This window comes from Bos javanicus, chromosome 13 (genome assembly GCF_032452875.1).
Source record: "Bos javanicus breed banteng chromosome 13, ARS-OSU_banteng_1.0, whole genome shotgun sequence".
NCBI lineage: Eukaryota > Metazoa > Chordata > Mammalia > Artiodactyla > Bovidae > Bos > Bos javanicus.
Genome location: NC_083880.1, coordinates 47,732,275 through 47,871,734, shown reverse-complemented (window position 1 = coordinate 47,871,734; position 139,460 = coordinate 47,732,275). Strand labels below are relative to the sequence as shown.

General features: G+C 39.4%; 2 protein-coding genes across 6 annotated transcripts; both read left to right on the top strand.

Annotated features, from left to right (window-relative positions):
* The first annotated feature begins 20,820 nt into the window (after window positions 1–20,820).
* Window positions 20,821–22,007, top strand: LOC133259303 (eukaryotic translation initiation factor 3 subunit F-like). The gene is given in 1 exon segment (XM_061436603.1): window positions 20,821–22,007. A coding segment is annotated over 1 exon segment (1,074 nt). The 5' UTR covers window positions 20,821–20,839; the 3' UTR covers window positions 21,914–22,007.
* Window positions 22,008–45,120: 23,113 nt separating this feature from the next.
* On the top strand, window positions 45,121–112,146 carry GPCPD1 (glycerophosphocholine phosphodiesterase 1). Of its 5 annotated transcripts, none has more exons than XM_061436598.1 (20): window positions 45,121–45,212; window positions 50,587–50,663; window positions 53,622–53,718; window positions 57,713–57,797; window positions 63,934–64,009; window positions 65,809–65,850; window positions 74,277–74,400; window positions 80,557–80,788; window positions 82,534–82,696; window positions 83,204–83,336; window positions 83,683–83,737; window positions 87,957–88,049; window positions 91,754–91,831; window positions 92,455–92,494; window positions 97,692–97,753; window positions 99,936–100,001; window positions 101,562–101,698; window positions 102,163–102,298; window positions 102,730–102,890; window positions 108,508–112,146. In XM_061436598.1, the coding sequence occupies exons 2-20, from the start codon at window positions 50,615–50,617 to the stop codon at window positions 108,695–108,697; spliced, it is 2,019 nt and encodes a 672-aa protein (XP_061292582.1). In that variant the 5' UTR covers window positions 45,121–45,212; window positions 50,587–50,614; the 3' UTR covers window positions 108,698–112,146. The 5 variants fall into 5 exon arrangements, with proteins under 5 accessions (XP_061292582.1, XP_061292583.1, XP_061292586.1 ...); XM_061436599.1 differs by lacking the exon at window positions 108,508–112,146 and adding an exon at window positions 103,073–103,695; XM_061436602.1 differs by lacking the exons at window positions 53,622–53,718; window positions 57,713–57,797; window positions 63,934–64,009.
* The last annotated feature ends 27,314 nt before the right edge of the window (window positions 112,147–139,460 follow it).

The following is a 139,460-nucleotide window of genomic DNA, read 5'->3' as shown; positions in this document are numbered from 1 at the left end:
ATCTTCCCCCACCCTCCTGATATCCTCTAAAAATAGCTTCTCTCTTACTTAGGAAATCTGTCTTGCTTCTGAACACAAATATGCTTTTACTTGATTCCAACACAAAAAGACATTACCGACTGAAAGAAAAACTGAGCTCTTAGCAAAGGGACACGCATGGGTGAGGAATTATCTGAGCTATTTCTATTTACTTTCCTAGTGTTTTTAAAGGTATGAAATGCTCCCCTCCCCCATTTCAGTGTTCTGTGTTGAAAACACAGTGTAGAGGGGGACTTTGCCAATGAAATATGGTGAGTGTAGGAGGAGGGAGACACAGGCAGCGTACCAAGCCCTGCTTTGTAACACAGAACATGCTGGAGAGAAAAATGCTGAAAAACAGAGAGAATAGGGGAGGATTTATATTTCCATGTTGGCAGTTGATCACATTCAGTCTTATTCAATGAAGCTGCTTCAGTGGCTGTTGCCATGGGAACCAGACATGATTAAGTAGTTTATTGGATGCAGTTTCCATGGACCCATGTTCTAAAGCGGAGTCAGTGTTTCACCCTCACTTTGGGTCTTCCAAAATTGCCAAAGTATTTTCTTTTAACAGGTGTGTTTTTAATTTCACTGTCAATGAACACTCATAATATCTGAGATAAAATGTAGGATTTCGATTATTTTGTCAGAAATAAAATGATTTAGCTTCCTTGCCAGAAGAAGGCTGTAATTAAAAATTTTACATGTGTGCACAATGAACTTTGCATCACAGTGTAGAAGGGATCATCTCACTTTGTAAGATCACTAAGGCCATCACTGATTTGAAGTAGTTCTCTTTCCTGACTGTGCTGGTTCAGCAGAATATTCTTCACTGTAGTGACGCTGTAGTTACCTTCCCAGGATCGTCACAGCCCTCATTTATTCAAACCAGACAGTTCTGTGCTAAGAGTCTGGACAGACATTCTGTCTTCCTAAGCACCTAATGAGATGCAGCAACACTGCTTTCCTCCCCATATTCAGCCCCCATAGTTACTCACATGACACACATGGACAGGCAGCTGACTCTTAGACACTGTGTATCCAGGATCCTTTCCAGAAATGCTCCACAGCAGTCAGCGTGCGGAGATCAACACACACCAAACTAAGCAAACAGCTGGGAGCTGGGGCTGCTGCTGCTGCTGCTAAGTCGCTTCAGTCGTGTCCGACTCTGTGCGAACCCATAGACGGCAGCCCACTAGCCTCCTCTGTCCTTGGAATTCTCCAGGCAAAACACTGGAGTGGGTTGCCATTTCCTTCTCCAGTGCATGAAGGTGAAAAGTGAAAGGGGTGTCGCTCAGTCGTATCCGACTCTTAGCGACCCCCTGGACTGCAGCCTACCAGGCTCCTCTGTCCATGGGATTTTCCAGGCAAGAGTACTGGAGTGGGGTGCCATTGCCAGGCAGTGCTGTCTAAAAGGCTACATGCAGACCTGGGCTTTGCTGCTAGAAGCTGGATGACTTGTTTCCTTTCCCACAACTTCTTCAGGATTTCTGGGAGGTACTTCTCAGTTTCTTCTTCAAACCAAAAGGACTCCTAGCTGCTAGAAGTGTTGTCAGGTAACAGCTGGGGCCCTCTCCTGAAATCATCTTCTCCTAAAAAAAGCCAGCTCCCTCAGGGGCATGCTTCCTTCCTTCCTGGGCATCTCACAAACAATATGTGGTTTATGGGGTGTGTGTGGTGGGGTGGAGGATGACTGGTATGAAATCCTGAGCACCTCATTCCCACCCACCTTGCTCCAGCTCCAGATCCCTGTGAAGGATCACCCAGCTCTAGAGCTCCCTGCAGAGTCAGCCACAGCACATGTTGAGACTTCTCTGAAGCCCAGCTTCTCCCTCTGCCCAACCCTGCTTTTTTCACTCCATTTGCAAGGGTGCTGCTCACTAGGGCACTCCCTAGGAACATACACGTCAGCCTCCATCTAAGAATCTGCCTCCCAGAATAAAGACCAGCAATAACTCTGAACTTCTGAGAAATTCCCTCCCCTATTTTTACAGTTCAATTTTGGGGTGACTTAGTCCCTACTAAGCCTCAGGTGTAAAGCATCTGGAAAAACCCATCAGCTCCTCCATCCCCAGGCCACATGATTTCTGAATTAGGGCAATGAAGTACTAAGAAGAGGTCTGATGAAAACATCTAAAAATGAAGCTTTCCTAATTTTCCAGATCTACCAGAAGAGATATTCTCCATCACTGAATATGAACAAGGAAGCATACGGACTTTGAGTTATTCTTAAAATGATGAGAAGTTTGCTGAGATTATAGTCAACCCAGGAAAGAGGAGGAGAGAAATAATCACTCATCGAGTCACTGGTTCAAACTACACCTGCACCAGTTACATCTGAAGCCAGCCTGCCTCTGGATTTCTCAACCTGTGAACCCTTAATCCGCACTGTTGTCTAAGTTAACTTTATGTTTCCCAACTGTAAAATGGCATTGCTGATGCTACAGTCTTTCTAATAAGGATGTTTTAGAGAATACATTATCAATGTATCCAGTGTATCAGAAAGGCACCATAGATGTCAGTTATTCACATGGCTTTGAAAATCCTTGGCTGATTTACATGATGGAAGACAATGCATTTTCCTTAAGTATATGTTCTTCAGAGGAACAAAGTTTTGTTTTTGTTTTTTTTTGGAACAAAGGTTTTTATTGGACAATATCTGGGACTGTGTTCAACCTGTAGTTTGATGCTCGATCCAGAACTGAGATTTTCAATTGGTAAGCAGTGGTATTTTAAAAAACTGAAATCTCATGTGGAAACCATAAATATGTATACACACAAAAGTGGAAGTGTCAGTCGCTCATTCGTGTTCAACTCTGTGACCCCATGGACTGCAGCACGCCAGTCTTCTCTGTCCTTGGAATTCTCCAGACAAGAATACTGGAGTGGGTTGCCATTCCCTTCTCCAGGGGATCTTCCCTATCCAAGGATCGAACCTGGATTTCCCACATTGCAGGCAGATTCTTCATTGTCTGAGCCACCAGGGAAGTAATAATAATAATAAGTATAGGGTACTTGCTATGTGCCAGGTACCATGCTTAGCACTATATTTTTAGGATATATATGCATGCTTGTGCAATAATGAATTCACTGAAACTTCCTGATAATTCTATGATGTACACACTACTATCGTCTCTGGTACTTCTTGTGAAACCTCTCCAGTACATTCACAGTAGTGAATGCTGGAATCAGATGACTATGAATATTTTCTCTGAATAATGGATACTTTGAAAGCAACATTGGGTCACAAGACTTTTTTAAAAAAACAGGAAATAAAATCTGTGTAGCACAAATAGTCTAAAGTAATAACTACACACATACATATTCAATCAGAGCTTTAGCTAGCTAAATGAGAGCAGTTGTTGAGAAATGCAATAGTTCTTCCATATTCCAAATAGTCCTGAGAAAACAATTTGCAAAGGAAAGGAAGATTAAGGAAAGGAATGAATACTACTTTACACAGAAATGTGAAATTTTACATTCATCAGAGAGAGAATTACAGAGCATGTTGGGAAAATGGTTTATTTCCCCCTTTTGGGTTTAGGCTATAGGAACGATTAACATCTGTCATTGGGAGACTGTGTATTTATGTTTACGTGTGTATGAGCCTTCAGTTCCCTTATGGGAAAGCAGGAAATAGAGATTTTTCTCTGCAACTACACTGGTAGGGAGATTGGAGTTCAAGGTTAGGACTTGGGAATCCATGTCCATTCTGAACTCTTCAAAGGGACCTGGAATACCAAAACCATATTACGCCCCCAGTGTATTGACCCAGGCAAAATAAATAAGCCTCGGGACCACATACCACTCAGGGAAGAACACTGTCAATGACCAAAACTAAGTCCTTGGGGCAGGGCCTGGGGTTTTGAACTAACAGAAGAGCTATGCATGGCAGCGAACAAGCATCTTTTACAGAGTGGAAGATGAGTTGGTGGGGTAGGTTTATGAACTAGGGTGTGGCAACAAGAAATCCCAGTGAAGAATTAAACTTTGTGGAAAGTTTTCCTTTGAGCTAGAGGAAAATTCTTACATAGCCTCACTTTATTTTATTTTTTTTCACTTTATTTATTTATTTTTTTGAAGGCTAATTACTTTACAACATTGTATTGGTTTTGTCGTACATTGACATGACTCACTTTAAATGGCTTCCTTCTTATGTGGTCTAAGCTTTCCTCAACAATGTAACAAAATCTGATACCTCTAAAAACCTTGAGAGTTGTGATATTGGGGCAGAGGGAAGTGGGGAAGTGGGCTGCCAAATTGTGTGGTGGTCAAAGGCAGAGAAAAGAGAAGCAGACCCCTCAGGCCTAGCGGGCTGCCGGGCTCCATAATCTGAAGATCAGGAACCTCTTGAGGGTCCTAAAACAAATGTGGCTGCCATTAAGGCTCCAAAACGCAGAAGTTGAGTTATAAGTGGAGTCAGTTAAGCTTTTTTTTTTTTTTTAAGCAGAGATTATCTAAAGTCCATTAAAAAAACTGCTCTACAGAATTGAAAATATTTTTCAATATTTCCTGTGGCAGAAATGCCAAATCATGTTAGTGGTTGATCATAGAAGCTGTGGGAACTGTGTATTTCTTACAGAGAGAAATTTAGTACCTATGGGCCTGACATCATTATCTGGAAGGGTTCTCTACATAAGTACTCCAGTTTCATGAAATCCAAGTATATTTTTTGGTAGATGCTGCATGACAGGTCTTGCAGACAGAAAGAGAGGGGAGTGATGTGGGAGAGGAAGCCAAGAGCTCCAACTTCAGCTCACCATCAGCCAGCACGGTGCCTTCAGCCATATCTTCTTGGCCTCTTAGAGCCTCAGATTTCTCTTTAAAATGAGAGTTTTGCAAATTCCACAATTAGAGATTCATTGTTTTTGCCTAAAGTGTTTCTTCCTGCTAAAATACACATGCCCCTGATTGTTGTCAGAAACCACAATCAGGTATTTATGATAAAGTGGATTTATTCAAGAACAGGCTTTAGAAGGGGTTACTGAGCTGAAGAAAGAACACAGAAAAGGGAGGAGGGTCAAACCAACATACATTTTTCAGTTCAGCTAGTCAGCTAAGAGGCGAGAAAAAAATGGAGAGTTTTGACAGTGTCACCTTGTCACGGTAAGAGGGAATACATGTCACCCCAGAAAGAGTTGAGTTTTACTAAGTATTTGTACCACTAAGAACAATTGCTAGCAGTGTCAGTTAAAACCTTGGGGTACAAAATTATTATCATTGGGTTTCTTCCTGGGCTGTGATTGCCAGGTATACTTCAGAGTAAGAAAATTAATTCCTTTCTTTCAGATTTCTCCTGTAAAATGTATATCTGATGATCACTTTTTAATTGTCATTTATTGAGAATTTAAGGAAGTTCTACTCTGTGTTATCAACTCCAAAGTAAAAGTAGAAAAGTTGATCAATAACTTTTCTAAAAAATGAGAACATTGAGGAAGTAATCTCTTAGGTCCCTTCCAACTCTGAAATATTTCAGCTGTGTGTTGGGCTTTACTTCCTGAAAGTGGAGGTGTTTGAAGGAGGTCATGAACACAGGACCCAATTAAAGGAGAAGGCACCAAGCTCAGGACTGACTCATCGAGAGCAGAAATGCATCCTGCCTGGATTTGTTGAGCAATAAAAGGAGAGCAATATCTTATAGTTAGTGGCATCTCAGAATTTCTTCCAGAAGTTTAGCAGACACTGTGAATTAGAGATGGAACTGGTGTAAACTTCTGCTTAGAAGTTAAACTGGGCAACTCAATGCAGGGCTCAGTATAAACTCCTTTTAGAAGCAGCCAAGGAAATGGTCTTGACAGATACAACATTCTTGCATGGTTCAGGACAATCTCTTAGCCCAATCATCTGATCCTTACAGTTTAAGAAACCAAACAAAAATACTTCTCTAGATATCATTTTAAATTTTTAATTGAGTCTTGATTAGAGACTATTTTAAACCATCAGGAGAAAATACAAAAGGTATTTTAGCTCTGAAATAAGCTTTATTCCTCATAGAAACAAATATGAACATCTGGGCACATTTCCTCCTCACAGTTTCCTCAGGAACAGATGAGCCTGGGATCTTTGACCTTTGTGGTATCTGGTGACTCATTCTTTATATGCAAAGATCATTTTAGTTGTGTGAAGAAGATTTTCCAATACAGGCCTATTCCCTGCAAAGTGGATTTCTTCCCAGGGAATTTTATCTATCACACGGTTTTATGATTTATTTTTAAAGACTTGAAACACTTTTGGTTCCTTGGAGGATGATTTGAATTCACTTAACAAAATACAGGCCCCTTTGTGAGCTAGAATTTCAGGATCTGTAACTTGACAAAGGTGATTTATGGCTTTTATGAATGTTGGAAAGTAGGAGTTTCAGTGGATTAAATTCCACTTAAAACCTCCTGGTAATTTGTGATATATTACAAAATAAAAGAGAAGCTGTTTAAGGTATTAGAACAGAGTGCAAATTCCTGAGTAAATTTTCGCCAAGTAAACAACAACTTCAATTGCACAATTATCAGGAGACCAATTTTCATCTCAGTGTACATGACACAAAGTTTTGCCATAGATATAAAAGTGAGAAGCTTTACTTTAAAGGCCATAGTTTCCTAATGTTGATATTTCCTATGAATGTAAGAATTTTAAAGTGCCAAGATCTAATCTGGAGTTTCATTCATGTGCTCATACAGAAGAATCTGAGTTCAAACCTTCTTTTCCTGCTCCATCAAGACAATGTCCATCTCATGGGATGTTGGTCTTAGAGGAGGGAAAACGAGAACAATAATCAACTGCAATAAGAAACACAGGAAATGGTATGTCGTGAGAAATTCCTTCCAGCCTCTGCATGTTAGGTTGACTGCATCTGTGTCACAGAGGGCCATGACCACAGTAAAACAAAAACTGTTTAGCTAAATGCTTTCCACTGAAAGGGTCCCAAGAGTATCCTTAATTTTGGTTTTAGATGCTGAGTAACCTGATCCATTTTCAGATATGGGTGCTATTGTGGGATTGGTCACATCCAGCAGAAGCCCTAGTTAGGAGAGAAATAGTTCGTTTTTTATGTAGCCTCTGATTTGTTTCAAATCTAACAAGTTGCATTAAAGACTCCCAATGCCCTCCTTTGTGGAAAAATTGGGCTGACATTATAACTATGGGAATAACTGTGATGATGGACAGGAAAAAGCTACTAAAAAGGGAACAAAGAGGCATACATCCGGTAAGATAGTCAAGGGAAGTCTCTCTGAGTAGACAATATTCAGCTAACACCTAAAGGAAGAGAAAGAGCCAGACTAAGAAAAGTATGGGAAGACCTTCTAGGAAGAATAAACAACATATTCAAAGGCCCTGAATCAGGGACAGGCTGGTGTATGAGCCAAAGACAGTAGTCTGAAATAAGCTTGAAAGGTGAGTAGGAGTGAAGTCCTACAGCAGCTTGGAGGACACTGCAAGTTTATATTTAATTCTGGGTGTAGTAGAAATCCATTGAGTGGTATTAAATAGACCATAACAGGAACAAATTTTTATTTTAAGATGCATCTATTGTCTATGTAGAGAATGGGTTGGATGGGCAAGGAGATTGGGTGGTAATAAAGGACAGGTTGATAAAATCAACAGCACTTCTGCTGAACTGAATTTCGAGAGTGAGAAGAAGGGTGCATCAAGATGTACTGAAGTTTCTCACCGAAGTGTCTAAATATGAGATGATGCCATTTACAAGACAGGTAAGGCTTAGGCTGGGGCAGCAGGTTGGAGGTGAGGAACCAAAAGCAACAGGAGACACACTGTGATATCTCTGAAATTCCCTAGCTGAAATGCCAAGAAGGCAGTTGGATATAGGAATCTTGAATTCGAGGAAGAGATGATGGCTGGAAATATTAATGTTAACATCGTTGGCATCTAGATGGTGTCAGAGCCAATGTATTGGAAAAGATTATGCAGAAAGTTGCTCAGAAAGACAAGAGAAATGATCAAGAACTCAAACATTTAGAGACTGGATAGTGGAAGAACAACTTATATCAATAGCAAACAAGGAGATGGTTGTTTGCTGAGCAAACAAGGAGAAAATGACATCCTAGAAATCAGGAGAGTATTTCCAGAAATAGTAGGGTGCTTAACTGGGTTATTGCTGCTTAGAAATCAGCTTAGAAATCAGTAAGTTCAAAAACAGAAAAATGTTCATCAGATCAGGCAACAAGGAGGTTGTTGTTAACCACAATGAAAGCAGGTCTGAAGAAATAGTGGGGGCAAAAGCCAGGCCAGAGGTATTGGGGAGGTAAAGAAGAAACAGCACGTAGAGGGCATTTTTCCAAGAAATTTGGCTGTGATGAAAGTAGCTTAGAAACTCTTTGCTCCCCTACATGTTATGAAAGAACAAAGCTCTAAGGTTCTTGCCACAATACAATGTTTTTTCCCTTCCTGTTTTGATTGCAATGTTCCCTTTGCTTCAATTTTCAATTAGCACTAACTGGAAAATCACCTCCTTTCATCCCAGCATGAAACCTGGACATTATTGTCCTGTAAAGTAACTACTAATTATATTGGCAAAAGTAAACTTCCTGGAAGACTGTGTCCTTGCTGAAAAAAGATATCATTTAGGCAACCCCAATTTCTTGTTAGAAGCTTAAAATATCTTTCTGTCTCATAAAACCAATTAAATATTCAGGAGAAATATTCCCCTTGTAGTTCAGCCAAGAAATTGAAAATGACTTTTTAAGTTTGTCTCCTGTTGTTAGTGCAGGAATAACTTTGAAAGAAAAAAATTGGTCATTCTTCTCACTTCTCTTTTACCTCTTACCTTCACAAGATGTGGCAGGACTATACGCTCTCAAGATTCTCTACCCCATCCTCAGCTTCAGTACCCAAATTATTACTTCAGTTTTCCTCAAAATGCTCCTGGTTCCAATATTACATATCTCCTTTGTCTCTTCTTTTCTCCCAATATTATCTTTTCCTTGGCTTAACCGAGCTCATTTCCTCAGATGACCCCAATGACACCTCATCTCCTGTTATTCATATTCTTGTTATTCATACTCTCCCTCACTATTAAGGCCAATCTCTGTGACCAATAGAATTATGGAAATGAAAGAGGATGAATTATAACATTAGGTCACAAAAATCACTGTGACCTCTGCCTTACTCTCTCTGGGACGGCTTACTCTGTGAGAAGGCAGCCACCATGTCATGAGAACAGTAAAGCAATTCCTGGAGAGGTCCTTCTGGGGAAGATCTGAGGTTCCCACCTATAACTAGAACTATTCGAGCATGCCATTTTGGAAATGAATCTTTCAGCCCCAGCTGAGCCTTCAGAAGACTACACACAGCCCAGATAACATTTTGCTGTAGCCTTCTCTGAGACCTGGAATCAGAACCACTTAACTAAGCTGCTTCTAAATTACTGATCCACAAAAAATGTGATATAAAAAACTTTAACAACATTGAGTTTTGAGGAAAAGATAGCCAATACATCACTGAAAATCAATTACTGTGAAATGGTCCACAAATTTTCAGAAGAGTTTACATATTCTACAAAGGATAGTTTTAAACTCAAATGTATAGTTGATAATTTTCAGGCAACAGGAAAAGTGAAGTGAAGGCTGCAATACAAGGAATAAGGAGAGCGGATAATTTCTCTTTGCATGTGTATGTTTTGGGAAGCAGGAGAGGGCAGAAGATACTAATATATTGTAAATGGGTCCTGATAATCTGCTCTCCAATCAAACCTCTCCTAAACCCATACATCTTGTCAGAGCTTATTTCCTTCCTTCTCTTTAAAAAAATATGTCATTGAGGTAGATTATCATGGTAGATTAAAAGTAGTCTCTTCTAGGGAAGCCAGCCGACTTAGACCACCATGCCAGGATGAAGTGTCTCAGATGGTGGCAGAGAGTTTCTTTTTCTATCCAGTCTCTCCACATGACTAGCATGGGTTTCCTCACAGCATAGCAATTTCAAAGTACTCAGATTTTTTACCTAGCAGCTGGCATCCCTCAGAGCAAACATTCTAAGAGACACAGGCAAAAGCTATAGGGTTTTGAAAGATTATTATTTTTCCAATAACATGAGACATTAAACACCAAAGGGGTGAAAAATAGACATGTAATAAGACTAGGTTGGAATTTTTTTTAATGATTTTATTTATTTATTTATTTTTGGCTGTGCTGGGCCTTCATTTCTGCGTGGGCTTTCCTCTCGTTGTGGAGCCAGGGCTACTCTTTGTTGCAGTCTGTAGGCTTCTCATTGCAATGGCTTCTCTTATTGCGGAGCTTGGGCTCTAGGGCATGTGGGCCTCGTTATTTGTGGCACACAGACTCCGTAGCTGTGACTTCTGGGCTCTGAAGCACATGCTCAGTAGTTGTAGATCGTAGGCTTAGTTGCTCTGAGGCATGTGGGATCTTTTTACCACTGAGTCACCCAGGAAGCCCCTAGGTTTGATTTTAAAAGGAGAAAAGGAATCGAGAAAATGGAGCTATGGTGCCCCAAAACTTGTTATCTAGAACCAGTGTTGCCCAAAATAAGTTCCTTTTTTTTTTTAAGTACACACTGCTATATTTTAAAAATACATAAATAAAACTGTGCTGAAAGGAAAATAAAATTTTTTAAATAAATTAAATCTTTCAGGATTTATAAGAGAAAACAAAATCTAAAGCTAGTCATTGACCATTAGCATTTTGTCTTCTGAACTCTTGGTCACCTTATTTCATCCATACTTTTTGTGTCTTCTATTGTAGATACTTGGGCATTTGAATGATTCAATTCAAATAAGATTGGTATAAGATGGTGACATCCAATAGGACAAGGGCCATCTTATTTTTTTTTTAACATCATAGTAGCCTCGTGCCCTGTTTCAAGCAGGGCTTCCATAACAGTTGTAGTTCTGCTAAGTATTTCGTCTTTAAGGAGAAACATTAATATCCTCTTATTTTTCTTGATCATGAAGCAGAGTACTGAAAGCTTTCAAGACAACTAAAAAATGCTTTCCATCATTATTGTTGGTCGCTTTGATGACTTCTTGTTCAGGTTAACCTCCTCAACCTTGAGGTAGCTCTTGACTTTCGTGAAGGCCTTTAATGACAAGTGCTTCAGAGTTGGATGTTAAGTATACCATTTGATAATGAAAACACTTATTCTTCAAGGAGGTAGGGAAAGGCAGGATGACTCTTTCTCAGTTTGAACATTTGGTGTGACCTCTGACTGGCAACAAGATGGCATCTGAGAGGTTAGAGGAGTTTTGGAGCTAAGTGTCCTTGCTGCTGCTACTGCTACTAAGTCGCTTCAGTCGTGTCTGACTCTGTGCGACCCCACAGATGGCAGCCCACTAGCCTCCTCTGTCCCTGGGACTCTCCAGGCAAGAACACTGGAGTGGGTTGCCATTTCCTTCTCCAATGCATGAAAGTGAAAAGTGAAAGTGAAGTTGCTCAGTCGTGCCCGACTCTTAGCGACCCCATGGACTGGAGCCTACCAGGCTCCTCCATCCATGGGATTTTCCAGGCAAGAGTACTGGAGTGGGGTGCCATTGTCCTTAGGCTTATCAAAAGGATAGTTTCTATTGGACAGTCAGGAATAACCTTTGAGTGTGTGGATCACAACAACCTGTGAAAAATACTCAAAGAGATGAGAATACCAAACCACCTTACCTGCCTCTTGAGAAACCTGTATGCAGGTCAAGAAGCAACAGTTAGAACCAGACACAGAAATACGGACTCGTTCAAAATTGGGAAAGGAGTACATCAAGGCTATATGTTGTCACCCTGCTTATTTAACTTCTATGCAGAGTATACCATACAAAATGCCAGGCTGGATGAAGCTCAAGCTGGAATCAAGATTCCCTGGAGAAATATCAATAACCTCAGATATGCAGATAACACCACCCTTATGGCAGAAAGCGAAGAGGAACTAAAGAGCCTTTTGATGAAGGTGAAAGAGAAGAGTGAAAAACATGGCTTAAAACTCAACATGAAGAAAACAAAGATCATGGCATCCGTTCCCATCACTTCATGGCAAATAGATGAGGAAAAAATGCAAATAGTAACACTTTATTTTCTTGGGCTCCAAAATCACTGTGGACAGTGACTGCAGCCATGAAATTAAAAGACATTTTCTTCTTGGAAGAAAAGCTATGACAAATTTAGGCAGCATATTAAAAAGCAGAGACATCTTTTTGCCAACAAAGATCCGTATAGTCAAAGCTATGGTTTTCCCAGTAGTCATGTATGGGTGTGAGAGTTGGACAACAACAATTATCAGGACACGCAGGGACTTGCCATTGATAGAGTCCATAGTGGTTCTAGTGGTAAAGAACACTCCTGCCAGTGCAGAAGACCTAAGAGATACAGGTTCAATGCCTGGGTCAGGAAGATCCTCTGGAGGGGGAAATGCAACCCACTCCAGTATTCTTGCCTGGAGAATCCCATGGACAGAGGAGCCTGGCAGGCTACAGTCCATGGGGTCACAAAGAATCCGATAGGACTGAAGCAACTTACCATGCGGCACATACAACTGACTTGTTATTGTTGTTCAGTTGCTATAGTTGTTCAGTCACAGGGTCTGACTCTGTGACCCCATGGAGGGCAGCACGCCAGGCTTCCCTATCCTTCACTATCTCCCGGAGTTTTCTCAAACTCATGTTCATTGAATCAGTGAAGCTATTCAACCATCTCACTCTCTGCTGCCCACTTCTCCTGCCCGCAGTTTTTCTCAGCATCAGCATCTTTTCCAGTGAGTTGGTTCTTTGCATTAGGTGGCCAAAGTATTAGAGCTTCAGCTTCAGCATCAGTCCTTCCAATGAATATTCAGGGATGATTTCCTTTAGAATTGACTGGTTTGATTTCCTTGAAGTCCAAGGGACTTTTAGAGTCTTCTCTAGTATCACAGTTCAAAAGCATCAATTATTTGGTGCTCAGCCTTCTTTATGGTCCAGTTCTCACATGCATACATGACTACTGGAAAATCCATAGCTTTGACTATATGGAACTTGTCAGCAAAGTGATGTCTCTGATTTTTCAATATGCTGTCTAGGTTTGTCATAACTTTTCTTCCAAGAAGCAAGGGTCTTTTAATTTCATGGCTGCAGTCACTATTCTCAGTGATTTTGGAGCCCAAGAAAATAAAACCTGTTTGGGGGGCTACAATTCATGGAGTCACAAAGAGTCAAACATGACTGAGCAACTAACACTCTCTTGACTTGTACCACCCTATATTTTGAGGATGTTCTACTTGGAAATCAAATGTGAGACTCACTGTCTGGTGTTTCTGTAGAAGCAGCTCAATGTTGGTTACAAACTCCACAACAACCACTCCCAAAGGAATAAAGCAAGCCTAAACCATCCTATCTGGTCAGTAGATAAAATTTCACAAAACAAAAATGAGAAAAGTGAATGCAGACCAAGCCCAAGATTTTCATCCCATGACTATGTTGATTGGGCATAAAATGGATACCACAGATGCCTACAGAGCTGAGTTTTTAATCTCACTGAATATCCAGAAACTCAGAAAAGATTTGGAGCAGAAACAATCAAATGTGAATACCCTACCATAACCACCAAGGGTTTAAGGGTAGGGAATATTGGCTTTCATTTCAGTAAAAAGGTAAAAGACAAATGTTATTTTCTACATACTCTGAAATAAGATTTTAGATAAAGTAATATCTTGAAACCCACATCAACTGTAATTCTATAATCACACATAAAATGTGTAAGATATTTTGTGAATCTCACAATCAACTTGGAAAACTTTGTTTTTTGATGTTTAAAGTGACCAATAAGTCTCTTCCTTATGTATTTTGTTAGTAGCTTTTAATCCTTTTGCTATTGAAAAGAGTGGCATTGTGAAATTAAAACAGGTAGATTTTTATGGTGTGAGGAAGATGTGTAGGAAGGAAAAATAATTTTAAACCCTTCTAGGTTCTTGGCTGAGACATCTCCTTGGAATAAAAGAGAGATTAGGTAGAGAAAATTAGATTTAATTTAACTTTGTACATGCTGCTGCTGCTGCTAAGTCGCTTCAGTCGTGTCCGACTCTATGCGACCCCATAGACGGCAGCCCACCAGGCTCTGCCGTCCCTGGGATTCTCTAGGCAAGATCACTGGAGTGGGTTGCCATTTCCTTCTCCAATGCATGAAACTGAAAAGTGAAAGTTAAGTCGCTCAGTCGTGTCCGACCCTCAGCGACCCCCATGGACTGCAGCCCACCAGGCTCCTCCGTACATAGGGGAACACAAATATAAGAGACCTTCTTTTACATCATGAGCTAAGGAGAAGGAAGTAGGGGTCTGGGACTTCAAAGGGGACTTCTCCTTCTGGGACTCCTATAATGTGAATATTAGTATGCTTGATATTATCCCAGGGGTCTCTTAAATAGTCCTTATTTCTTTTTTCAGCTTGAGTGGTTTCCACCACTCTGTCTTCCAGCTCACTGATCTGTTTCTCCATATCATCGACTCTACTCTTGATTTTTTCCAACGTACATTTAATTTCAGGTACTGTATTTTTCATCACTGTCTGGATCCTCTTTATATTTTCTAACTCTTCGTTAAAAACTTCTAAATTCTCACTCTGTTTATCCAATCTTCTTCCAAATTCTTTGAGCAACTTTAAAATAATTACTTTGAACTCTTTACTGGTAGATTATTTCCATTTCCCTTAGCTCTTCTTCTTGGGTTTTATCTTGTTCCTTCATTTGGATCATATTCCTTTCTTGCCTCATTTGCTGTTTTTATTTCTACGTATTTGGAAGGTTGACTATGTTTCCAAACCTTGGAGACATCCTATGAACAACCCCCTCTAGTCCCTAGAGCTGTGTGCTCTAGGGTTGCCGCTTATGTAGGCAGCATAGGTCCTTCTGTTGTGTGCATACTACTGAGGGTGGCCTGGTACGTGTGACTGGCCCTTGGTCTGATAGGTTGCCAGGTCCTGCCTGTGTGGGGACTGCCAGCCACTGGTGGTCAGGGCTGGGTTATGAGGTAGCTGGCTGCAGAGCCCTAGGGAAGGAAGGTGTCCTGGGGCTAGTGCTGGCTCACTGGTGTGCAAAGCCAGGTTCTGAGGTAGGTGGTTATGCAGTGGGGTCCCTGGATCTGGTGTCACCCTGCTAATGGTGGGACTGGCTCCTGTGGACACTGACTGAGAGGTCCAAGGTATCCCAGTTTGCATGCTAGTGGGTAGATCTTGATAGGGCTGGCTGTGGGACTGTTGTTGTCATGGTGAGTGTGGATGGGTCTTTGGGCAGTCCCAGCCTACTGTGAACAGAGCTAGGTTCTAGATTCTCTGCCTGAGGGCTTAAGAGTTCTGGAGCTGGTGCCAGCTTGCTAGTGGTCAGGGCAGATGCCCAGGGATTCCTGGGGCTAGTGCCAGCTCACTAGTGTATAAGTCTGGTCTCAAGGTTAGTTCTGGCTCACTGGTAGACAAAGTTGGGTCCCAGCATGTCTGGCTGTTGGGCCCTAAGTATCCTGAGGTTTATGTGTTTGCCCAGTGGTGGGTGGGGCCAGGGCACAGGGAGTCCTGGGGCTGATGCATGCCCACTAATGGGTGATACTAGTTCAAGGGTTAGTTCTGGTCCACTGGTGAGTGGAGCTGGGTCCTGGGATCTCTGGCTATAGGGCCCTGGGTGTCCAGGCGTTGGTATCAGCCAAGTGGTGCATGAGACAGGGTCTCAGTGGCTGGCTGCAGCGTCCTGGAGGAGTCCCAAGGATAGTGTCTGAGGACTGGTATGTGGGGCTGGGTCCTGGGCCCTCTGGTACACAGAGTCAGGTCCTGGGGTGGCTATGGTCTTCTGTGGGTCTTAATGGAGCCCATCTGCTGATGGGTAGTACTGTGTCAGTGTCTGGCTAGCTGTTTGACTTGAGGCATACTGGTGCTGGCTGACAAGCTGGTGGGCAGGGCTGGGTCCAGATACTAATAAGCTAGAGGGAGGGCTCCAAAATGACGCTTGTCAGCACCAGGTCCTTGTGGTAGAAAGAGTTCCCACAGTTGCTGCTGCCAGTGTCTAGTGCAGTGTGAGTTCCAGTTGTCTCCTGCCTCTCCAGGAGGCAGGCATTCCAAGATAAGCAAGTGGGTCTGACCCGGGTCCTTTCAAGTTACTGCTTCTGCCCTGGGTCTCAAAGTATGTGAGATTTTGTGTGTGCCTTTAAGATGGAGTCTCAATTTCCCATGACTCTCTGGTTCTTCTAAAAGGAGGCCCCGCTGACCTTCAGAGCCAAAGTTTTGGGGGCTTATCTTCCCTGTGCAAAACCCCCAGGCCTGATGTGGGGCTTGGACCCCTCACTTCTTGGAGAGAACCTCTGCAACCTCTGCAGTTATAATTAGCTCTCTACTGGTGAGTCACCCACCTAGGGTTATGGGTCTCTGCTCCCCCTATCTGTCTCATTGTGGTTCCTTCTTTAAATCTTTAGTTTTAGAAAATATTTTCTGTTAGTCTTCTGGCCTTTCTTATCAATAATTGCTCTATAAATAATTATAATTTTGGTGTGCTCATGGAAGAAAGGGAGCTAAGGGTCTTCCCAGTCTGCCATCTTCACTCTTCAGTTAAGTCTTCGTGATGAAAAAAAAATGTTGATAATAACACTCTTCCTGGTACAGGCTCTCTATATAAATTATTTTACACAATTCAGTTCAGTCGCTCAGTCGTGTCCAACTCTTTGAGACCCCATGAATCACAGCACACCAGGCCTCCCTGTCCATCACCAACTCCCAGAGTTCACCCAAACTCACGTGCATTGAGTCGGTGATGCCATCCAGCCATCTCATCCTCTGTCGTCCCCTTCTCCTCCTGCCCTCAATCCCTCCCAGCATCAGGGTCTTTTCCAATGAGTCAACTCTTCACATGAGGTGGTCAAAGTATTGGAGTTTCAGCCTCAGCATCAGTCCTTCCAAAGAACACCCAGGACTGATCTCCTTTAGAATGGACTGGTTGGATCTCCTTGCAGTCCAAGGGACTCTCAAGAGTCTTCTCCAACACCACAGTTCAAAAGCATCAATTCTTCAGGGACAGTATAAAGCTCTTCTTGAGTCTGTTGGGCCTTGATTGTCTTCAGCTTGAAATAATCCATATGATAATGGTATATTCTAGAGTGCCCTGCTCTGAACCACATCAATGGCAATAAGCACAAAGCAGATACGCATCTGTGGGAGGTAAATATCCTCATTAATTAAAAAGAATCTTAACAGTTATAAGCTAAGTGTTCAAATAAACCTTCATCTTTTATCTTTTCATTTGTTTCATGAGTAACATTGCTTCATATATCACATTGCAATTGTTTAAATTCTGTTGTGATTATACACTTTTTTTTAACCATATATATAATCTTTTGTTTTCTTTTTTATTAAAGTTGATTTACCATATTATATTAATTTCAGGTATATAATATAGAAATTCAATACATTTATAGATTTTACTCTATTTAAAGTTATCATTAAATATTGGCTACATTCCCTGTGCTGTACAATATATCCTTGTAGCTAATTTGTTTTGTAATGATAGGTTATACCTTTTAACCCTCTACCCCTATCTTGCACCTTATCATCCATCTCTCTACCAGTATCCACTAGCTCATTCTCTGTATCTGTGAGTCTGTTTCTGTTTTGTTATATTCACTCATTTGTTTTATATTTCAGATTCTACATATAAGTAAGTGATCACATACAGTATTTGTCTCTTTCTGTCTGACTTGTTTTACTAAGCACAGCGCCCTCCAGGTCCATTGATGTTGTTGCAAATCGTAAAATTTCATTCTTTTTACGGCTAAGTAGTATCGCATTTCATGTGTGTATATATATATACACCACATCTTCTATATTCATCATCTGTTAATGAAAACTTAGATTGCTTCCGTATCTTAGTTAGTGTAAGTAATGCTCCTATGAACATTGGGTAGCAAACTAGTGCTTTGATTATACATATTTAATGCAAGTAGTTATCCTTTTTAGCTACTGAGGCATTTTCCCCAAATAATCAACTTGTATGGAATCCTAAAGCTCATATCATAGTTTTGTTAGGTGAAAATGACATGGTATAATTTAGTTTACCCTAATTTCTACTTGACTTGGGAAATTTATAGAATTTATCTCTGAATTTGTGACTTCTGCATCCAGCTTTAACACACCAAAAGAGAATTTTGTGGAGGAGGGTGGAGACAGTGCACACAGGAGATGTTGCTTCCAATATCTTCAGTGTGTTTTAAATATTATTTTTTTCTGCTTACTAGCTCTAGAAATAGCATAAGAAGTTTGGTGATTTATCTAAGTTCTCCATAAATGTAATGTGGGAAAAGGTAAATGAAATTTAAACCAAAGATACTGAATACAGTCCTGATATTTGTTATTTACTTTCTGTGTAAATATTTTCTCACTTTTTGTTTGCTTTCATGAGTCATTATGAAAGAGGGTGTACAACAGCGGGGTGTGGATTATCAGTTAGCCTCTGCCTATAGGGATGCAATTTAAACTTAGAATTGCAGCACCAGGTCATATGCAGTGACTGATTCTTTTTTTAAAAGATGACTCTGGCTGCAATGAGGGAGACCCAGCTTTGATCCCTGGATTGGGGAGATCCCCTGGAGAAGGGAATGACTACCTACTCCAGTATTCTTGCCTGGAGAAGTCCATGGACAGAGGCTATAGTCCATGGGGTTGCAAATAGTCAGACATGACTGACTAACACTAACACTTTCACTACAATTTTTGGTGCACATAATTTTTGATGCCTTGTCTTGGTATTGCCTTCAAGTTTGGTTAGTGTCCCATCATCTAGAACTCCTGAAAATATATGAGCTAACCCAAGAGCATCAGGTGAGAGACGGACCACAGATACCAAAGGCCTACAAAATGATGTACTCCTTGAGCATTGACCAGGTCTAGACTGTGGTGAGACTTCCTGGTCAAAGACTACTTGTGTCTCGGGACTTCCCTGGTGATCCAGTGGTTCAGGGTCCACCTGCCAATGAAGGGGACATGGGTTCAATTTCTGGTCAGGGAAAATCCTACATACTGCAGAGCAACTAAGCCTATGCACCACAACTACAGAAGCCCATGTACCTAAAGCCCATGCTCCACAAGAGACGACACTGCAATGAAGACCCAATGCAGCCAAAAATAAATAAATACATAAATTTTAAAAGCCTACTTGCTTACTTGAAGAGATGGTAGCAGCAGCACCCTGTGGAAGCTTATTAGAAATTCAGAATTTCAGACCCCAGACTTGCTGAATTAGAACCTGTACTTTAACAAGAGCCCCTGGTGATTCAGGGTAAGTTAAAATTTGAGAAACACTGCTCTAGATCCTAGATTCTAGGGCATTCCATAACCATATTTGATTTCTGCAAATTATGCAAGCGACCCATATCACCCCCTCACTCCTTTCTTTCCACTCTGTTCTGCTCTCTCCATCTCTTCCTCTTCTTCCTCCTGCACCTCTTTCTACTCCATCTTCTTTTCCTCCATTTCCTTCTTTTCTTCCTCCTCCCTCTTCTCCTCTTCCCTCTTTCTCTCTCCCTGCTACACTCTATACTCTCACCCTCTTTCTCCTCTTTCATCTATAGAATATACGCTAGGAAAATAGAGACCTTTAACTCACATACACATATGCATATTCACAAAGCCAAATAACAAATAACTCAGCCTACATGGAGCATTAATCTGTGAAGGAGCTGAAACTGGGTCTTGGAAGAGTGGTGAAGAATGTGAGGTTATAGTTCTCACCCCTGAGTCTGAGATGTTCTCTCTTTGTTGCAGAAAAGACAAAGAAGCTTGGGTTTGGGGTAGTAAATTGGTGAAGAAATAGACAAAATTTTTAATATAACCTCTCAATCCTAAATTCCCTGTCTTGGCTGACAAGGATGCCATCTCCACTCCGGATACAGGGAAGGTGCGTTTCACATGGAAAATTCATCTCTTGCTTGCAGGGGGTCAAAGGAGGGTCAGAATGTCCTCCTTACACCACTGTTTTTCAAGTACATTTATTTCAAAATAATCATTATGTCAAAGTGGCATATTTTGGGGTAACGTATTCTGAACTATTGTATTTGTATGGTGTAAATGTTTTATAATGTTCTCAGCTGTGCATCTCATCCCAACTCAACATTTAGTGATGTCACATAGGTAGCTGAAAAATGGCCATGGTGAGTATTTGTACCATGGAAACTGGCAAATGGGACAAACCAGAATTGTTTTTTGGAGAGCCAACTGTTAAACATTTACCATCAAACCACTGACTTACATATTACTTACATTACTCTTTATTGGGTTTTCCTCCTTCCCTGTCCCCTTCCCCCTCCCTCACAATACTTTCTGAGATCACCTTGCAAATAAGCTATTTGCACACAACTCTTTGTCTCAGAGAAACAACGGGAAAGAAAATTCCGACCATTCCAAGCTGACACTGTTGTTGGCCAGGGAGGTTGGCCTCTTAGCATGAACAGGCTGCTGAATATCCCCCCTTACAGATGAGAGTAGTTTCCAAGCAACAAAGAATTGTCATGAGCCCCATACTTACTGCAAGAGAGCCTGAAGTAACCTAGCCTGGTGAAAATTTGTATCCAAAGAGACTATGTGGGGGAAAGTGGCTTACATAGAATTTGTCAGAAGAAAGAAATTGAATCTCCTACTCAGCAAAGCTTGTGGATATTGTGTGTGAATGTCACGGGGCTTCAGTGTGCTTTAGGTCAGTGCTTATCAGACTTTTAGAAAATTTTGTTCCAACAAAGTAAATTTTTTAAAATTCTGAGTCTAGATATAGGATTGCTGGTTTCTCATTTTGTTCCAAATAGAACATTATAAAATGAAACAAACTCCGATTGTTTCAAAGGATATTTTAACCTTTAAAAATAGAAATAGCCTTCTCTCCAGACAAGATGGCCACACCGGCAGTACCGGCGAGCGCGCCTCCCGCCACCCCATCCGAAGCCCCAGCTGCGGCCTCATCTCCGGCCTCGGCCCAGGCCCCGGCCCCGGCCCCAGCCTCAGCCTCGGCCCCGGCTCCATCGCCGGCTCCCGCGTCATCCTCAGACCTGGCAGCAGCAGCGGCTACGACCGAGGCTCCGGGCCAGACCCCGGCCTCAGCGCCAGCCCCAGCGCAGACCCCCACACAGTCTCTGTCCGGCCCTGCTCTCCCAGGCCCCTTCCCCGGCGGCCTCGTGGTCCGGCTGCACCCGGTCATTTTGGCCTCCATCGTGAACAGCTACGAGCGACGCAACGAGGGAGCTGCCTGAGTTATCGCGGCCCTGCTGGGAACCGTTGACAAGCACTCAGTGGAAGTCACCAATTGCTTTTCAGTGCCACACAAAGAGTCAGAAGATGAGGTGGCTGTTGACATGGAGTTTGCTAAGAACATGTATGAGTTGCACAAGAAAGTCTCTCCAAATGAGCTCATCCTGGGCTGGTACGCTACAGGCCATGACATGACAGAGCACTCAGTGCTGATCCATGAGTACTACAGCCGAGAAGCCCCCAACCCCATTCACCTCACAGTGGACACCAGCCTCCAGAACGGCCGCATGAGCATCAGCACTTTAATGGGTGTTCCTGGGAGGACCATGGGGGTGATGTTCACCCCTCTGACAGTGAACTACACGCATTACGACACTGAACTCATTGGAGTTGACCTGATCATGAGGACCTGTTTTAGCCCCAACCGGGTGATCGGCCTCTCCAGTGACTTGCAGCAAGTGGGCGGGGCTTCTGCTCGCATCCAGGACGCCCTCAGCACAGTGTTGCAGTATGCGGAGGATGTGCTGTCTGGAAAGGTGTCAGCTGACAATACCGTGGGTCGCTTCTTGATGAGTCTGGTTAACCAAGTACCCAAAATAGTTCCCGAGGACCTCGAGACCATGCTCAACAGCAACATCAACGACCTGTTGATGGTAACCTATCTGGCCAACCTCACACAGTCACAAATTGCCCTCGATAAGAAGCTTGTGAACCTGTGAAGGGGCCTCAGGCAGCCCTTCTGCCACGCTGGACCCCAGCCAAGCCCGGGACCCAGAATGGAGTGACGGGGAAATGGTGTCTTTGTGGTCTGAGTCACACTGAGTCAAATCAACTGCTTGTGACTCTACATAAACATAGACTGCCTTTTGTTAAGTGAATTCCATCTAATGTGAGTTTCCCTCTGGGTGGAAGGGAAAAGGCAGTTCTGGAGCTTACCCAGAAACTAGGAAGTGAGTACTTTGGAGGAAGCTGGTCATGTGTGTGTGGCCTGAATCCAGCTCTGGATTTTTTTCTTGTGCTCTGTCTGCTTCATAGTTTAGTGGCTCAGTGAAATAACTGCTCTCATAAAGCAAAAATACAACATAACGGGAACAAAAGGGCTGACCAGAGTCTGTCAGAGTCTATGTAAGACATGATATCTGAGCTGATTTTTTTTTTTTTTTAAATCAGCAAATCCAGAAAGGGTGATTGGGACAAAGGAAGTACATAGAAAATTGCTTAACCTGTTTAGAATCTAAGAAGTCAGGAGCCAGACCACAAGGGCCCACAACCTGTGGAGGTTGGATTTTTATCCTGGAAGTTGTGGGAAGGCATTGGATAATTAGATTTGGATTTTAGGAAGATTACTGGGTACTGGTGTAGAAGAAGGAGGGAAAGGGAGAAAAACAGAAGGCAGAGAACCAGGCAGAGGGTCACTGTGATTGTCAGGAGATGACGAGAACCCAGGTTCAGGCCGGGCCTTGGGGATGGTGACAGAGACTTGGGTTCAGGAGGCAGATCCAAGGAGGACCTGAAGTCTGGTTGACACTTGGATGGTGAGAGATGGGAGCAGTCTGGGATGTTGCCTGGTTTCTGATAAAGGTGATAGAAGGGCTGGTGATACATGAAAACCCTGGCTACTTGAGAGTGGTAGAAGCTGAGGATGCAGAGGTAGGGTTACAGGGTAGTTTACCAAATGGTGAAGTCTTAAATGCAAATACATGTGACTTATTTTGTAAACTGGGGCCACACCAGATGCTTTGAGGAAAGGCTGAAGAATTCATGTTATGTATTGGCTCATGTAATACTTATCAAATGCTAACCAGTGTGCTAAACAAGAGGTCCTGGTGCCTGCTTAGAACCTGCAGGGGGGGACAAAGAGACGTCACTTTGGGAATCATGAGATGTTACAGATCGGGGAAGACTTCCAGTTAGGAAATGAAATCTAAGCTGGACTTGAAGAATGAGAAAGAGGCAGATTGAAATAGAAAAGAAAGGAAAACAGAGCATTCTAGACAAAAAACAAAAGGCTTGGAGGAAGACTGTCACTGAACGTTGCTCCATTGTCATCCACCCTGGCCACAGAGTTGTTTATAAGACAAGAACACTCCTCTGTGCCTACAAGGATGCTCGATTTATTTTTTTCCCCAGGCTTTGCCTATATGTGCACAAGTTTGTTTTTTCTATGAAATGTGTTTTCACACATTCTCTTTGTATGTGGTTGTGCCTTTGCTGAAAACACTGCAGTGTGTCTGGGTGTGACATCATGTGTTACTTGAGTCCTGTGATACCATACTTCCCTGATTTTCTCCCAACACCCTTACAAACTGGTCCTTCCTCCTCTGACATCCCCCTATCCCATCCCACCCCCAACAAGTTCCATTCCCCAGGGTTCCATCTTGGGCCCTCTGCCTGGAAGAGCTGAGAAAAGCTTGGGGCTGATTACTCCCTCTGTGTTAATGATGCATAGGCTCCAACTCTGGCTAAAATTCAGAACTGGTTTCCTGATTCCAGAAATACCATATCTCTCACCTGGATGTCTCAGAAGCCTCTTAAATTCAGCATGTTTCATATTCAGTTGACTGTCTCTTCCTCCCCAACAAATCACTTCCTCAGGGAATAACACAACCATGTACGCAGTTGTCAAAGCCAAGAAACCTTGGGTGAATCCTTAATTCCCCCACCCACCATCATGCCTCAAACAGTTCATCACAACTTAGCCATCCCTCTTGCCCTCTGTGATACTGTGATACAATAAGAAATAAATTTTTTCATCCAAGTTAAAAAAAAAAGAAATAAATGACATTTATCATAGGATATCTTTTTACAGGATAAACTTGGCTTCATGAAGAACTTATGACATTTCCTTTGTATTTCTCAATTTTCTTGAGGCTGTAAATATGTCTTCACGGATCATCAACCATTCCACATGGGCTTCAGGGCAATCTGGTTTACAGTTTAGAAAAAATCTCTCAAGTGAAGGAAATCAAAGGAGGGAATGATTGAGTTCATGGAAGGGATGCAGTGGAGACCACATTGCCCATCTTTCTTTTTTTTTTCTGTTTCCCTTTTTACATCTGTTCTGCCTGTGCCTTCCTTTTCCCATTGCCTTCCCTTGCTGACTCATCTTGGACTTGGCCTGATTATTTACAAACCCCTGACCTATAGAGCATTCACTGAGGACTTTCTTCTCAGTATCTGTTGGGGGATCTGTCCCACAGAAAGTTATGTTCAACTTCAACCTCTATATCTCTGAACATGACCTTGTTTGGAAATAGGGGTTTGCAGATACAACCAAGTTAAAATAAGGTCAGTAAGGTAGGTGGAGAAGGCAATGGCACCCCACTCCAGTACTCTTGCCTGGAAAATCCCATGGATGGAGGAGCCTGGTAGGCTGCAGTCCATGGGGTCGATAAGAGTCAGACACGACTGAGCGACTTCACTTTCACTTTTCGCTTTCATGCATTGGAGAGGGAAATGGCAACCCACTCCAGTATTCTTGCCTGGAGAATCCCAGGGATGGGGGAGCCTGGTGGGCTGCTGTCTATGGGGTTGCACAGAGTCCGACATGACTGAAGCGACTTAGCAGCAGCAACAGGGTGGGTAATCCAATATGGCTGATGTCTTTGGAAGAGTGTAAGAAGCACAGAGATAGACACACACAGAGGAAAGAGAATGTAAAGACAGACACACAGGGGAAATTGTGTACAATGAAGGCAGCAGAGATTGGAGTAATGCATCTATACAGGTTAAAGAAGGGTAAAGATTGCTGGCAACACCAGAAGTTAAGAAAAAGGCATGGAACAGATTCTCTCCTGGTGTCTTTAGAGAGAGCATGGCTCTGCTGGCACCTTGGCCTCCAAAACTGTGACAGAATAAATTTCTGTTGTTTTAAGTCACTAAATTTGTTGTACTTTGCTACATGAGTCTTGGAAATGTGGTATCCTAGCTGAAGTTGCTGAGAGAAGCTAATTAGCTTCCCTCCTGTCAGGAACCTAACCCTAGTCTAGTCAGAGGCCAGCCAAGCTTTGCCTCCCAGACTGGGTAGCTGTGAGTGGGACACTTTGACCTACATGTCTAATACAGGAAAGCTGACAGGACCCATGGGAGAAAGGGCAGTGGATGTGGCCAGTGACTTGATGACATTGAGGGGGAAGCAGGACTTACCCTCTGTACCCGCTTAAGTTGCAGCTTGAGTTTCAGGAGGGCGCAATGAAGTCCAACAGAAAGTTTTGCATGTCTTCAGCCATAATGAAGTAGTCTCATTATTTTATCATGGAGGAAAGGGAAGCTTTCTGGGGCCAAACATGAGCCACTGAAATAATGTTGACCAATACTGCCTTATTTTGACAAAATATCTCAACTTCTCCATGCCAGCCGTTCTTACAAGATATGGTTCCACAGGAGAATAAACACTGCTTAATGAGCTAGCTACTCCAAGACACTAGTATGCCAAACAAATTGGGCTATTCACAAAGTTATTTATCTGAGCCCTTTATGGCAGTAATAAGCAGGGCAGAGATTAACAACAACAACAACAACAAAAACCCAACGATGTGTCTGGAATATTGTGTTTCCTTAATCAGATTGAAAGAGCTGAAATGGGAAAATCATTTTCTAGGGGGTTTTTGCCATTCTTGAAATTCCTTCACACTGCAGCTGGGAAAATAGGCCTCATAACATGCAGATCCAAGTTATGAATCATTCTCCCTACCTCAATAAATAAAACTGAATTTGAGCTAGTTCAGTAAATCTGTTATATTTTAATCTGGGAGCTGTGGTGTGCCAGTAAATATCTGACAACCAGTCCTTCTCGGGGAAAGACCTGATCTGCAGCATTTACTGGTTTCAGACTCCCCCCGTGGCTGATTTCAAGTCACCGACGTGAAGACAGTGAACTTGAAGTTGGGAGATGGGTACCACCCACATGCAGCTGGCTCCTGCACAGGACTTCTTCAGAGTTTAATAGTTGTACTTGACATTGTTAGAGAACTTCAAAGCATTTGTTTTCTTTATACCAGGTGTTTCACATAGGAATTCATTCACAGTTGACATTCTTTTAAAATTCTTGCACTTGATGAGGTAGATACTATCTTAGTTTTATAGGCTATAAAATTGAAAGCCAAAGTGTATGAGTGGTTTGTATAAAACCAGGTAGTGGAGCTGAATTAGTCAAGTTATTTAACCTAATGGCTTTTATTTCCTTTCCTACAATATGTGTTAATAATAGTACCTCAAACACAGTTGGGAGGATTTACTAAGATAAGGCATGTAAACTTCTTTGCACATTGCCTCCTGTGCAGTCATTCTCTATTTCAAATGCAATAAATATTCAGCGTGAAACATTAAAAAATACCAATATGCAAAAAGGAGGAAAATTTAAAAAACTTTTAACTGCTAACAATCCTGGTGCAGGATTTTAGTTCTGGTTTATAAGATTTATGAAGGGCAATCCAAGCATAAAATACTTTTCCAATGATAAAGCATTTGAGCAATTGTTGAGTGCAATTTTGTTTGGCTCATGATGGAAGCTTAGGTTGCATACCAAAGTATGCAAATTACTTTAAAAAATAAATTAGAGCAGAAACAATAATATCATTGTCACTCTGAGTATGATATCATGTTCTCTCTAGAGTGGGAGTCCTAAGAAAGAAGATGAAGCCAAGGTCCAGAGCATATAATAATCATGATTGGAACATCAATGAGTACATGTGGTGGCTGTAAATTATACCCTTGGTGAATGCTGCAAGAAAGATGGGGAGAGAACTGAGTTAGACAAATTCGAGGTTAGGGAGAGCTAGTGTCCTTCTTACAAGTCATTATTTAGAGTTCCCTGTAAGGGGTAGTGGAGCTTCTCCTCTGGGTGTGGGGGTGGGATTTAGGGGGCCATTGCTATTTTTCAGTAGATCACAATTCTCCACCTGATTTGACAGAGGAATTTCAGTGGATTTCAGTGGAAACAAAAAGTGATACTTTTTTTTTTTTTTACCATACCGAGGCAGCATGTAGGACTTATCCAACCAGAGACTGAGCTTGAGCCTCCTGTAGTGGAATGACTGCATCTTGATGCTTTTGAACTGTGGTATGGGGGAAGATTTTTGAGAGTCTCTTGGACTGCAAGGAGATCCAACCAGTCCATCCAAAAGGAGATCAGTCCTGGGTGTTCATTGGAAGGACTGGTGTTGAAGCTGAAACTCCAATACTTTGGCCACCTGACGCAAAGAGCTGACTCATTTGAAAAAACCATGATGCTGGGAAAGATTGAAGGCAGGAGAAGGGGACGACAGAAGATAAGATGGTTGGATGGCATCACGGACTCAATGGACATGAGTTTGGGTAAATTCCGGGGAGTTGGTGATAGACAGGGAGGCCTGGCATGTTGCAGTCCATGGGATCACAAAGAGTCGGACACAACTGAGCGACTGAATTGAACTGAACTGAACTGCTACACTACCACTGAAATCCAAGAAGTGACACTTTTTTTTTCCTGAAAATTTCACAATTTCTTTCCTTCAAAACAACTTTATTGGGAATTCCCTGGGGGTCTGGTGGTTAGGACTCTGTGCTCTCATTGCTGAGGGTGCAGGTTTGATCCTGGTTGGGAAGTAAGATTGCAGAAGCTGTACAGAGTGATCAAAAAACAAACACCCCCCCTTTCCTTTTTGTTTCATTTGTTACCACAATTTGTTGCCATAATTCAGTAATTAGAAGATGAGCTTGTAGTTTGCTTGTATGAGCCTTTTCTATTGTTTTCAAGCATGATTAAAAATTAATACATATTCACATAGAATATTTTAAAAGCTGAGAAAAACACAAAAAAGCCACAACCTCACATACTTCCACTACTTTTTTGTGTATTCACTGAGCCTTTTAAAAGTAGTATGCTGCTGCTGCTGCTGCTGCTAAGTCGCTTCAGTTGTGTCCGACTCTGTGCGACCCCATAGACAGCAGCCCACCAGGCTCCCCCGTCCCTGGGATTCTCCAGGCAAGAACACTGGAGTGGGTTGCCATTTCCTTCTCCAATGAAGTGGCTCAGTCGTGTCCGACTCCCAGCGACCCCATGGACTACAGCCCACCAGGCCCCTCCGTCCATGGGATTTTCCAGGCAAGAGTACTGGAGTGGGTTGCCATTGCCTTCTCCGTAAAAGTAGTATACAAACATATATTTCTATAAATACATATATATCAAGAAATACTTTTATTAAAAAGTAGGATCATACGAAAAACTCTACCACTGTTTTTTACTTAGTAATAGACTGTGGACATCTTTTTAAGCAGGTACATAAGGAGTAATCAAATTCTTCTTTAAGTGACTATTTCTTTTGTAGATAAGTGAGCATCATTTATGTAACCACTGTCAAATGTTTGTATTGTTTTTACTTTTTTTCTTAATTCTTAGTATATTTTCATACGCCTGTAAGTATACCTTTCTAAAAAATATAAATTCTGGGTTGAAAGCTATGCACTCAAAATTTTCATAGCTGTGATTCAAATACTCTCCAAAAGAGTGCTATCAATGAAAATCCTTAACAATAATGTGCCAGATTATTTGTTTTTTCACATCCTTCCAAAACTGGGTGCTATAAATTTTTACTTCTAATATTGACAAGTTCCTATGGTTTCTCTCTGCTAAAGACTGTTGGAAACCCAGGAGGTTGAAGGTCATAGAACTAGAGATATGGTGGAATGAATTGTTCTGTTGGCTGCTAGAAAAGTTTTGGCTCTGAAATCAAAGAGGGCCATTCTGGGGTCTGAGCAGGAAGACATCATGCTTGTCTGTAGACCAAAGGATTACACAGAGCATAAGCCTGTGGTGGCATAATTAGATGGCAGACACCTTCCTTAGGGCTTTCCTCATAGTTCAGTTGGTAAAGAATCTGCCTGCAATGCAGGAGACCTGGGTTTGATTCCTGAGTTGGGAAGATCCTCTGGAGAAGGAAATGGCAACCCACTTCAATATTCTTGCCTGGAGAATCCCATGGACAGAGGAGCCTGGCAGACTACAGTCCATGGGGTTGCAAGAGTTGGACACGACTTAACAACTAAACCACCACCACCACCTTCCTTTTGGCTCAGGGCAGTATCTTTGGGCTAGAAATAGGATGAGGAGATGTTGCATCTGTTAGAATAGTTGTGGTCAGCCCTGCGCCGAATTCAAATAGTCATGTGAGGGACTTCCCCAGTGGTCCAGTGATTAAGACTCCGCCTTCCAAAGCAGGGAGCATGGGTTCAATTCCCAGTTGGGGAACTAAGGTCCCACATGCCATGAAGTGCAGTCAAAGATTAAACAAACTTTGGACTTCCCTGGTGGGCCAGTGCTTAAGAATCTGCCTGCCAATTCAGGGGACATGGGCTTGATCCCTGGTCCAGGAAGATTCCATATGCCGAGGGGCAACTAAGCCCCCACACCTAGGACACACGCTCTGCAGTAAGGGAAGCCACCACAATGAGAAGCCCATGTGCCACAACTAGAGGGTAGCCTCCTGTTGCCACAACTAGAGAAAGCACAGGCGCAGCAATGAAGACCTAGCACAGCCAAATAAACAAATAAATGTCTTTTAGAATAGTCATGTGAGATTAAAGTTTGTGATTCTGAAATCACTCCGAAATTTTCTTAAGACTAGATGGCCCTTCTGGTAGCTGAGATTAATTACAAGAAAGCATGGGCTTTAGAAGTCAATTATTTATTCCCTCAGGCAACAGAACTTATCAAGGCCATCTGATAGGCTTAGTTATAGAAATGGGCTTCAAAATAGAATAACATAAGATTCAGTAAATTCAATGAGTTTACAAATTAGTTGCCCCTCCAGTGTTCTTGGGCCTCCCTTGCGGCTTAGCTGGTAAAGAATCAGCCTGCAATGTGGGAGACCTGGGTTCGATTCCTGGGTTGGGAAGATTCCATGGTGAAGTGAAAGGCTACCCACTCCAGTATTCTGGCCTGGAGAAATCCATGGACTGTATAGTCCATGGGGTTGCAAAGAGTTGGACATGGACATGACTGAGCAACTTTCACTTTCACAAATTAGTTGGGACTGAGGAGACTGAAAACCAAAAACCAATACCAATAAAGATGCAGTTGATATTGTCTATGCAAATTTACCCATGTAAATTTTTATCACACCCACCCCCTCAACACACACACACACAAAACTCTAAGAAGAAAGCAAGAAGGAAGAAAAGGGTTGTAAGGAAACACTTCTAAGATAAGTGCAGATCATTTGATGACTTCTTGGAGCTAATTTTACAGTGGTTCAAGTGGGTGGGGTGAGGACAGGCAGAGAAGAGTCCCTTGAAGAAGATCTTTTCAAACTGTGTTTAACTTTGAATACCTAATAATCTTGTTAAAATGCAGGTTTGGCAGGACTGGAATACCAATGCTGCTGGTTCAAAGACCACACTTATGATGAAGTTCTAGGCTGACATAGCCCTAAATCCTTTGGAATGACTGGGAAGGAAGGGAGTGGCTTGGGTCAGAGACAAGGCTTTAGAGGTAGGTAGGATTCACTAATCGTGGAGAGCCATGGAGGTGATGGTGAAATTTAATCCAGAGAGGTAGACTATGAGAATAAATCTACCCTTTTGCTTTCTTTGCCTTCCCACTTCCTCCTCCTCCACACCCCAACCTTACATGAAGCAAACAAAGAGGGAGGCTTCTCTATTTTGAAGACAAACAGAAATTTCTGGCTATTACAGAATTCTTAGGTCTCTGAATTTCTTAAAATTTCCAAGATGAGTTTTAATCTCCTACAAAAAGAATTTGGCTGTTTGCCTTAGGTAGTGGGTGCCTGCTTTGGCCATGTTACTGAACTCAAATTAGGCTGTTTGCTGCTTGAAAGTCAATATGCAAGAAACACCTTGTCAATAGAGTGTTAGTTGGAAAGTAAAGCTTGCTTTATTCAGGGGGCTGGCAACCTGTGGAGAAAGCAAACTCACGTCCAAGAACCAATTCTGAAGTTGCTGGTCGACCATGAAAATTTTTTAAAGGGAGAAAGAGGAAGTTAATTATTTGGGGTAAGGTGTCAAGAGTCTTTGTTATCACAAAGTCGGCTGTGTGCAGACTTTCTTCTGATTGGTTGGTGGTGAGGTAACAGGGTGTGATCTTGAGCTCAGCCTCAAGTTTCCATCCTCCACCTGGGTGGGGACCTCGGTGATGGTTTAGTCGCTAAGTCATTGACCCCGTGGACTGTAGCTTGCCAGGCTCCTCTGTCCCTGGGATTTTCCAGGCAAGAATACTGGAGTGGGTAGGCATTTCCTTCTCCAGGGGATCTTCAGGACCCAGGACTCGAACCCTAGTTTCCTGCATTGCTGGCAGACTCCTGAATTGCAGGTGATTGTTAAGGTGGGTGGGGCCCTTAGTTCCTGCAAAAGAGCTCAAAGATATACTGTAGTGTATACCCCTTGAGGAGGAGCCAGGATTCTGCCCCATCCCTACACTATTGTTTCTTTGACTGCCCCTCCTCTTTTTCTGCATTCCCTCCCTTTTCTGGTGGCTTAAGTCTTAAGGCTTCCCTGGTGGCTCATTTGGTAAATAGTCTGTCACAATGCAGGTGACCTCGGTTTGATTGCTGGGTTGGGAAGATCCCCTGGAGAAGGAAATGGCAACCCACTCCAGAATTCTTGCCTGGAAAATTCCAGGGACAGAGGAGCCTGGTGAGCTACAGTCCATGGGGTCACAAAGAGTTGGACACGACTGAGTGACTAACTTTCACTTTCACTTTTTTCCCTTTTCTGATTAGCAACTGTTTAATCTGCCCTTTGGAAATTAAGGAAGGTCAAGGAGGCCAAGTAAAGCCTGTTTCCTGCAAAGGAGAAAGGCAATGTGGAAGGATTTGTACCTGGGAGGGCCGCACAAGGTCTTGCTCAGTTTCAATTAGTCTATGATTTGAAATCTGAGACCTAAAAAGTAATCACTGATTTTAATAAGTTTTATCAGCCTAGGATGTCATTTCCTAAAGAACTTTTCTGTAATAACTCCCTACAGGAAACTTTTCTCTCCAAATCCAGTAAAATAAACATCTCTGCTGCTAAGTCACTTCAGTCATGTCCGACTCTGTGCGACCCCATAGACAGCAGCCCACCAGGCTCCCCCATCCCTGGGATTCTCCAGGCAAGAACACTGGAGTGGGTTGCCATTTCCTTGTCCAAAGCATGAAAGTGAAAAGTGAAAGTGAAGTCGCTCAGTCGTATCCGACCCTCAGCGACCCCATGGACTTCGGTCTTCCAGGCTCCTCCATCCATGGGATTTTCCAGGCAAGAGTACTGGAGTGGGGTGCCATTGCCTTCTCCAAACATCTCTAAAACCAACTAATTAGTTGAGGTTACTAATGCTCATGTCTATAGTTGGCTGGGTAATGAAATAACTTGGGAGACAATTTCCATTTCTGATGGACTTTGGTTGACTACACACACTATAACTGAGTCTTCTAACCATTAATCATAGATATAATATTTATATTAAATAAAGATCATTTATTCAGTTAAAAAAAAAAAATGCCTGTGTGCTCAGTCACTCAGTCATGTCTGGCTCTTTGCGGCCCCATGGACTGTAGCCAGGCTTCTCTGCCCATAGAATTTTCCAGGCAAAAACACCAGAGTGGGTTGCCATTTCCCCCTCTAGAGGATCTTCCCAACCCAGGGACTGAATCCTCATCTGTTGGGTCTCCTGCATTGGCAGGCAGATTCTGATAGTTAAATAAATCTAGAGGTAAAAAGACTGGATTACAGGGGTGCAAAACAAGGATATAATAAATAAAAGCAATGAAGTGTTAGTTCTCAGTCTTGTTTTCATTTTTAGGTAAAATAACAAAGGTATGGTGTAAAACAAGTTAAGAGTAGAACAGAGAGAAGGGTTATTGCTGCTAATCTCCCCATCTAAATCATTCACATAATAGATGCACCACCAGTGCCAAAAAACTCTGCCTTCCTGACTCTGGTTCCAGCATTCTTTGGCCTGGCACCAGCCTGGATTGAGCAGCTGGGTTTTTGGCCCTTGTGTGTGGTATCAATGCTGATAGTGGTTGTTTTTTTTGTCGTTCAAGAGTAAGGATATGCCCTGAAACAGCAGCTCATTTTGTGGACAATCAATATTTTCACCTAAATGGTAAAATGATAGCCAGTCAACTCTGGAACAGTTTGAGCAGTAAAGGGAACTCTGTTGGCGGATCCATTGTAATGCAAAATGCACAAGACTCAGAGGCATTTGGAAAGAAAAGAAAATAGTAATAAGTGGAACATACTGAAGACAAAATGTTCAGGATTTTCTGTTAAATTTTCTGTGTGTGTATTAAAAAGACTGAAATATAGTGTTAGTTCAGGTGTAATACATAGTGATTTGACAATCGCATACATTTTTGTGAACATGCTGCTACTGCTAAGTCGTTTCAGTCGTGTCCGACTCTGTGCGACCCCATAGACGGCAGCCCACCAGGCTCAGCCATCCCTGGGATTCTCCAGGCAAGAACACCGGAGTGGGTTGCCATTTCCTTCTCCAATGCATGAAAGTGAAAGTGAAAGTGAAGTCGCTCAGTCGTGTCCGACTCTTAGCGACCCCATGGACTGCAGCCTACCAGGCTCCTCCGTCCATGGGATTTTCCAAGCAAGAGTACTGGAGTGGGGTGCCATTGCCTTCTCCATTTTTCGAACATAGGAGTGCATTTATCTTTTTGAATTAGTATTTTTGTTTTCTACAGGTGAATACCTAGAAGTGGAATTGCTGGATCATATGGTAGTTCTATTATTAATTTTTGAGGCACTTCGATACTGTTTTCCACCAATTTACATTCCCACCAAGGAATAACAAGAGTTTCCCGTTTTTCACATCATAGCCCAGACTTCTTTTCTCTTGTCTTTTGATAATAGCTATTCTGACAGGCATGATGCGATAGCTCACTGTGGTTTTGCGTTTCCCTGATGATTAGTGACGTTGAGCATCTTTTCATGTGGGCCAATCTGTATGTCTTCATTGGAAAAATGTTATGTCCTCTGCCCATCATTTAATTGTTCTGCTTCATTGTATCCAGTTTCAACAAAATGAGAAAATTGTAACTCTATTCTCCCTTTTTGTGGAGGAGACTCTATATAGCAACTGACGAAGCTTTCTAATTAATTCTTCCATTTACTTAAAACAATTCTCTTTTGAAGCGCTCCCTTTTTGGTTATATAAATTCAAAATGTGATAGGGAAATTAAATGGGTAACGGTACTCTACCAAAACTATTGGCATAATTTCCACAATTCTGTGAATTAGGCTGAGCATTACCTTATTCCACCCATTCTACTGTCCCCTTTGAAAAATTAACCTCTGAAATCACTGATGGTCAGGGAGGAGCAGCCCTGACATACTTGTCCTCTAGACACATTGAATGTCATTGTTTTCCCTGAAGACCTTTGAAAATGAAGTAGGAATCCAGACTATTATCTGTAGACCTTTGTTGATAGCTTCCCTTAGGCTCAAAACCAGAAATGGCATCAAAACTTGGCCATTGGTATCAGCGACTTAGGTCCTGATGATCATATTTGAGCACTTTAAAAAAAATGTTGAATCACTAATGTTATTGGATAATATTGTTTAGAAAACAAGGGCATTACAATGTTATTTATGGTTGAACTATAAATGTGAAGATGTTTCAGGAATACCAGAAGAAATATCAATAACCTCAGATACGCAGATGATACCACCCTTATGGCAGAAAGCAAAGAACTAAAGAACCTCTGAAAGTGAAAGAGGAGAGTGAAAAAGTTGGCTTAAAACTTAACATTGAGAAAGCTAAGATCATGGCATCTGGTCCCATCACTTCACAGCAAATAGATGGGGAAACAATGGAAACAGTGAAAGACTTTATTTTCTTGGGCTCCAAAGTCACCGCAGATGGTGACTGCAGCCATGAAATGAAAAGACGCTTGCTCCTTGAAAGAAAAGCTAAGACCAACCTAGTAAGTAAGTGAAGTCGCTCAGTCGTGTCCGACTCTTTGCGACCCCATGGACTGAAGCCTACCGGGCTCCTCCATCCATGGGATTTTCCAGGCAAGAATACTGGAGTGGGCTGCCATTTCCTTCTCCAGGGGAACTTCCTGACCCAGGGATTGAACCCGGGTCTCCTGCATTGTAGGCAGACACTTTACCATCTGAGCCACGAGGGAAGCCTAGACAGCATATTAAAAAACAGAGACATTACTTTGCCAACAAAGGTCCGTCTAGTCAAAGCTATGGTTTTTCCAGTAGTCATGTATGGATGTTAGTTGGAATATAAAGAAAGCTGAGAACCAAAGAATTGTTGCTTTTGAACTGTGGTGTTGGATAAGACTATTGAGAGTCCCTGGGACAGCAAGGAGATCCAACCAGTCCATCCTAAAGGAAATCAGTCCTGAATGTTCATTGGAAGGACTGATGTTGAAGCTGAAGCTCCAATACTTTGGCCACCTGATAGAAAGAACTGACTCCTTGGAAAAGACCCTGAAGTTGGGAAAGATTGAAGGCAGGAGGTGAAGGGAATGACAGAGGATGAGATGGTTGGATGGCATCACTAACTCGATGGACATGAGTTTGAGGAAGCTCTGGGAGTTAGTGATTGATAGGGAAGCCTGGTGTGCTGCAGTCCATGGCAACGCAAAGACTCCATGGACTGATTCGCAAAGACATGATTGAGCGACTAAACTGAACTAAGCAATTTATTTCACTTATATTTTCCTATTCATGCATATATGCACAATAATTATACATAATAAAATTTGTGTCTAAATAGATATAAAAGAACACTTTCATTAAATAAAATGAAACAAAATATAAGATGTTATGGCATATTTTAAAGGGCAGCACTTTTTGATTCTTAGTATTGTCTTACAATCAACTTTTTACGTATGTTGAAATTGGTAGTTCTTTCATGGAATTGAGGCATAGGGAAGGTCTAGGGGGGACGGTAAAGTGTCTGCCTACAGTGTGGGAGACCCGGGTTCAATTCCTGGGTCTGGAAGATCCCCTGGAAAAGGAAATGGCAACCCACTCCAGTACTCTTGCCTGGAAAATCCCATGGGTGAAGGAGCCTGGTAGGCTACAGTCCATGGGGTCTCAAAGAGTCGGACATGACTAAGTGACTTCACTTTCACTTTCTGGAGGGACATAGTCATTAGGTGGAAACAGGTACTGTGTCAGAGGCTGGGTGCCTTCTCCAGCTTCATTTGAAATAACCTATGTATTTAAATTTCCACTTCACCAATGAAGAAACAGGTCAAATACATTTTGAGCTAACCATCTGAATCTTAGGTGCTACAGACATTTCAATATGATGATACAACTGAAAGCTTGGAAAGCATGGACCAGAAAAGCAGCAGCCAATTTGAAACTGGTTTAAAGGTTCACATTTGCAGCACTTAAAAATTTTTGGAAATCAGCAGTTCCCTTGATTTCCTCCACATAGAATTGATCTTTATATCAAAGAAAAATTAACAGCAAGAACAAACTGTAGCAATTGTGTCACTTTTATGAAGAATTAGTCAGTACAGTTCAGTTACTCAGTTGTGTCCAAGTCTTTGCGACCCCATGGACTACAGCACACCAGGCTTCCCTGTCCATCACCAACTCCTGAAGCTTCCTCAAACTCATATCCATTGAGTTGGTGATGCTATCCAACCAACTCATCCTGTCATCCCCTTCTCCTCCTGCCTTCAATCTTTCCCAACACCAGGGTCATTTCTAATGAGTCAGTTCTCTCTATCAGGTGGCCAAAGTATTGGAGCTTCAGCATCAGTCCTTCTAATAAATATTCAGGACTGATTTCCTTTAGGATTGACTGATTTCCTTGGAGTCCAAGGGAAGAGTCTTCAACACCACAGTTCTTCTTTGCTCAGCCTTCTTTATGGCCCAACTCTCACATCCATACATGACTACTGGAAAAAACATAGCTTTGACTAGGTGGACCTTTGTTGGCAAAATAATGTCTCTCTTCTTAATATGCTATCTAGGTTGATCATAGCTTTTCTTCCAAGGAGCAAGCACCTTTTAATTTCATGGCTGCAGTCACCATCTGCAATGATTTTGGAGCCCAAGAAAATAAAGTCTCTCACTGTTTCCCTTGTTTCTCCATCTATTTGCCATGAAGCGTGGGACTAGATGCCATGATCTTAGTTTTGTGAATGTTGAGTTTTAAGCCAACTTTTTCACTCTCCTCTTTCACTTTCATCAAGGGGCTCTTTAGTTCTTCGCTTTCTGCCATAAGTTTGGTGTTATCTGCGTGTCTGAGGTTATTGATATTTCTCCTAGCAATCTTGATTCCAGCTTGTGCTTCATCCAGCCTGGCATTTCACATGATGTACTCTGCATATAAGTTAAATAAGCACGGTGACAATATATAGCCTTGACACAGTCCTTTCCCAATTTGGAACCAGTCTGTTGTTCCATGTTGAAAGGTTGTTGTTGAACCACAAAGACTCCGGGATCCTTGGCCTCCAGAGGAGAAGAATTCAGTCCAGCGCCAGAGACGAGGCTTGATTGCTAAGAGCTTCTGTGTAATAAAGTTTTATTCAAGTATAAAGGAGATAGAGAAAGCTTCTGACATAAACATCAGAAGGAGGTAGAAAGAGTACCCCCTTGCTAGTGTTAGCAATGGAGTTATATACTCTCCAATGAATCCAAAGAATGTCTGGAGGTTGTAAAGACCTCACCAGACCTGGAGAAGGCAATGGCACCCCACTCCAGTACTCTTGCCTAGAAAATCCCATGGACAGAGGAGCCTGGTAGGCTGCAGTCCATGGGGTCTCGAAGAGTCGAACATGACTGAGCGACTTCACTTTCACTTTTCACTCTCATGCATTGGAGAAGGAAATGGCAACTCACTCCAGTGTTCTTGCCTGGAGAATCCCAGGGATGGGGGAGCCTGGTGGGCTGCCGTCTATGGGGTCGCACAGAGTCGGACACGACTGAAGCGACTTAGCAGCAGCAGTAGCAGCACCAGACCTACTCCCATAATTTACATTTTAAGATAACAGAATTAGCCAGAAGGTTTAATCAAGAGACTGTCCTCAGGCAGGATACATTGTTATATAATCCTTATAAAGATCAGACCTACTCCCATAATTTACATTTTAAGAGAACAAGATTAGCCAGAATGTTTAATCCAGGGACTGTCCCTCAGGCAGGATACGTAATCCTAAGGAATGTAAAGGGGAAAAAAAGTTTGTCCTTTCTTCCTCCTTGAGAATTCCAGACCCCTCTCTCCTTGGGGACCCCTAGACTTCTTATCAACCTGCCTAGGAAATGACTCTCTCAGTGTCCAGTTCTAACTATTGCTTCTTGATCTGCATACAGACATCTCAGAAGGCAGGTAAGGTGGTCTGGTATTCCCGTCTCTTGAAGAATTTTCCATGGTTTGTTGTGATCCACACAGTCAAAGGGTTTGGCGTAGTCAATAAAGCAAAAGTAGATGTTTTTTCTGGAACTCTTGCTTTTTCAATGATGCAATGGATGTTGGCAATTTGATCTCTGGTTCCTCTGCCTTTTCTAAATCCAGCTTGAACATATGGAAGCTCATGGTTCACGTATTGTTGAACCCTTGCTTGGAGAGTTTTGAGCATTATTTTCCCAGTGTGTGAGATGAGTGCAATTGTGTGGTAGTTTGAACATTCTTTGGCATTGCTGTTCTTTGGGGTTGGAATGAAAACTGACCTTTACCAGTCCTGTGGCCACTGCTAAAGAATTAGTAGTGCCTTCTATAACTTGGTAATTGCTCATGGACTCATGCAGAGGGAATGAAAGGCATGGACCTTAACTTCGAGGAACAGAGCCACCTGTGAAGTGAACGAAACACGAAATTGATAGCCTTTTGAATCTGTATAAGATTCTGACAGTACAAAGATCGTGGAATGTCTCAGGAGAATATTCAAAATATTTACACGGATTGATCAAGGGGTAAGTACGAATGATCACTCTTTTTTAAAAATTAATTAATTAATTAGACTGTGTCCAAGGTCCCCTAGAGGAGGACATAGCAACCTACTCCAGTATTCTTGCCTGGAAAATCCCATGGACAGAGGAGCCTGGGAGGCTTCGGTTCACAGTGTTGCATCAAGTCGGAAGTATGAAGCAACTTAGCAGGCACACACGCAGGTGAAGTCTTAGTTGTTGTGCAAAGGATCTTCATTGCATCATGGGGATTTTTTGTTGTGGTGCATGGACTCTCTCTAGTTGTGGCAAACAGTCTCTGGAGAGTGGACTTCAGCAGTTTCAGTGTGTGAACTTAGTTGCTCCAAGGCATGTGGGATATTAGTTCCCTGACCAGGGATTGAACCTATGTCCCCTGTCTTAACTACTGGACCACCAGGGAAGTTCCCAAATGATCTTTTACCCACGTCATAATGAATGTTTCTGGGAGAAGACTCAGCACAAAACAAAGCTGATTATTTAAAATTACCAAAGGTGTACAGGCGGACGTTAGTCACTCATGAGTATCTGGCTTTTTGTAATCCCATCTGACTCTTTGCAACCCCATGGACTGAACCAGCTCCTTTGTCCACAGAATTCTCCAGGGCAGAATACTGGAGTGGGTAGCCATTTCCTTTTCCAGAAATCTTCCCAACCCAGGGATCAAACCTGGGTCTCCTGCATTGCTGGCAGATTCTTTATAGTCTGAGCCATCAGGGAATTCCACTGTTGGAGGAATCAACACTTTGTAATAAAAATAAAGACTTGCAAAATTAGACTTGGTAAAATAGTGGCCACAAAAGTAGATGCTATAGTTGGTTAAAAAAATACTGATATCAACATAAAACTTTTTTTTTTTTTGTAGTAAAATTTATATGAAAAAACTGAACCCGGGATTTCTCTGGTGGTTCAGTGGTTAAGAGTGTAGGGGTCATGAGTTTGATCCCTGATTTGGGAAGATCCCACATGCTGAGGGTCAACGAAGACCCTGCACCACAACTACTGAGCCTCTGCAACTAGAGCCCATGCTCTGCAACAAGAGAAGCCACTGCAATGAGAAGCTTGCACACTTTAAAGAAGAGTAGGTCTCCATGCTACCCACCCCCCTGCAGTTAGAGAAAACCCCAAGCACAGAATTGAAAACCCAGCACAGCCAAAAATTTATTTAAAAACCCTGAACCCAACAAAGGTAATTTCAATAAAATAAAAATGAAACTAGCAACAGCTTACTTCTACCTCTATTACCGAGTCCAAGCTCACTCTACTTGCCACACGATAGGGCAATGAATCCAAGAGATGAGGTGTTGAGGTAAAGAAAGTGAAGTCACTCAGTCGTGTCCACAGTCTTTGTGACCCTGTGGACTGTAGCCTACCAGGTTCCTCCATCCATGGGATTCTCCAGGCAAGAATACTAGAGTGGGTTGCCATTCCCTTCTCCAGGGGATCTTCCTGACTCAGGGATCAAACCCAGGTCTCCTGCATTGCAGGCAGATGCTTTACCATCTGAGCTACCTGGGAAGCCCTGGTTGAGGTAAGAAGAGACTTTAACTGGGGAGCCGGCAGATGGAGAAGGTGGCAAGCTAGCGCCTCAAAATAACCAATTTATTTGGGTCTGGATGCCAGGTTCTCTTACAGACTGGAGAGAAAGAAGCAATGAGGAACTAAAGTCAAAAGGCAGAATAGAGAGGGAAATGCAGTGGGGAAATAAAGTGGAAGGGTCTTCAGCCTTGCAAAACATCTCCCTTCAGAAGGGGTGCGTTAATCTCTTCTTTTTTTTTTTTTTCTAATTTTATTTTATTTTTAAACTTTACATAATTGTATTTGTTTTGCCAAATATCAAAATGAATCCGCCACAGGTATACATGTGTTCCCCATCCTGAACCCTCCTCCCTCCTCCCTCCCCATACCATCCCTCTGGGTCGTCCCAGTGCACTAGCCCCAAGCATCCAGTATCGTGCATCGAACCTGGACTGGCAACTCGTTTCTTACATGATATTTTACATGTTTCAATGCCATTCTCCCAAATCTTCCCACCCTCTCCCTCTCCCACAGAGTCCATAAGACTGTTCTATACATCAGTGTCTCTTTTGCTGTCTCGTACACCGGGTTATTGTTACCATCTTTCTAAATTCCATATATATGCGTTAGTATACTGTATTTATGTTTTTCCTTCTGGCTTACTTCACTCTGTATAATAGGCTCCAGTTTCATCCATCTCATTAGAACTGATTCAAATGTATTCTTTTTAATGGCTGAATAATACTCCATTGTGTATATGTACCACGGCTTTTTTATCCATTCATCTGCTGATGGACATCTAGGTTGCTTCCATGTCCTGGCTATTATAAACAGTGCTGCGATGAACATTGGGGTACACGTGTCTCTTTCCCTTCTGGTGTCCTCAGTGTGTATGCCCAGCAGTGGGATTGCTGGATCATAAGGCAGTTCTATTTCCAGTTTTTTAAGGAATCTCCACACTGTTCTCCATAGTGGCTGTACTAGTTTGCATTCCCACCAACAGTGTAAGAGGGTTCCCTTTTCTCCACACCCTCTCCAGCATTTATTATTTGTAGACTTTTGGATTGCAGCCATTCTGACTGGTGTGAAATGGTACCTCATTGTGGTTTTGATTTGCATTTCTCTGATAATGAGTGATGTTGAGCATCTTTTCATGTGTTTGTTAGCCATCTGTATGTCTTCTTTGGAGAAATGTCTATTTAGTTCTTTAGCCCATTTTTTGATTGGGTCGTTTATTTTTCTGGAGTTGAGCTGTAGGAGTTGCTTGTATATTTTTGAGATTAGTTGTTTGTCGGTTGTTTCATTTGCTATTATTTTCTCCCATTCTGAAGGCTGTCTTTTCACCTTGCTAATAGTTTCCTTTGATGTGCAGAAGCTTTTAAGGTTAATTAGGTCCCATTTGTTTATTTTTGCTTTTATTTCCAATATTCTGGGAGGTGGGTCATAGAGGATCCTGCTGTGATGTATGTCGCAGAGTGTTTTGCCTATGTTCTCCTCTAGGAGTTTTATAGTTTCTGGTCTTACATTTAGATCTTTAATCCATTTTGAGTTTATTTTTGTGTATGGTGTTAGAAAGTGGTCTAGTTTCATTCTTTTACAAGTGGTTGACCAGATTTCCCAGCACCACTTGTTAAAGAGATTGTCTTTAATCCATTGTATATTCTTGCCTCCTTTGTCAAAGATGCGTTAATCTCTTCTATTCACAGGTGGGCATGGACAAACTATCTCTCCAGGAGCTGAACAAAGGCACTTTAGTTTACAGTCAAGCAGAGGGGCAGGGTCCTCCAAGCAAGCCATTGAGTATGATTATAATAATAAAATGAAGTCAAAAAAGTAGTTTCCAACATGGAGTCAGAATTGGGTTCCTTCCTGCAACACCTCTACTAAATTTAAGTAAGAAAGGAAATGGGCTTAATCGTTTTGTCCAGAAAGAAAGCCTCATAATTCATCAATTTGAGGACATCTCCCTGGTGGCCCAGTGGCTAAGACTCTGTACTCCCAATGCAGGGGGCCTGGCTTCAATCCCACCTCAGGGAACCAGATTCCACCCCCATGATGCAACTGAAGATCCCTAGTACTACAGCTAAGACCCAGAGCAAACAAATAAATAAATATATTTAAGGTCATCAATTGCAGTAAAAAATTTTCCAAAGATTTATATTCAATCACAGATAGTGAGGGGTAGGATTTAAGTTCAAGTCTGGAACCTAAGTCTAGAAGATTTTCCACCAATGCTACTACCATTGTTAATACATGAAAGACAGAGAGAGATCATGCAGCTGATTTTGGACAAATGAGTAAATATGTTTCATTATTTAATCAAATAAGATAACATTAAATATTTTAAATGAGATAAGATCCAAGTTAATCTCATTAAACATTTCTTGCAAAAGTTATAACATTCCACAGAAGTATGAGGAAGGAATGTATTGTTTATATTTTACTCTAATATAGCAATCATAACAAGGCATATATGATATAATCTAAAATATGTTGAATTATTATAAGAGTTTTTAAGCAAGGCTGTGTAAAGTGGCAGCTCCAGGGGTCCCTTCTTTCCCTTTGCAGGTCCACGTTTCTCTTTTCTCAGTTTTTCAATTATCCAATGCTGATGGCTTGTTTTAAATCTTCTAGAAATTCTTCAATTTCTGGCTCACTGATGGTGATTTTCAAATATGTGTAATCCTTCCGTGATTTCAATAGGATTTAGGAAAAGAGCATGGTTTCGACCCATCAACTTGAACTATAAACATTAGCCTTGATTAAATAGTGATTACAGTAAAAAAAAGATCTAGTATAAACATTTTAAAAAAGCAAACATGTGAAAGAAATTCATCACTGAAGTATGACTAACAGCAGAGGAATGAAATGAACTCTAAGGTATTAGGAAATGTTAACAGCTGACTTTAGCAGATAATAGTACATAATTAAGAGGAATTTTTAATTCCTTATGAAAATTGTGATTAAAACTAGTGACATCAAGAAACCATTGCATCCTGTCTTCCACTAAGCAGGTACTTAGTAATTATTTATTAACTTAATAGACAACAGTCAAAAATGCTCTGGGAGCTAATCCAAGATCAAATATAAAATTCAGTCACCCGATATATAAAATTTTATTTTATTAACAAATATATCTATTTATAAAATCCTACTTATAAAACTAGGAGCTGTCTAAAAGCTAGAGCGCCTCTAACCCAAATGCTTTTTCAATAGGACCATTCTAACCAATTTGCAGCTCGAGCTAGCTCTTGAGTCCTTTTTCCATATCTTAAGATATTTTCCATATCTTACTCGATTTTTAAATATAATTACAAATATATTATTATCATATTGCTATATAACTATGAAATTTTCGAGTTGGAATCTCACTCGTTTTAAATGAAATCTGATAACAATTTTCTATTACGGGTAAACCAGCAGTTAACCTTGAAGACTGGAAAGCAACAGTTTAAGTTGGCTGATTAATCTTTCTGGAACCATCAAAGGAGAGAGTAAACCTTGTCTTTTTTTTTTTCTTCTTCTTCTTCTTGGTAAGCACCACCCCCCCACCCCCCCCACCCTTAATAAATGACTACGAGTTTTGCAGAGATCTTTCTAGCTTCAAGCTTTATTTTACGTATGAATAACCTGGGTCTTGTTACATGCAATTCATGCCGATTGACGTTGTTGTTGCTAAGTCTTTAAATTGTGTCTCACTCTTTTGCAGATACCATGGACTGTAAAAATGCGAGGCTCCTCCGTCTATGAGATTTCCCAGACAGTTCTGGAGTTGTCATTTCCTTCTCCAGGGGATCTTCCCAACTCAGGGATCGAACCCCTTTTCTTGCCCTCTTCTGTATCCGCAGGCAGAATTCTTTATCACTGCATCTGGGAAGCCGTTAAAAGCAATTGGAATAGGCAGGTTTGACAGGGTCTCCAGTGGGCAACTGTGATAATAACTACCAAGTGATACTGCAAGTATGAACCCCGTCCTTTGCATAGGGAAGGTATAAACTCTCAACTATCTGAGGTCTCTCAATTCTCTTTAACCCTAAAGATTTGGTCCAAGTGCGCTTTCCATTTTGTAACGAAATAGCTTCCACAGAATGTTAATCTTGTTAATCTCCCCCGCTTTCCAATGGGACAAAAGACGCAATTCAGGATCGCAGCTCCACCTTCCATTCTAGTTTGTCCTAGGACGGCTTAGGGGACCAAGGTAGGTGTCTAAGAACCCAGGTCAGGCCTGTGCCGCCGGTCCCGGTCAGCCGAAAAAACCCACACCGGAGACCCCTGGAATGCCCAGTAGCTCTCAGTCACCGATGCCTGCCCTTACCAGGATCGCGCGGCCCCGCCCCCAACGCGCGGCCATCCATTGGCCCGGAGGCCGCCGGGCGTGACGTCAGTCTCCGCCTCGCCGCTTTCTGGTCCCGCCCCGCGAGGTGGTCTGGCGGTTTGGTCTGGAGCAGCTGAAACCGGTTTGAGCGGAGCCGCTTCCTGTTGCTTGGTGCCGCTGCGGGCTGCCTGAGGGAGTGCTGGCGAGGTGCTGACGGCCGGCTCCCGGCACCTCGGCCTGCGACTCTGACTGTCGGGCGCGGAGTCGGTGGTGGCGCTGACCCGGGGACCCAGCAGGTGAGGTGGGAGGCCGGGTGGGCTGGGCGCTCGGTGCGGGGCCCTTGGCTGTCGCTCACGTTGCGGCAGAGCTGTCAGGGCTACGCGGCGGAGCGGGGGGCGAGTCGTGGGCAGGATCCCCCGCCCCGGACGGGCAGCCGGTCTGGAAACAGCGGCCTGGAGGTTTGCTTCTGTAAATCCTGTAAATACATGTTTATTGTATTTATCGTTTGCTGCCGCGATTACGCTGTGCTGCCTAGTGCTTAGTTCCCGTACGAAAATTCTGTAGCGTTTTCGGTAATACCAGAATGCATAGAGCATGAGACCACCGAAGTATTGGAAGAACCATTTAGGGAACGAAGAAACGTAAATGCAGCAGGACTCGCTCACCGCCACTCTCTGACTTCAAAAGTAATTCGTAGTGTTTTGACAACTGCTGCTTTTCTGAAATTGCTTATCCAAGTAGTCTAGGGCGTGCTTGTATAGTTCAGTTACTCCAAGAAACCGAAGTGCCTTACTTTTTTAGGAAAAGGTTCCAGTAATAGACATCAGTACCCCTCATACAATTTTAAGACAGCTGCCTCTTTTTCTAAAGCTCTACTTTTTCCAAGCTCTTCAAAACCTAGTTCATCGATCCCCCTCTTTTCCCCTTCCCCGGTTATAAAGGAAATCAGGCATGAATCATGAATTCAGTCACGAAGTGTGGATATCTTTCACCATTGAGACAGCGGTCTAGTCTGATGTAACACATAGAGGAACTGGTTGGGTGTTTGGGCTTGATGTTTTCTTCATACTTTTCTGTTGCCCTTCCTGTTTCTGCGCAATTTCTATCCACTACTCCCCTCCCGGCCCCTTCTCCGCACCCCCCCCCCCCCCCCCCCGCCACGTCTTGCTGCATTTCTGACAGTTGTGACTTAGCTGAGAAATAAATACAAGTTATCAGTCCTTTTTCCAACGCCTAACGTTCTGGGTAAAAGTAAGTAACATAAGGTAAAACAAACAGGTAAAACTGCGCATGGTTCGGTCCGTTCTTGACATCACTAGCGAGAACTGATATTCTAGACAAGATGAGATTAGGAAAGTTCGACTCAAATAATGACCACAAAGGATATTTCAGTGGCAGAGTGAGTAAAATTTGATATGTACAAATAGTAAGTTGATGAATCAAATCTTTGTGTATAATTTAACCAGGAAAAATAAATGTATATGAAAATAATATCTAGATGAAATGAAAAAAACTTTGGAGTGGTTTTCTGGCATTGTGTAGAAAGATGATTAACGAGTTTCCTGGCTTAATGAAGCCTTCAGAACTGCTTTCTTAATAAAAAACCCATCATGTCTGTGCCCAGTCGTGTCCGACTCTTTGCGACCCTGTGGACTGTAGCCCACCAGGCTCCTCTGTCCATGGGATTCTCCAGGCAAGAATACTGGAGTGGGTTGCCATTTCCTTCTCCAGGTGATCTTCCCAACCCAGGGGTCGAACCGAGGTCTCCCGCATTGCAGACAGACAGCTTTAACCTCTGAGCCACCAGGGAAGCCTCTTCATGTCTATGTACACTTGATTAAAGTATTGACTCAGTATACTGGGGTTGGACTAGAGGGATCATAATGATCCTCCACCAGGATAAGCAGAAGTTAGCTCAGGAAAGTATAGGCATTTATATATTGCTTTCTAATATGCATTTAGGAGGCAAAGTTATTGGAGCCTAGAGAATTGGAAACCGCTTTTTTTTTTGAAAAATATTTGAAGGAAAACAGTGAAATATGTCTTTTTGGCTAGGAAAAAAACACATTTTTGCTGAAAATATCTGTGACTTCAGTTTAGTTCTAAATTGTACCTCTGTTTGTTGAAATCTCTCTTTTGTTCCCTAAGTTTGCAAGCCGGTAAAGGAATATGTTAGAATAATTTATTTTACAAAAAGAATAAAGTAAAACTTACTTTGCCAGGTAGTATTTTTGAAGTATTTTTAAAATGTAAATTACAGTTTCATTTTGCAAATTATTCGAGTCCTTAAAAATGTGTTAAAATAGTGTTAAATGCAACTCAAAGTCTCAGATGAGAATGCTGTTTAATACTTACCTTCAGAAAGCAAAAAATGGAGGTTATGTTTAAAACCAAACCAGAAACATATCTCAGGAAGCATGTTTTGTACATGAGGGTATAGGTGAATTAGTTAAATTACATATTCAGTCAGCTCCTGTATATAAAATGACTAGCATTTTCCATCTTATTCTTTTATGTATCTAGAAGATCTGTCCCTGTTCAAGTTGAGATTCCCTTTGCATATTTGGAAGAAGAGGAAATTTTGGTTGTGTAAATTTTTTGTTCCATGACAAAACAGTATTTTACTTTGGTGGTAGCAGGGTGCCAAAATGGTATACTTCAGTCCTGCACCAGAATTTTGGCCTCTGTCCACCATCAAGTAAACTGCTGTAGGAGCAGCTCTGCAGGCTTTTATTTGGAATGGCCTTAAATTTGGACAGTGCGGGGAGTGGAACTTAAACAGATTATATGATTTTTTTGGCAATTCAAGTTGGGGATGATGCATTGTTGACACCCAGTGAGGTTTTTTTTAGAGGGGTGGGGTTAATTTTGTGCTTGTGTATGCAGCTTTGGTATATAGTACATAATGTAAACTGCAGCTGTTTCCACCCAAGTTACTGTAGCCACTCTTACAAGCAACCTTAATAATGAGAGGCTCAACTGTAATCAGCTAATTCCCTTTGTTTCCCTAAAATTGGTTAAAACAGTTACTTAAAATTGATCAACAAATAATCAAGCACCAATTTTTAATTATATACATGAGATTGTTCTTAGTAACTGTGGCAGTAAGCATTGGGTGAAAGTTCAGGTTATATGTTGAGATTGGTTATTCAGCAGTTTGCTGGATGATAGAGCTTTTTGCTTTGTCTCAATTCAGTAACTTAAAAAGCCTAGTTTTTTAGATAACCTTAAGGTTTCTGCTTGATATGATTGATGTAGATAAATGTAAGAGATAAATTAAAAGTAGATTGCAGTGCTTCAATGAATCATTTATTTATTAGGAAAGAAAATCATCCTATTCTTAGGGTTATACTCAGATTCGTATCAGGTTATTTGAGTTATATAGGTTAAATGGCCGGTAACAATCTAGAACTAATTTTAGGTTTAAAACATTCTTTGGCTGTGCTCAAACTGGATGTATTAATATGTTTTAAATAGATCAGGTTGGGACTTCCCTGGTGGTCCAGTGGCTAAGACTCCGCTCCCAATGCAGGGGGCCTGGGTTCGATCCCTGGACAAGGAGCTAGATCCCACATGCAGCAACTAAGACCCAGTGCAGCCAAATTAAAATAAATAAATGATTAAAAAAAAAAAGCCTACTAAATAGATCAGGTTTACTCTTAGACATAGAAAATAGATTAGCATATGTGGTTTGATCAAGGACAGGTTTTTTTTTCCCTCCAGTGTGGAATCTTGGGTTTTCTAACTGAATAAATAGAGTTACTAAATAGGGATTTCTTTAGACAAGTGACAGGAAACCACGTTGACTGATGGTCTTCTTGGTGGCTTAGATGGTAAAGAACCCGCCTGCAATGTGGGAGACCTGGATTCAATCCCTGGTTTGGGAGGATCACCTGGAGAAGGGAATGGCTACCCACTCCTAGCCTGGAGATTTCCATGGACAGAGGAGCCTGGTGGGCTACAGTCTGGTGTTGCCAAGAGTCCCACACGACTAAGCCACTTTGACTTCACTTGATTAGTTTATTTAGTATATTTACATTTTATAATTGATGTAGGTGAGATGATGCATAGTGACTCTTGATTTTCATTGCAGCCCCCACGAGGGTTAGTTATTAGAGATTCCTCATCCTTAGCCCTCTTGATACTTGGAGCTGGATAATTATTTCTGGAGCGCTGTTCTATGCATTATATGGTGTTGAGCAGCACTCCCAGCTTTTACCACTAGATGCCAGGAGCATCACCCACAGTTGTGGCAACCAGAAATGTCTCCTGACATTGCCAGATACCCTTAGAGGACAAAATTGCTTCCAGTGGCAACTGCTGCTTTAGATCTGTCTGCTTTGACTTGAAAGTGTGGTTAACTGTGGGTGTTAGTGTTCATTAAATGACCATTGCGGAGTTGTGCATGTGTTCACAGGGAGGGGAAGGGAGCATAGCAAAAATGGAAGAATGAATAGCTGAGAAAGGTACTTCAGGATTTTTTTTTTGAAATAAAATGTATAAATGCAAATAAACAGTATTTAAGCTGAAAAATTAATGGAAATGACATTAAGACATTGGAGTTCTTTTAGGAACATTGATGGATTGAGGGTACAAAAATTTTTTTGGAGGTGTTGGGATAGCTTATGTACAATATGATGTGGCCTTTTGTGTGGAGTATGTGTTCTTTCTATATTTAAATTCTATAAACTGCGTGAGAATTGATGTACATTAAAGTCTTTAAAAATTTCCTATCTTAAGTACTTAAATAAAGAGATGGTAAGGTGAATAAGTTGGTTAGGCTGGGAAAAACAGCAAAGAAATGGAAAGCAAGCTGGAGCGAAGATGTGGCTAAAGGAGTAAAGGACACCAGGAGCTTAGGGATTTAGATTTCTGTAAAATAATGGAAGTGATTCTAAGCCAGGGAAGTGAGAAGCATTCTAATTGACATAAAAATGTATTGTTGGAAAGTGATTGGAAGACAAAATATAAGTAGGAGGCTTGAGCTTTTAAAGAAGTTTAAACTTAGAAAGGCATGTATGTAAGATAAATTCGTATCTACAGGGTTTGGTAATAGATTACAGAGTTGAGACTGTGGGACTGGAGTAATGATGGCCCTATAGTTAATAAAGAGAAACTTGAAAAGCGATTTGTAGGGCAATGAGTTTTGTCTTTTTTAAGCTATCAGGTCATTTAGAAGCAGATTCTCAAACTTGTTACGAAACATAACCAGTTTTTCAGTGGATGGTGCTTAAGTTCTTTGAATGTTTTCTTGTTATTAAAATTGGAACCTTCTTACCTTGAGCCAAGCTTTTTTCTGTCTGTAGTTGTGTGTGTGTGTATATTTCCCTCCACTGTAAACATGAGCCTGGTCAGGAAAGATAGGTGGAGTTCAAAACAGCTGCTTATTAGAGGAGTAACTGTGTGACAAGATAGTCTTGAATTCTAAGAAAAAAAAAAGCTTGGATACACTTGTTTTGCAATTTTTTTCTGGTCCATGCATTCTTACAGAATAGGTTTGTAACATTAGGCCCTAAGACTTGCTGGGTAATTCCCAAATAATTCAGTCTCTCTAGTCTCTGAAATCTTTTGCTCACAGTTGAGATTCATTTTTGTTTTGTGCTTTTTAGCTTATTTCTTGGTGGTAGCTATCTAGATGTACTATAAATGACATCATCTTTTTCTTTATAGCACGACATCCTAAAATAAATCCATCAGAATGACACCTTCTCAGGTTACCTTTGAAATAAGAGGAACTCTTTTACCAGGTATTGTAAAGCTTTACTTTTAAACATTTTTAAAAATTACATTTTCCTTATCTGGATTATCTTAAATATAGAGTTGTTACTAGAGTGGACCTAATTTTTATTTATTTTTTAAATATCTTTCTAATTTTTAGATGAAAGTATCTTCAGGGCATGCCTGATAACGGAAATGTGCTTGGAGCATAGTAAGCCCAAGGAAAAAACCAAAAAGCTGTCTCAAATAGTGTCTTATTCTCATATTTTCCAGGAAAGCTGTGAATTTTGCATAGGATAAAGATAATTTGAGCTGTTTTTTTTGGTCACACCCACGGCTTGTGGGATCTTAGTTGTTCCCTGACTAGGGATTGAACTTGGGCCCTCAGCAGTGAGAGAGGTTTTAAGTTGCATGAAAATGATGGAAATGTTTCTAGTGTGAAAAGTTGGTTAAATATTTGGCTAAGATAAATTTTTTCCTTACTTATACATCTGTTTTTAAAAGCTTCATTGTATTTTTTTGCTATCTACTAAAGCAGTGTGAAATAATTTGAGTGTAAGGTAGCACGTCAGAGCAATCACACCTTGGGCCTTCCCTGGTAGCACAGTGGTTAAGACTCCTTCCTGGCTTCCATTGCAGAGGGCATGAATTCTATCCTCTTTCAATCACTGGTCAGGGAACTAAGATCCTACATGCCTGCACAGTGTAGCCCAAAAAATGAACAATAGAAAAATACAGTATCATGCCTGGGTTATATACTTCCTTGTTTAATGCACTCTGGTTACACTGGCCAGTCCTCAAATCTGTTGCATTCCTTTTCTCCTTTGGGGCTTTTTCAAATTGTTTTCTTTGTTTAGATCTGTGCCCCTTCCCACTACCTCTTAACTTACTCATTCTATATATCAAGCATCTTTGATCCAGAAGCTATTACAGCACCTGATAGTGTGTGTTTGTCTAACACACATTCTTAGCCAAGATAATATTGGACAGCTCCACCTCTGGGCAAGATTCTGCAGGTTGAAGATTGCTGGTCTCTTGGGTCCAGTACTCACCTCTTGTCCAGTGTGTAATCTCCTTTGTGGAGAGAAGACTGCAGACCTGTATCTTTTATTGACTTTTGTGCATAGGCACTTTAAGCTAGAAGGGGCTGACCATGTCAGACAAAGAAGATGACTGCAGAATTAACTCTAGAGGAGTCAGCTTGACACGATGTAATTCCTGAAGGACTAGAGGGAAGATAGTGGTAGATGTGAATGTAGCTGAATCTAAGTGAGAGGAAAGGAAGTGGATGGACAAGAAGGACTGTCACCTTCTGCCTAAATCTTGTGTTCCTCCTCAAAACAACGAGGATGTATTCTCTGCTAAATGTGGAGAGAGTGCAGAGAGGGGTGAAATTAGAGGGAAGAAGTTAAAAATATGTGGCAGTACTGTTTGAAATTCCTTTAGTTAGCATTCAAGTCTCTTGATAAATGAAAGCCAATGAAAGAAAGAGGCCTATTCTAGTAAAAAGTTTCCCTTTTTTTTCTCATAGAAGCCATATTCAAAGGCAATCAGCAGAAAGAGTAACATTGTAGGAGGGTGTTGGTTAAATGCAGGAGCTTTTATATAGAAGGAAAGTAACCAAGTTTGTCCAGGTTTCACTTTTTTCCATGTCTGATACATGTTCTTTCCAGAACAAAGAGTAGCTACTGTTTTGTGTGGGAATAGGAAATAACTGAGTCCATGAAAAAGTTTGATGAGACTCTCCTTTATAAAAGAAATATAACAGGCCTGAATCAGTGATTTTATGATAATCTATACTTTGAGCTAGGAACCATCTCATATGCTATACATATGCATAGCAGCATATGTGATCTTGAGAATAAATATTTGTGCTTTGTTTTTAACAAAAGTGTTTATCTTTTTTTCCTTTACATCAGAAAAGGTAGTGATAACCTAAGTTAATTGCAAAAAAAAAAAAAATCTGATTACTTTAAGGATTGGTGAATATTTTAAAATGAAATCTTTATGTATAACCACCGTATGCCTTTATAGACATGTATTTAGAACCCTGAAAACTTCTGAATGACTACCACACTTGTGATTTTAGTTAAGTTTTAGATAGTCCAAGTATACAAAATGCTCGTGCAGGTCGCCAAAGCCAAGTATAGCTTCAGTCTTACTGGAATAGTGTCCAAAGCTTGGAAGCCAAGCTACACAGAGTGTGAAGGAGTTTATCCTGAAGTTTTGTTCATTTGGGCTCAGTTCATTGTCTTTTTCTTCATGAATTTTAATTACAGTAATTCAGAATGTGTTGATATATAAGTTAAAAACTTCTGCATAATTATATTCAAGAACTTGTAGACTTTTGCTAAATGTATGAAATTAGCAAATATAGGTGATGTTGGTTTGTGTGTTGAGAAGTGTTCAGATGAAGTGTGATAGTCTTTTTTTTTTTAAGTAAAGAATACTAGATTTTTCGCTAGTTTTGTATTGAGGGTTTTTTTTTTTAGTGATGGTTACATTGCTCATGTCCCATTGATAATTTTCTTGATCTTTAACTTCTTGATAGCTACTGTTTGAGTTCCTGGAAAATATCAATTATTATTTCTCTAGGATACTTACATGCCTTTAGTGTTTTCCCCTTTAAATTGGAAGCTGCCTTGAAGACAAGGACTGTGGCTTGATCACTTTGTCTTCTTGGTGCTCATTATTGGCTCAGTAAGTAGTTGAAAAATGAAGAAAATTCTGTTCCTGTACATCCTTCCTTTTCTCTGCCTTTGGTTCTGTAGAGGTGGGTCAGATTAATAATGCAGGTATAATCAAAACAGAAAAAAGAAACCCCCCCAAAAACCACACGTGCTAGTGTGTGTGCCACCTGGGTTCAAACCCATTTCTCCAGTGAAGCCCTTTCATCTCTGCTAAAGGGGACTCTGCAGCCTGTTAAACCAGTGCAACTTCCTAAAACAAAATGAGATGTTCCTACTTAACCCATTATGGTTTTTTAGGAGAGGTTTTTGCAATATGTGGAAGCTGTGATGCTTTGGGAAACTGGAATCCTCAAAAAGCTGTGGCTCTTCTTCCAGAGAATGAAACAGGTGAAAGGTAAGCATGGACATGTCATATTACCAAACAATTGTGACATTCAGATTATAAACCTGTTTTTTTTTTTTTCTTTAAAGATATCTTGGTGTATTTTTCTTTTAGTTTTTAGCAAACTTATCACATATGCATACAGAGTAAAGTCATTTTACAAACTTTGCTGTAAAAAACAAGTTCCTTTGTTTCTCAGTTTTGACCTCAAATAGTTTCAAGTCTTCGCTGTTAGCTGCATCTTTTGGTACTTAATACCATGTTTCTAAACAGGCTTATATTGTTGTTTCTTATTTTAAAAATCTTTTTAAGACATTGTCTTTGGCTTCTTGGTACATACTCTTTTTAAAAAATGTAGTTTTTGCTTTAGCCTAAGAAATAATTTTCTTGAGACATATATACTATTAAAAGCAGAGAGTAGAACACAGCATTAGAATTTTTAGCTAATGAAATGAATTCACTACTGACATTAATTACAGCACTAAACTTAGCATGGGTGTGTTGGTGCATTGGAGTGGAGAAAGGAGGGCCTGGGTGCCAGTTCATTTCTGCCATTCTGATTTTGGGCAGATCCCATATCTCTTAAGCCTCAGTTCCATCATCTACGTGGTAAAGAGGTTAGGATAGAATCAGTGATGTGAACAACGGTAATCCTCTGCCTGCAGATATTTTGAAGTGTTACTGATTGTCAAAATGTATGTGTGGGGGTAAAGGAGAGATGAGATTGTAAGTAGTGTACAAATACATGCAGTGCACCCAGGGAGAAACATCAGATTAGATGATTATTAAGCAGTTCTGCTAAAACTGTGGCCTGTAGACCCAGTGTTAGACAAAAAACATTTTTTATTAGTGCATGATGTGAGAAATGCACAAACTGAGAGCAAGTGTTTAGAAATGCTTACAGCAATTTGACATTGCTAGGACACCGATACATGTAATGGACTTATTGAACTGGATGTGTTGTAGACCAGAAGTATTGGTAGGGTAACAGAAACAGAAACTGGTCCTTCACAGCAGATAGTTTGAGGAGCACAGGGAAATAACAGGGAAAGTAGAACAAGACCATAATGTTCTCTTAGGAAAAGAGAACAAACACATAGAATACCATTTTCCCTGTCATTTGTGTGACACGTTTTCTCAACCAATTCTCTTCTGTTTATATTAAATTCTGTTCACAAACGATATTGGGGTCACAGACAAATGAAATGTTTATTCTCTTCAAGTGGCTATTTTTTCCTTGATTTGTGGATCTGTCACTCTTGTCTGAGGTGAAACCTCATGTCCTTCTGAACTTGTTTACCTCTGCTCTGAATTCTTGATCTGCCCTATTACCTGTCTTCTCATTGCAGTGCCTTCTCTTGTTGTGAAGCAGGGCTCTAGGGCCCGAGGGCTTCAGTAATTGTAGCACGTGGGTGCCATTGTTGTGCACAGGCTTAGTTGCTCCCTGGCATTTGGGATCTTCCAGGACCAGGGACTGAACCCTTGTCTCCTGCATTGGCAGGCAAATTCTTAACCACTAGACCCAGGAAAGTCCTGAAACCACTTTAAAAAATTATTTTAAAAGGACTTTGCACTTTTAAAAGGGGCTTTTTTTAAAAAGTACATATGCTTAGGCCCTACTCCTGGAAGATGGATAAATAATGCATGGCAGAGGGACCCCAACACATTTTTAAAGCATATTAATTCTACTGTGCACATCTGGGGCAAGTTGCACTTAATCTGGTTGATTTTATCTATGAAATAATACTGGACATTTGCCATAATTTTGGTAGCAGAGATGGGAACTAAGTTTCACCCCAGAGTTGGTGGAATCTATCTAGAGCCCTGTATTGAAGAGGATTCTGAGGCTTATCAGGGAGAAGTAGTCAGGGCATATGTGCTGAGCATTTGGTCTGTCCTTGCTGTGCAGCAGTGTTTCTCAACCATATGCATCCAGTGTATCGAACTCCATGTGGCCAGGCTTCACCGCAGACCTATGAAACCAGTGTCCCAAGGTGGAGCCAGGACATATGTATTTTATTATTGCCAGGTTAATCTGATTGTTGTAGCTGGAGACCAGGGTTGACAGCTGGTTGTGGATATTTGTTAGAGACCAGAATTGAGTCAGAGTAAGGGTAATGCCTTAAGTCTGTCTTGGCAGAGCCAGGTGGGGAGCATTGCTGACCATCTGGTATCATGGAAGAACACACGGAGCTCCTGTTTAGTCACTGAACTATTCATGCTGAGTTAATGTTTGGGTAATGATCTATGACATGGGCTCTCAAACTTAAGTGTTCATCATCAGAGCCTGGAGGCTTGTTAAATTACAGAGTGCTTGGGCCCTCCCTGGGAGTTTCCAATTCAGTAGTTTTAGATGTATTCTGAGATTTTGCATTTCTACAAGCTCCTAGGTAATGTAGTCCTGGGAGCACACTTTAAATGCTATTCGTCTATGATTTGAAGTTAAAAATTACTTATAATCTTGAACTGTAGTGAATTCTATAACTGTTGAGTCCAAACTTTAGAAATAGCGTTTAGAATATGTTAGAATAGAATAGTTCAAAGGAAGACATTAAGTTGTAAGACTTACTTACAAACAAATAAGACACAGACTCTGCTTGACTTGGGGGGAATAGCTAGAGGCTGGGCAGGAGAATAAGAGACAGTGGAAACAGGCGGTTAAGTCAGTGACCTTAGCCTCAAAGCCTCTTAGAAGCCATGTAACATCCTTAGCTCAGAGAAGGCAGTAGCAACCCACTACAGTACTCTTGCCTGGAAAATCCCATGGACGGAGGAGCCTGGTAGGCTCCAGTCCATGGGCTCGCTAAGAGTCGGACACGTCGGACACGACTGAGCAACTTCACTTTTACTTTTCACTTTCCTGCATTGGAGAAGGAAATGGCAACCCACTCCAGTGTTCTTGCCTGGAGAATGCCAGGGACAGGGGAGCCTGGTAGGCTCCCGTCTATGGGGTCGCACAGAGTCAGACACGACTGATGCTGATGCGCAGCAGCAGCAACATCCCTAGCTAAGTGAAAAGTGAAGAGATTCAGAAGTCTGCAGTGTTTGCTTGCCTTTTTTTGTTTGGAATATTTCTGGTTCTTTGTATGACTCATTGTTAAGGTCTCAGCTCAGATAGCTCTTGTGAGGTCTCCCTCCAAAATTTGTCCCCTCAGAAAGGTCAGCTAGTCCTTCCTATGTTTGTTTGTCTATTCACGTAAGCAAGCACTCTCCTTGAAGATAAGACTTTTTCTGCCTTACTCATCACTGTGTTTGATGCCTAAAGCTCAGCTTCTCTGTACATCAGTGCCAAAATGAATCTTGGAGACAAAAGAGTTTTGGTTGAAGTAGAAAAGGACAGCTTTATTGCTTTGCTAGGCAAAGCAGGCCACAATGGGCTAATCCCCTCAAAACTATGTGTCCCAAATTGGGAAAGATAGTCAAAAGTTTTATAGTAATTGCTCAAAGAAGGCGTGATCAGCTCGGTGGACATTTCTTCTGATGGGTGAGGTAAATGGGAGTCAACTTCATAAACCTTCAGGTCTAACTGGTCTGGGGTCTTCATGCTTGTGGGCTGCATACCATTGACTTCTCCCACCTGCAGGGGATTTCAGTATCTGTAAAATAGCTCAAGGATAACTGTTGTATGTATCCTTAGTAGGGAAATAGGACCTTGCCACAGGGCTGCTCTTGACTGTTCCTTTCTCCCTGGTCTTGCATCCCTTCCTTTCCCTAATTAAGAACTGCTGGAATCTGCCCATTGGAACTCAGGGATGGTCATGGAGACTGAATGAAGGTTGTTTATTAATCAAAGAAATGGGGGACACAAAGGTCTTGAGCCCCATAGCTCCATGGGGCCCAGCATGGTATTATGTTCCCAGTTCCCAGTTGATATCAGACCTCGAATAAAAATTTTTGTAGGGATAAATGGTATTGATTACACATCTTACTTGAAGGATTTTATGAATTAATGAAGTCTTGCATTTTAGTTTGATACTGATGCTGCTGCTTTCTTTTTTTCTCACAGCATGTTATGGAAAGCAACCATTGTACTAAGTAGAGGAGTATCAGTTCAGTACCGCTATTTCAAAGGGTGCTTTTTAGAACCAAAGGTATGTTTTCTTTATCTAGTTTCCAGTTTCTTTAGAACACTTCTTTCAAAAGCAAATAAGTTTGGAAACATTACAAGTAAAATGAGTTTGTTTTGATCAAATAAGGAAAAAAGAACTCTAGATTAATAATGTTTCAGTACCCAAAAGAAAGGAAATAGCCACTTCAGAGGCAGACAGTGTGTGCAGTGGAATTTTTTTAAAAGACTAATAGTAAGTATGTTCTGCAATATTCTTAATCATGAAATTGGTTTTAATGATAAATGTTCTTGATAGGTGTGCATTTTCTATAACTTTTGTGAACTAGTTAGTAACCAGTAGTAAGGGTTTTTCTGTTTGTTTCATGTTTTTGATTTGTTTGTGGTACAATATATTTAGAGGAGTATATAGCCAACTTTTAAGTAACTGTTTTAAAAATTATTTCACTGCAGCCAACTCTTAGTGGCTGCATTAACTGCTGTCAAAACTGAAGTCATTCTTCTTAGATTTTTTTCAGTGATGGTGTTGATAAATCAGGATCTTTTCTAAAGGCTTTGAAGTATCAGTTAGCTCTAAATCTGCTTGCTCACAATGGCTTATTATTTTGGGATCATTTTCATTTTTATGTTTAGAAAAGAAAATCGATTCTTTCTTATTTTAAAGAAAGTTGCTTGCTGAAAGGATTCTTTTCTTTCAGATTTTTATCTGAGCACACTTTGGGCTGCATGTGAAAAAGAGCTTAAGCAGGAGTCTAGGAAGCAGAATGTGGATTAGATCTTTTTAAAAATGTATTTCCCTGTGGGGTCCTTGAATACATGTGAGAAAAAAAATGCAAGCAGCCACTGTTTCCTCAGTCTCTTTAGCCACCATTATAAAAAACAACAACCAAAAAAAAACTGACAAACCCACTTCAGCTGTCTTTTGCACCTATTACGTTTCTTATTCCAAAAATATATTGTGAATATACTCAGTAATTAAAATTAAATTACATTATAGTTGATCATTATGTTGGCTTATCTTGACAATAGTCTCACTTTAATGGCTTGGGAAAAGATCATTTATTTGGCTGAGGGGTTGGATTGTGGCAGAATTCTTAAGTATACAGTAAACATTTGTGCATAGAATGTAGATCATAGCGCTTATGACTAAGCTTATTTGAGGATCCTAGTATATGAAATCTGTAACATGTGAAATTAATTAAATTTTACTTAAGGGGGCATCTGGACAAGAAAAATCATAATGAATCCTTTGGGCATAGTTTCCTAAAGTAAGACTGTTGGCAACACAGGTCAAATTAAGCCAATCTATTTTCTCTTTTCATTGAAGATGTAACCAAAAGCAGCAAATCAATCCAAAATGTCTTTTCAAAAAATTGGCAAGAATTCTGTTTACAGTAAGAAACAAGTTTTTCCCCTTGTAATACTTGCAAAAGTTTACAGTATGTGTTGGTGAGTGTGTTTCTTTAAGTAGGTGCTCTGTATCGTGTACACATGTACCGTGTGATGCAGGGGCTGCCATGGTAAGTATGTTTTTCATGGAATAGAGTCAATAGCGTCGATAGCCACATAATAAATTCCATGCATATGGCTAGAGAGTTTTTTTCCCCATATGCCAGCTTAAAGTGACGCTTTTCTTTTTAAAGTTGGTGGCGCTTTTTAAATGAATAATGATTTTAAATAGAAACTTTGTCTCAATTGTGGAATGATAGAACCAATGTGCAAGGAATCTTAAATTGTTAAATGATGTAAATCATTAGAGTATATGTTTTATGAATATAAAGAATGATTGGAAAGAAAAATAATTACAAAAGCATTGAAAAACTGAAATGGGTAATAAGGTTAATTTTACTGAGTCAAAAGTTTTCAATAGTCTATCCAGGCAGTTGTAGGACCTAAAAAAAATCTTGTGATGTTGTCGCTTGACCTTCAGAATTCAGCTTCCTCATCCATAAAATGAAGGGTTTAAACTGTAGATTTTTTAGGTCCCTTTCATTGCTAAAATTTTTCTATAGAACATTTTACCATTCATAGTTTCTCTTCATAATTTGCTCTTTCTGGCATATTCCTCTTAAGTTTAGAGGAGTCTTGAGGTCCTTTTTCTCCTAATTTTTCATATTCTTATACTTTGTAGAATTAGAATAAGGTATTAATAATTGAATTTTAAAATAATTTTACAGGTAACAAATATATTTTAACATAGCACACAAAAATAGTAGATATTCTTGGAATGGAAACATTGCTGTGAGTCTGCAGATAACCCATTATTTTCGCATCTTCACCAAAGATAATTATTGAATTAACATGTAACTTAAGCATTTTTAAATCCATGTTCACCCCTTTTTATTTGTGCCTGGAATTAGGGATTGTCTCATACTAAGATTATATTGTCTTTGAAATTTTTCATTCATTTCAGTGAAACAGCTCTTTATTTTACAATAACATCTACTTTTAATTTTTACAGGTGTTAACATTCACTCATAATTAGATTCATTATAAATTTTTTTATCTTGTGGTTAATCTCCCTTGATTATTGTTTAAATCCTTTAACAAAAGAATCAATCATCTGATAGGCAGACAGTTGTTTCTTACTGGTCTTATTAAAAATAGTGATTTTAAAGTAACTACATATCTGGCCTCTGAAAAAATTCTTCAGAGTCCCTTTCTTTTTTTCTTTTTTATGGAGACATCAGTAGTTTAATGAATGGGGAAGCTTGCATGTATGAAACAAATCTTGGAGCAACACCCGACCGTGTGCAAACGTTGGCAGGCAGGACATGGTAGCAGTCTTCACTGTGGGTGGGGAATGGGGGAATTACCAGTTGCAGGGGAATTGACTTCAGGTGTGAGCTCCTTTCACATGGGCATTTCTTTCAAAATTGTAGAAAGAAAACAGTGAAATTTCTAAAATTTACACTTAACAGTTTTTATGATATTTGAAAGCAGTGATATTACATGATAGTGATAATTTTGCTTGGTGGTTTGTTAAGAACAAAAACTGCACTCTATATGTTATATAATCTTTCTTGTTTCTCAGTGCTTGATGTAGCTGAATGATGTCAATCAATAACTGTTTAAGAAGGCAGTCATTATGTTTTTCTGGAAACATTTTTTTTGTTTGTTTTTTTTGTTAATACGCATTTTGAAAAGTGTTCCAGCAATCATCTGATTCAATACATGCTAAGATGGGCTTACGTGATAGTTCAGTTGATAAAGAATCCGCCTGCAATGTAGGAGACCCTGGTTTGATTTCCTGGGTCAGGAAGATCCCCTGGAGAAGGGAAAGGCTACCCACTCCAGTATTCTGGCCTGGAGAAATCAAATCCATGGACTGTATAGTCCATGGGGTTGCAAAGACACGACTGAGTGACTTTCAGTAATAATAATACAAATAAGATGTGAAATAACTCAAACAGTACTGTTACTAGAATACTGTTTTGGGCTAATGGTTACTTTTTTTCTCCAAAGAGCCACGTTCCGTTTCACTCCAAAGCACTTAACATTTTGATAGTCTTTTACAGAATGGAACTCTTGTTTTTTTCCTAAGATCTTTCTAAGACTTATTACATTTAGAGTATTAAAAAGGACTGCATGTTTTGGAATTGTTACTGAGATCTTTAATTTCCCAGTGCTCAAGTCTTAAGTTTTTTTTGTTTGAAAAAATATTAGTAAGCCAGAATTTAAGATTACCTTCTGAAGTTTAATAAAGTAGGCGTTACAATTTTGGAAATTCAGTGTGTTTTAAGATGTGGTTCATTTGTCAGTACCGTAACGTTTTATGTATCAGTCATGAATTTTTAATGTGAATGCTTGTAGACTCACAAGCCCTTTGGACTTGTAATTGGCCCTTCGGACTGCTCCTCAAAACTCCATTCTGTTCGAGCCTCATTTGCTTTATTCTGTGATTAGAGGGTTTGTTACTAAAACAGACGGGTGAAGTTTTTAAACTTAATTACTACAATATGTTCATTTTCAAATGTTTAATCCACAGGGTTATTCTTATATGATTATAGATACTGCAGTCAGCACTTTGAGAAATTCCTCTGATACCAGAATTAAAACAGAAACAGTCTCTCTTCTACTCACTTTTAATGCCCACTGGTATTTACTGTTACATTCATGGCACCCTTTCAAGTCACATTTCACTAGTAACTTTTGTAACAGTATGGATCTATACCATTTTTGTAGCAAAGAGGATTTTTTTTTGAGGAGGGTGCAGGGGACATGGGGAATAGGAATAGGTTGGTTAGTTCTGGTTGCCCGTTAATTGCTAAGAAACATTCCTATTTTTAATATATATGTGCATCTTTTGAGGATTATAAAGTTTTATCTGTGAAAATACAGAAAAATGATAGCAAAAAGTTTTAGTAAAAAATATCTAACAGATGCAGGATCAAATGTTCCTCGTTTTTAAACATAATTCACCATATTTTAATATGAACACTTTCACATTACATTTTTTTAAAAACGTCTACACAGTTTATTATCAATTCACAAGTGAACTCTTATGACAAGGATGTATTCAGCTGGAGAAAATGAGTTCCTGTATTGTCCCAGGATTAAGGAATTGAATGTATATCTAATGTAATGTTAGTTTTCAAACTTTGAAAGTTTGCAAGTTTTAAATAAGGTTTTAGCCTCTGGATATTTTAAGTAGCAGCATTCTCTCTTGCCTAACTTGTTACATACTTACTGTCATTTGGCACATTTCTTAAATCAATATTGAAATCCTAGAAAAAGTTAGAGTATTTAATGCCATCTACAGATGTACTATAGGGAGAAATGTACATGTTCCAGACTTAAGAGTATATATAATACATACCTAGAAAAGAATTTGAATATGTGAAAGTATTGATAATGATTGTCTATAAGTGATGTGATAATGGGTGATTTTGTTTTCTTTTTGCTTTTTTGTATTTTATTAAATTTCTTTTTCAGGAAGAAAAAATACCTTGTTAGGTTGTCAAACCTTGTTAGGTTTGAAATTTTGCTTTTAAAATATGTAAAGGATTGTCTTTGGCACATAAGTTTAATTAGTCAAGTTTGTTTGTTTGTTTTTGATGAAAATTAGGAAGCACTTCATACTTTAGTCCCTTAGGAACACACAAAAGAGTCTTTGTGGTAGTTCATTCTAGCTTTTAAATTGCTGTAGACATTATCAACAATACATAAGGCTGGGCTTTCCTGGTGGCTCAGATGGTAAAGAAACTGCCTGAAATGTGTAGGAGACCTGGGTTCAATCCCTGGGTTGGGAAGATACCCTGGAGAAGGGATTGGTTACCCACTCCAGTGTTCTTGCCTGGGAAATCCCATGGACAGAGGAACCTGACAGGCTACAGTCCATGGGGTCAGCAAGAGTCAGACATGACTGGGCAACTAACACTTTAACTTTCTTTTTAATGAGACAACTCGATAACAGAAGACAAGTATTATAATTTTTCACACTGTATGAATTTATAAACTTCAAGGCATGAAGAGTAAAACTGGATGCCTACTCCCATTTAATTAAACTTGTTCTTCAGATTTACCCATGCATGTTTCCTTTCCTGAAGGAAAGGGCTTCTTGTGCTCCTTAAAAGCACGGGTTACTCTGATATGAGGATCTGATATTCTTCCTGTTACCTACTTAGCAGTTTTAAAATACATGAAATGAAGAACTTTATGATGCCTTTTAGTTCCTTGCATACTTGCAATAATTGATCTTACAGTATTTGTTCTTACTGTTTATTTCTATCGGAGAGTTTCAGCTTTTTCCAAACCCTTGAAGAGTTACTTCAGATGAGATGCTTCTTCCAGTAATCACATTGACTGCCGATATACGGAACATAATGTATATTTGCTGTTAATTTAACTCAGAACAGAGTATCAGTTAACGATTAAACTGAGTATTGCAGGCAGATTAAAGAATGGGTTTAGAACGGTTTTATGTGCCAGTTCATCTCATTTTTCTTTGTTTACTTCCTCACCCTCATTTTCTTCCAGCGTTCATCATGTTTTGTGACCTGGTACATTCCTGATTTGGGGCATTATAATATTGATATTAACAAGATGAATCTCTTGGTTTCATGCTTAGTATAAGACTTAGGCCACAAACATCTAATGACATCATGGGTAGAAAATAAGATACAAGAAATTATTGCAGACGTTTAACTTTTAAATTGCAGACTATCGGTGGCCCATGTCAAGTCATAGTTCACAAGTGGGAGACTCATCTACAACCACGATCAATAACCCCTTTAGGTATGGGCATTAACTGCATCTGTTTGAGGCATATGCATAAAGTTACTAATATGCTGCACATTGGCTTAGTGAGATTTAATAAATATTTATTTTAAAGTTTAAGGTAAATGCATTGTCAATACTACAAGTTTCACTTAGTGTCTTACTTTCAAAACTAAGCAGTTCTTAATTGCCTTTCTTTGTAAACTTAATTAGAAACCTTTGTCTAGTTATTTTTAATTTCTTGGATTAGATGACTATGGAATATATATTTCCATTTGGAGTAGTTACAAAAGTTTGTAAAATAGCATTTTTCTTAACTGAGCATCCGTCTGTGGCTTTGATTACTTGCTCAGAGAACTTAGAGAACATTCAAGGAAAGAACTAACACAAAACAATGATTCTTTTAACTTTGAGTAGTATGTTATTTTATTTATTGTGTGTGTGTGTTTTTTTTAAACTAGTGAATATTTGAATAAACTTGTATGAATGAATTCAAATTTCCTGGTTGTAGCAGACATTTTCCCCCAATACCCTGCTGGCTATGTTAAAGTTGCTATTCAGATAATTTTTGTTTGTTTGTTTAAGTGTTGTTTAGTTTTCTTATGCCCAACAGTGGCATTTCTCTTCATACAAGTATTTTTGAATTTCCTTTTCCATACTGAGATTGAAATTTGAAATTCTTTGCACATACATTAAATTACCCACTTGGTTTTGTGTATAAATTAGTGCTGAGAAATCTTTTAGTTTCTAGAAAAAATTTAAAGATAATAAATGGCTTGTTAGTTACTACCTTAGATTAGAAAATAATGAGTGATTCTGCTTTACCCTGCATCAAGGACACATCTCGTTTAAACAAATATCTTGTTCCATCCTCTGTTGGATTTTATTTTTGCATGTTTTAATACATTTCTGATACTATATTTATAATTGTTATGATAGTGTACTTTAGAATTATACTGAGGTTGGAAAATATTAGGAATTGAATATTTAAAAAATTGCATTTTGAAGCATCCTGCAATTAAATATATTTTCTTTGAGAGGTAGGATGATTTTTGTTTCTGATCTTTTTAATAAATTTATTTTAAGCTTTTGGGAAGTATAACTTCTGAACTTAAGAGCTGTGTGAAATATACCAGAGAATCTTTACTGGAAACTATCACACTTATTTTGACAATTATTTCAGATTTATGTTTAAAGTAAACTGGGGAATGAAGTAGCAGGGAAGATAATCAGTATTTTACTTAGAGGGTGGGGATTAACAGTTTTTCTCATTTAGTTGACATTTCTGTTGGAAGGGAGCACTTACCTTTTGGTAGTTCCTCACAGCTCTATGTATACAGGTAAGTTTATGCTGTTTGAAAAGCTTTTAGCTGGCTGTAGAGAATAGTTGGGGTTTGAGGAGCATTATATTTAAGATCAGAATAGGCACTATGTGAGAATAAGCATTTTAATTGTGCCAAGACCTTTGGTTTGAAAAAAACCAGGCGATATTGTTCAGCAACTTGTCAGTCTCATATATTGGTTGGTATAAACATTTGTCCCAGTGCCTCTAGCCTGGAGCACCTCTCTGAGGACTTTTCTTTTCTCTTCCTTATAACATTGTGAATAATCACCATGAATGTAAGAACTATTACTGTCTGATAGCCTCCTTAAAAGGGGTTTCTTTATTGAGGGCTACAATAAATATGCTTATTCACTTTGGGATGCTTTATATTTTTAATTAAAAAAAAATCCTTAAGGTGGGTAATTTCTCAGTTGTTCATTCTGTGTGTACATCATGAATTTTAACTAAGTTTTCTATTTTCCTTCAATTTTAGAAAGTGAAATTATTATTGACGATGGACAATTTGGAATCCACAGTAAGTGAGACTGAGTTTTCAAAAATCTTCATCACGTGGTTGAGATCTTACATAACATTTTCATTAGAAACAGCACAGAGAAATAAGACTATGATTTTTTTTAGATTATTTATCTGTTTATTTTTGGTTGTACTGCATCTTTGTCTAGTTAGGATGAGTGGGAGTTGCAGTACGTGGGTTTCTCACTACAGTAGCTACTCTTGTTGCAGAGTACAGGGTCTAGGCACAAGGGCTTCAGTAGTTGCAGCTCAGGGACTTATCAATTGTGGTGCATGAGCTCTAGTTGTCCATGGCATGTAGAATCTTCCTGGCCCAGGGGTCAAAGCTGTGTCCCCTGCATTGGCAGGTGGACTCTTAATCCACTGGATCACCAGGATCTGCTGTATCACCATGCTTCTTGTGGAATCTTAGTTCCCCAATCTGGGGGATCAAACCTGTGTCCTCTGCAGTGGAAGTGCAGAGTCCTAACCACTGACCGCCAGGGAATTCTCTGCGGTATAATTCTTATGCTTTACAATTTTATGTTTTTGATTTTTATTTGGCTGGTAACTTTAGGTGTAGGAATTAATAGAATTAACTTAAAAATATTATACTTAATGGTTATTATATCATCACTTAACAGTATTGTGTTTGAGAATATTAATTGTTCTAAACCTTTAAATGTGAACCATTACTCATAACCAACATTTGTGCATTGTTTGTATGTGCATTTATACTAAAATCCAGATTAAAGAGAATGTTCTAGTCATTCTGGCTGAGTAAACAATTTACAGTGGAGTCTAAAGTCCTTTTACTTCTGAAAATGTTATGCATTCTTATACTTTCTGCATCAGTAGATATTGTATCCTAAGGATTCAAGTTATTTCTTCAATGACTGGAATTCATTATCATGCTAAACCTCCATCTTCATTTTAGATACTATACCATAGGAATCAAAAGTTATAAAGGGGGTGAGCAGAATGTGTGCTTACAGAACCAGACATAATTGCTCATAACCAGAATTACTTGTTCCTGTTGAATACAGGAAGGAGTAGGGCCTGGATGTTTTATTTTTATTTATTTATATGGCTCTGCTGGGTCTTCACTGCTGCACGTGGGCTTTCTCTAGTTGTGGTGAGGGAGGGCTACTCTTCCATGTGGTGTGCACTGTGGTCTGCAGGCTTCTCATTGCAGTGACTTCTCTTGTGGAGAACGGCCTCTATGCTGGTGGGCTCAGTAGTTGTGGTGCCAGGGCTTAGTTGCTGTGGCATGTGAAATCTTATAACCAGACCAGCGATCGAGCCTCTATTCCCTTCATTGGTGGATGGATTCCCATCTACTGAGCCATCAGGGAAGTCTGGGCCTGAGTGTTTTGATTGTGGTTTTACTAGGTACATATGTTTATCCACTTTACAGATGTAGATGCTTTTGTAGTGTTAGGACAGTAACTTGACTTATTTTCTTGATTTTGTTTGGGATTATTTATATTACATCATAAAGTAGTCTAACACTTGAGATGGTAATGGTTTCTCTTTATGTATAAAATTTTGATAGTTAGGAAATCAGACCTAAGGAGAAAGTTTCCTTGATTTATTTATTTATTTTTTTTAAATCCTGTTGATGGAAAACTTAGGTACAAAACAGTTGTCAGCTCCCTGGTATTTATGACAATGTTATTACTTTTGTTAATTTGAAGTAAGAAACTTCAAATTAACACTGCTAGCAGTGTTATCACAATCATGCAGTTTATCAATGACAGAATATTAGGTGGATAATACATTTATTTATTTTTTTCAACTTTAAGAACAATTTATTTTTCATTGAAGGATAATTGCTTTACAGAATTTTGCTGTTTTCTGTCAAATCCCAACATGAATCAGGCATAGATACACATATATCCCCTCCCTTTTGAACCTCCCTCCCATCTCCCTCCCCATCCCACCAGTCTAAGTTGATACAGAGCCCCTGTTAAGAGTTTCCCAAGCTGTACAGCAAATTCCCATTGGCTATCTATTTTACATATCATGGAGGTTTCTATGTTACTCCTTCCATATATCTCATCCTCTCCTCCCCTTTCCCCATGTCCATAAGTCTATTCTCTATGTGTTTCCCCCTTGCTCCCCTGTAAGTAACTTCTTCAGTACCATTTTTCTAGATTCCGTATATATGTGTTAGAATACAATATTTATCTTTCTGACTCACTTCACTCTGTATAGTAGGTTCTAGATTCATCCACCTTATTAGAACGGACTCAAATGCATTACTTTTTATGGCTGAGTAATATTCCATTTTGTGTGTGTTCTACAACTTGTTTATCCATTCATCTGTCAATGGACATCTAGGTTGCTTCCATGTTCTAGCTATTGTAAATAGTGCTGCAGTAAACAGTGGGATACATGTGTCTCTTTCAGTTTTGGTTTCCCCAGGGTATATGCCTAGGAGTGGGATTGCTGGGTCCTATGGTGGTTTTATTCCTAGTTTTTAAAGGAATCTCCATACCGTCTTCTATTGTGGCTGGATCAATTTACATTCCCACCAACAGTGCAAGAGCCTTCCCTTTTCTCCACACCCTCTCCTCCACACCCTCTCCAGCATTTGTTTGTAGACTTTCTGATGAGGGCCATTCTGACCAGTGTGAGGTGATATCTCATTGTAATTTTGATTTACATTTCTCTAATAATGAGTGATGTTGAGCATCTTTTCATGTGTTTGTTAGCCATCTGTATGTCTTCTTTGGAGAAATGTCCGTTTAGGTCTTTTTCCCACTTTTTGATTGGGAAGTTTGTTTTTCTGGTATTTAGTTGTATGAGCTGCTTGTATATTTTGAAAATTAATCCTTTGTCAGTTGTTCCATTTGTTATTATTGTTTCCCATTCTGAGGCTTGTCTTTTCACCTTGCTTATAATCTCCTTTGCTGTGCAAGAGCTTTTAAGTTTAATCAGGTCCCACTTGTTTACTTTTGTTTCTATTTCCATTACTCTAGGAGGTGGGTCATAGAGGATCTTGGTTTAATATATGTCAGAGGGTTCTGCCTTTGTTTTCCTCTTAAGAGTTTTATAGTTTCTGGTCTTACATTTAGGTCTTTAATCCATTTTGAGTTTATCTTTGTGTATGGTGTTAGAAGGTGTTCTAATTCCATTTTCTTACATGTAGCTGTCCAGTTTTCCCAGTACCATTTATTGAAGAGGCTGTCTTTGCCCCATATTGCCTCCTTTGTCAAAAATAAGGTACCCATAGGCTTTCTATGTTGTTCCATTGGTCTGTATTTCTGTTTTCATGCCAGTACCGCACTGTCCTGATGCCTGTAGCTTTGTAGTACAACCTGAAGTCAGGAAGGTTAATTGCTCCAGCTTCATTCTTCTTTGTTAAGACTCCTTTGGCTATTTGGGGTCTTTGTGTTTCCATGTGAATTGTGAAATTTTTTGTTCTGGTTCTGTGGAAAATGCCATTAATAATTTGATAGGGATTGCATTAAATCCATAGATTGCATTTGGTAGTATACTCATTTTCACAATATTGATTCTTCCTACCCAGGAACATGGAATATCTTTCCATCTGTTTATGTCATCTTTCTTTCATTAGTGTCTTATAATTTTCTTTGTACAGTTCTTTTGTCGCCTTAGGTAAGTTTATTCCTAGATATTTAATTCTTTTTGTTGTAATGGTGAATGGAATTGATTCCTTAATTGCTCTTTCTGATTTTTCATTGTTCGTATATAGAAATGCAAGTAATTTCTGTATATTGATTTTGTATCCTGCAACTTTGCTAAATTCACTGGTTAGCTCTAGTAATTTTCTGGTACTGTCTTTAGGGTTTTCTGTGTACAGTGTCATGTCATCTGCAAACAGTGAGACTTTACTTCTTTTTCACGGGATTCCTTTTGTTTCTTTTTCTTCTCTGATTGCTGTAGCTAGAACTTCCAAAACTATGTTGAATAATAGTGGTGAAAATAGACACCCTTGTCTTGTTCCTGATCTTAGGGGGAATGCTTTCAGTTTTTCACCATTGAGAATAATGTTTGCTATAGGCTTATATATGGGCTTTACTGTGTTGTGGTAGAGCTTTTATTTTTGAAGAGTTTTAATCATAAATAGGTGCTGAATTTTATTCTGCATCTATTGGGATGATCATATAGTTTTAATCTTTCAATTTGTTAATGTGGGGTATCACATTGATTGATTTACGTATATTGAAGAATCCTTGCATCCCTGGAATAAACTGAACTTGATTGTAGTGTATGAGCTATTTGATGTGTTGCCAAATTCTGTTTACTAACATTTTGGTGAGGATTTTTGCATCTATGTTCATCAGTGATAGTGGCCTATAGTTTTCTTTTTTGTGTGTTGTCTTTGTCTGATTTTGATCAGGTGATGGTGGCTTCATAGAACGAGTTTGGAAGTGTTCCTTCTTCTGCAATTTTTTGAAAGATTTTTAGAAGGATAGGCATTAGCTCTTCTCTAAATGTTTGATAGGATTCTCCTGTGAAGCCATCTGGTCCTGGGCTTTTGTTTTCTGGGAGATTTTTGATCACAGCTTCAATTTCAGTGCTTGAATTGGGTTGTTCACAATTTCTGTTTCTTCCTAGTTCAGTCTTAGAAGATTGAACTTTTCTAAGAATCTGTCCATTTCTTCCAGGGTATCTATTTTATTGCCATATAACTATAGTAGTCTCTTATAATCCTTTGTATTTCTGCATTGTCTGTTGTAACCTCTTCTTTTTCATTTCTAATTTTGTTGATTTGATTCTTCTTTTTTCTTGATGAATCTGGCTAAAGGTTTGTCAATTTTATCTTCTCAAAGAACCAGCTTTTAGTTTTATTAATCTTTACTATTGTTTCTTTCATTTCCTTTTCATTTATTTCTGCTCAAATTTATGATTTATTTCCTTCTACTAATTTGGGGGTTTCTTCTTTTTCCAGTTGTTTTAGGTGTAAAGTTAGATTGTCTATTTGCTGTTTTTCTTGTTTCTTGAGGTAGGATTGTATCACTATAAACTTCCTCTTAGAACTGCTTTTGCTGCATCCTGTACGTTTTGAGTTGTGTTTTGATTGTCACTTGTTTGTAGAAATTTTTTGATTTCCCTTTTGATTTCTTCAGTAACCTGTTAGTTATTTAGAAATGTATTGTTTAATCTCCATGTGTTTATGTCAAATCTGTTTTTTTTACAGTTTTTCTTTTTTTTTTTTTGCCTAATCATTTCTTTCTTTCTTTCTTTATTTTTTTAAATTTTATTTTATTTTTAAACTTTACAATATTGTATTAGTTTTGCCAAATATCGAAATGAATCCGCCACAGGTATACCTGTGTTCCCCATCCTGAACCCTCCTCCCTCCTCCCTCCCCATACCCTCCCTCTGGGTCATCCCAGTGCACCAGCCCCAAGCATTCAGTATCGTGCATCGAACCTGGACTGGCGACTCGTTTCATACATGATATTATACATGTTTCAATGCTATTCTCCCAAATCTCCCCACCCTCTCCCTCTCCCACAGAGTCCATAAGACTGATCTATACATCAGTGTCTCTTTTGCTGTCTCGTACACAGGGTTATTGTTACCATCTTTCTAAATTCCATATATATGCGTTAGTATACTGTATTGGTGTTTTTCTTTCTGGCTTAGTTCACTCTGTATAATAGGTTCCAGTTTCATCCATCTCATTACAGTTTTTCTTTTAATTGATATCTAGTCTCTCATAGTGTTGTGGTCTGAGAAGATGCTTGATATAATTTCAGTTTTCTTAAATTTACTGAGGTTTGATTTGTGACCCAAGATGTGGTCTATCCTGGGTAATGTTCCATGTGCACTTGAGAAGAAGGTGTATTCTTTTGCATTTGGATGGAATGTCTTGACAATATCAGTGAGATCCATCTCATGTATCATTTAAGACTTGTGTTTCCTTATTAATTTCTGTTTTGATGGTCTGTCCATTGGTGTGGGTGGGGTGTTAAAGTGTCCTACTATTATTGTGTTACTGTCAGTTTCCCTTTTTATGTCTGTTAGTGTTGGTCTTACGTATTGAGTTGTTCCTATGTTGGGTGCTTGAAAGTGAAAGTGAAGTCGCTCATTCGTGTCTCACTCTTTGCGACCCCCTGGACTGTAGCCCACCAGGCTCCTCTGTTCATGGGATTCTCCAGGCAAGAATACTTGTTGGGTGCTTAGTTACTTAGAATTCTTATGCCTTCCTCTTAGATTGATCCCTTAATCATTATGTAGTGTCCTTCCTTATCTCTTGTAATCTTTATTTTAAAGTCTATTTTATCTGATACGAGGATTGCTACTTCAGCTTTCTTTTGCTTCCTGTTTGCATGAAATACATTTTTCCATCCTCTCAGTTTCAGTCTATGTGTTTTGAGGTCTGAAGTGGGTTTCTTGTAGACAGCATATATATGTGTCTTTTTGTATCCATTCAGCCAGTCTGTGTCTTTTGGTTGGAGCATTTAATCCATTTACATTTAAAGTAATTTATTGATATGTATGTTCCTATTGTCATTTTCTTAATTGTTTGGGGTTGATTTTGTAGATCTCTTTTCTTCTGTTGTGTTTCCTGACTGTTTTCGTTTCTCCGTCAATTTTGAATGAGATCCTTGCCGGGTACAGTAATCTTAGTTGTAGATTTTCCCCTTTCAGTACTTTAAATATATCCTGCCATTCTCTTCTGGCCTGCAGAGTTTCTGCTGAAAGATAAGCTGTTAAATGTATGGGGTTTCCCTTGTATGTTACTTGTTGCATTTCCCTTGCTGCTTTTAATATTCTTTCTTTGTGTTTAGTTTTTGTTACTGTCCTGGTGTTTCTCCTTGAGTTTATCCTGTATGGGACTTTTGTGCCTCTTGGACTTGACTATTTCCTTTTCCATGTTGGGGAAATTTTCAACTATAATCTCTTCAAAAATTTTCTCATACCCTTTCTTTTTCTCTTCTTCTTCTGGGACCCCTATAATTGGAATGTTGGTACATTTGATATGGTCCCAGAGGTCTCTGAGACTATCCTCAGCTCTTTTCATTCTTTTTACTTCATTCTGCTCTTCAGAAGATATTTCTCCCATTTTATCTTCCAGCTCAGTGATTTTTTTTCTTCTGCTTCAGATATTCTGCTATTGATTCCTTCTAGAGTATTTTTAATTTGAGTAATTGTGTGTGTCTCTGTATGTTTATTGTTTAATTCTTCTAGGTCTTTGTTTATTGATTCTTGCATTTTCTGCATTTTGTTTTCAAGGTTTTTGATCATCTTTATTATCATTATTCTGTATTCTTTTTCAGGTAGTTTGCCTGTTTCCTCTTCATTTATTTGGGCTTCTGTATTTCTAGTTTGTTCCTTCATTTGTGCATTATTTCTCTGCATTTTCATTTTTTTTTAAGTTATTGTGTTTGAGGTCTCCTTTTTTCAGGCTTCAAGGAAAGTTGAATTCTTTCCTTGAAGAAGGTTGAATTCTTTCTTCCTTTTGGTTTCTGCCCTCTTAAGGTTGGTCCAGTGGTTTGTAGTGAGCTTCCTATAGGGTGAGATTTGTGCTGAGTTTTTGTTTGTTTTTCTTCTGATGAGAAATGCTGAGTGAGGTGGTACGCCTGTCTACTGATGATTTGGTTTGTATTTTTGTTTTGTTTGTTGTTCAGATGAAGCGTCCTATACAGGATGCTACTGGTGGTTGGGTGATGGTGGGTCTTGTATTCATGTGGTTTCTTTTGTGTTAGTTCTCACTATTGGTACTCCCTAGGGTTAGTTCTCTGGTAGTCTAGGGTCTTGAAAGAGTCAGTGCTCCCACCCCAAAGGCTCAGGGCTTAATCTCCTTGGAGTCATGAACTATGCCATGGCTCAGGAGATAAACAGCTCCAGAAATGGGGTGTTGTTACTCGATAAAATCTTTCAACAAGTATTTGTTCAGTACTTGGTGTGTGTCAGGCTCTGTTCCAAGCCCCTTATCCTGTTCGGCCTCGGCTACCCTCTGGGTGGCAACCGCCTGTTCCTTGCTCCTAGCAGCTCCCGGTACATTGATTTTGTTCGATTCTACCTCCTGGTATCTCCACTGCCAGCACTAGTGGAATAACTAGTTTTCAGCTGAGTGTCTCATGTGACACTTCGGAATTGTAACTGTGGTCACCAGTAGAACAACTGCTAGGTTATAAGCCTTCTTGGGATATGTATTCTTTCTGAGGTAGATTTGTATTGCTTCAATAATATATTCAATAAGAGTATTTTAATTTAGTTTGTTTAGTTATTAATGTTCATTTAGTTTTTCCCCCTTCATATGTATATACTTTATATACTTCATGTAAAAGTTTTCTTTTAATGACAAATTTAAGACTGCTTGTATATTTGCTTTGAAGAGAAATACCAGTGATAGATAACCTGAGTGTATCAAACTGTGAATGTGAACTGAAACTGTCAACGTGTAGTTATTGGATTGTTTTTTAAAATGTGTATATTAATTAGTGTTCTTCATACTTTTTCTAGATGGTATTGAGACTCTGGATTCTGGATGGCTGACATGTCAGACCGAAATCAGATTACGTTTGCATTATTCCGAAAAACCTCCTGTCTCAATAACCAAGAAAAAATTTAAAAAATCTAGATTTAGGTAGGACCATGTGTATTTGTTACTTAAGTTATTTATTTTCACCATTGCTGTAGATTTCTGATCCATCTGGTTATAGGCTTTGAGTGTATCAACTGAGGAAATAGCATACTTATATTCTAACAAACAACAGGGTCTTGTAAAAGTGAATTTGCTTCCTTGCATGAAGATTACTACAGTTAAATGTACTTACATTAGTCTTAATCTCCAAATGTGAAATCAGAAAAAATTTTTTTGACCTTACGTAAGTGATTTCTAGGCTGACATGTCTTTGTAGTTCCTACCATTTGAAATTTCTTAGTGTAGCAATAAATATTTGTTTTAAAATTGATGTGATGAAATGATTTTGTGTTAAATGAGGGGAAAATGGCACAAACAGAAAAATGGTCATTGGAAATACACTTCAGTGTCCTAAATTTTCCTGTGTCTTAAAAACAAAAAACCTTTTCATTAAGGAAAGGTCACAGTTACCATAGCAGTTCCATATTAGTGCAATTTTAATCTTAATTTAAGAAATAAATGTCAAGCTTTGTATAAATAAATAAATAGTAACAAACTTTTGTAATGTCACCATGTATATCTTTGAATGAACTGATTTCTTAGCAAAGCAGGCAGCCTTATCATTTGAATTTTTTTAACTTTGGGACCGAGAATTCTAAATATGCTATGTAATGCAGCTTTTTCTAACAAAATGTCAGGGACTGGGTCGAAAGGGCCATTTTCAGTAACTAAAGTAGTTAATAATAATAGTTAATATCTATTTTCATGATAAAATTAATAATGATGTTGCAGTTTGTAAATCCATAAATGCTTTACAGTAACTGCTGAAAATACTATATTACTAATCCTAGTCATAAAATACATATGGGAAAAGGTCGATGACACTTCTCAACCCTTTCCATTGGCCTGTTCTGAAAGTGAGTAAAGTGTGTTGGATGTACCTTGTCTCTGATCATTAGCTTTTTTAGGCCTCTGCTTTGCTTCTGAGAAACCTAGGTAATTGGACCACGTAGCTGATCTGCTCGGTCAGTTTGATTGCAAAGATTCTCTAACCAGATAGTCATAAATAATTAGATATTGTATTTACATGTTAAAAGAAGCAAATAAGTTGTGTTATAGCTGTAAAGTATCTTCGTTTTATGACTTTGAAATGATAATGGTAAGACTTCTCGTTTCCACTGTAAGGGATGTGGTTCCATCCTTGGTTGGTGAACTAAGATCCTGCATACTGCGGTGCAGCCAAAAAAATTAATAGATAATTAATTGTGTTCTGCTTGGATTGCTTATGCATACTGAGTCCTATGTTTTTCTTGTTTATATAGAAATTGAGTGTTTGTATATATTACTGTGTTGCTTAGGCTTAAATTGTTACATTTTTATAACCATACTTATTTGACCACTATAAATTAACTGATTCCTACTGAAATAATTGTGCATAGCTAGTAATTGATGTTTGTTTTGACCATCTCTTTCCCCCGAATTCACAGTATTGATAGCTTAAGCCTTCATTTGCTAGAAAATAATTTATCTGCAAATTTATCATGACTATTTTAAAAGCTTAGCAACAAGTGTTTGCGTTTTAAATAAAACACTTAACATGATTTTTTATCTCCTTAACACCACATTTTATTTATTTATTTTTAAAGACACATTTATTCATTGTCATGATCAGACTGTTACATGTAGCAATCAACAGCATGGGTGCAAAAAAAAAAGTCTACTTTAAAACTGTCCTAGAATGCTTTACACAGAACAAACTTGAATAACCTGTTACACAATTAGTCACAAATACAGTCCTCAAGTTTTTTACCCATACAGATGAGTATTGCCTAAAACATCTTTCTTCATAGTTGCTGGACCCTGCCACCACTGTGCTTGTCTGAGTTCACAAATCTGTTACAACCTGTCACTTCTCTGGCTCTCCTGCTAAGCTTTGTTTCCTGGCAGTAATTAAAACCTTCTGCCACTGCCATATCTACTGCTACTGCTGGAACCACCAGAGTCACCTTCCTTTTGTGGTTTAGCAAGGTATTGGCCTTCACTACCATATGAGCCAGAACTTCTCCCTCCAAAGTTTCATCCTTTCATGAGTCCAGAATTTGAAGATTGATGTTGTAATTGCCAAAATCATTGTAGCTTCTGCCACCTCCAAAATTGTTTCCATTATTATCAAATCCATAGCCATCCCCACTGCCACCATATCCACCACCACCAATGGCTATTACCAAAGCCACCTCGACCACCGAAGTTTACTCCACAACCAGAGTTGTCATCCTCACCACAACAACCTCCTTGATTACCACCAAAGTTTCCAGAAGTACTTCTGCCTCTTTGGTTAGATGAAGCAGTAGCTATCTCTTACTTAGATAGGGCTTTCTTACTTCACAGTTGTCGCCATTCACAATATGGTATTTCTGAATGGCAGTCTTATCTACAGAGTCATGGTCATCAGAGGTTACAAAAGCAAAGCCTCTCTTTTTGCTGCTGCCTCAGTGATTCATGATTTCAATCACTTCAGTTTTCCCATACTGTTCAAATTAATCTCTTAGGTGATGTTATTCAGTGTCTTCTTTAATGCTACCAACAAAAACCTTTTCACATTTAAGTGGGCAGTTTGAGCATCTTCTCTTGATACAACCCTCTTTGGTTCCACAACTCTTCCATCCACCTTGTGTGGTCTTGCATTCATGGCGAGATCTGCCGCCTCCATTGTGACTTATGTGACAAACCCATGCCTCTAGAGTGCTTGATATTTGGACCCCTCATGACCACAGTGTGAGCATTCCCCAATGCTCAGAATGGCTTCTCAGACTCTCCTCAGTTGTTGCAAAGCTCACTCCTGATGAAGAGCTTCTGCAGCTGTTCAGGCTCTTTGGGAGACTCTGACTTGGACTTGGCTTCAGCACTGCTTACTTAGTGATTTCCACAAGCCAAATGGAGTAATCTAACAAGCAAATCTCACCACCATATTTTACACACAAGTTTCTCTTTCACTTGATTCCACCAGAACTTGGAAAGCAGTGTTACTTTATGATAGACTATAACATTTATATATTCATTCCAATTCCAAAGAAAGGCAATGCCAAAGAATGTTCAAGTTACCACACAATTGTACTCATCTCACATGCTAGCAAGATAATGCTCAAAATTCTCCAAGCTAGTCTTCAACAGTACATGAACCGTGAACTTCCAGATGTTCAAGCTGGATTAGAAAAGGCAGAGGAATCAGAGATCAAATTGCCAACATCTGTTGGATCATAGAAAAAGCAAGAGAGTTCCAGAAAAAAGGTCTAATTCTGCTTTATTGACTGTGCCAAAGCCTTTGACTGTGTGGATCACAACAAACTCTGGAAAATTCTGAAAGAGATGGAAATACCAGACCACCTTACCTGCCTCCTGTATGCAGGTCCTATATGCATACCTGTATCTGTATGCAAGTCAAGAAGCAACAGTTACAGGTAGATATGAAACAGACTGGTTCCAAATTGGGAAAGGAGTACGTCAAGGCTGTATATTGTCACCCTGCTTATTTAACCTATATGCAGAGTACATCATGTGAAATGCTGGGCGGGATGAAGCACAAGTTGGAATCAAGATTCCCAGGAGAAATATCAGTAACCTCAGATATGCAGACGACACCACCCTTCTGGCAGAAAGTGAAGAACAACTAAAGAGCCTCTTGATGAAAGTGAAAGAAGAGTGAAAAAGCTGCTTTAAAACTCAACATTCAGAAAACGAAAATCATGGCATCTGGTCCCACCACGTCATGGCAAGTAGTTGGAGAAACAATGGAAACAGTGAGAGACTTTATTTTTTTGCACTCCAAAATCATTGCAGATGGTGACTGCAGCCATTAAGTTAAAAGACTCTTACTCCTTGGAAGAAAAGCTATGACTAACCTAGACAGTGTATGAAAAAGCATAGGCATTACTTTGTCAACAAAGGACTGTCTAGTCAAAGCTATGGTTTTTCCAGTAACCATGTATGAATGTGAGAGTTGGACCATAGAGAAGGGTGAGCACCAAAGAATTGATGCTTTTGAACTGTGGTGTTAGGAAGACTCTTGACTGCAAGGAGATCCAATCACTCAATCCTAAACGAAATCAGTCCAGAATATTCGTTGGAAGGACTGATACTGAAGCTGAATCTCCAATACTTTGGCCACCTGATACGAAGAACTGACTCCTTGGGAAAGACCCTGATGCTGGGAAAGATTGAAGGTGGGAGGAAAAGCGCATGACAGAGGATGAGATGGTTGCATGGCATCACCGACTCAATGGACATGAGTTTGAGCAAGCTCTGGGAGTTGGTGATGGACAAGGAAGCCTGGGGTGCTATAGTCATGGGGTTGCAAAGAGTCAGACACAACTGAGTGACTGAACTGAACTGATAACATTTATATAGCTATTTGAAGAAAACCTTTAATATAAATGAACTGAATTCTTTCATTGATCCCTTTAAACTTGGTTTTTTTTGGAGGTGGAAAGAGAGATAGGTAGTTGCACGTTGCTATTTGTAGACAAGCTTTTTTTTTTTTTTGGCCATAGCATGCAGCATCCTAGTTCCTGACCAGGGATCAAACCCCTGTTGCCTATGTTGGGATCTTGGAGTCTTAACCACTGGACCACCAGGAAGTCCTGAGAATAGTCATATTTAATCTTCCATGCCTTCCTTGCCGATTCATTACAGTTCATTTGTGGTCGCTTTTTATATGTCCTGGTAGAGAATGTTTCTTCCTTCAGGCTCACCAGCAAAATCAGTTGTTCAGCGCTATTCCTAAGAGTTTGAAGAGAAGAAAGGATCTTTTTTGTTTGGATTATTAAAGTGGTGCTACTTTTGATTTCACAGTATGACTGTGATACATTATTACTGATTGAATAATCATGTCTCCTTTGGGATACCTTGGCATATGTGCCTGTAAGATAAGTCTGCACAGTTGTTGGAGGCAGCAGGCAGAGAGAATAGGCCTCACTAATGCAGTTCTATTACTTATATTATTAAGTGGATCTCATTTAAATCTAGAATGAAAAGCTTTCCTAGCTCAACTGTATTCTATACAGTAACATTACTCCTACATCATTGGTATTAAAGTTATATAATCTATGAAACTTGCAGTTGGTGCAAGAAATATTCTAGAATTGAGTTAACTTATTGGCATTACAAGTGTTCTCTGCAGCTGATTGCTTGTCACTGGGAGTAAATTAGTCTTTGTGACCCAGTGGCTTAGGTAACTTGTCTTTTGTTTTCATTGCTGTGGGAGTTAATAAGACTCTTGGTTTCTTGTTTTGTTCCTTTGTTTCATTAAAAAGTACATATATGTAAATACATAAAAGCCATGCATACTTGCAAATGTATATGCCATGCTTTTAAAACCATTAATACCATAGTTTTCTTTAATAATCTGTTCACAAAGTACCTGGTCTCAGTGTAGTGAGGAGAAGTATGGGAAATTTAAAAATTTATGACCTCCAACTCTTAACAGGATTTATTTTTTAATGTTTATTTGGCTACATCGGGTTTTAGTTGCAACATTCAGGATCTCTGAATGTGGCATGTGGTCTTTTCTAGTTGAGACATGAGGGCTTTTCTCTAGTTGTGGTGCTCAGGTTCTAAGGCACATGGGCTCAGTAGTTGTGATGTGGGCTTAATTGCTCTGCAGCATGTGGGATCTTAGTTCTGCAACTAGGGATCCAGCCTACAACCCATACATTGGAACACGGATTCTTAACAACTGGACCACTGGGGAAGTCCCTGTCTAACAGTCTTTTAATGCACACTAACAGAATATGGTTCAAAATTGTACTTGTTATATATATATATATTTGTGAAACTTCTCATAAGAAATTGAGATAGCCAGTTATAAATGGATAATAGTAAATGCCTCTTTAGATTCATTTTAAAAAACTCAAAGAATTAATGAAAATAGCCTTATGCATAATGAGCATTTATCTCGTTTTAATACTTGGCAAAAATGTGTGCAGATAAAAACACCACTATTTTATGAAATATAACTAATGCCATAACCTGTAGTATGTATAGTTCTTTTGTTATTTGAGGGTTTAGCATATAAAGGGAGCACTTTTAAATTTAGTGTTTAGGTAATATATATAATTTTCTTTCTTCACTTTTTGCATTTCATCATTTTTTCCTTTCATTTAGGGTAAAGCTGACATTAGAGGGTCTGGAGGAAGATGATGATGATAGAGTATCTCCCACTGTTCTTCACAAAATGTCAAATAGCCTGGAGATATCCTTAATAAGCGACAATGAATTCAAGTGTAGACATTCACAGCCGGAGTGTGGGTATGGCTTACAGCCTGACCGTTGGACAGAGTATAGTATACAGACAATGGAACCAGATAACCTAGAACTAATATTTGATTTTTTTGAGGTGAGTATGTTTCACTGAAGAGGGTGAGAGACAATGTAGACATGAGCTTATTTTTACATATGTTTTGATTTTTATTGTAGTCTAATTTATGTAAACATATGATTCATACAACTTTTTAGATGTTTACTCCTCTGTACATGTTAGCAGATTTTAAAAACTTAGAGTTGGCAGACTCATTAACAATATAATTGAGAATTTCAAAATTGCATTCAAATTATGACCAGATGTCTTGATGCCTGTGTGTATTTTAAACATAAATGAATGTGTCCAAAGCCTCTTTGAAGAATAGAGGCTGTTACTTGTAGGCAGACTGATGTAACTAGCATGATTGAGCCCTCTTCATGACTGAAGTTTTGTTTATTGAAGCATTTTATAAGAATCCATTGTAATAGTGAACTCATTTTTCCAACTTTACTTGATAGTATAAATATGTAAGAAAAGATAGTTGCTGTGAAAATTGTGCCAAGTTATTCAGACTCTGTGCTGCCAACTTTCTAGAGCTTCTTGTGATGCTTATCTTGGCTTTTGGGCTGTTCAGCTGCTCCTCACAAATAAAACTGGGTCCTCCCATAAGGTCCTGGCTCTTTGATACTTCCACTCATATTTACACTAGATTAGAGTTTGACTCTTTGAGGGTGGGGAATAAACCTTCCCCAGCAGTAGCACCTAGCCAGTGTTTCTGATATCAAAATTCAGGATGGATTAGAACCTGAGTAATTCTTATAGCTTTATAGTGTAAAGTTATCTTGCCCAATTAATAAGACCTATGAGACATTTATTATAAAAATATGAAGTTTTGGTTGAATGTTTCCTTGTTCTTTTAGTACCTACCTATTAATAATCTCTTGAACAGCCTGACTTCCCTTTCATTTGGTTAGCAGTTTTGGAAATACTAATTTATTCATAGACTAGGTGGATAAAACACACTATTTAATCTCAAGTATTCAGTGTCCTAGAGGTTACTATCTCTCTGTGTCATCTGTGTAGATGGCATTTGTAAAGAACAAAATATACATTAAAAGTGAAAGTCGCTCAGTCGTGTTCGACTCTTTGCGACCCCATGGACCTTGGGGAATTCTCCAGGCCAGAATAGTGGAGTAGGTAGCCTTTCCCTTCTCCAGGGATCAAACCCAGGTCTCCCTCGTTGCAGGCAGATTCTTTACCAGCTGAGCCACAAGGAAAATAATTACAGGTATATCTTGGGCTTCCATAGTGCTCAGTGGTAATGAATCTGCTTGCCAAGAGATGCAGGTTCAATCCCTGGGTCAGAAAGATACCTGGGAGAAGGAAATGGCAACCCATTCTAGTATTCTTGCCAGAGAAATCCAATGGACAGAGGACCCTGGCGGGCTTTAGTCCATGGGTTTGCAAGAGTTGATCACAACTTAGCAACTAAACAACAACACGTGTATCTTAGTCTTTGAATATAAAAGTACTTAGAAACATTCAGTCGATGCTTTATATTTGCATAATATATGTTAGAGGATCAGAAGTACAAATCAACAGTAACGATTAATGAACATAAAATCTTACATATACTGTATATTAAATATCTTTGCATACTAAAAGAAAATATGTTACTTGTTACAAGAAAGCTATCTAAATTACCTGAATATAAATTTGGTTGTATTTCTTACTGATTTTCTTCTATAGATTCCGAGTTGATTTTAAGGGTGTCTTTTTGATCTTTTAATGGAGAATATTGAATTATAAGAATTTGGGTTATTCTTATGCTTATTTTTCAGGAAGATCTCAGTGAACATGTAGTTCAGGGTGATGCTTTTCCTGGACATGTGGGTACAGCATGTCTCTTATCGTCCACCATTGCAGAGAGTGGGAAGAGCGCTGGAATCCTTACTCTTCCCATCATGAGCAGAAATTCTAGGAAAACAATAGGCAAAGTGAGAGGTAAGCTTAGACAGGCATGGTGGCCCTTTACAAATAAGCAAAGGTTAAGTTAGGGTTCTAATTAGTTTCAAATTGTGCTTTTGAGAATGGTAAAGAATTAAATTAATAAGTTGTTTCAGAATATTGACAAATACATTCCCTGGTTGCTCACTGGTAAAGAATCTGTCTGCCAAGCAAGAGACACGGGTTTGATACCTGGGTTGAAAAGATCCCCTGGAGAAGGGATTGTCAACACACTGTAGTATTCTTGCTGGGAAATCCCATTTACAGAGGACCCTGGGGCGGGGGTGGTGGTGACGGTCCGTGGGGTCGCAAAAGAGTTGGACATGACTTAGTGACTGAACAACAGCAATTTTCTGGAAGCTTTACTTTGAATGGGCATTGACTTGATTTCTTTCTGTTTGATCAACTGATAAAGCTGGTTTGAGTGGTGTTTAGGTGTAATTGAGTTCATCATAGCCTTTTAATTGTCTTTCTTTTTCCCTTCCCCCTTTTTTCCTATGAAAGTTGACTATATAATTATTAAGCCATTACCAGGATACAGTTGTGACATGAAATCTTCATTTTCCAAGTATTGGAAACCAAGAATACCATTGGATGTTGGACATCGAGGTGCAGGGAATTCTACAACAACTGCTCAGTAGGTTGAATATTTGAGTAGTACTAGCATTTGGTAGCTTATGTTTGATGATAAAGTTTAACCAACTAAAGGTCAAAGGATCCTTTTAATTATTACCCTGGATTTAAATGTGATTTGGTAATTGGGCTTTAAATTGCTTGTAAATACCTATGATTATTAGAGCTTGATTTAAGGAGTGCACACACCAACCAAGTAATGGTCAGTCTTATTTTGGGGATGGTAAAGTTAGCCTCAAAATAGAGAATAAATACTGTGTCCATTATGGAAAATATAGTTGACTTATTTACTAAATTTATCTCTTCTTTATTAATGATAACTATATTTCTGTATATTTATTTTCTTTCAGGCTTGCTAAAGTTCAAGAAAATACTATTGCTTCTTTAAGAAATGCTGCTAGTCATGTAAGTGAACCTCTCTTTAAACAACTTTGGACTAGTGGTCCACAGGTAGAAAAGTAGAGAGTTGTACGTTGGGGCAGCCTCCTTCATTCTGCATTAATAGGGTAAAAGGGAGACTATTTCTGCTTTTTCTAAATATATTTCTAAGTGAAGATAAAATATTTCTAGGCATTTTAATTTCAGTTCCATGGTACGGATTGGAATTAAAGCAATGGAATCCTAAGCATCCTCTTAAAAGTTAATTAGGTGATTTGTAGTATGGTTGATGTATATTAAATAAATTACAGGTACACAGTATAATGATTCACAATTTTTAAAGATTATACTCCATTTATAGTTATTGTAAAATGTTTACTATATTCCCTGTGTTATATCCTTATAGCTTATTTTAAACCTAATAGTTTGTACCACTTAATCCCCTATGCCTTTATTGCCCCTCCTGCTTTCCCTCTCCACTGGTAACCACTGTTCCATGCAAGTGATGTCATATAGTATAGTCTTTCTCTATCTGACTTAGTTCACTTAGCATAATACCTTCCAAGTCCATCCATGTTGTTACAGATAACAAAACTTCACTCTCTTTTATGGCTGAGCAGTACACACAGCTGAGCTGTGTGAGTGTGTGTGTACATACATACACATCTTTATCCATTCAGTTCGGTTTCTTTATATCTTGGCAGTTGTAAATAATGCTACTATGAACATTGAAGAGCATATATGTTTTCAGATTAGTATTTTTCAGCTATATATCTAGGAATGGAATTGGTGGGTCATATAGTAGTTCTCTTTTTAGCTTTTTGAAAAACCTTCATAACTGTTTTTCACAGTGTCAGTACCAGTTTACATTCCCACCAGCAGTGTAGGAGGGCTCCTTTTACATGCTTGCCAGCATTTATCTGTTCTTTATGATGATAGCCATTCTTTTGATGATAGTGAGGTGATAACTCATTGTGGTTTTCTTGTTTTATATTTCTTTCTGGCTGTCCTTGGGTCTTTGTTGCTCTGCAAGGGCTTCTCTAGTTGTGGCAAGTGGTAGCTACTCTTACTGCAGAGCAGGAGCTCTTAAGGCCTGCGAGTGTCAATAGTTGTGGCACAAAGGCTTGGTAGTTGTGATGCACAGGCTTATTTGTCTCACAGACTAGAGTTTGATCCTGTGTCCCATGCATTGGTAGGTGGATTCTTAACCGTTGGACCACCAGGGAAGTCCAGTTCTTTGTGGTTTTGATTTGCATTTCCCTCATGCTGAGCGTTATAACATTTCCTGTATCTGTTGGTCATCTGCATTTCCTTTGGAAAAATGTTTATTCAGTTCTTCTAACATTTTAAATAACTGGATAGTTTTTGGGGTTTTTTTGATGCTGAGTTGTAAATTTTTATGTTAGATATTAACTCCTTATTAGTCATCTCTTGGAAATATTTCCTCCTATTCAGTAGCTTGTCTTTTTGTTTCATTGATGGTTTGCTTTTGCTGTGCGAAGGTTTTTGAGTTTAATTAGGTCCCATTTGTTTATTTTTTAAGCATCCCCCCCCCTTTTTTTGAGATAATGTTTTAAGTGTTTGACGCATGCAAAAATGCTCCCCATGAAACATTGCATTTCATCAAATGAATTACTCACTTTGAACTACTCACTTTTTAATGCTCATTAAAAATGAGCTCATTAATGCTCATTAATTGAACTACTCACTTTTTAATGTTCATTTAGATACTCACTTTGTAAATAATGTTTACAGAAGGATTTGATAGTGATTTTATGTAACACTTGGGCTTCCCTGGTGGAATCTGCCTGGAATGCAGGAGACCCAGGTTCAATCCCTGGGTCGAGAAGATCCCCTGGAGAAGAGAATGGCAACCCACTCCCAGTATTCTTGCCTGGTTAATTCTGTGGAGAGAGAAACCTGGTGGGGGTTGCAAAGAAAAACACTTAGTATGTCAGTTTGCCTCCTGTATACCAACCTGATTATGTTGAATTTCTTAACTTTTTATAGTACTCTGTGTGCATGTGTGTGCATAAAACTCCTTATATATATTATATATATATATATATATATAAAATTCCATTTATATATATATATATATATATATACTGCATACCATCCTGATTCTAACCTGATTATGCTGAATTTCTTAACTCCTTTTATATCGTTATTCAGTTAGTGGTTTGGGTTTTTTTTTAGCTTTTAGGTTTTTTAGTACCTGAAGTTTTACATTTTAAATCAAGAGCCTGTGTGTTTCCTCCTCCCTCACCTTCTACTGTACCTCAAGTTAAGCCTCATGTTCTGAAGTTAAACTAAGGGGAAAACTGAGAAGCTCTAATTATATTTCATTTTTTCCCATTGTCCTCCACATACATGCCTTACGTTTTGCCTTTTTAAAAATAGTTAAGTAAATAAACTTGATTTGTTAGATTTTAATTTTATCACTTATATGAAGGAAACAACTATTCTAAGATGTACTTTTCCCATATTTTAACATCTCTAAAATTGGGATAGGATTTACAACTGTCTTAACTTGTCATGGTTTGATTGGCATTGTTTTTTCTCCCTCTTAGTGGTGTTTAAAATAATGATGCATTTTGTATTTCTTGACATCTTAGATTGATTGTCATAATTATTTTAATGTTTAAAAATGTTTAGTTGATAATTTTGTGTTGAAAGGATGTTAAATATACAAGTATGCTGTGCTGTAGGTCATTATTTGTAACCAGTTTCAGTTCCTTATAGTTAAGTAATCTAAACATGGTTTTATTAGCTGTGAACACATGAAGATCCCTAATAAAGAGCTTTCAGGGTGTCTGCTTTTTGAGGGAAGATTGCATTGAGCCTTTTTCTGTTGAAACCCTTTTTACTCTCGGGGATCACTTTATAGAATGTCTTATGTTAGTTATGAAAGGCTGGTTTGGTTTCATGTTAAAGACATCCTTGAAGAGTTTTCGGTTATTATTGGCTTATTTCTTAAAACTTGCTCACACATGAATTTTTTTTTTCTTTTTAATTTTTGGCCATGCTACACTGCATGTGGTAGCTTAGTTTCTTGACTAGGGCTTGAACCCGGGCCCCCTGCAGTGAAATATGGAGTCTTAATAAGTGGACCACCAGGAAAGTCCCTCACACATGAATTTTGAGATCAGATTTTATCCCTTAGTAAATTTATCTTCCTAAAGGATGGTGATTATGTAAAATTAAACTTTAAAACTGGGAAGCTATACTTTATTATTGTTTTAACTCTTTAGGGTGTATAGGGGTTTTTTTCCCTCTTTGACAAAAATGATTTGTGTTATTTTCTTGGTGACCGTGGAAGCAGCTAAGCTTATTTCCTGCTTCAGAAGTTACAGAGGAAGCAGACTCCTTTGGTTCTAGGCTATGATCTATATGTACTGACAAGTTAAGCGTCTTTCTTGAGTAAAGCTAGGGTAAGGGATGGAAACATGTCCATCCATTCTTACACAGCACTTCTCTGGGCCATAGACACTGTCAGACCTTGTATCCTTTGATCCCAGCTGGTTTTCTTATAGTGAATTTACAAATATGAATGTCAATTTATGTTTTTAGCCTTTATTTGGATTAATTCATAAGTCATGATGGATCTGACTTAAGTCTAATTGGTGTATATATTTCTTCTGTTTAGGCTTCTATTAGGAAATTTGGTGTATGCATCATTCTTGTTATCCATTTCTGTTTTCTCTTTTCAGCAGAAGTTGTCATTTCCTTTTTAATCTGATTATTGAGATTTTATTAAGAAAGGCTATAAAGTATGTTGTTGAAGTGCACCAAGTAGCAGAGCTAAGAGATTGCAGCTTTTCCTATTCCCACCTCACCTTTGAGGTTTGACTGTCGAACTGAGGTGTGCAGGGGTCAACAAGATGGGAGGTAGCCATGCCCCAGACTCCTTGTAGGCTCCATTTCTGCTAATAGCAGGAGCAGAGGTGACACTGCTGGAGGCTGTCCACTGCCACAGAAAGGCCCTGGAGTGTGTGTGAGTGGGATCAGTACCCAATTTTTTTGCCAGGAAAAATTGTTGTGCTGTTACAAAAAAGAAGTTACAATTGTTTTAAAAGATTACCTTTTAGAAAAAGCTTGAAGTATAGCATTAAATAATTCATGAGGAAGTTTTTGTGTGTATAGGTCTATACTTTTACAGTGAACAATAAATTTGTTATGTTCTTAGAGTTTTAGATGTATTGTGGGCTGGATAATATTTTTCAATTTTTTTTTTCCCTTTCAGGGTGCAGCCTTTGTAGAATTTGATGTACATCTTTCAAAAGATTTTGTGCCTGTGGTGTATCATGATCTGACTTGTTGTTTGACTATGAAAAAGGTATGTAGAAATTCCTTTAATTCTTAGACAAAAGTCTAAAAATTAGCAAGTTTTATATACACATGCCATTATACATAAGAGACTTGAGCATCTGTAGATTTGGTACCCATGAGGGGTCCCGGAACCAATCCCCAGCAGATGCTGATATATGTGTGCTCAGTTGCTTTAGTCGTGTCTGACTCTTTACAACCCTGTGGACTGTAGCCTGCCAGACTTCTCTGTCAGTGGGATTCTCCAGGCAAGAATACTGGACTGGGTGGCCATGCCCTCCTCCAGGGGATCTTCCTGACCCAGGAATGGAACCCACGTCTCCTGGCATTTTCTTTAAAACTGTGATGGATATCGTTTTCAGTTGAGTTGATCTGAAGTTAAGACTGAGAAAACTGGAGAACTACATGGAAAAGAATGAAGTTAGAACATTCTCTAACACCATATAGAAGAATAAACTTAGGGCTTCCCTGTGACTCAGTGGTGAAGAATCCATCTGCCAGTGTGGGAGACACAGGTTTGATCCCTGATCCAGAAAGATCCCACTTGCTGTGGAGCAGTTAAGCCCATGTGCTACCAACTATTGAGCCTGTGCTCTAGAGCCTGGAAGCCACAACTACTGAACTGAAGTCTTCGTCCCCTTGATTCACACTCTGCATCAAGAGAAGCCGTCTTTAACCACAACTAGAGAAAAGCCCATGCAGCAACAAAGACCCAATACAGCCCAAAATAAATGAAATTATTAAAAAAAAAAAAAACCCTCAAAGTGCATTAAAAACCTAAATGTAAGACCGAACAGTATAAAGTTTAGAGGGAACAGGCAGAATACTCTTTGATATAAATTGCAGCAATATTTTCTTGCATCTGTCTCCTAGAGTAATGCAAATAAAAAACAAAGGGGATCTAATTAAACTCTGAAGCTTTTGCATAGCAAAGAAAACAACCTACTGACTGGGAGAAAATATTTGCAAATGATGCTACTGACAATTGATTAATTTCTAAAATATACAAACAGCTTCTATAATTCAATAAATGGACTGAAGACCTGAATATACATTTCTCCAAAGAAGACATACAGGTGGCTAATGGGCACATGAAAAGATACTCAATGTTACTGTTAGAAAAATGCAGATCCAAGCTATAGTGAGGTACCACCTCTTACTGCTCAGAATGGCCATTATCAGAAAGTTGAAAAATAATAAATGCTGGAGAGAAGGTATGGAGAAAAAGGAACCCTCCTGCACTGTTGGTGGAAATAAATTGGTGCAGCCACAATGGAGAACAGTATGGAGATTCCTCAAAAAGCAAAGTAAGTCTATATGATCCTGCAATACCACTCATGGGATTTCCAGAGAAAATTATAATTTGAAAAAATACATGCACCTTAATGTTCACTGCGGCACTATTTAGAGTATCTCACACATGGCAGCATCCTGAATGTCCATCTACAGATGAATGTGTTAAGATATATACATGTACAATGGAATACTACTCAGCCATAAAAAAGAATAAAATAATGGCACTTAGAGTGACATGAATGGACCTAGAGATTATCATACTAAGTGAAGTCAGAAAATGAAAGACAAACACCATATGATATTACTTACGTGGAATCTAAAATATAATACAAATGAACTTATAAAATAGAGACTTAGAGAACAAAATTATGGTTACCAAAGGGGGAGAGGGATTGTTTCATATAAATTTGGAGTTTGAGATTAGCAGATACAAACTGCAATATATAAAAGAGATAACATGATCCTATTGTATATCACAGGGAACAGTATCTTAATTCAATATCTTATAATAACCTGTAATGGAAGACTAGATATATCTATTTATATATATATATATATGTTTGTGTAACTGAATCACTCTGCTGTACACCTGAAACTGATACAACATTGTAGATTAACTAACATGTACCAGACGCTGCATAATGTAGTGTAAATCTGTGACAAGGCACCTGACTCTGCCTGTTGGTGGATTCTATTATAATCAGTCATATGGGTTTGGATTATTTTCATTTATAGAAAAGGATCCTTTCCTTTTTGTGAAATGGTGTTAGGAGAAGGAAGGAGATGCACTTATTTATTTATTTAAATCATTTGCGGGGCGGGGGGGTGGCCACCATGCTGCATGGCTTGGGGACTCTTGCTTCCCTGACTAAGGATTGAACCCAGTCCCTCAGCAGTGAGAGTGCTGACTGCTAACCACTGGATCGCCAGGGAATTCCCAAGATGCACCTATTAAGATGAAAGATGTAGAATTAGACTTGGGACAGGTTGTTTTTGCTGTGGGGGAAATGTTAATGCAAAGTGAAACAAAAATGGATGGAATGGTAAAGGAACTCACTAACCAAGATTGAGATTAGTGACTCTAGCTATAATTAGTGACTCTGGGGGTTATTGAAGAGTGTAACTGACCCCTCCTTTGTATCAGACTTTGATTATCTTTGATTGAACCTGATTGAGTTAATTGCAGAATGAAAACAATGAATTGTTTTTTTAAGTTGGTATTTTCCTTATAAAACCAATTTATGTTCATTTATTTTTATATACCAGTATTTTTTATATACCACTATACTTTTAATTACCAGTATTTTTTATACCAGTAGTTCAGAAGATTATGAAATGGATCTTCAGCGGGTCCAGTGGTTAAGAATTTCTGCCTGCCAATGCAGGGGATTAGTGTTCAATCCCTGGTTCCATATGCTCTGGGGCAACTAAACCCACTTGCCACAGCTACTGAGCCCACTGGCTACAACTATGAAGCCTGTGCTCCCAGAGCCTGTGCTCTGCCATGAGAGAAGCCACAGCAGTGAGAAGCATGAGCATCGCAAGAAAGCCTGCACTCCCCACAACTAGATAAAGCCTGGGCATAGCAATGAGGACCCAGTGCAGCCAAAATTAATAAACAAATAAATAAAATTTTAAAAAGTAAAAAGATTATGAAATGAAACGTAAATCTTCCTTTTTCTCCTTGGTCGTACTCTCTACTAGTAGTTTCTTGTGTATCCTTCTAGAAAAACTTAAATAATCTCATACTATATGTACTTGGTGTGAAAATGAATAGACATACACTGAACTTTAATTTGTTTGTTGGATTGATGATTTACTGGTGGTGCATTAACTCGTTTCCTTAAGATAGAAGTGCCTGAATAGTGAGACTTTTGATTTATTAAAATCTAATAAAACAGATTTGCTTATTGTGAAAGCATCTATAATACAGTTCTTATTAAATATTACTACTTAGAGGTAATCAATTTTTTCATGACAGTTGATTTCTGTGGTTGTTTTTAACCAAAATTCAGTTTAAAAGATTTTGAAATGTTTAGAAACTTGACAGAAACTAATCCATACTTGGATCGTGCTTGCCTGTTGATTTCCTAGTCATGTAGCATGAATATATGTCAAATAATGTATACAGCCTGGCAGGAAACAGGAGAAATGACTGATGTTGGCTTGGTTCTCAGTGTGTCTTCAGTGCTACAGCTTCTTCCCAGCTGTTTTTTTCTTCACTAAAAAAAATGTTTTTATCTGCATTAAAAACAAAAAAGCCAGAATTTAAGAGCTGAAAGGTGGTGTTAGGTAGAAAGAGCTCCCCTTCGTGGGCTCACTGTGGCCACCAATTATTCTTATGAGTAAATTGAGACATAGGGACTGTCTACAGTAAATATTCAGTAATAACTTACGGCCCAGTGTTCTTCTTTTTAGAAATTTGATGCTGATCCAGTTGAATTATTTGAAATTCCAGTGAAAGAATTAACATTTGACCAACTCCAGTTGTTAAAGGTATTAATAGTGTGAAATGTTAATCTTTTTGGTTTTACATTTATCATTTGGTTTTAATACTATTTATACTTGTCTGTATATGCTAATATTCTCCTTGCCTGTGGGGATGACTATATATACAGCATGTGTAGAGTCTATGCTTTGGTTTTCTGTTCTATTAGGAAGAATGAGTTTGTGCTCATCCATCTGTCACCTTTAAGTTTCCATGGATCCCATCGGTTTTTGCTTTCATGAAGGAGACTGGACTATAAGTCTTTATAGGCCATGGGGACTAGCTATAATCTTAAGTTGTCTCTGGTCTGCTTTAGCTCTTTTTATTTCATACTTGACCTTCTATGCTATTGTTGGTTTTTATACTTATTCTACTAAGATCCTTCTCTATTTTATTGATACCATATAATTTTACATGGTGATCCTTCCTGTTCTCATTAGATATAAAATATATACACTGATATGTGCTTATTCTTATTAAAATAAGTGCTTATTCTTATTAAAATAATAATTCTACATTTTGTTTTTACTAACTTGCAAGCTTTTCAAGCTATAGTTCTGTTAGCCATATCTTCATAAACTAAGGCCTTTTTTTAATGATTACATTTTGTATGTGTGTGTGTGTTTTCCAGCTCACTCATGTGACTGCACTGAAATCTAAAGATCTGAAAGGTATGTACCTATATGAAAACATTGTTTTCATTTCATGATTAGCATAATGAATTTTCTTATCTATTTTAATGTACTCTTTGTGACCTTAATATAATACTCAATTATATAAATGTAATGTTATAGATGGAAAGGCTTTACATATAATACTTGTCAAATGCATAGAAAGCATGATTTTTTACTTTTATGAGTTTTCTTAGCTTGATGATCAAAAATCCATTATTTTGTACCTACCAATCTTTCCACACATTCTTAAGCATTACAGAGTACAAGAGTGTATCAAATATGGAATATAGCCCTATATAGGTGTTTGAAACTAGCTCTAGCATTTACCAGCTATGACCTCCATCTTTGTGTTTAACCATTCTGTGCTTCACTTTCCTCAATGGATTATAAAATCCCTTTGTAATTCCACTTTGCTTTCTGCCCCCATAGAACTTAATAGTGTATGGCATTCATCTTAGCCTCAGTATGTCCTTTTCTAACCCTTTATTTTTATTTATTTATTTTTTACTTTACAATATCGTATTGGTTTTACCATACATCAACATGTATCTGCCATGGGTGTACACATGTTCCCCATCCTGAACCCTCCTCCCACCTCCCTCCCCATACCATCCCTCTGGGTCATCCCAGTGCACCAGCCCCGAGCTTCCTGTATCCTGCATCGAACCTGGACTGGCGACTCGTTTCTTACATGATATTATATATGTTTTAATGCCATTCTCCCAAATCATCCCCGCCCTGTCCCTCTCCCACAGAGTCCAAAAGACTGTTCTATACATGTGTGTCTCTTTTGCTGTCTCACATACAGGGTTGTTGTTACCATCTTTCTAAATTCCATATATATGCGTTAGTATACTGTATTGGTATTTTTCTTTCTGGCTTACTTCACTCTGTATAATAGGCTTCAATTTCATCCACCTCATTAGAACTGATTCAAATGTATTCTTTTTAATGGCCGAGTAATACTCCATTGTGTATATGTACCACAGCTTTCTTATCCATTCATCTGCTGATGGACATCTAGGTTGCTTCCATGTCCTAGCTATTATAAACAGTGCTGTGATGAACGTTGGGGTACACGTGTCTCTTTCAATTCTGGTTTCCTCAGTGTGTATGCCCAGCAGTGGGATTGCTGGGTCATAAGGCAGTTCTATTTCCAGTTTTTTAAGGAATCTCCACATTGTTGTCCATAGTGGCTGTACTAGTTTGCATTCCCACAAACAGTGTAAGAGGGTTCCCTTTTCTTCACACCCTCTCCAGCATTTATTGCTTGTAGATTTTGGATCGTAGCCATTCTGACTGGCGTGAAATGGTACCTCATTGTGGTTTTGATTTGCATTTCTCTGATAATGAGTGATGTTGAGCATCTTTTCATGTGTTTGTTAGCCATCTGTATGTCTTCTTTGGAGAAATGTCTATTTAGTTCTTTGGCCCATTTTTTGATTGGGTCGTTTATTTTTCTGGAATTGAGCTGCAGGAGTTGCTTGTATATTTTTCAGATTAGTTGTTTGTCAGTTGCTTCATTTGCTATTATTTTCTCCCATTCTGAAGGCTGTCTTTTCACCTTGCTTATAGTTTCTTTTGTTGTGCAGAAGCTTTTAATTTTAATTAGATCCCATTTGTTTATTTTTGCTTTTATTTCCAATATTCTGGGAGGTGGGTCATAGAGGATCCTGCTGTGATTTTTGTCAGAGAATGTTTTGCCTATGTTCTCCTCTAAGAGTTTTATAGTTTCTGATCTTATGTTTAGATCTTTAATCCATCTTGAGTTTATTTTTGTGTATGGTATTAGAAAGTATTCTAGTTTCATTCTTTTACAAGTGGTTGACCAGTTTTCCCAGTACCACTTGTTAAAGAGATAGTCTTTTCTCCACTGTATATTCTTGCCTGCTCTGTCAAAGATAAGGTGTCCATAGGTGAGTAGGTTTATCTCTGGGCTTTCTATTTTGTTCCATTGATCTATATTTCTGTCTTTGTGCCAGTACCATACTGTCTTGATGACTGTGGCTTTGTAGTAGAGCCTGAAGTCAGGCAGGTTGATTCCTCCAGTTCCATTCTTCTTTCTCAAGATTGCTTTGGCTATTTGAGGTTTTTTTGTATTTCCATACAAATTGTGAAATTATTTGTTCTAGCTCTGTGAAAAATACCATTGGTAGCTTGATAGGGATTGCATTGAATCTATAGATTGCTTTGGGTAGTATACTCATTTTCACTATATTGATTCTTCTGATCCATGAACATGGTATATTTCTCCATCTATTAGTGTCCTCTTTGATTTCTTTCACCAGTGTTTCATAGTTTTCTATATATAGGTCTTTAGTTTCTTTAGGTAGATATATTCCTAAGTATTTTATTCTTTTCGTTGCAATGGTGAATGGAATTGTTTCCTTAATTTCTCTTTCTATTTTCACATTATTCGTGTATAGGAATGCAAGGAATTTCTGTGTGTTGATGTTATATCCTGCAACTTTACTATATTCATTGATTAGCTCTAATAATTTTCTGGTGGAGTCTTTAGGGTTTTCTATGTAGAGGATCATGTCATCTGCAAACAGTGAGAGTTTTACTTCTTCTTTTCCAATTTGGATTCCTTTTATTTCTTTTTCTGCTCCGATTGCTGTGGCCAAAACTTCCAAAACTATGTTGAATAGTAGTGGTGAGAGTGGGCACCCTTGTCTTGTTCCTGACTTTAGGGGAAATGCTTTCAATTTTTCACCATTGAGGATAATGTTTGCTGTGGGTTTGTCATATATAGCTTTTATTATGATGAGGTATGTTCCTTCTCTTCCTGCTTTCTGGAGAGTTTTTATCATAAATGGATATTGAATTTTATCAAAGACTTTCTCTGCGTCTATTGAGATAATCATACGGCTTTTATTTTTCAATTTGTTAATGTGGTGGATTACATTGATTGATTTGTGGATATTGAAGAATCCTTGCATCCCTGGGATAAAGCCCACTTGGTCATGGTGTATGATCTTTTTAATGTGTTGTTGGATTCTGATTGCTAGAATTTTATTAAGGATTTTTGCATCTATGTTCATCAGTGATATTGGCCTGTAGTTTTCTTTTTTTGTGGCATCTTTGTCAGGTTTTGGTATTAGTAACCCTTTATTTTTGCACATGGCTTATCTTCCACCAAAATGTAAACCTCTCAAAGATGTGAAAATATTTTTATATTCCCTGAAAAGTTTCTAATGTGGTTATAGTAGGTATTCATTAAATGTTTGTCTGTAGTTAGGATAACAGGATAGGTGTAATGCCTTTATAAAGACATTGTGAGGTGCCAAAAACTTCAGAGATATCCCTGGAGCATAAATATGACTTTGAAAGCTTGTAAATGTTTCATAACTAATGAATTTACTTTTAACTTATTTTACTGGAAAATTTTATATAACTTAGTTTTTGAATTTGCATTGCATAGGATTAGTTACTTGTTGGTTTTGTTTTGCTTTTTGTTTGCTTTTGTTTGTTGGGGAGGTTTAAATCTTGATAGAAAATTTTTTTCTCTAGGAAAAAGTTCTGTGTACCTTGACATAATTGATTTTGGATTAAATGATAATGCTAACAAAGACACAATGGTACTTGTAGAGTCTCTTAATTTTTAAGTTACTATTTCAAGTAGAAGTATTAGCAAGATTCAGTTCAGTTCAGTTCTGTCACTCAGTCGTGTCTGCCTCTTTGCGATCCCATGAATCACAGCTCACCAGGCCTGCCTGTCCATCACCAACTCCCAGAGTTCACTCAGACTCATGTCCTTCGAGTCAGTGATGCCATCCAGCCATCTCATCCTCTGTTGTCCCCTTCTCCTCCTGCCCCCAATTGCATGAGGTGGCCAAAGTATTGGGAGTTTCAGCTTTAGCATCAGTCCTTCCAATGAACACCCGGGACTGATCTCCTTTAGGATGGACTGGTTGGATCTCCTTGCAGTCCAAAGGACTCTCAAGTGTCTTCTCAAACTCCACAGTTCAAAAGCATCAATTCTTTGGTGCTCAGCTTTCTTCACAGTCCAACTCTCACATCCATACATGACCACTGGAAAAACCATAGTCTTGACTTAGATGGACCTTTGTTGGCAAGGTAATGTCTCTGCTTTTGAATATACTATCTAGGTTGGTCATAACTTTCCTTCCAAGGAGTAAGCGTCTTTTAATTTCATGGCTGCAATCACCATCTGCAGTGATTTTGGAGCCCAAAAAAATAGTCTGACACTGTTTCCACTGTTTGCTAATCTATTTCCCATGAAATAGATGGCATCTGGTCCCATCTAAGTGATGGGACCAGATGCCATGATCTTCGTTTTCTGAATGTTGAGCCTTAAGCCAACTTTTTCACTCTCCTCTTTCACTTTCATCAAGAGGCTTTTTAGTTCCTCTTCACTTTCTGCCACAAGGGTGGTGTCATCTGCATATCTGAGGTTACTGATATTTCTCCCGGCAATCTTAATTCCAGCTTGTGCTTCTTCCAGTCCAGCGTTTCTCATGATGTACTCTGCATATAAGTTAAATAAGCAGGGTGACAATATACAGCCTTGATGTACTCCTTTTCCTATTTGGAACCAGTCTGTTGTTCCATGTCCAGTTCTAACTTGCTTCCTGACCTGCATACAAATTTCTCAAGAGGCAGGCAAGGTGGTCTGGTATTCCCATCTCTTTCAGAATTTTCTACAGTTTATTGTGATCCACATAATCAAAGGCTTTGGCATAGTCAGTAAAGCAGAAATAGATGTTTTTCTGGAACTCGTGCTTTTTTGATGATCCAGTGGATGTTGGCAATTTGATCTCTGGTTCCTCTGCCTTTTCTAAAACCAGCTTGAACATCTGGAAGTTCATAGTTCATGTATTGCTGAAGCCTGGCTTGGAGAATTTTGAGCATTACTTTACATAGCCCTTAATCTCAATGAGCTATAAAAAATAATTTCTTGCAACTTCTTTTACAAAGTATAATTTTTATAAGAAAATAATCACTGTTGAGGTCATAAAATTAGATGTTCCTATTAAATATTGTAAAGTGGTCTTCATAAAGGATGTTTATTTTGAAAATGGGGGTTTTATTGGTTAAAATTACTAAACACAAGAGCTTTTAAAAATACTATATGTGAAAGGATCTCATAACTACTTCCTTAAGAATTTCAGGGAATGTCTTAGTGATAAAGTGGCATTAATCTACTGAGTTTTTATATTTAAAATTTCAGAATCTATGGTTGAAGAAGAAAATTCCTTTTCTGAAAATCAGCCATTTCCTTCTCTTAAGATGGTAAGTTCTTTAGATAAACTTCAGGTAGTGCTATCATTAATTCTTTTATATCTGAATAATTTATTTTGGTTTTTTAAATGGGCACTAAAAGAGCCGTGTAATGTAAACTAATGTTTGATGCTTTTTAGAGAAGATACATTCTTGTGTATTTGGGTACCTTTTTTTTTTTTTTTTTGATGATAAACTGATTTGCTCAGATGAATAAATTTCCTACCTCAATGGATTAATTTGGTAAGAACAGGAAATTCACATATTTCTGTATATAAACAGAGAGGAAAGGGCATAGAAAAGAGAGTACAGGGGGAAGTGTGATGATGGGAGAGGCATTTTTACAAAATTTAAGGCTGGTGTTTGGCTTTTAGAGAGAAATTCTCCAACCAAAGAATATAGGTACCCTGGTTACTTAAAGTGAGATGCAAATTTCAAGAATTCACTCTGAAAAAGTGTAACAAAGATTTAAAGATTTAAAACTAGACACAATTCATAAAGGAATTCCTTTGACAGGCAGGTCAAATACCCTCTTTGATCATGCTGAATCTGCTTTTGTTCTTGTTGGCTCCATTTCCTAATTTTCCTGTTCTCTACTGTATTTCTGATGATGTGTCAGCTACAGTAGTTTTCTTAGGCAAAAGAATAGGTAATACCAGTGTATCATGATTATTTACCCTCTAAAAAGGATGCTACAAGAGAACCCCTATAATAGTCATTGCCCTAATGCCTTTAGGTCATGGTTTGAATAATTTTTCAGATATTTGTGAAGCCTAGCTAAGTCATTCCTTCTAGTCCAAAATTCTAAAATCATTTGGTTCTTAGAAATTTCATGATTTCATAGAACAGAAAAACAGATTTTTAAAAAATGTGTATCAAAGGGTTCTTTTCTGATTGTGCATTAGTCCAGTAAAAATATGGCAGATATATTAAGTAAGGCTAAACATATCAGAGAACAAAGTAAAAAAAACTCACAGGAGATTGAGTACAGCTTGTTTTAGGTATCATTCTTTTCATGCAGCTGGTTAACGTAGACCGGGGCTATATCCAAGGTCACCAGAATTCCAGGCTATATTCTTATTCTGTTTTTATTCTTTTACTTGCTATTATAAAATTAAATACCATATATACTGTCCATGTTAAGTGGTTTCTAAACTTTGAAATAAATTGTTCTAAATTCATTTTCTGCTTTAGCATGCTTGAGTATTTGACAAAACAAATTGGCGTTTGAATAAAAAAATCAGCTGTTTGTACGTTAATAAACAAGCTTCATATTTTATTTTATTTTTTTAAATTTGGCTGTGCTGGGTTTTCATTGCATCCCATGGGCTTTCTCAAATTGTACCACAGGGACATTTCATTGAGGTGTGCAGCTGTAATAACTGTAGAAGCATGCAGGCTCAGTAGTTCTCTAGTTGCTCCATGGCATGTAGGATGTTAGTTTCCTGACCAGCAATCGAACCCACATCCCCTGCATTGGAAGGTGGATTCTTAACCAATGGACCACCAGGGAAGTCTCAAGCTTCATATTTTAGATTATATTTTCTTTTTCTTTTTTTTTTAGATTATATTTTCTAGTAATGCCAGGGCAAGTGGTATTACTACATAGTGTCTAGATAATTTAGATAAATTGATACACTTATTTATATAAAGACTTTTTTTATTTATGAGCCTCTTTAACTTTAAAGATAACATCTTTCCAGGGAGTTATCACTGTGGTACAAGTTACGTATCACCACCTTAAAAACAAGCTAGAAATTATATTTTTTTGTATATCTTAGTAGATTGACATGCCTGGATGCGATTCAGAAAATATGACAGACGTCTTTTTAAATTCATGAGGCTCCTTATCTGCTCACTTTAGTTGTTCAGTACTAACAGTGAGAAGAATTTTAGGTTAGGATCATCTCAATGTTAAGTAGTAATCAATTATCACATGCTAAAGACCACTGTCTTTGCTATTTAATTTGTTTTGACTTTCTTATTCAATTTAATCATTAACCAGGTTGTCAGTTTGAGTATAAGAAAAGATAGTGGTTTTTACCAGCGGCACAAAGCGCTTTATCCTTACTAGTGATATGTTTTCTTACAGGTTGCTTTTTGTAATAAATTTGTTTTTCTTTTTTTCCTTCTTATTCTACCATTCATCTCACCAAAAATAAACAAAATTTACCACCAACAAACGCACCTCTAGGTTTTAGAATCTTTGCCAGAAGATGTCGGGTTTAACATAGAAATTAAATGGATCTGCCAACAAAGGGTAAGCTGTTCTCCATGTGACCCATTCTTCTTTCCTCCCTCTTGTTTCTTTAAATGCATTGATTCTTGTCTCTTTGTTTAGTGGAATAAGTGACACTGAAATCTTATGGCTTCTTCCAGCAGGCACAGTGCTTGTTAGACCTTTTAAATAAAGCGGAATTTACACTTATTTCAGTTCTTAAAAGTAGTTATGGAGTGGGTAGCCTTTCCCATCTCCAGGGGATCTTCCCAACCCCAGGACTGAACCCAGGTCTCCCGGATTGCAGGCAGATTCTTTACAAGCTGAGCTACCAGGGAAGCCCAAGAATAGTGGAGTGGGTAGCCTATCCCTTCTCCAGCGGATCTTCGCGACCCGGGAATCAAACCGCAATCTTTTGCATTGGAGGCGGATTCTTTACCAACTGAGCCATCAGTTATGACGAAGCCCAGTTATGATTACATTATAGTAGAAATTCCAGTTTACATGCTTCTCATGCGCACAGTAATATGGACAATTTCTGTGACTTGTAAAAGGAACAGTGAGAAATCTAACCAGTCAGAACTTAGTAACTGATTAGTTTTTGTTTTTTTTTTACCCCCATCTCAATATATACCTTAAATAATTGCCTAAGCAGTTTTCTGTGAAGTGGCAATAGCTAGTAGTAATTAATTAGGAAAAGAAATTTCTGCACACATGTCTAAAATTTAGTCATTCTTTTGTTCAATAAAGAATTATTTATTGAAAAGCTGCTACTGTGCTTAAATGGTGAAAAAGAGCCTTGACTTTGTGCAGCCTAATAGTGTTCTACTCCAGGAAAACAACTAACTCTTGAATGTATCAGATGGGGCTGCATGCTAAGAGTGCTGGTTGGGGTGGGGGACATTGGAAGTAGTTAATCCAGGCAATTCTGGTATTTGTTTTGGTCAGAATAATCAAAACTGTCCTAAAGCATGTCTTTTACATCGCTATTTATGATAAGCTGGTCCTGGCTAACATGTTTTTCTTAGTACTTGATTTTTAAGTTTTCAGAGCTTTTAGAATAACTGTAATGGACTTCACTTTCACTTTCATGCACTGGAGAAGGAAATGGCAACCCACTCTAGTGTTCTTGCCTGGAAAATCCCAGGGATGGGGGAACCTGGTGGGCTGCCGTCTATGGGGTCGCACAGAGTTGGACACGACTGAAGCGACTTGGCAGCAGCAGCAGCAGCAATATGTCTAAGACTCAAGAATGAGATTTTTAACTGGTAATTCTTAATTACCAGGGATTTTTGGCTAGTGAGTTAACAAATAAAGTGGAGTCTTTTTGTCCACTTACAGTTTATGAAGATTATATAAAAATATTTTAAAATCACAGTAGATTTCAGATTTCCAGAATTTTAGCTTTTTTTTTGTTAAACTTTATTAAAGCAAAAGTCAATTGATGTTATAATCACTTTGTATCTGTACCTAATTATAATAATTCACAAAGGCCTTTGCTTTCCATATCTGTAAAATACTAGTTGGACTGTTCTCAAGAATTTTTCTTAGTACTGTGATTCTAGGGTATTTAATGACTTTTGTTTTCCTATTCTTCCATAGGATGGAATGTGGGATGGTAACTTATCAACATATTTTGACATGAATCTGTTTTTGGATATAATTTTAAAAACTGTTTTAGAAAATTCTGGGAAGAGGAGAATAGTATTTTCTTCATTTGATGCAGATATTTGCACAATGTAAGTAGTTTTTTTCTCCTATATACTTAGACTATAGCTAGGATTTAGAGTAGGATTACTGCAGTAGGAGGTAAGGAAGTGGTCAGCCGTCACCCTTGATTTGTCTTCTGTATTGCATTTTATATATTCTCTACTGAGATGCCTTGTACACCACTGGGTTGGAGCACCTCACACCCTGTGTTTCATTTTACAGACATTAAATCCTCCTTACCGAATTGTAATCCCTCAGGGGCTTTCTTTTGGCCCATTTCTGAGAGCATTTTAACTCTTGTATAGAATAATTTAATTTTTTATTTTCTTTTTTTTTAACTTAAAGGCAATGTATGTTAATGCTTGTTATACCTCTGTAACGAGTATGCCTTTAATTTTTTTTCTTTATATTTTTAGTATTTTCTCAAATTTCAAAGCCATATGTTATGGTTATCTGCCCAGTGAAAAATATTTTTTAAATTGTCTTTTTTTAGGGTTCGGCAAAAGCAGAACAAATATCCCATATTATTTTTGACTCAGGGGAAATCTGATATTTACCCTGAACTCATGGACCTCAGATCTCGGACAACCCCCATTGCAATGAGCTTTGCACAATTTGAAAATCTACTGGTAAGCTATGCTTGAATTTTTAATATTTATTTTTTGAAAAATGTTTTAGAGTAATAGTAAGTAAAATTATATATTAATTTAACATCTGAGTGGTTAGTTTTGACCTATGTATAATGAGCAGATAGCTCTACATAAAATGAAAATATTAAATTACAGACTGAAAAGCAGTTAAATGACTACTACTGAAAAAAATTTTCTTGCAGGCCTAGGTTAAGTATGTTTTGTAGTTTAGTGTTCTGAGTGGGTTTTATGAATCATCTAAAATGGTTACATTGTAAAACTGGTTTGATTTATTAAATTGTAAGAAAAAATTCTAACGTTTTCCTTCCCTGTCCATTCTACTTTACAGAATACTAATATAGAGTATGACCATTTAGAATTTGTAGTTAATAAGTTACTTTTTCATGAGTAACTTATTTTTCATCTTTTAGGGGATAAATGCACATACTGAAGATCTACTCAGAAATCCGTCCTATATTCAAGAAGCAAAAGCTAAGGGACTGGTCATATTCTGCTGGGGTGATGATACCAACGATCCTGAAAACAGAAAGAAATTAAAGGAATTTGGAGTTAATGGTCTAATTTATGATAGGTATTTGTTTTTTATGAAAAATTTTCATGGATTGTTAGAAGAGGAAAAGTAGTATAATTATCTTAACATTTATTTGTCAGTGAAATTTTTTCAAACTTTGGAGTATACCACAGTCACTTGGGAAGTTTGTTAAAAATTCAGATGATTGCTCACTAACCTGGATATATTGACTCATCTTGCAGGTGGAGGTGGCTGTTTGCCCTAAACCTGTTCTCTGTCTGCAACAACTTTCTTGGTGGTCTCATCCTGTTCTGTGGCTTTTCATACTATGTACATCCCTCTAAGTCAGTCCTTGCCCTCCATGAGGGCAAGGCTTTGCCTGTTTTGTTCACTTTGGTATTGCCAGATTTTTGGACAATACAATAGCTTAAGTAATTTGTTTTTAAATAAATTTACTGGTTGTTTAAAACGTAAGTCTGAGATCTCTGAGAGATGAAAAGGTTGCTTAGTGTAAAGAAATCTGGGGTTAGAAGGTTTACTCTGCTGAGGGGGTTTAGTGGGTTTACTAATACTTGAGCAACATCAAGTAAGTGATAAAATTTGTTACCAGACCTGCTTTAAAAAAATACAGTCCTTGGATTTAGTTCATATTACTGTTTGTTCTATAAAGTTATATTGCTTGCTTAATAAAGCTTTCCCCACCCCTGCTATTTTGTCTGAACTAGTCTTGTCTTAAAACTACAACCCGGATAATGCCTGCCTTTTAAAGTATTTGGTTAATATTTCTTTAAGCTGCATAATTCATGATTCTTTTTATTAGATGTTTCCATCTAATTAAAGGAAAATTAAAAATTTTAAATTGCAATATGATGAAAGTGCTTTATTTAGCAAATTTTGAGGGAATATTTCTTTGAGGAGGAGGAAGGAATGATTGCAAACATTTTCAGGTAAGAAAAGTATATTGTGAGATTATACCATGTACAGCTTTTGTAGAGTATAGAAATTTTAGATCCTTCATCCAAAGGGCCCTACTTGGTTGTAGCAAACACTGACCTTGCAAGGAAAACAGGAAGATACTGTGTGATATATATAAAAGGCCAAAACAAAGTGAGTGCTTCCTGGCACAGGGTCAACAAAAATAATTTTAAAGAGGAAGCAAGAGATATATTTGAGCATGGGTGGTGGTGGTTAAATTTTCTCTGACAGATTTTGCATTTTAGGCAGAGGTGAGAGCAGGCACCAGGGCAGGACTGTGTTGAGGGTGTGTGTTGGGGATGTTGAGGTGGCCCAGCACTGGGCTTCTGCTTGGGCCCAGTGAGAGGTGAGAGACTGGGTAGGGTCAATTTTTATTATTCTTGGAAGTTTTTTCTTCTTTTTAAAAAAATTTTAGTCAAAGTATTACATGTATATATATAATCAACCATACTTATATATATGAACTACATATATATATGTGTCTTCTATGTGTGTGGTGTGTGTGTGTGTAAGTACTTCACATAGTTCAACAGTCCTGGGAATTCCCTCGCGCTCTGTGCTTAGGAGTTAGTGCTTTCATTGTCAGTGACTTAGGTTCAGTTCCTGGTTGGGCAGCTAAGATCCTGCAAGCAATGAGGTGCAACCAAGAAAAACCTAGCAGTCTTTCCTAGCTCTTTAATTGTCCCTGAGTTCCTGTGTAAATTTTTTTTAAAACTGTTTCTTATGGTATTTAAGGTGCTTATTGCTATTATTTTTTTCATTATCAAATTTAGACATATCGATTTAAATGATTCAGAGCCTTTGTTTCATTTTACATGGGGGAGAATTGTGATGTGTTTTAATTTATCAAAACCAGTCCTGTTTTTACAAAGGCATTAACACAGATTTTAGATTTAATCATGGTTTTGTGATTTATTATCTTATACAAGCTGCTATTCTTAATTTGCTGATATTTGGAATTTCTGCATTTGTAGTAATGACTAAGATGGCCTTTAATTTACCTTTATCGGGTAAAGGTAAATTACCTGTCTAATTGTCTAATTTTGTCTAATTTTGACATGAGGATAATACTCGCCTCATACATTAAATTGAGCAATGTTTCCTCTTTGTGTACTGTGCCTGCTCAAATTATTTAAAAGAATTCAGTAACAGAACCCACATTTAAAGAACATTATTATTAGATATGAACTCACTTGTGTGCCCCTCTCTAATTATATTCCCTTACCCCCTCCCTCAGATATAACTGATTATCATATTATTCTCTTAAAATTTGTTAAATTCTTATTTTTATTGCTAGACAATATAACATTTAGTTTTTCATGGCTTTAAACTTTATTTGTACTCTTTCCCTACTTGTTACATTCTTAATCTACAAGTGTGTACCTGAAACTATTAAATAAGTTAAAAAGATTATGGTCCCTGAGTATTTATGTATGTGTGCTTTTTTAAATGATTGTGCCATTGGCTTGCACCTTTTCTATGCTAGTCTTAACTTTCTGGACTAATTTTGTGACCCGCTGGGTCTCTAGCTCAGCATAAGGCATTTGTCTGTGGATTAGGCATTGGAAGTATAATAGGAATATGGGCACATGGAGCGGGCTTTTCTGTGCTTGTTCTGCTCACTGGAGCCTCCTAAGAGTTCTCAGGAGTAGGCCAGCCCAAAATAAACCTGTCAAGTAGAGTGGAAACTGAATCAACAAATGTTAAATGGTTCAGGGCATTCTGTAGGTTTCAAAGCTGGTAGGATAGGCAGGGGCTCTTTTAGAGTGTTGCTGCTGCTGCTGCTAAGTCGCTTCAGTCGTGTCCGACTGTGCTAGCCCACAGCAAGCCTGTCCATCCATTCAGTCTTCTTCAGTAACATTGCTTGACTTTGGGTACAACTGCCCCGCTGAGCAGCAGTTCTTAGGTCACAGCTCCTGTTTTCCTGTAGTCCAGATCTTTTTCTCTCTTGCTTTACAATCATTTTTATCGAACACGTAGTTCAGTATCTTCTTGAGAAAGGAGGATGGAAAGTCTGAAGTCTTGCATGTCTGGAAGTGGCTGGGCATAAAATTCCATGTTAGAAATCATTTTTTTAAGACGTTTAAAAGCATTTCTCCATTATCTTCACAATTCCATTGTGCTATTAAGAAATATGAAACCATGTTGATTCCTACTCCCTCACATGTGATTTGTTTGTTTTCCAGAATTCTGGAGAATCTGTGCTTTTGTCTCTAGTGTTCCAAATTTTCATAAAGATGGTCTTGTGGGTCTGGTTTTACCCATGTGCTAGACACTTGGTATCCCTTTTATTTTTCTTTATAGAAATCCTTTCATTTGTATATTATATACTCTTCGACCAGATTTAAATTCTTAGCTTTTTTCCTATTTTATATCTTTGTCTTTTTGTTCTACTTTCAAAGATTTCGTCAACCTTTGTGTCTGCTTATCCTGTTGAGTTTTTTGTATCTGCTGTCGGAAAAGGCAGTGGCGCCCCACTCCAGTACTCTTGCCTGGAAAATCCCATGGACAGAGGAGCCTGGAAGGCTGCAGTCCATGGGGTTGCTGAGGGTCGGACACGACTGAGCAACTTCACTTTCACTTTTCACTTTCATGCATTGGAGAAGGAAATGGCAACCCACTCCAGTGTTCTTGCCTGGAGAATCCCAGGGACGAGGGAGCCTGGTGGGCTGCCGTCTATGGGGTCGCACAGAATCGGACACAACTGAAGCGACTTAGCAGCAGCAGCAGCAGTTGTGCTTTTAATTTTCAAGAACTGTCTTTTTTCCTCTGAATGCTCCTTTTTATGTATGTATTTAAAAAATTCTGTTCTCATTTGATGAAATTTCTATTTCTCTGAAGTCATTAAGGATCACTTACAAAATTTTTTTTTTCTTCTCTTCTGCTCACTATCTCACATGTTAGAAGATTTCCTCAGATATTTAGAAATCTTTGGTTAAGGAACTGGTATCTAAAAAGCTTGTTGAAAACTCCTGAGTGTATGAATATGGCTTGTGAAATCTCACTGTGGAATAATATGTGTGACCCCTTTGGTCACACATCTATCATTAGATTAAAAACTTTGTTTTTGATTGGTCAGATTCCTCCTAGAAGACTCTGTAATATATTGTACTTAGAGGATACAAGTCTGGCTGCTCAGTTTCTTGGAGTCAAGTGAGGAAAGAGAGATGGGTGAAGGGCATGTCTCTGTGTTTAGAATTTGTTGTATTTGTACCCTCTCTAATTTCCCTGATGCTGATGGCTATTTTATAAAATGCCTCAAACTCTCTCACCTAGTCTTCTCCTTCATTTGACCTGGACCAAGTAGGGCAGGGGCAGCCTCCACAGCAGGGAGTTAAATGGAAGGGAACCACTTGCTACTGCTCAACCTTCAGCCCATCCTCCATCTTTGAGCCCCTTCCTCCCCTTACCCAGTTCCAGAGGAGTCTGGGCTGCTTTTAACTCAACCCTTTTCATTTTTTCAACTACTAGCTTGTGGTTTGGACTTTTCTATTCTGCTAACTGAAGTACTTTATCACTTATCCATCTGTTTAACAGCTTCTAAAATTTTGTTGCTGTCTCTCTTTGGTTTTTCTCATATTTAGTGAATTTTCTCTCAATACCCTTATTTTATTTCTAACAGGATATAGGGAGTGAACTTAGATGCTTCTATTCAGTCTTGATCCAGAGATCACTCTTCATTATTTTATATATGCCTTTAATTGTCTTTGTGTTAGAATAGTGAAATATTTCATAAAATCAATACTTGAAAAATCTTGTTTAAGAAAATTCTCCCTATTCTGATGTCATAGCAGCTTCCCAGGTGGCTCAGTGGTAGAGAATCCACCTGCCAATGCAAGAGACACAGGAGATTTGGGTTCGGTCCCTGGGTTGGGATGATCCCCTGGAGGACAGTATTCTTGCCTGGAAAATCCCATGGACAGAGGAGCCTGGTAGGCTACAGTCCATGGTGTCGCAAAGAGTCTGAGCACTGCTGAGTGGCTTGATGTCATAAACAGTTAGTGCCTCACATAAATTGTCTGGTTTTTAAAACAGTTAAAGGCCTTCCTTGCTGTGCTGGTGGGCAGTGCTAGTACCGTCATTGTCACTTGGGGCTCTCAACTCTAGATACATCTGTTAGTGGTACATAGCTTTAGCATAATTTTCACACTGGTGAGTAGTCCTTTCTTTCTTTTTTTTTTTTAAATTTTAATTTAATCTTAATGTTTTGGCTGCATCGTGTAGCATGTGGGATCTTAGTTCCCCAACCAGGGCTGGAACCCATGTAGCCTGCAGTGGAAAGGTGGGTTCTTAACTACAGAACTGCCAGGGAAGTCCCGAGCAGTCCTTTTCATCTTGATCTTTAGTGCTTTGAAGTCAGAACCGGGTATGAATTCCAGCTCTACCTTGTAGTAAGTTCCCATCTGTCAGTTAAGGCATTGCTGATTGATTAACCTGAAGAAAAGATACTTGAAGAATCATGAGTAAGCTACAGATTTCATTTTCTGATTCAATTTATAATCAGCTCTTTTGCTTCAGGGTCGCAAAAAGGCAGTGAGTAGACTGGAAGAAAAGAAATGTTTTTAAATAGAACTGATGCTTATATCTTTTAAGAAAAAATTAAGACTTTGTAGTATAGGTGTTCTAGGCATTCTGTAGGTTGTCAGATCCTAAGTAAGCCATAAAATTACCTATTTTATGTTTTGTGTTTGTCTCATCATAGGATATATGATTGGATGCCTGAACAGCCAAATATATTCCAAGTGGAGCAGTTGGAACGCCTGAAGCAAGAATTACCAGAGCTTAAGAGCTGTTTGTGTCCCACTGTTAGCCGCTTTGTTCCCTCATCTTTGTGTGGGGAGCCTGACATTCATGTGGATGCCAATGGCATTGATAACGTGGAGAGTGCTTAGCGTTTACTGGGTGGAGACCATTTGGGGCATGCACCGCTATTCTGGGTATTCACTTTTCATCACTAAGCACTGTTTATCTATGCCTTTTAGGTTTTCATTCCAATGAAGCAATAATGAAGTATTTTCTATTTCATTACAGTTCTTGCTAGAATTTCAAGTATGCTATTTAAATCACTTGGCCAGGTATAATTACCAGTCAATCTCTTTACATGAGAATATTTATTGGTTGGTAAATATTTTAAACTAAATGTGTAAATGTATAATGTTAAACATAGAATTTCGGAATTAACTATATAAATATCTCATATTTACACTTAGTACAGCTTTTTATTTGATCAGGTCGGAAATACTTACCACTCAGAAGAACATGGCTATGCATAATTATACCTGACCATGGGAAAAATAAGTACCTCAAATGCATGTATTTGCACTGGTGATTCCAACTGCACAAACCTTTGTGCCATCTGTGTGTATATGTATTTTTCACATGAATTGACATGCACACCATTTTCATTCAGTATGAACCTTGAGGCTGCTGCCATTTTCCCATTTAACCAAACCGATACCTGTGTAAATAGCCTAAAGGTGATCCTTGAAAACTTGTTTCATATATCTTTCAGAAGTTATTTTGCATAAATATTAAAATTCCAAAAAGCTGCAGGGTAACTTAATGTATAAAATATTACAAGTATGGATTGCAGACTTCATACAATAGATGATAGTGTATAAATTCTATTGAATGCATGCTTTCTGTTTTAAGCATGAGACTGTACACGTTTACTGTAAGTCCTTGCATCTGTGGTGCTAGGTGAGTGTGAGAAGGTGTCAAGGACTGAAAAAATATTTTGTTGCCTAAAAAAAAAAAAAGGAAAAAAAAGTTGTCTGTAGGCATGTTAAATATGCTTAAGTGTGTCTCTCTCTACCTATTACACACCATTGCTTTGTGGATTTGTTTTATGTATGTGTGTGTTTACAGTAGATAAAACCCTGTGCAAAAAATAAATGACCTGAATTCTCATTGGTATTCTTTATTGGTTAATGAATGTCATGCATGTAATTTATTTAGAAATGTAGAAGATGCTACTATATGTGTATGTGTATTATTAGGATTATACAAAGGTTTCTTTTATTAGAAGCAGATTGTTTTGGCATAACTTATGAGTGAATGTTAAATAAAATACACAGATTTATTATCTTCATTATAAAATGAAATTTCAAGATGTTACTTTTGTAAAATTGGTCCCTTATTATTATTATGAGATATTGGAATTTAGTGTCCACCCTGAAAGGATGGCTTATTTGTATACAGCTTTTACTTCATGTAGGCAGTTTATTCATTACTGATATGATTTGGTAGTAGCTGAGAACCTAAAAGTTCGGTTGTATGTTGTATCTTTACTTTTTTAAGCTGAGTAATGCAGTTTTGGCCAGATCTTAATTGTGTTGAAGATAGGCTTTAAAATCCTCTGGTACTCTGTTTGTAACACTGATATTTAATGGAAAATAGTTTAGGAAATGGAGTTTTCTGCAGGGATTTTATATACTTTTCTCATGTTGAAAGGATTTTGCAACACTGTGTGTGGAAATTAACTTGGTATGAACTAGGGACTTTTAGAAAACTTCTGAAAAAGAATTACTTTTTTTGATCTACAGACCTGGTATAACACAGTTACCATTACTTTATGATAACTCGATTAGCCATATGTGTGTTTCTAGTCCTGTTTGTTTTCTCCTCCCCTGTGCCTTTTTAGTTCCAGCTCCATTTTGAAGACTTGCAGATCATAAATGGAAAGAAGAGGAACAGGAAAGGAAGTGATGTAGGGGTCAGTTTCCTCAACAGTATAATTTGCTGAGTAGAGCTTACAGCCACTGCTTATGACAAGGACAGAACCTCACTGCTCACTTTCTCCTGTCTCTTGCTGACCTTACAAACACCAGGGTTGCTGCTGCTGCTGCTAAGTCGCTTCAGTCGTGTCCGACTCTGTGCGACCTCATAGACGGCAGCCACCAGGCTCCCCTGTCCCTGGGTTCTCCAGGCAAGAACACTGGAGTGGGTTGCCATTTCCTCTCCAATGCATGAAAGTGAAAAGTGAAAGTGAAGTCGCTCAGTCGTGTCTGACTCTTAGCGACCCCATGGACTGCAGCCTACTAGGCTCCTCCATCCATGGGATTTTCTGATTAACTCATAGCTAGCAGTAGCTTCCCTTTTTATAGAACTTCCATATCACTATGCACTCTGCACTAGCTATACTGTGCCTGTATTAGGCCCTCGCCATGTCGTATTCCCACATTGCTCCCTGTCTGTAGCCATGTGCCTTGCCTGGAAGCCTTTTCTGCCCCTGATACTTTCTCCTTGCTCACACTCATTTCTCCTTTAGCCCTTCATCAACCTCTCTGCTGCACCCTTGCCAAAACTTAGAAAGGGATGAATCCACCTTTTTTTAACTCCATGGCCAAATGTTCATTCCTTGATCATGTCATGCAAAATGGTACATTCTTGGTAGACACAGTTAATGTTCATCTCACCACGTTGCAGGCTCTTCAAGGGTAGGGACATTGTTTTACAAATTTTTATTTCCATAGTGCATGGGGACATAGTAGAAAAGAAGCGTTGGAATTTTGAGGATAATATAATTTGTATCAAATGTACTTTTGAGTTAAGAGATTTAATTTACTAAGATGTAAACTTTGAGTTGGTTTACATTTTGCAGTGAGTTGGTTTACATTTTGGCAGTTGGAATAGTTTATTAATGTCAACTTTAAATGTAGAAGTACAATGTTAAATTATTTTATATTTTTTGGAAATCGAGTGAAATGTTTGATAAAATGCTGCCATTATTCTCTGATTTTTTCCATTATCTGGAATTATGTACTGTAACTGAATGTAAGTATGAGGAACACAGTTCATTCCTGTGTCAGTGGTGCCTGAGGGCTGCCACCGCCACCTGTTTACCTCACTCCCATTGCTCCTTGTGACATTTGTCTTTCTTCTCCCCTCCGAAGCCCATACTTAAGCCTACCTCAGCACCGCTTTCCTTGACTTCCTTCTGCGTTCAGCTCAGGTGCCACCAGCTCAAAAACCATTCCTCTGCTTTTGATCAGAATCATGATGCAAACAAGTACATACAGCCTCTAAATCTCACAATTTTGCAGCTGGGGTAGTAAACCCAGACAAGTTAACTGACTTACTGGGTTGGGACTACAACTGGGCTTTGTGACTCCCAGCCCTGTGTTCTTGGACTATCCTGCCCTCTGAATTTTTGTGGCATTTGTTAGCATATGCTTTCTTGTACCCACTTTTTATGTGCCTGTTCTATTTCCCTTATAAGATTGTAAGCCCCTTAAGGGCAAGGACTTCTTTGCGTTTCTAGCACTACCATAGTGTTCTATATTTAGATATGAACTAGATGAATAAATGGTGGAGACTACAATCCTAGTTTCCTAACTCAGATTGTTTCACAGTATACATATGTTTTTGTATGCTGTGCAGCCATTTTGTCTGAGTGTGTGTGCATGCATGTGCATGTGTGTTGGCATGTTTAAACATGGAGTTCTCACTCCACCCCCAGTTTCTTGGGGTCACTTAGTTTATGGGTTACCATAACTAATTTTCTCCTTCGTGCTGAATGAGGACAGTCATGGGAATGAGTGGCAGATAAGGTAGATTTCTCCCAGGCCTGTCCCTTTCTAGGGCAGTACACCTATATCCTGCAGTGGGTGGCTGAATCAGGTACTGCCTTGGGTAGGACTTGCATGACCTGTGGGGCCAGTGCTCATGAGTCTTGAGGGACCATCATTATGCTTTGTTCCTTGACTCTCCACACCCTGACTGCATTCCTCCCCCGACCCTGCACACGCACACACATTATTACTGGCTTGGTACTCTGGGTTGACAGTGGAGTTCTATTCATTTAGATTTGAATACAAGTGATTTACACTGTTTTAGGTTTGGATCATGTACTTTTGGGGTAGAAAGAAAGTATACATACTAGAAGTAATGTATCGTGGTGTTCATGAGTGGAAACTTATTGAAATAATCTCTTAGTGGGTATATATTGAGAAATGGATTTGAAATGTTTTAAAAGTAAGCATATGATTAAGATGCACAAGTAGGTATTGGAGGAGAACTCATGGATTGGAACAAAGTTTACATGAGGCTCTCAAGCCCTTGTGGAATGGGGTGGTGGTCAGTTTGGGGCACAGCCTTTGTAAACTCAGAGGCCAAAGTAGTAGTATGTTCAGAGAGGATCATGGAGCCATCCCAACAATGGAAAAGGATTTAAGGATGTCAGAGGCCTTGCATCTTTGTAGGAGATAAAAGTTTATTGGTGATTTTTAAGGAAAATGACAGGGTAAAATGAGTTTTTAAATAATGAAGAAAGTAATGTTAGTATAGGAATAATAATCCACTGGTGGCTCAGTGGTAGGGAATCTGCCTGACAATGCAGGAGATGCAGGTTTGACCCTTGGGTTGAGAAGATCTAGAGAAGGAAATGGCAACTGACTCCAGTATTCTTGCCTGAGAAGTCCCATCAACAGTTCATGGGGTTGCAAAAGAGTTGGATATGACTTGGCAATGAATGGAAATAATTTGTCTGGTCCTCTACTAAATTGATCCAATCATACCTCTGCTTTTTTTTTTCTCAGAAAACAAATACATACAGGATGAATGAACTTCTGAAACTTACTTGCAGAACCAAATTACATAATTTCATGGGAAAGAAACTAAACCTTAGTAAAAGTTCCATGATTTCAAATGTATTTTTCTGTAGCCCAGACCTCTCTCAGCCCCAGATTCATATATCCAGTCGTCAGTTTGCATCTCCACTTGGAGATATAATGGGGCATCTCACATTTAACACACCTCAACAAAGATTTTTCCTTCCTTTCACCAGACCTGCTCCCATCTCACCTCCTTCAGTGTTCTGAAGTACGGTCCAAATCACAGCATATTAAGCAGAGACAATATTTTTTGCTGACCAAGGTCCATGTAGTCCAAACTAATGTTTTTTCCAGTAGTCGTGTGCATATGAGAGTTGGGCCATAAAGACTACTGAGTGCTGGAGAACTGATGCCTTTGAATTCTGCTGCTGGAGAAGACTCTTGAGAGAATCTATGGGACTATGTGGAGATCAAACCAGTGAATTTTAAAAGAAATAACCCTGAATATTGGAAGAACTGAAGCTGATAATTGACAGATTGATGTCACATGATGGTAACAGCCGGTTCACTGGAAAAGACCCTGATGCTGGAAGAGATTGAAGACAAAAGGAGAACAGGGCAGCAGAAGTTGAAATGGTTAGGTAAAATCACCAACTCACTGACTTGAATTTAAGAGAACTCCGGGAGATAGTGGAGGACAGAAAAGCCTGGCATGCTGCAGTCCATGGGGTCACAAAGAGTTGGGACACGACTTTGTGACTGAACATCAAAGCAATCACAGAGGGCCTACACTTTTGCCCAGGGTACCAACTTTTCTCCCCTCTGCCTCTTGGACAGAAAGAGTACAGAGGATCCATTCCTAGAAAGTAATGGCCAGGACACGAATCTGTAAAGTATCAGCTTATTGGGAGTTTTTAAAAGCACACCAAATGAAGATTCAAATGCTATTTCATGTTAGTTGGGTGGAATCCATACTCTTGCAAAAGTGAACATAACCTGGGGTGTGTCATGAACAGAGTAGTAGAAATCAACTTAGGAAAATGACTATCACTTTCTGCTGGGAGTGATCTCCGCCTGTGGCAAAGGTCAGGAGGAAGGAGGCTTGGCATACGCAAAGGCAGGATCGAGCCTCAGGAGTTCCCCTGGAAGTTCTTGAGCATCTACCCCAAAACCAGAGTCTGCCTACTTTCTGCTTTGTGTTCTCACCTACACTTCTGATTTTATGGGGGGCTGTCCCCCACTACCTCTCTCTGAAAAAAGAGTTAACTTATAGCTCCAGTTAATAAAGTTCCTGGGTGTGATAGTGTTTCAACCTACAAGCTCCTTTGGAAGTCCTCTAGCCTGCCTGAATAGGTTTTTCCGGCCACATGTGATTGTTCAGAGCCTCCCAACTGTGAGAGGCAGGAGATGTTCTAAACTGTCTAAACACAGATTCCTTTGAGTAGTTAAAAGATTGATTAGAAACTGTATTGGTGAAGGGTTTTTCACTTATTGGGCCAATGTTTGCTGCTAAGTCTCCATATCCCTTACCTACTGTGTCCTTGGCAGTGTATTGATTAATATAATGGGTGTATAGAAATGTAAGTAGTAGCCTCAATGTTTGTAACCTTGGACCCTTGAGTTAATTCTTTTCTTGTTAAAGCCCACCACACCTTTGCCCTATAGGAATGCAACTTTAATGCTTTTGGAGGGTGGTGCCTGACTTTAGAATAATCACCTTTAGAGAAAAATAAGTTTTCTGAAGAAAAGGTCTTAAAATGTTAACAGGCCTCTGGGCCAGAAGATGATGCAAATCACCTAAACTTTTGCATATGATAAGTTTGCAGGAAGAAAGCCTGGCTTACTGCATGACTCTACCCCTTCCCCCATGCATAAACTTAAGCTATAAAAACTACTTTGGAAAATAAAGTGCGGGCCTTGTTCACCGAAACTTCGCCTCCCTACGTCGTTCTTTCTCTCACCTTCTGACTGAATTATTCAGCCTCTTTTCTCCACTGAATTTCCTCACTGAGCTATCCTTATTTAACCACTCTTTATATCCTTAATTAACGTTTAATTAAGCAATTGTTTCCTGATCGCCGATGCCATCTCCCCTTCGAATTCCCTGGATCCATGGGGCTGGACCCTGGCAATTTTCAAAGTGACACATGTACATTATTTTAAACATGGAAAATAGAAGTAAGCAAAAGAAATGTTATCCATAAGTTTACTACCCAAATATTAATATAATTTGGTATTTTTTTCTAAGCAAATAGTATGTTTTATTTTTTAACAGGATTTTGGATCTTACTCTTCTTTTTTTGACTGAAATGTATGTGATGAAAAATTGAACTTAGGAACCATGGAATATACATACTTCCCAATACAACTAAAACCTCTGACATTACTACTACTACTACTACTACTAAGTCACTTCAGTCGTGTCCGACTCTGTGTGACCCCATAGACAGCAGCCCACCAGGCTCCCCCGTCTCTGGGATTCTCCAGGCAAGAACACTGGAGTGAGTTGCCATTTCCTTCTCCAGTGCATGAAAGTGAAAAGTGAAAGTGAAGTCACTCAGTCGTGTCCGACTCTTAGCGACCCCCTGGACTGCAGCCTACCAGGCTCCTCCATCCATGGGATTTTTCAGGCAAGAGTACTGAAGTAGGGTGCCATTGCCTTCTCCATTATATGAACAATTATATGCAAAACAAGCATAAGACAGATGGAGAGAAGACAGATTTAGCAATGGACTTCAGGACTCAAGGAAAAACGTGAATTCTCTAGGTTTTCTTATTTTCCTTATCTATCTCAGACAGTTTTGGTGAAGTTGGCTACCAGGAAACACCAGAAGATGTAGGCAAAAATGAAATTTAAAAAACACCAAAACCCAGTAAAACCCTGCTCTCTTCACCCAAAGGACCAGGAAAAGGGCAGCTTAACAAGTCAGGAATCCTTTAGACAGTAACTTCTCTATTCTAATCAAATATCTCATGAAAGACTGCAATCATATCCTCACCCTCACCAGTTAAGGCCAAAGGGATGGCCTAGATTCCACCCCAGGAGGCTTAAACTTAGTACTTCAACCCTCTGCTGGGATGGTATCAGAGAAAGTCTAGTGAGGAACCTGGACTCCAACCTCCTTGCTTTCTGGGATGGAAACGGGGTACTCAAAGGAGAATCAGGGTTTTTACCACTGCATAGTGGTAAAAACAGTGTGCACAACAGTGTCAGTGGAGACTGCACAAAGAGCCTAGACTTCATCCTCAGTAACAGGTGCTTCTCACCCTGTGGTGTCAGAGGAGGTCTACTGTGAAGCCTGAACTCCCAGCCCTTCCTGTCCTCAGGTGTCAACAGGAACCTTCTACCTGGCAGTAATGAGGCAATGCTGTGGCAGAGGGGACCTGTTAAAAGATTTAAGTAAAATTTAGTAAGAGTCTTACAACACCAAAAACGTCCAGGTTTCAGTCAATAACCACTTGGCGATATATGCCAAGAACCAGGAAGATCTCAAACCATGTGAGAAAAGACAATACAGATGACACATAATTATCTGACAAGGATTTTAAAGCAGTTGTCAGCAGATGCTTTAGCAAGCAATTAGAAACATGGAACAAATGGGAAAATGGTCTCAGCAAAGAAACAGAAGATATAAAACAAAAGTTTTAGAATGAACAAATTTAAAAAGTGAATGGGCTCAACAGCAGAATGGAACAGAGGATAGAATCAGAGAACTTAGAGATAAAATAAAAATTACCCAATCTAAACAGAAAATAGACTGATAAAAAAAAATGAGCATGACCTCAGAAACACGTGGGACTAAAAAATCTTAACATCATCAGAGTCCCAGAAGAAAAGGAAAAAGAGGGTGGAGCTGAAAAAATGGTTGTAAATTCCCCAAATTTGGGGAAAAAACTAACTTGTAAACCTAGAGATTTAAGCTGAGCAAACCATAATTAAACCCAATGAAATCCACACCAAGACATTGAAAGCAAACTTCTGAAAATTAAAGACAATTAGAAAGATGGTCCATTACCTACTGAGGAAAAACAATTCAAACAGCACATTTCTCTTCAGAAACCATGGAGACTAGAAGGACCTGATATTTTTCAAGTGCTGAAAGGAAAGTACTGACAACCCAGAGTTTTATATCCTGCAGAAATAATACTCCTAGATGTGAAGGGGGAAACAAGGATAAAGGAAAACTAAGAATTTGTTGCCAGTGAACCTACACTGAAGGAATAGCTAAAATGGAGTTCTCTGAAGAGAAAATGGTAAGAGGAAATGTTACATCAGGAAGGAAAAAAACTTGGTAATAGCAAAAATGCAGGCAAATGTAATAGAATTTCCTTATCCTATTGAGTCTTCTAAATTATGTCTGATGCTTAAGGCAAAAATTATAATACTGCCTAATGTGGTTCTCAGTGTATGTAGGGAGAGTATTTGGGAGAGGGAAAAGCATGTAAATGGAGATGTTTCTGTACTCAAATTGGTAAAATGGCACCAATAGATTTTGGTAAGTTTTTTGTTTTGGGGTTTTTTTGGCTATGCTGGGCCTTTGATGCTTTGTGTGGGCTTTCTCTAGTTCTGGTGGCAGGGGCTGCTCTTTGTAGTGGTGCACAGGTTTCTTGTGGCAGTGTCTTCTCCTGTTGCGTACATAGGCTCTAGGCTTGTGGGGTCAGTACTGGCGGTTCACAGGCTCAGTTGCCCAACAGCATGTGGAATCTTCCTGGACTGAGAATCAAACCCATGTCCCTGCATTGGCTTGTGGGTTTTTAACACTGGATCACCAGGGAAGTCCAGACTTTGATAAGTTGTACACATAAAAGGTTGAGTAAACACTTAAAGTGCTACACAAGGAAATACACTCAAAATACTATAAGCAAGTAAAAATGAAATTGCAAAAAATGTTTAAGTAACCCACATAATGTCAGGGAAAAGGAAACAAAAAAATCAGAACCAGTAGAAAAAAATAGCACATTTAAGCCTTAACATCAGTAATTACATTAAAATTAACTTGTCTAAATGTATCAGTTAAAAGATTCATAGCGTGAACATGCTATTGACAAGAAACTCAAGTACAGTGATAAAGGTAGACTGAGAGTAAAAGAAAGGAAAAAGACATGGCATGCAAAAAAAATTCAAGACAAGTACAGCTATTAATATCAAATAAGGTAGACGTTAGAGCAAAAGTTAGCAGATACAGGGACATCGCATAATGATCAAAGTGTCAGTTCACCAAGAAAACAGCAGTTTAAAGGTGTATATCTCCAAAACTCCCCCCAAAACAAAAAACAAAGCTATAAAATATGTGAAGCAAAAACTGCTAGAACTGAAAGAAGAAAGATACACAACCATAGTTGAAGACTACAATATCCTCTCAAAAAGTGATAGACCAAGACCATCAACCAACAGGATGTAGGTGACATTCCAAAATTTGTGGTATACAACGAAAGCAGGGCTAAGAAGGAGATTTATAGCACCTAGATGCATATGTTAGAAAAGAGGAAATATCTCAAACCAATAACCTAAGTTTGCATCTCAAGAAATTAGAAAGGAAGATCAAAATAAACCTAAAGGAAGCAGAAAGAAGGAAAAAATTAAGATTATAAATGAGTAGATTTGGAAACAAAAAGACTAGAGAAAAGTCAATGAAATAAAAAGCTGGCTATTTTTAAGATCAATAATACTGACAGACCTCTAGCAAGATTGGCAAAAAAAAAAAAAGGCAAATTACTATCAGGAAGAAAGCAGGTCCTGTTAACAGACATCAAAAGGATAATCAAGCAATATTGTGAAAAACTACACATAAAATCAACAACTGAAATGGAACAATTTCTTGGAAGACGCAAACTATTAAAACACCCAAAATGAAGCATATATTGAACAACTCTATAACTATTAAGGAAATTAAATTTTAAAACCTGAAAAATAAATCTCCAGGACTTCCCTGGTGGTACAGTGGTTAAGAATCCACCTTCCAATGCAGGGGACCAGGGTTCAGTCCCTGGGCAAGGAACTAAGATCCCACATGGCATGCCCCATGTGCCGTGGGGCAACTAGAGAGCCCATGCTCCGCAACAAGAGAAGCCTGTGCACCATAATGGAGAATCCTGTGTCAACAAAGACCCAAAGCAGCCAAAATAAAAAGAAGTCTTCAGGCTCAGATGTTTCCAACGGACAGTTCTACTAAATGTTTAAATAAGAATTAGGACCAACTTTACAAAACCTCTTCTAGAAAATAGAAGAGAAGGGAACCTTTCCCATCTCATTCTTGGAAGCTAGTTGTTAGTTATTACTCTGGTATCAAAACCAAATGAAGCGGATACCAAAAAAAAATAATAATTTTTAAAACAAAAAACAAGAAAACTGTAGACCAACATTCCTTATGGATGTAGATGTAAAAGTTCTTTTGAAATGTTAGCAAACAGAATTCAGCAATATGTGATAACATTATATACCAAGAACAAGTGGAATTTGTTTTAGGGATGAAAAACTGATACAATATTTGAAAGTTAAACTGTAATTCACCATATTAACAGGCTAACTTAGAAAAATAACATGAACATATCAATGGATGTAGAAAAAGCTTTTGACAGAATTCAACACCTATTTCTGGTGAAAACTCTCAAAAGAAAAGGAATAGAGGATAACTTCTTCAAACTGATAAAGAATATCTACAAAAAACCTACATCTGAAATCATGGTGAAATATTGAATACTTTCCCCCCAACACTGGGAACAGGACAATGATGTCCACTATCCAATGCTATTCAGTGTAGTACTGGAAGTTCTTCTAGTGCAATAGATTTAAAAAAGATTGGGAAGGAAGAAATCAAAGTATCCCTATTTGCATATTACAGGATATTAATCTAAATAGAAAAACTACAAACAAACTATGAAAGCTAGAGACTCAGCAAGGAATCTACAATGAGAGCTAGTGATTCAGCAAGGTCAGAGGATCAACATAAAATCATAAGCAATTTTTAAATCAGTATATAGAAACTATATATTCTGTATATTTCTGTATACTAGCAATGTACAAATGGAGAAGGCAATGGCAACCCACCCCAGTACTCTTGCCTGGAGAATTCCATGGACGGAGCCTTTAGGTTACAGTCCATGGGGTTGCTAAGAGTCGCACAGGACTGAGCGACTTCACTTTCATTTTTCACTTTCATGCATTGGAGAAGGAAATGGCAACCCACTCCAGTATTCTTGCCTGGAGAATCCCAGGGACAGAGGAGCCTGTTGGGCTGCCGTCTATGGGGTTGTACAGTCGGACATGACTGACACGACTTAGCAAGCAAGCAATGTACAAGTGGACACCAAACTTTAAAATACAGTGTCATTTACATGGAAATGCAAAGAGTCAGACACGACTTAGCGACTGAACTACAACAAGCCGTTTACAATTGCTAGGTGCAAATACAACAAAATGTAGGGCATGTATGCTGAAAACTGCTCAGCACTATCACAAGAAACAAAGATCTAAATAAATGGGGCAGTATTCCAAGTTTATGGGTTGAAAGGCTCATTCTAGTAAAAGAGATGATTTACCCCACACTGATATACAGTTTTAATGCAATTCATATTGTACTCTCAGCAAAACATTTTGTAGACATGCACATTATTGTAAAATTTATATGGAAAGGCAAAGGACCTAGAGTATCTAAGAACAATGTTGAAAAAGAATGAAGTGGGAGGAATCAGTGCCTGAGTTCAAAACTTAATGTAGTTTTAAGAATCGATTCTGTATGGTACTGTGAAAGGGTAGACACATACATCAGTGAAAGAGAGAATCTATAGAAGTACATACAGCTGACTGATTTTTGACATGGGCGTAAAAGCAAATCAATGGAGAAAAGTCCTTTCAACAAATGATGCAGGAACAATCGGACATCCATTTGCAAAAAAAAAAAAAAAGCAAAACATTCACCTAAATTGCCAACATCTGCTGGATCATTGAAAAAACAAGAGAGTTCCAGAAAAACATCTATTTCTGCTTTATTGACTATGCCAAAGCCTTTGACTGTGTGGATCACAGTAAACTGTGGAAAATTCTGAAAGAGATGTGATTACCAGACCACCTGACCTGCCTCTTGAGAAACCTGTATGCAGGTTAGGAAGCAACAGTTAGAACTGGACATGGAACAACAGACTGGTTCCAAATAGGAAAAGGAGTACGTCAAGGCTGTATAGTGTCACCCTGCTTATTTAACTTATATGCAGCATACGAAATGCTGGGCTGGATGAAGCACAAGCTGGAATCAAGATTGCCAGGAGAAATATCAATAACCTCAGATATGCAGATGACACCACCCTTATGGCAGAAGGCGAAGAAGAACTAAAGAGCCTCTTGATGAAAGTGAAAGAGGAGAGTGAAAAATTTGGCTTAAAGCTCAACATTCAGAAAATGAAGATCATGGCATCCGTTCCCATCACTTCATGGGAAATAGATGGGGAAACGGTGGAAACAGTGGCTGACTTTATTTTGGGGGGCTCCAAAATCATTGCAGATGGTTATTGCAGCCATGAAATTAAAAGACTCTTACTCTTTAGAAGAAAAGTTATGACCAACCTAGACAGCATATTAAAAAGCAGAGACGTTACTTTGCCAACAAAGGTCCATCTAGTTAAGGCTATGGTTTTTCCAGTGGTCATGTATGGATGTGAGAGTTGGACTATAAAGAAAGCTGAGCACTGAAGAATTGATGCTTTTGAACTGTGGTGTTGGAGAAGACTCTTGAGAACCCTCTGGACTGCAAGGAGATCCAACCAGTCCATCCTAAAGGAGATCAGTCCTAGGTGTTCATTGGAAGGACTGATGTTGAGGCTGAAACTCCAATATTTTGGCCACCTGATGCAAAGAGCTGACTCATTTGAAAAGCCCCTATTCTGGGAAAGATTGAAGGCAGGAGGAGAAGGGGACAACAGAGGATGAAATGGTTGGATGGCATCACTGACTCAATGGACATGAATTTAGGTAAACTCCGGGAGTTGGTGACAGACGAGGAGGCCTGGCATGCTGCAGTTCATGGGGTTGCAAAGAGTGGGACGCTACTGAGCGACTGAACTGAACTGAAATTTCGTATCTTATGCAAAAAGTAACTCAAGATGGATCATGGGTTGAAATGCAAAATTCTATATCTTTTGAAAGATAACATTAGAAAAAATCTTCAGCCTTAGGGGCTTAAAAAAAAAACCAACCGTTCTCAGAAAATCTTTAGGTCTTTTAAATTGCTAAGCAGGATTTTATCGAAATTAAAAACTATTGCTCTGCAAAGACCCTGTTAAGAGAATCAAAAGAGAGACTACAGACTGGGAGAAGATATTTGCAAACCATGTATCTGGCAAAGGACTCTCAAAACTCAATAGTAAATAAAATTCAATTAGAAAACAGTCAAAAGACACGAAGAGACATTTACACTGAAGAGTATATATAGGCATTAAATACTTGAAAAGATATTCAATATCACTATCCATTAAGGAAATGCAAAGTAACATGAGATATCACTACACTCTCATTACAAATCAGAATAGCTACAATACAAATCTATTAGAAGAGCTACAATCTATTAGAATAGCCACAAAACAAAATTGTGTAATACCAGGTTCTGGTGGGGACATGGAGAAAGTAGATGTCTCATACTGGTGGGAAAATTAATACAAAATTAGTTTTACATTAAACGGTACGTCTACTTTAGAAAATAGTTAGGCAGTGATTTTAAAATGAAATATATTCTTAACATATGACCCAGGTATGCACTCCTGAGGTTTTAACTTAGAGAAATGTAAACTTTTGTCCACACAGAAACCTATACACAATTGTTTTCAGCAGTTTTATCTGTAATAGCCCCAAACTGGAAACAATCAAAATGCTCCTCAATAGGTAAATTGTTGGACAATCTGTGATACATTTATACCATGGAAAACTATTAAGTAATAAAAAGGAACCAACTATTGTACCAAACAACAGTTTGGATGGATCCTGGGGGCATTATGCTGAGTGAAAAAAGCAGTATCAAGAGGTTATATGCTGTATGATTCCATCTGGGCTTAAAGAATCTGCCTGCAATGTGGGAAACCTAGGTTCTATTCCTGGGTTAGGTAGATCCCCTGGAGAAGGAAGTAGCAACCCACTCCAGTATTCTTGCCTAGGAAGTCCTATGGACAGAGGAGCCTGGTAGGCCGGTCTATGGAGTCGCAAAGAGTTGGACATGACTAAGCAACTACCACATGGTACATTCTTGAAATAATAAAATTATTATTATTATTATTATTATTATTATTATTATTATTATCTGGAAAGCAGATCAGCAGTCATCAGGTAGTAGGGATAATGGGGGGCTTTGCAGCTGGGTCAGTGGTAAAGAATCAACCTGCCAATGCAGGAGACGTGGGTTCAATCCCTGGGTTGGGAAGATTCCCTGGAGAAGGATGTGGTAACCCATTCCAGTATTTTTGCCTGGGAAATCCCATGGACAGAGGAGACTGGCTAGAGTCCATGGAGTCACAAGAGTCAGACATAACTTTGTGACTAAACAACAAAAGGAATAATGGCAGATCTTCACAGTGATGTAGTGGTTCTTAATCTTAAGAAAAAAAATTTTTTTAATGTAACTTTTTTTTGGCTCACTGGATCTTATTTGTGGTACTTGGCATCTTCAGTCTTCACTGCTGCATGTACGATCTTAGGTGGCAGCATGCAAACTCTTAGTTCCAGCATGTGGGATCCAGTTCCCTGACCAGGGATTGCACCTGGGCCCCCTGCTTTGGGAACGAAGAGTCTTAGCCACTGGACCACTAGGGAAGTCCCCTGGTTCTTTATCTTTACTTCAGTGGTGGTTCAGTCCATTCAGTCGCTCAGTCGTGTCCAACTCTTTGCGACCCCATGAATCACAGCACCCCAGGCCTCCCTGTCCATCACCAACTCCCAGAGTTCACTCAAATTCATGTCCATCAAGTCGGTGATGCCATCCAGCCATCTCATCCTCTGTTGTCCCCTTCTCATCCTTTTTTTCGTTTCTTTTTTAAAATTTTGATTTATTTTTTAATTGAAAGATAATTGCTTTACCGAATTTTATTTTCTGTCAAACCTCAACATGGATCAGCCATAGGTATAAGTATATCCCCTCCCTTTTGAAGCTCCCTCCCATCTCCCACCCCATCCTATCCCTCTAGGTTGATACAGAGCCCCTGTTTGAGTTTCCTGAGACATACATAAAATTCCTGTTGGCTGTCTATTTTGCATCTGGTAATGTAACTTTCCATGTTACTCTTTCATACATCTCACCCTCTCCTCCCCTCTCCCCATGTCCATATGACTATTTACAATGTCTGTTTCTCCAATGCTGCCCAGTAAATAAATTATTCGGTACCGTTTTTATAGATTCCTTATATATGCATTCAGTCAGTTCAGTCGCTCAGTCGCGTCTGACTCTTTGCGACCCATGTATCACAGCATGCCAGGCCTCCCTGTCCATCACGAACTCCCGGAGTTTACCCAAACTTATGTCCATCGAGTTGGTGATGCCATCCAGCCATCTCATCCTCTGTCGTCTCCTTCTCCTCCTGCCCCCAATCCCTCCCAGCATCAGGGTCTTTTCCAATGAGTCAACTCTTCGCATGAAGTGGCCAAAGAATTGGAGTTTCAACTTTAGCATCAGTCCTTCCAAAGAACACCCAGGACAGATCTCCTTTAGGATGGACTGGTTGGATCTCCTTGCAGTTCAAGGGACTCTCAAGAGTCTTCTCCAACACCACAGTTCAAAAGCATCAATTCTTCAGTGCTCAGCTTCCTTCACAGTCCAACTCTCACATCCATACATGACCACTGGGAAAACCATAGCCTTGACTAGATGGATCTTTGTTGGCAAAGTAATATCTCTGCTTTTGAATATGCTATCTAGGTTGGTCATAACCTTCCTTCCAAGGAGTAAGCCTCTTTTAATTTCATGGCTGCAGTCACCATCTGCAGTGATTTTGGAGCCCCCAAAAATAAAGTCAGCCACTGTTTCCACTGTTTCCCCATCTATTTCCCATGAAGTAATGGGACCAGATGCCATGATCTTAGTTTTCTGAATGTTGAGCTTTAAGCCAACTTTTTCACTCTCCTCTTTCATTTTCATCAAGAGGCTTTTGAGTTCCTCTTCACTTGCTGCCATAAGGGTGGTGTCATCTGCATATCTGAGGTTATTGATATTTCTCCCGGCAATCTTGATTCCAGCTTGTGCTTCTTCCAGCCCAGCATTTCTCATGATGTACTCTGAGTAGAAGTTAAATAAGCAAGGTGACACTATACAGCCTTGACATACTCCTTTTCCTATTTGGAACCAGTCTGTTGTTCCATGTCCAGTTCTAACTGTTGCTTCCTGACCTGCATATAGGTTTCTCAAGAGACAAGTCAGGTGGTCTGGTATTCCCATCTCTTTAAGAATTTTCCACAGTTTATTGTGATCCACATAATCAAAGGCTTTGGCATAGTCAATAAAGCCAACATAGATGTTTTTCTGGAACTCTCTTGCTTTTTTGATGATCCAGCAGATGTTGGCAATTTGATCTCTGGTTCCTCTGCCTTTTCTAAAACCAACTTAAACATCCAGAAGTTCACGATTCACATATTGCTGAAGCCTGGCTGGAGAATTTTGAGCATTACTTTACTAGCATGTGAGATGAGTGCAATTGTGCGGTAGTTTGAGCATTCTTTGGCATTGCCTTTCTTTGGGATTGGAATGAAAACTGACCTTTCCCAGTCCTGTGGCCACTGCTGAGTTTTCCAAATTTGCTGGCATATTGAGTGCAGCACTTTCACAGCATCATCATTCAGGATTTGAAATAGCTCAACTGAAATTCCATCACCTCCACTATCTTTGTTCATAGTGATGCTTTCTAAGGCCCACTTGACTTCCATGAATCTAAATATGTGATGCACTGAACTATACACACACATTGTACCAATGTCAATTTCCTGATTTTGATATTTATACAATAATTACTTAAGACACAATCATTGGGGGAAACTAGGTGAAAGGTATGAGGGAATTCTCTATTTTCTTTGCAAAGTCCTGTGAAATTTTAATTATTTCAAAATAAAAAGTTTAAAATGTACATATATAGAATGTAAAATGTCCATGCCACTCTACATTTTACAACTTCATTTTTAATGGTTACCTACTCCTGGGTCAGGAAGATCCCCTGGAGAAGGAAAGGGCAATCCACTCCAGCACTCTTGCCTGGAAAATCCCATGGACGGAGGAGTCTGGTGGGCTGCAGTCCATGGGGTCGCAAAGAGTTGGACACGACTGAGCGACTTCACTTTTTCACTTTCAGGGACTCTGACACTTCTGATCATTATTTAAAACATTCTGATTGTACTGCTATCTTTTAAATGGCTTGGTAGTAGCAGTAGCCAACAATTTATCCTAGGAAAAGTGGATTATGAGTGAGCCTCTGAGGAGGAGTCTAAGCCCTACATTTTGAGAGAGGGCTTCCCCATGGCCTCAGTAACTGTTCTTAGGGGCTCTGAATGGCTCAGACTAGCTTTTTTCCTGCCCTTTTCCAAAAATTTTGAATATACTTATTCAAGGATAAAAATTGGGGACTGCCTCCTTCTACCTGGTAATGCATTCTTTTTCAGTCTGCTGATGTCAGTTACCAGAACACCAGTAATTCTAGAGGTATGGAGGAAAACATCTGTCTTTGTCTCTCTCTTGTCTCTTAGTGCTTTACCTTCTGTTATTCATTGAATTAATGTCCGACGTCATGGCTACTGACCAACTGTCACTGAGTCAAACCTCTTCTCTGAGCCGAGGTGGTCTCTGTTGTCTTTGCTGCCAGAGAGAGTGGCCACTCAGCACTGTCCAAAGCAGCTGTCTCTGTCTCCACTGGCTTCTGCTGAACCAGCTGGAGGCCATTGTCTGTCTTCCTGGAAGCCAATTCCAGGAAAAGAAGGTTCTGTGCAGCTTAGCAAGTACCATTGTCTTTTGTAGGGCAGAGAAGAGCTGGTTGCATTTCTCATGTTCCACACACACCTTTCCAGTTCTGTGCCATATCAGATCCCATGCCGTGCTGAGGACTAGTGTTGGATGTGGGCCAGTCCCTGCTCAGCACATACTTTGGGTCACCTGTGGTAACGACTGATAGTAGCAGTCTGGTCAGATATCAGAGACGCCCAATGCCATGAAAATTGTTTTTGTTTGTTTGATGGATTTAAGGCAACCCAGGTTCACATACACAAAAAACAACTGGATCAAAAAGAAGTAAGCATGCATTAATTCCCTAGCATCAAATAAGCAGGCTTAAAATACAGAATTTTCTATAGATGATTACAACATCACAATGAATTCAGAAGCTTGTTTACCTGGATTTTCTTTTTTCTTCGGCTTTTTTTTTTTTTTAAACGATGTTCACATGTGATAGAACATATAAATTTTGTATTAGACAGCAGTTTGGAATTGTAATTCCAGATATTTTTCTCTGCTTCATAAATGATATTCCCTGACAACTGTTCTGCCACATGGCCTTAGGCAAGGGGGCAAGTCAGGGACACTGGAAAAGAAGCAGCAGGGGACATCCCATCCCGACAAGAAAGAAAAGTTAGAGGAAGCACTTCCAAGCCAGCCACATGTGGGAAAAAAGAGAGGAGGAGGAGTAAGCAGGTGAGATTCCAGAGTTCTTGGAATCCCATTTCCTTCCCTTGAGACAGATTCAGGAGGGTTGCTGAACAAGCCCCCTGATAAGCCGGGAGGACTGTGGAACATTAGTGGCTCCATCACTGCACATACACGGGATTGAGGCAGGTGCAGCAGGGGACTTGGTGAAAGCGGGGGCTTCACTAGACAACCTGGGCTACACTGACTGCTGAGGACACAGTGAGCTCCTGGGTGCTGCACCAGCCTGCCCTGTTATTGCTTTATGTTTATTAAGAGTTTTATTCTTCATAGCCACCCAGTGAGGCAGGTACCATTATTACTCCAATTGTCCAGAGGAGAGACTGCTGTCAATCAGGAGAAAAGTAATGAAGTTCTCCACACCAGCATTAGCAGGAGTGACGGGGGTGGAGGGGAGCTTCAGATCTGGAAGACAGTGAGCAGAGGAAGCTGCAGGCCTCAGTTGCGTGCAGGCCTGACTGCGTGGTATGACGGAAAGGGAGGTGTCCTTCATGACTCCTAGGTTTCTGTCTTGAGTAACTGGGTGAATAATCCTGCCATGTGCTGACATGAGGACATATACTGATTTTCCCTTTGGGACTGTCTGGACTGAGGTGTCTGGGCAACACCCAACAGGAAAGTCCATGAGCGGCTGGATATATTGGTCTGGGCCTGAGCAAGATGTCAGGTGGAGAATTCAGAGTCATCATCACATAAATCTGCCTGCTTATACACACACACAAGCCAGGAAAGTTCTTTAACTCATTGTTACACAGCCAGAAATTTCAATAACAATTAGTGTCATAGGCCTATTTTTAAAATGCAAAATCTTCAGGACAAAGTTTCGGTAGTGCCTACTATGGAATTCGGGAGCCAAAGGGAAGATGTAAGAGGTGTTACATAAAAAAGCATTCTCTAGGTAAAAGGTTAGGGACATAGTTAGGTCAGAAATTCTGACCAAGAGTATATTGGAAGCTCTGAAGAATTAGTAATAAAGGAATATGTCTAACTTAAACATTTTTTTCTTGTCTACGCACTCATCCTGGGAAATTCTCTAGTAAGATTTTGATCCAATCAGTGACTTACATCTCAGTGTGGATTAATTTCTGATTCAAGTGTTGAGGGAGTGGATGTTCTCATTGGCTAGGAGTACAGGCAGATAATTTTGGAATACAGGATGCATGGCTCTTATCCTGCCCCCTATACAGCACGATGCTATGGGGACAAGAGCCCAAGGAAATAGATATAGGATTTAGAGGAGGGTTGCTGCTGCTAAGTCGCTTCAGTCGTGTCCGACTCTGTGCGACCCCATAGACGGCAGCCCACCAGGCTCCCTCGTCCCTGGGATTCTCCAGGCAAGAACACTGGAGTGGGTTGCCATTTCCTTCTCCAATGCATGAAAATGAAAAGTGAAAGTGAAGTCGCTCAGTGGGTGTCTGACTCTTAGCGACCCCACCGACTGCAGCCTACCAGGCTCCTCCGTCCATGGGATTCTCCAGGCAAGAGTACTGGAGTGGGGTGCCATTGCCTTCTCCAAGAGGAGGGTTGCAATGATGCCAAAGAGAAGAGAAACAACACTTTGCCTAGCTTTGGCCCCATACCAGGGAAGGACAAGTTTCTTGACTTCCTCTCCTCTCTTCCCTCTGTGACAGGAAACCCAGACTAAGTATGGCCCACAGTTCAGCGGCATGCGTGTACGTTGGGTTAGCCTGCGATCCTGAACACAAAATTTCCTCCCCTTCCATCTGTAAACCCACCCAACTTCTGGGCAGATTTCTCTGTTCTGTGTGGCGTGATCTTCCAGGCCAGCTATGTCTCTGCTCCAGGGCACTGAGTAGCTAGCAGAAGAGCAGGCTAGAACTTTCTGGCCATCACACCACCTATAGCACTTAAGACATTGCTTTGCACTTCTGTATTATGTGCCCTTTGTCTTAGTCTGTTCAGGCTGCCATGAAAAAACACAACACACACAGGTGGCATAAATAATAGAAATTGATTTTGCACAGTTTTGGAGGCTGGCAATTCAAGATCAGAGTGCTAGCATGGTCAGTTCCTGGTGAAGACTCTCTTCCTGGCTTGCAGATGGCCACCTTCTCTCTGGGTCCTCAGCCTTTTCTGGGTGTGCGCTCTTGGAGACAGAATGAGCTGCTTTTCTTATAAGGAAACCAATCCCATGGCGGGCATCTCACCCTCATGACCTCATCCAAACTTAATTACTCCCCAAAGGTCCCATCTCCAAATACTATCACATTGAGGGCTAGGGCTTCAACATATAATTTTGGGGGCCACAATTCAGTACCTAACACCCTTCTCTTCACCAGGACAGAATTTAACTCTAACACTTGGTTCAGAGCCTAGCACTCATTAGGCCCCAAGTGATACATGGACAAATAAATTAAAATGACCGAAGTATAACACCTCATGTCTGTTCCCTGTCAGAGGGGTCAGGTCAGGGCCCACATGCTCTTGAATGCCTGGAGTGGGCCCCAGAGAACTTGGCAAGGCTGAGTGAGGGAGTGAGGGCTCTTTTCCAGGCTTCTCAGAAAACTACCTCTTAGTGTTGAATGAATGGTACATTATGAGATACAATCTCATTTCATTTCTTATCTTCAAAATGACGGAAAACAACAACATTCTGTAAAGCAATTATCCTTCAATTAAAAAATAAATGAATTTTAAAAATGTCTTTTTAATCTGCAACTTCATTACTTTAAGGAAATTTAGAATATAGATAAGCAAAAATGTACAAAATAAAAGTAAAGGCCACAATAATCCCCGAGAGGCGACACTGATCTGGTTAGGCTATTTCAGGCCTTTCTCTGAACAGAAGCATGTGTATATATGCTCACATATTATGTATTGCTTGTAATCTGCCTATTTCCACTGAATTTCACATTTCAGGAATAACTGCACTGCTCCAGTAGACTTTTCAGCATCATTTAAAAGGGCCACTTGGTACTTGGTCTTTGTTGCTCAAGGAGAGCAGGGATGTTGCCCCAGCGTATGAAGGTTGAAGCTCTCCCTTCATTCCCCTCCCAGCACTGGGTGTGTTTCTCACTTGGTGAGAAACTAAACAAGCTCTGGGGAGGCAGCCTGGGGAATCAGGCAACTGACAGAGTGAGACTCTTCATCAACGGATACTTTGTCCGAACGCCCTGAGGGCCTGTGTCTAACCTCTGGCCAGTTAGAAACCCTGTGGGTGAGGGAGACACTTCCGTTTGGATTCTCCTTAAACATGAAGCGGAGGTGAGATGGTTAGGACAAACTTAAAGGTCCAGACACCTTCTGCTTATACTCAGAGGACTGTCTTCAGCTCCTGCTTCTGCCAAGAAGACATTGTTTATGCATTCATTCATTTATTCCACAAACTTTTACTGAGTTCCTACGATGGTGGAGGTGACACAGACTAAACACATCACGTCTATATTTTAAGGGTCCTTGACCATCATCACGGTGTAAAGTTGGGATGCCTCAGGGATGGTAAGGGCCCTTCCCTTAATGAGATGGGATGCTTCACCTACTGCCTTTTTTTTTTTTTTAACAGTTATTTATTTGGCTGTGTCAGATCTTAGCTTTGGCTCGTGGGCTTAGTTGCCCTACAGTATATGGTATCTTATTTCCCTGACCAGGGATCAAACCCGTGTCCCCTGCATTGGAAGAGGGATTCTTAACCACTGGACATTCAGGGAAAGCCCGCAGCTGCCTTTTTGAACAAGATGACCTTCAAAGCTAACATTGAAATTTAATGAGTGCTATAAACACCCACTCACCAGTGCTGTTCTGACCTCATAAACTAGCCAACTTCTTCCATAGTGTCACGACAAACTCTTGGCTTCTTTCCACAGCTGGGTGAGCAGTGAGAAGGAGTGAGGAAAGAATTTATCAGTCTTGGGCCAGTGACTTCCTGGACGGTCTGGTGGCATCACCCAGCCCTGTGGTGAGTCACCACTGGAATATCCCAGTCCTGGCTGCTGCCCTCTCATGGGCCACAGCCCTACAGCCTCTGCCTAACTACGTCCTACCCATCTTTTCAAACTGAGACTGCCATCCTTCCTTTAGTGGGCACGGCACGGCTCCCTTGGTGATACTGAACTGAGACCATGAGGGCTGGTGCCATTTGGAGATGTGGATATTTTGATATGCAAATGAAAATGGATATAATCTGAGTCCTGAGCAATCTCAGAACAAAATGGTTTCACAACCACTCCATCATGCTAAATAAAAAAAGCACTGAACAACAATAACAAAAAACAAAAAAAAAACAAAAAACAAACGTTTGTTCAACAGAACTTCCAGCTGGTGTATGAACAGCAGGTAATTTCACTCCACCCTTGAGTCTCACTCTGCCCCACTGTACTTCCCCTCCTCTTCCCCAGCTTCCTTGATGCCCCATATCCCTGAACCACACCCAGCAGTGAGCCCTGGGCCTCTGCTTCCACCTGGAGCTCCAGTCCATCCCTGCTTCTGCAGCTCCACTCACTGCTCCCTGTCCTACTTTATCTCTGACCTCAGAGATGGAGGAAGAATCAAAAGTGGATAATAGCAAGTGGGAATTTGTTCTTTGGATGTCAAATGCCCATTCCAGAAGTTGCCTCAGCTAAGCCATCCACTCTGGCCAAGGGAAGCAGTGATTGGAGAGGAAGGAGGAAGGCAATGCTTGAATCAAAACTGGATTCTTTTAAGGGCCAAACTGGCCCTCCAGAACGTTCTTCTTTCTCCTGCTTTTCCTCTGTATCTGCCCATGTGGCTATGAAGCAGTCATGTTAAGAGGAAAAACAAAACAAAAAGCAAAGCATGAGATCTGGGCTTGCAAAGAGCTTCAGGGGTCTTAAAAAGAAAGGGTTATATAAACCCACAGAGTAAAATTTCCAAGGTGTTTTGCCAAGTGAAGAGCAGATTCTCATGACCACAACTGTTAGCTAAAGGAAAGGCCCAGATATGCCCTAAGGAACAGGCAGTATCAAGAAAGGCTGTGGATTGCCACTGAACCAGTAGAAAATAGATTTCAACAGGTGTAGGGCAGGGCTTGAAGGACAGGAGCATGGGATATCTTATTATGCCTAAAAAAGGGACGGTATCAGAGAAGTAAAAGAGCACACAAGCCAATCTGAAGGGACTTGCACTCACCTAAGATTGAACAGTTTAGCACCAAAACAGATAATAGACTGAAACATATTATAACGATACAAGAAAAAAATGAAAGAACAAAAGCCCTGCGTTTGTCACCACTAAAAGTTACCAGGGCAAAATTCAGTTCTTTGCCAATTGGTAAATAAATAGACAGAATCAAACATTTATCCTTGATGAGATCAACTATGTAGCGGGAAAGGTGGTGTGTGCACAGTCGTGTCAGACTTTTTACGACCTCATGGACTATATAGTTCACTAGCTTCCTCTGTCCATGGAATTTTCCAGGCAAGATTACTGGAGTGGTTGCCATTTCCTATTCCAAGGGATCTTCCTGACCCAGGGATGGGACCTGTATTTCCTGCATCATCTGCCTTGCCAGGTGGGTTCTTTATCACTGTGCCACCTGGGAAGTCCTGTAGCAGGAAAACCAAGTAGTTAATAAAGAAAAATTTCCCTTTATAGACAAATTCCAGCTAATAGAAGCAAAAAGAATGATAGAATTAGAAAAATTGCCATCTTTCGAGCATTAATGATGGAGAAGGAAATGGCAACCCACTCCAGTATTAATGATGGAGAAGGAAATGGCAATCCACTATAGTCCATGGGGTCACAAAATAGACACGACTTAGCGACTAAACAGTAACAAACAACCGGAGAAGGCAATGGCACCCCACTCCAGTACTCTTGCCTGGAAAATCCCATGGACGGAGGAGCTTGGTGGGCTGCAGTCCATGGGGTCACTGAGGGTCGGACGTGACTGAGCGACTTCACTTTCACTTTTTACTTTCATGCATTGGAGAAGGAAATGGCAACCCACTCCAGTGTTCTTGCCTGGAGAATCCCAGAGACGAAGGAGCCTTGGTGGGCTACCGTCTATGGGGTCACACAGAATCAGACACAACTGGAGCGACTTAGCAGCAGCAGCACAGCAACAAGCATTAATGAAGCAATGAGTGTATCTTCATGTGATGAAGTGTATCTTCACATTTCACCACAATGTGAAAGTTGATAGGAAGGTTTATTTTATTTGTTTGTTTTTTGGCTGTGCTGGGTCTTTGTTGCTGAGTGTGCTACTCTCTATTTGCGGTGCATGGACTTCTCATTGCAGTGGCTTCTCTTGTTGCTGAGCACAGGCCCCAGAGTGCCCTAGCTTCATCCGTTGAGGTTCCTGGGCTCTAGAGCACAGGTTGAATAGTTGTGTTGCACAGGCTTAGTTGCTCCACTGCATGCGGGCTCCTTGTGGACTGGTGATAGAATCCACATTGGCAGGTGGATTCTTCACCACTGAGCCTTCAGAGAAACCCCGATAGGAAACTTCATAATGGAGGGATCAGGCCAGTACCACTTGGACCTGGTAAACAGCTTTAGTGTCACCAGAAACAGCCAGGAGCTCTGTATGATATGCCCCTGATGGAGAGCCACAGCAAATGCACAATCCCTCCTATCTATTCTTCTCGCCTAAAAAGTTGAATCTGAATCTGAGTAAGGCTCTAGACCTGACTTCTGGTGTACAGGGAGTACAAGTAACAGGAGAGCACCATGGGCCGCAGACAGCACCGCAGGAAGCCAAAAGCCAAACTCAGAGCAAGGAACATACTGGAAGCTAATTGATCCACTCTCCTGAAGAAATCAGTGGCGTTAAATCACAAAGAGCAGTAAGATTGCCACATCCTTCAAGGGACTTAAGAGACATACAGCCAAATGCAATGTATGAGTTTTAAAAATCCTGATTCCAATGACTAAACTACAAAGACACCTTTAATAATCAGGGAGATGAATATGGACAGGTGTTAGACGATACTAAAGGAGTTATTGTTAACTTTATTGAATGTTTAATGGCATGTGTTTTTCTTTTTTAAACTATTTTTATCAGTTAGAGAAGCATGCTAGAGTAGAGAAAGAGTAGAGTAGAGTAGAGTAGAGAAATGACATTGTATTTTGGATTTTATTTACGACAATTCAGTACAAATAGAAGAGGGGATGAATAAAGCAATATACTGGCAAAAGGTTGATGAAAGAAAGTGGAAGTGTTAGTTGCTCAGTTGTATCTGACTCTTTTCGACCCCATGGATGAAGCTCCTCTGTCCATGGGATTCTCCAGGTAAGAATACTGGAGTGGGTGGCCATTCCCTTCTCCAGGGGATCTTCCTGACCCTGAGATCAAACCCGAGTCTCCCACACTGCAGGCAGATTATTTACCATCTGAGCCTCCAGGGAATTTGATGGGTATATATGGAATCATTATGCTATCATGTCTACTTTTGTATGTATTTTTAATTTTCTGTAATAAGAAGCTAAAAGAGAAGGCGGAAAAGGGAGTAAGGGCTCTGGTCCTGATTCTGTCACCACCAGTTTTAAGCTTCAGTTTCTTCAGCAAATTGGTAATTGAAATGATAAGCTTGCAGTCTGACCTCTGTGTTTTTTTATTCTCTCTTAAGCTTGGAAGCCACTTTTAAAATGCCTTCCCAGTTATGTCCATGAGGGGAGGCATCTGTAGTACAAATTGTGTGGGAAGGGGGATGGGATGCCAGTGGTGGGGGGATGCTTCCAGAAGGAAGTAGAGTGCAGAACCAATCAGGGTTAAATGGTGAAAATTAAGAGTTTTTGTTTTGTTTCAGCTAACCAAGAAGCCACAAAAGGAAAGACAGATTTATCTGATGCAATTTCCTTCTCTTCCCCCTCCCCCACTTTTTTCTCTTCCTTCCTCCCTCTCTCTTTCTCTTCTATATGCTCTTGTTTAATTACTGTGGAGAAAGCTCTATTCTAAGGATCTGGACAGGAGAACTGCTTATTCACCAGTTGGCCTAATGCAAAGAGAATGACTTTCATCAGTTGAGGTGATACAGCTAGTTCAGTTCAAAAGACTCTCACCAAACATTTAATTTTTTTGTAAACAAATTTCACGGAGAAGGAAATGGCAACCCATTCCAGTATTCTTGCCTGGAAAATCCCATGGATAGGACTGGTAGGCTACAGTCCATGGAGTTGCAAAGAGTCGGACACGACTGGGCGACTTCACTTCACTTAAACAAATTTCAGGCATGTAGGGAAACATTTGCAATGAGGTAGGAGCAACTTGTAAGCATGGTGAGCAGCAGTTAGGAAGCTCTCAATGAGTCAATAGTAACAGGTCCTGTTTGTTATGAAATGTAGAACACCAGTCCGGCTTCTGGACCCTTGTACCCTCTATCAGCAGGTGTTCAGTGTGATATACAATTGAGTTAAATATCAATAGGAAGATATATCAGGGGAAAAAATAAGCTAAACAATGAATTAGGGGTTATTTATTTCATAGTTATTCAGCAAACTAATGGGAAATAGCTGTAATGATCTAGAATTTTTTGACCTCAGAATTCACATTGTTGTTTTTGTCATTGTTTAATTACTAAGTCATGTCTGACTCTTTGAGGCCCCATTGACTGTAGTCCGCCAGGCTCCTCTGTCCATGAGATTTCCCAACTGGAAATCCAACTGGAGTGAGTTGGCATTTCCTTCTCCAGGGATCTTCCCAACCTAGAGATTGAACCTGCATCTCCTGTACTGGCAGGTGGATTCTTTACTGCTGTGTCACTAGGGAAGTCTCAGAATTCACGTTCCATAGCTTTAAATACAATCTAGATGTTGAAGACTCTCAGATTATCTCTAGCCTCAACTCTTCTGTGAACTGCAGACTCCTACAACTAATTGCCTCTTCAGGATCTCTCCTTGGAAGTCTAAGAGAATCTTTGAACCTAGCGTGTCCCGGTGTGAACCCATGCTGTTCATCACCACCACCCCAACTTTGATTTGCAGTCTTCCCTTTTTGATAAAAGGCAACTCCATCCTTCCAGTTGCCAGATCTTCGAGTCACCCCGACTCCTCCTTTACTTTCATACCTTGAAGAATAGGTTTCCTTCAAAAGAGTTGTTTCCCCTGCCTCCTTTGGCAGAGTGAGTCAGGGTTCCCAACTAGATCTGGTTCACCTTCTTACCTCCAGTCACGGCTTCACCACTGGTTCTTGCTTTGAGACAATCAAGACAGCTCCTTATATTTGTCTGTGTTTTCTCCAGGCACCACAAGAGGCCCAGGACTTTCTGGAGATCCCTCAGTTCCAAGACACCCACAATCATGAGTGTGCTTCTGCCTCTCTGACCCTTTCTGGCCTTTCTACTGTGCCTTTTGGAACATTCGGTCAGTTGTCAGCTAAGTGCCCATTTCTTTTCTAGGAGCTTCTTTCATCATTTTTCCCTAAGCTGGTGTTGCCCAATAGAAATGTAAAGTAAGAACTTTACATTAAGTAAGAATTAAATAAGAATTACATGTAATTCTAAGTTTTTTAGCAGTCACATTAAAATAAGTGAAGGGACTTCCCTGGTTGTCCAGTGGTTAAGATTTTGTACTCCCAACTCAGGCGGCCTGGGTTCGATCCCTGGTCAGGGAACTAGATCCTACAGGCCACAATGAAGATCAAAGATCCCATATGTTGCAGCTCAAACCTGGTGCAGCCAAATAAACAAAATTTAAAAAAAAATAATAATAAGTAGAATGAAGCAGACAAAACTAATTTTCTCAAACAAAACAAATCCAACATGCAAAAACATATTTCTGTAACCTGTTAATAATATACTTATCATGTGAAAGTATAAAAATATTAACTTAAAATATTTAAAATATTAATATATTTAAACTTATCTTAAATACTGTCTTTGAAATATGGTGTGTCATTTTGCACTTAGAGCATATTTCAGTTTGGATTTTCAACAGTTAAGTGAAATGTAGTCCTACCAAAACAATAGATCTGTGATTAACAGAAAAAATTTTATATAGCTTCAGCTTTTAACCTGATTGAAATTAAATTCAATTAAAGATTCGGTTCCTCAGCCACACCAGTCACATTTCAAGTGCTCATGGCCACGCGTGACTGGCAGCTGGCATGCTAAATCACCTTCCTCTGCTCTCTCAGGTGTGGATGTCTTGTGAACTTTTTGCAGCTCTGTGGACCTGAAGGTGGGGAGAAGGGGTTGTTTCCTCCCCCACCCACTGTTGCTTTCCTGGAACATGCTCCCTCCTTCTCACCAGGAGTTGTTTCTCCTACCATCATTGTGGTGACAGTTATCTACCAAATTCTGGGTGTGTGTGTGTTTGTGTGTGTGTGTGTGTGTGTACTCAGTCGTGTCTGACTCTTTGCAACCCTAAGGACCCTGCCAGACTCCTCTGCCCATGGAATTTTCCCGGCAAGAATACTGGAGTAGGTTGTCATTTCCTTTTCCAGGGAAAGTCTGGGTAGATGAGTTTATTCCTTGAAGTTTCACTTCCTGAATCACTGAAACTTTCTCTAACAGTCCCTAGTCATATTCCTTGGTAAGATCAATATCTTGGTAGATAGTATTAACGTTTCCAACACACTGGCCTCCCAGCTCTCCATCAATGACCTTGTCTCCTCAGCTGTGTGTTCCCACAGTCACATCTCAAAGATGTCCTGTTCAGTATTGACACCCTCATAAGCCCATGTGGGCTTAGTTACCCCATGGCACGTGGGATCTTAGTTTCCAGACCAGAGCTTGAACCCTCATTCCCTGCATTGGAAAGCAGATTCTTAACCACTGGACCACTGAGGAAGTCCCTCTGGCCATCTTGGATCTATGTATTTACCTAAAATTCTTTGTGTTTGCAACACATTGTCATAAAAGGATGCCAAAAAGGATGTCATAAAGGTTCATCATAAACCTTTAGTGTAGAGTTTTCCAGGATGGCAGGGGTATTAACAGGGGACAGTTTAATTGCACTGTTCTCTGGATGACTTCCCTGGTGGCTCAGACAGTAAAGCATCTGCCTACAATGTGGGAGACCTGGGTTTGATCCCTGGGTCGGGAAGATCCTCTGGAGAAGGAAATGGAAACCCACTCCAGTATTCTTGCCTGGAAAATCCCGTGGACGGAGGAACCTGGTGGGCTACAGTCCATGGGGTTGCAAAGCATAGGACTTGACTGAGTGACTAAACTTTCACTTTTCTGGATGAAGGAACTTCAAATGTTGTGTGCATGTGCTGCCATCTTGTGGTATTTTGAGGAACAGGTCTCTGATGTAGTCTGGTGCCGTTTGCTCACTTGGCGAGGTCTAACATCACTTTTGGAGAAGGCAATGGCACCCCACTCCAGTACTCTTGCCTGGAAAATCCCATGGACAGAGGAGCCTGGTAGGCTGCAGTCCGTGAGGTCACTAAGAGTCAGACACGACTGAGCGACTTCACTTTCAATTTTCATTTTCCTGCATTGGAGAAGGAAATGGCAACCCACTCCAGTGTTCTTGCCTGGAGAATCCCAGGGACAGAGAAGCCTGGTAGGACGCTGTCTATGGGGTCA

What these genes read in the sequence shown, in the direction of transcription:
- GPCPD1 (XM_061436598.1), top strand. Translation starts at nt 50,615, where the DNA reads ATGACACCTTCTCAGGTTACCTTTGAAATAAGAGGAACTCTTTTACCA. An exon ending in TTTAAAAAATCTAGATTTAG is followed by an intron (nt 74,401 to 80,556) that starts GTAGGACCATGT and finishes CCTTTCATTTAG; the next exon opens with GGTAAAGCTGACATTAGAGG. An exon ending in TAAGAAATGCTGCTAGTCAT is followed by an intron (nt 83,738 to 87,956) that starts GTAAGTGAACCT and finishes TTTCCCTTTCAG; the next exon opens with GGTGCAGCCTTTGTAGAATT.